We start from the raw sequence: 139,062 nt of genomic DNA on the forward strand, positions 1-139,062 counted from the left end.
TGATGATTGCACGTTCTTGTCTCAGCAGTGTTTGGAGTTTATCACAATTTCCGGGTTTTTGATTGTCCCTTTGATTTTTGAGGGATGGGGAGTTTCCAGGCCAAGGACCCAAAATTTCAACGCTTTGTTCAATGAGCTACTTAGTTGTCACTTTTACTTTGTGACATGGTCTCCATCATGCTGGAAAAAACATTGCTCGTCACCAACATTCTGCTGGATCATTGTGAGAAGATGCACTTGGAGGAGGTTTCGATCCCATTCTTTATTCAAGGCAGTGTTCTTGGGTAAAATTGCGAGTGAGCCCCCTTCTTAGATGAGAAGCCCCCCACACATGGTCTCAGGATGCTTTACTGTTGGCAGACACAGGACTACTGGTAACGGTCACCTTTTCTATTCTGGACATTCATTCTTCTAGATGTCCCAAACAGTCTGAAGGGGCTTCTTCTGAGAAAATACCTTCCCCCAGTCCTCTGCAGTCCATTCTCTGTACTTCAGGCAAAGTTATTTTCTTTGATGACTTCAGACTGTTTGAGACAACTGGAAAAATGTCCAGAGAAAAGGTGAGGCCTACCAGGAGTCCTGAGTCATGCCAACAGTAAAGCATCCTGAGGCCACTCATGTGTGGGGGCTTTTCATCAATGGAGGGGATCACTCGCAATTTATCCTTAGAACGCTGCCATGAATAAAGAATGGGATCTAAACCTCCTCAAAGAACAACTTCTCCCAAGGATCCAGGAGTGTTTTTGGTGATGACGGATGCTTTCTCCAGTAAGATGGAGATCATGACTGAAGGCAAAAGTGATAACTAAGTGGCTCAGTAAACAAAACGGACTTTTTGGGTCCATGGTCAGAAATCCCACCCTCCCCCAGATCTCAATCCCATTGAGAACTTGTGATCCTCAAAAACGCATGAGGACAAACAAAAACCCAAAAATCGTGATAAACTCCAAGCTCTGATTATACAAGTAGAGGCGGTCATCAGTCCGGATTAGCTGGTATCCAGGGCAGAAGTCTTCAGAACGAAGACAACACAATATTGAGAATTTGTATAAATTTGATGTATTTATCAGGAAAAGTGTAAAAACTTCTACATGATCTAAAATCACTGAAACAGCAAATTTAGTAAAAAACAGAATTGGGGTCAGCCTCAAAACTGAAAATGAATGTCTGAACGAGGCCTAAGCCGCGGAATGACAGGACAGACGCACTTTTTTTACAACAGTTTATTCTGTACCTCCACGTTTAGACCACTGATGGCGGCGGACATACAGCAGCTGCGACAAACTCCAGCGCTACCCAAATCAGCGGTCCCCTCAGTGGCGAGCATAGTACCCCGGATTGTACGGCAGCTTCTGGAGAGCATGTTGGCAAGTTAATCAGTAATTTCTCCCACCAGCCTGTTCTCAGAAGATGGAGAATACGCTATTGATTGAGCGAGCAGAAATGGATTAATATCTAAGAAAAACCAGACGAGAGCTGTAAACATACAGGTGACCGATGGGAATAGGAACACTTGATATTACGGGGAGAGGTTCGGCCTTCTCGGCTGTCAGATGCCGCACACTGGGCAACTACTGGAACTTCAAGTCCGATATTGAAAGCCATTTTGTATTATCTTTTTATCTAGAAAGGTTAGAAAGCTTGTTCTGATTAATTTCTTAATGTAGATTATTAATGTTTTTCCTGATCTAAAGCTCCAAATCCACTGGAGAGATCTAAAAATGCCTGCAGCTGCCACCAGAGGGCGCTTACTGCACTCATTAACCCCATCTAGAGTTTTATTTTTTTTTTGCGATTTTTTAAATTTTTCCTCCTTTCTTCCAAGAGCAATCATTTTTTTAAAATATTTTTTGCAGATATAGTCGTGCAAGGGCTTATTTTTCTTTGGGTTAAATTGTAGTTTTTAGTGAAACCATTCATTCTACCATATATTGTATGAAACATATCTAAGTGCGGTGAAAAATAAAACACAATTCCAACATCGTTTTTTTTAGGGCCTAAAGGGGGTTGTCCAAAGCTTGTAGTTCAAGACTGCAGTCAGTCTATGTGACTGCAGACTTGTGAATGCTCTCAGGATTCTCCGGTGCTGGGAGCGGGCGGTCACGTGACGACTAGACTTCTTTAAGTCAGTACGATTATGACATAACGAAAATGTCTAAATATACTTAGAAGCTTTAGTTATGTCCTTAATCATATATATATATTATTTCAAGTGCGTAACAAGACATTGTTTTTCAGTGGAAATGTGGCGACCAACAATTCTGGCATTTTGATGTACCGTGTATGTATGTATGTATGTATGTACAGTGGGGCAAAAAAGTATTTAGTCAGTCAGCAATAGTGCAAGTTCCACCACTTAAAAAGATGAGAGGCGTCTGTAATTTACATCATAGGTAGACCTCAACTATGGGAGACAAACTGAGAAAAAAAAATCCAGAAAATCACATAGTCTGTTTTTTTTATAATTTTTTTTGCATATTATGGTGGAAAATAAGTATTTGGTCAGAAACAAACAATCAAGATTTCTGGCTCTCTCAGACCTGTAACTTCTTCTTTAAGAGTCTCCTCTTTCCTCCACTCATTACCTGTAGTAATGGCACCTGTTTAAACGTGTTATCAGTATAAAAAGACACCTGTGCACACCCTCAAACAGTCTGACTCCAAACTCCACTATGGTGAAGACCAAAGAGCTGTCAAAGGACACCAGAAACAAAATTGTAGCCCTGCACCAGGCTGGGAAGACTGAATCTGCAATAGCCAACCAGCTTGGAGTGAAGAAATCAACAGTGGGAGCAATAATTAGAAAATGGAAGACATACAAGACCACTGATAATCTCCCTCGATCTGGGGCTCCACGCAAAATCCCACCCCGTGGGGTCAGAATGATCACAAGAACGGTGAGCAAAAATCCCAGAACCACGCGGGGGGACCTAGTGAATGAACTGCAGAGAGCTGGGACCAATGTAACAAGGCCTACCATAAGTAACACACTACGCCACCATGGACTCAGATCCTGCAGTGCCAGACGTGTCCCACTGCTTAAGCCAGTACATGTCCGGGCCCATCTGAAGTTTGCTAGAGAGCATTTGGATGATCCAGAGGAGTTTTGGGAGAATGTCCTATGGTCTGATGAAACCAAACTGGAACTGTTTGGTAGAAACACAACTTGTCGTGTTTGGAGGAAAAAGAATACTGAGTTGCATCCATCAAACACCATACCTACTGTGAAGCATGTTGGTGGAAATATCATGCTTTGGGGCTGTTTCTCTGCAAAGGGGCCAGGACGACTGATCCGGGTACATGAAAGAATGAATGGGGCCATGAATCGTGAGATTTTGAGTGCAAACCTCCTTCCATCAGCAAGGGCATTGAAGATGAAACGTGGCTGGGTCTTTCAACATGACAATGATCCAAAGCACACCGCCAGGGCAACGAAGGAGTGGCTTCGTAAGAAGCATTTCAAGGTCCTGGAGTGGCCTAGCCAGTCTCCAGATCTCAACCCTATAGAAAACCTTTGGAGGGAGTTGAAAGTCCGTGTTGCCAAGCGAAAAGCCAAAAACATCACTGCTCTAGAGGAGATCTGCATGGAGGAATGGGCCAACATACCAACAACAGTGTGTGGCAACCTTGTGAAGACTTACAGAAAACGTTTGACCTCGGTCATTGCCAACAAAGGATATATTACAAAGTATTGAGATGAAATTTTGTTTCTGACCAAATACTTATTTTCCACCATAATATGCAAATAAAATGTTAAAAAAACAGAATGTGATTTTCTGGATTTTTTTTTCTCAGTTTGTCTCCCATAGTTGAGGTCTACCTATGATGTAAATTACAGACGCCTCTCATCTTTGTAAGTGGTGGAACTTGCACTATTGCTGACTGACTAAATACTTTTTTGCCCCACTGTATGTACGTATGTATATGTGTATGTGTATATATACATACACATACATACACACACACACACGTCTGTGTCTATTTTTATATTACTTTTTCAGACATAAGGGAATGAACTTAAAAGCATTTTTTAGTGTTTTTTTAAATATTTTTTTCAAACATATAATTTTTTTAGTCTCTTTAAGGGTCTTTAAACTGCGATAGTTTGTACTGTATATTGTAACAGTGCAGTATATGATTTAATATATAATTATATAAAAAAAAAGAAGAAATTCTCCTATGAAATCTTCACGAGAGGAACATGATGGCGGCAATGGAGACTTTCAGCAGGTCGGCAGCTACAATGGCAGGCCTTCGACTGCATAGGTGGAAAAGAGGGATTAGTAAAGTGCCCTTACCGGGATCGATCCATTTAAATGACGGTTAGCAATTCACAGCGGTATTTAAATGGTTAAAAAGCAACAATCCGAGCAAGCCCCAGTCACTGCTATTAGAGGTCGCCCTGAAGTGGGCTCTGCTCCTGAGCGGGCTCCAGACCCCAACGCACTGCTAAGTGCTGGAAGGGGTTAAAAGCGATCACAGCACTGTTTGCAGTGAGCTCCCTCTAGTGGTGACTGCAGGAAGTGACCTTGTAACTTTTAGATCCGTCTATACTGGGGAATTGGAGCTTTCGGACCAGATCTCTGATTGTGATAAAAGATATATAAAGATTAATCAGCACAGAATTTTGCACCTACAAATATGGAGGTAACGATGTGGAAGGTGGAGCTTCGTACTGTGTGTATGTTACATTTTTTTCCTATGCAATAAGGTAATGGGACAGAAGTGGTGTGGTCTGCAATCTGGATACAATGGGCCATGGCAGCAGAATCTGGGTGGTCCCTAAAAAAAATATCCTTAATTCACGTAGATTACAAGCAGGACATCGTGCAGGACTTGTCCCAGAGTCGGCATGTGAAAAACACTAAAAAAATAAAAATAAAAAGCAGCAAATCATTGGTAAGATCACACTATACGGTAAAACGTAGGGGAAGCGTCAGCGAGGATCGAAGCCGCCAACAGGCAGAAAGAAATGTCAAAAACAAGCAGCGCATCACAAAAAGTCTGCAGGTCAGAGAGCGAGCGGATCGTCTCCCGTGCAGCACGGTGAGGGGCCGCTGCGGCCACGCTGGAAACCTACTGCCAGGGGAGAACAAGGACGGTAGGATCCAGCGTCAGAATGGCAAGAAAAGGTGAATGGTTGGGAAATTCACAGTCACTTGGGGTCCCGAGCCCCCCGGAGTCGCAGTCTTGCTGATGACCAGTCCGTCCTTGCTTCATGCTCTGTGAATTGGAGTACGCAGATTATCAGCAGCAGGTTCAGCCCGCGGACTGGGAGTAAAGTCTGCCTCCCGTCTCACAGTCACTTCTTCCCGACGCCATTGGTGACTTTCCCCCTGCGATTCTTTCTCCTGGACATCGTGGCGCCTTCATGGTGTCTCACCGGAACTTCTGGAAAAAAGGAATTACAGTGTGAATATTACCAAAAGGAAGGAAATGTGCAGACAGGTCACAGGCGGCAGACGAAAAGGTGCAGACGGGTCACAGGTGGCAGACGAAAAGGTTCAGACGGGCCACAGGCGGCAGACGAAAAAGTGCAGACGGGTCACAGGCGGCAGCCGAAAATGTGCAGACAGGTCACAGACGGCAGACAAAAACGTGCAGACAGGTCACAGACGGCAGACAAAAACGTGCAGACAGGTCACAGACGGCAGACAAAAACGTGCAGACAGGTCACAGACGGCAGACAAAAACGTGCAGACGGGTCACAGGCGGCAGACGAAAAGGTTCAGACGGGCCACAGGCGGCAGACGAAAAAGTGCAGACGGGTCACAGATGGCAGACAAAAACGTGCAGACGGGTCACAGGCGGCAGACGAAAATGTGCAGACGGGTCACAGACGGCAGACAAAAACGTGCAGACGGGTCACAGGCGGCAGACGAAAAGGTTCAGACGGGCCACAGGCGGCAGACGAAAAAGTGCAGACGGGTCACAGGCGGCAGCCGAAAATGTGCAGACAGGTCACAGACGGCAGACAAAAACGTGCAGACAGGTCACAGACGGCAGACAAAAACGTGCAGACGGGTCACAGACGGCAGACAAAAACGTGCAGACGGGTCACAGGCGGCAGACGAAAAGGTTCAGACGGGCCACAGGCGGCAGACGAAAAAGTGCAGACGGGTCACAGATGGCAGACAAAAACGTGCAGACGGGTCACAGGCGGCAGACGAAAATGTGCAGACGGGTCACAGACGGCAGACAAAAACGTGCAGACGGGTCACAGGCGGCAGACGAAAAGGTTCAGACGGGCCACAGGCGGCAGACGAAAAAGTGCAGACGGGTCACAGGCGGCAGCCGAAAATGTGCAGACAGGTCACAGACGGCAGACAAAAACGTGCAGACAGGTCACAGACGGCAGACAAAAACGTGCAGACAGGTCACAGACGGCAGACAAAAACGTGCAGACGGGTCACAGACGGCAGACAAAAACGTGCAGACGGGTCACAGACGGCAGACAAAAACGTGCAGACGGGTCACAGGCGGCAGACGAAAATGTGCAGACGGGTCACAGGCGGCAGACGAAAACGTGCAGACGGGTCACAGATGGCAGACAAAAACGTGCAGACGGGTCACAGGCGGCAGACGAAAATGTGCAGACGGGTCACAGGCGGCAGACAAAAACTGAAAAATGGAGAACTGCGACAAATTATTTATAGAAGGAATACTCTTAGAGTGGGTCTGAGGCGCCATCTAGTGGCAAAGGAACAACACCTTATGAAAGTGGCACAAGGACATACGGGCATCATCAAATTTGACACATTTAACAACCATTTACGACCGAATTAAGACATTATTCTGGAGAAAAAGGCCCCAAAACAAGCACAAATCCACTGCATAGGCCGAGGCATGCTCCTCGTCATATTCATTCCATGTATCTTAAAGGGAACCTGTCACCCCGTTTTTTCAGATTGAGATAAAAATACTGTTAAATAGGGCCTGCGCTGTGTGTTACTATAGTGTATGTAGTGTACCCTGATTCCCCACCTATGCTGCGAAATAACTTACCAAAGTCGCCGTTTTCGCCTGTCAATCAGGCTGGTCAGGTCAGGTAGGCGTGGGCACAGCGCTGTTTCTTCCTCAGCTTTACGTTGGTGGCGTAGTGGTGTGCGCATGTCGCAGTGACGATTCCACTGCGCGCACGTGAAGAAGCAGCGCGCGATCTGCGCTATTACCCCCTGTCATCGGTGGGGGCGGCCATCTTCCTGGGGCCGCGCGTGCGCAGATGGAGTGCTCTGCTGCACGGGGCTTCAGGAAAATGGCCGCGGGATGCCGCGCGTGCACAGAAGAGATCGCGGCGGCCATTTTCCCAAAGCCGAGTTTGCATCTCGGCTTTGGGAAAATGGCCGCCGCGATCTCTTCTGTGCACGCGCGGCATCCCGCGGCCATTTTCCTGAAGCCCCATGCAGCAGAGCACTCCATCTGCGCACGCGCGGCCCCAGGAAGATGGCCGCCCCCACCGATGACAGGGGGTAATAGCGCAGATCGCGCGCTGCTTCTTCACGTGCGCGCAGTGGAATCGTCACTGCGACATGCGCACACCACTACGCCACCAACGTAAAGCTGAGGAAGAAACAGCGCTGTGCCCACGCCTACCTGACCTGACCAGCCTGATTGACAGGCGAAAACGGCGACTTTGGTAATTTATTTCGCAGCATAGGTGGGGAATCAGGGTACACTACATACACTATTGTAACGCACAGCGCAGGCCCTATTTAACAGTATTTTTATCTCAATCTGAAAAAACGGGGTGACAGGTTCCCTGAAATGGATTCTCTTCAAGAAAAAAATTAAAAAGTCAGAAAGGAAAAAGGTTTTTTCTGTTTCTACATAACAAAGTTTCGCCAAAATAGGTCTCCATCAAAAGTGCTGACAACCTGATTGTTATTTGTTGCACTTACTAATACATTGTCATGGGAGGATCGGTGCTGATGAGGGGCATTTGATCACATCCCTCCATCAGCGGCCCCCAACAATACTGCGCCTGCACAATAGAGGCGCTGATGCAGCCATGTTGGAGCCAGGGCACCATCTCATAGGCTCCCCCACTTTAGTATTATTACTATTCATCTTCCTCTTCCAAAAAGACTCAGAAGCCCGGTGTATTATTACCTTAGGAAGTTATTTCAGGAGATTTCCTGGTTTGGGAAAATCTCTGATCTGCAGCTGCGGTTTGTTTTAAAAAAATTTAAAAACCTTCCATACCTCACCCTTCCCAGGTCCAGTGCCAAGTGTCAGAGCTGCAGACCTTAAGAGCAAAGACCAGCTGTACATACTTATCACTGGACCTGGGAGGGTGGAGTAAAGAAAGGTTTATTTTTTTTGCAGTCGAGGAAATGAGATGGGGTCCGAAATAAAATAAACAAAACTTTAATATCTTTATTATTACTTTTAAATGCTCATTTATGGACCCATTTAAAGCAACCAGTATTATATTTCCTGGTGAGTGATAAGACATTGTTAAATGGGTATTTCCATCTCTAAGATCCTATCCCAATATGTAGTAGGTGTAATAATAATTTTAAAGAAATGCCTCCAATTACAAATGCAGTATAGTTCTTCTGATTGGCTATGTCTCTTTCCTCATGTGTAGGCATTGTATGTATCCATGGTTACGACCACTAGCAACTAGCTAACTCTCACTATATCAATGGTCATTAGCTAAGCTACAGCAATGACTGCACAGGAGGAAAATACATAGCGAATCAGAAGAACTATACTACATTTCTAATTGGAGGTATTTGCTAATAATATGAACAACACGTCCATCTTGAACCGTCCTCCCATCTATTTTCTTGCTCTCTCTCTCTTCGACAGCTTACAATCTGGCTTCCGGTCACACCACTCCACTGAAACTGCCCTAACTAAGGTCACCAATGACCTATTAACCGCCAAGAGCAAGTGACACTACTCTGTCCTCCTCCTCCTGGACCTGTCCTCTGCCTTTGACACAGTTGACCATTCCCTATTATTACAGACCCTCTCATCCCTTGGCATCACAGACTTGGCCATATCCTGGATCTCGTCATACCTAACAGACCGGACATTCAGCGTCTCCCACTCACACACCACCTCCTCACCTCGCCCCCTATCTGTCAGAGTCCAGCAAGGTTCAGTACTAGGGCCCCTGTTCTTCTCCATTTACACCTTTGGCCTGGGACAGCTCATAGAATCTCACGGCTTTCAGTATCACCTCTATGCTGATGACACACAGATCTACATCTCTGGACCAGATATCACCTCCCTACTAACCAGAATCCCTCAATGTCTGTCCGCTATTTCATCCTTCTTCTCCGCTAGATTTCTAAAACTTAACATGGACAAATCAGAATTCATCATCTTTCCCCCATCTCACGCGACCCCCCCAACGAACCTATCCAATACAGTAAATGGCTGCCCACTCTCCCCAGTCCCACAAGCTCACTGTCTCGGGGTAATCCTTGACGCTGATCTCTCCTTCAAACCACATATCCAAGCCCTTTCCACTTCCTGCCAACTTCAACTCAAAAATATTTCCCAGATCTGTTCATTCCTCAACCAAGAATCTGCAAAAACCCTAGTCCATGCCCTCATCATCTCCCGCCTCGACTACTGTAACCTCCTGCTCTGTGGCCTCCCCTCTAACACTCTCGCACCCCTCCAATCTATTCTAAACTCTGCTGCCCAACTAATCCACCTGTCCCCCGCTATTCTTCGGCCTCTCCCCTCTGTCAATCCCTAAACGCAACCTCCGATCCTCACAAGATCTCCTTCTCTACTCCCCTCTTGTCTGTTCTCCCCACAATCGTAAACAAGATTTCTCTCGCGTATCACCCCTACTCTGGAACATTCTACCACAACACATCAGACTCTCGCCTACCATCGAAACCTTCAAAAAGAACCTGAAAACCCACCTCTTCCGACAATCCTACAACCTGCAATAATCACAGAGGCACCAAACAGCTGCACGACCAGCTCTACCCTCGCCTACTGTATCCTCACCCATCCCTTGTAGATTGTGAGCCCTCGCGGGGAGGGTCCTCTCTCCTCCTGTACAAGTTGTGACTGTTATTGATTAAGATTATTGTACCTGTTTTTATTATGTATACCCCTCCTCACATGTAAAGCGCCATGGAATAAATGGCGCTATAATAATATTATTATTATTATTACACCTACTACATATTCGGACAGGATCTTGGAAATAGGAATACCCCTTTAAAGATCACCTACCCGTCTTCTCTGTGTGATGCCAGGGAACATCGGTGTTGTACGTGCTGTCCTCACACTCAGAATAGCTCTGGAGAGAAGAAATAAGAGAAATGTCTGAGACAGAAACCTAGAAAGGAGTAGAAGAGGCCAGGGACGTCCACAAGATGCATCCGGATGTCCTTAAGTTTCCGTCGGCAGTGCTGGACTTTGCCTCGGACGACTAGTGAGGAGCGAATATACTCGTTACTCGAGATTTCCCGAGCACGCTCAGCTGGTCTCCGAGTATTTGTTAGTGCTCGGAGATTTAGCTTTCATCACCTCAGCTGCATGATTTTACAGCTACTAGCCAGGCTGAGTACATGTGGGGGTTGCCTGGTTGCTAGGGAACCCCCACATGTACTCAGGCTGGCTAGTAGCTGTAAATCATTCAGCTGCGGCGAAGACGACTAAATCTCCGAGCACTAAAAATACTCGGAGGTCACCCGAACGTGCTCGGAAAACCCGAGTAACGAGTATATTCGCTCATTACTACGGACGACCCATGGACTAGAATAATCAGGACCCCCGGTGAGCCCCATCATGTTGGAGCCAAATTTTCTTTTTTGCCTTTTCCTATTTTTTCCCCTTTTACCGTTTTTTTTTCACCAATCATATATCCCTTATAAGGACTTGCCAAGATATAGATGTAAAGGATACATTCGTTTTATGGCATAAAGTAATGAAAAATCACAAAATTCAAAAAGAGGTGAAATGGTGACAACATCTGTTTTTATAGCGCTGATTGTGCGGTAAAACCACCCAACGACTTGATTTCTCACATCTGCGCCATCACAGTGAGACCACAGCTTGGATTTATAAACTTTTGAAAAAAAAAAAAAAGGGGGGTCTCATCTTGCGACTTCTGAGATCCGTAACTTTATTGCTGCTGAGCGAGCCGTTGTTTGAGGGGTGAGCTGTAGTTTTTACTAATACAATTATGGGGTTCAAACAATACTTTGATCACTTCATATTGTAATTTTTGACTACAAAAAAAAAAAATTGGTGCCCACACTTTCCTCCGAAAAAACTTGGGACGTTCGATGGAAGCGTGAGTGAATCAGCTCATCAGCGGTTGCGGTGCTAAGATGGCGATCATAACGAGACCTGGAGCTGGTGTGGGAGGAGACTACAAGGTTTTTAATTTTATTTTACATGGGGGACTGCAGCATTTAAGAATGAGTTGTCCAAGTAGTGGACGAACCCTTTAAATATTAAAACAACAGTGATCGGAGCTAGCTCTGGTCGCTGATGTCAGAAGGTAAGTGCCGGCTGCGCAGCACAGCCTGCGTCTGTCCTTATAGTTCCACCTTCCCCAGAATATTACTATTAATGTTATCAAGTGCAAATGGCCAGCTGATATAATCCCCTGCCATGGTATCGCTACCTTCTGCCTCTGTCCACAGTGATCGGCGTACCACACCATCCCATAGAGGCAAAGGAACGTTGTAATCGCCTGCAACAGACATCAAGAAAACACATTTAGTAGCCACAATAGCGACCCGACAATAGTCACAGAACTGTCATACATTCTCCAAGGACAACACTGCTGACGAGGAAAAAAATCCATTTTATATAGAGACACCAGAAGAGGAAAAGTGGGAAATGAAGGTTAAGATCCCATTATGAGCCAAAACTGGAAAATCAAACCCATATTCAAAATAACCTAATTTAATTTACATTTTGGCGATACAAAAAAAAAAAAAAACTATATAAATATATGTTTACATTTTGTTAGCAATTATTAAAACTACAAAAGACAAAACCATAAAAAAAAAAGAAGGTAAAATTCAAATGAAAGGAAAATGGGCACAGGCAATTGTATTACCTGGTTTGGCACAACCAGATAATACAAATGACAATAAAAATTGATGACACTGCCCAGTATCACCTGAAGAAGCTGCACGCGAAACGCGCGTCGGGGTACTGGGAAGTGTGGTTTTTATCTATGATGGCACATGGTGGGTACAGGCTTCAGCTTAGTTTCAGTTGATACTTCATATTATATGCGCGCTAATGGGGTCTCCTAACTCTTGAAATTGATATCTGCCAGTGATATGATTGTATATTTGTAGCATCAGTGCTCTATATATTCAGGGACAGGTTGTACTATATCTATTGTGCGGTTATGTAAACTCCATGTTTCTGTAATCGGTGACGACTACATTCTTATGCCCCTATTACTTATTAATCTGGTCACATTGTCCATTTTCTTTTTATGTTTTTTTTTCATTTATTTTGTCTTTTGTAGTTGTTTTAATAATTGTCTATTAATAAAGAGTAAAACCTATTTTGATAAACATTCTGTCCTTTATTTTATGTGGTTCGGTGGTAGTGATAGGATTATATAAGATCACGTCATCATATCCCCAGGATGAGAAACATTACTGGAAGGTAGCAGTGAAGCGACCAGTGCCAGGCAGCTGCTGTAAAGGCAGACAAGATGACAAGGGGTCAGCGGAGGACGGTGAGCTCACAATGGAGACAGATTTAAATCACAAAAGTGAAATTCCTTTCTGCCAAGATTTTCCTTCCATACAGCTCTGTGTTGTTTTGCTTTTCTTGGAAAAATTAATTTTTAAACTTTTTCATCATTTTTTTTTCTTCCATTTTTTGGGGAGGCGGATGACAAAAAAAAAGGAGAAATTCTGGCATTAGTTTAAATAGCATTTGCCACCCAGGTGAGATAATGATAAGCCACTGTATAGGCGCTTAGATGCCTAAACGGTCTCGGTTTCCTGCATTGCGGTTGTCATATGCCGTCTACACACGTGACCAATGCAGCAAATCATTGCTCTCTGCAAAATGACATGTAAGCGCCAGGCCACGTCAGCTGTGACACAAGGGGGCTGGCTTGGTTACTATAACGAGAGAGCCAGCCTCCCTTCCTGTGTCATGATCAATACTGATGTGAGGCTGCCAAGACCTCCAGAGGGGGCCGTATCCTGGCCTTAGGGCACGTAGAAGTGTAGTATTTAGTACAATCCTATGCCATTCCATACACATCAGCTGGACGACCTACCACACACAGGAGCCACAGCACCACGTACAGCAGATGGGTCTTGGAGAACAGGTCCTGCCCAAACTTAATACACACGATGGCTTCTAGGAAGGCGATTGCTCTGTAAAATAACATATCACTGAATCAGGAGGACATTTTACATGTTAAAGGGACACTGTCACCTTTTGGAGGGAACAATCTTCAGCCATGGAGGAGAGGTTTTTGGGTGTTTGATTCACCCTTTCCTTACCCGCTGGCTGCATGCTGGCCGCATTATTGGATAGAAGTTCATTCTCTGTCCTCCGTAGTACACGCCTGCGCAAGGTGCAATCTTACCTCGCGCAGGCGTGTACTATGGAGGACAGAGAATGAACTCCAGTCCAATATTGCAGCCAGCATGCAGCCAGCGGGTAAGGAAAGGGTGAATCAAACACCCAAAAACCCCGCCTCCATGGCTGAAGATTGTTCCCTCCAAATTCAGGTGACCGTGTCCCTTTAAGTTTGTAGTCGTCTCTTCATTAACAGACATGGCCCTAATATATTAACCTCTTAATGACCAACATCTCAGGACAGTGCTCCAGAACTAAGAAGACAGAAGTGGATTTTAACCAGTCCTGCCCTCCTATTTCCAATAACTGGGTGACAACTAGTAAGTGGAAGACATTGCCATTTACATAAATACTGTATACAGTGTCTACAGCTCAAGTGCACTCCAGCTCTGGGGGAACTACACCTCCCAGCATGCCCTGAGATTGTGGTAGGTAAGCGTCGCCACACTGTACCTCATAACAGGGGGTCCCGGAGAGGAGAGCATCTTCTGTGAGGAACGCTTGCCCTGTAAGGTCATACACAGTGGCCGGTTTCTATACCCCCCCATACACAGTGGCCGGTTTCTCTATCCCCCATACACAGTGTCCAGTTTCTCTATCCCCCCATACACAGTGGCCGGTTTCTCTATCCCCCCATACACAGTGGTCAGTTTCTCTATCCCCCCCACACACAGTGGCCAGTTTCTCTATCCCCCCCATACACAGTGGCCGGTTTCTCTATCCCCCATACACAGTGTCCAGTTTCTCCATCCCCCCATACACAGTGGCGGTTTCTCTATCCCCCCATACACAGTGGTCAGTTTCTCTATCCCCCCCACACACAGTGGCCAGTTTCTCTATCCCCCCCATACACAGTGGCGGTTTCTCTATCCCCCCATACACAGTGGCCGGTTTCTCTATCCCCCCCATACACAGTGGCGGTTTCTCTATCCCCCCATACACAGTGACCGGTGTCTCTATCCCCCCCATACACAGTGGCTGGTTTCTCTATCCCCCATACACAGTGGCCGGTTTCTCTATCCCCCCCATACACAATGGCCGGTTTCTCTATCCCCCCCATACACAGTGGCCGGTGTCTCTATCCCCCCCATACACAGTGGCCGGTTTCTCTATTCCCCACACACACAGTGGCCGGTTTCTCTATCCCCCCATACACAGAGGCCGGTTTCTCTATCCCCCCACACACAGTGGCCGGTTTCTCTATCCCCCCCATACACAGTGGCCGGTTTCTCTATCCCTCATACACAGTGGCCGGTTTCTCTATCCCCCCATACACAGTGGCCGGTTTCTCTATCCCCCACACACAGTGGCCGGTTTCTCTATCCCCCCCATACACAGTGGCCGGTTTCTCTATCCCTCATACACAGTGGCCGGTTTCTCTATCCCTCATACACAGTGGCCGGTTTCTCTATCCCCCCATACACAGTGGCCGGTATCTCTATCCCTCATACACAGTGGCCGGTTTCTCTATCCCCCCATACACAGTGGCCGGTGTCTCCATCCCCCCCATACACAATGGCCGGTTTCTCTATCCCCCATACACAGTGGCCGGTTTCTTTACTCCCCATACACAGTGGCCAGTTTCTCCATCCTCCCATACACAGTGGCCGGTTTCTCTATCCCCCCCATACACAGAGGCCGGTTTCTCTATCCCCCCACACACAGTGGCCGGTTTCTCTATCCCCCCATACACAGTGGCCGGTTTCTCTATTCCCCACACACACAGTGGCCAGTTTCTCCATCCTCCCATACACAGTGGCCAGTTTCTCCATCCTCCCACACACAGTGGCCGGTTTCTCTATCCCCCCATACACAGTGGCCGGTTTCTCTATCCCCCATACACAGTGTCCAGTTTCTCCATCCTCCCATACACAGTGGCCGGTTTCTCTATCCCCCATGCACAGTGGCCGGTTTCTCTATCCCCACATACACAGAGGCCGGTTTCTCTATCCCCCCATGCACAGTGGCCAGTTTCTCCATCCTCCCATACACAGTGGCCGGTTTCTCTATCCCCCCATACACAGAGGCCGGTTTCTCTAGCCCCCACACACAGTGGCCGGTTTCTCTATTACCCACACACACAGTGGCTAGTTTCTCCATCCTCCCATACACAGTGGCCGGTGTCTCTATCCCCCCATACACAGTGGCCGGTTTCTCTATCCCCTCATACACAGTGGCCGGTTTCTCTATCCCTCATACACAGTGGCCGGTTTCTCTATCCCCCCATACACAGTGGCCGGTGTCTCCATCCCCCCCATACACAGTGGCCGGTGTCTCTATCCCCCATGCACAGTGGCCGGTTTCTCTATCCCCACACACACAGTGGCCGGTTTCTCTATCCCCCCATACACAGTGGCCGGTTTCTCTATCCCCCCATACACAGTGGCCGGTTTCTCTATCCCCCATACACAGTGGCCGGTTTCTCTATCCCCCATACACAGTGGCCGGTTTCTCTATCCCCCCATACACAGTGGCCGGTTTCTCTATCCCCCATACACAGTGGCCGGTTTCTCTATCCCCCCATACACAGTGGCCGGTTTCTCTATTCCCCACACACACAGTGGCTAGTTTCTCCATCCTCCCATACACAGTGGCCGGTGTCTCTATCCCCCCATACACAGTGGCCGGTTTCTCTATCCCCTCATACACAGTGGCCGGTTTCTCTATCCCTCATACACAGTGGCCGGTTTCTCTATCCCCCCATACACAGTGGCCGGTGTCTCTATCCCCCATACACAGTGGCCGGTTTCTCTATCCCCCCATACACAGTGGCCGGTTTCTCTATTCCCCACACACACAGTGGCTAGTTTCTCCATCCTCCCATACACAGTGGCCGGTGTCTCTATCCCCCATGCACAGTGGCCGGTTTCTCTATCCCCACACACACAGTGGCCGGTTTCTCTATCCCCCATACACAGTGGCCGGTTTCTCTATCCCCCCATACACAGTGGCCGGTGTCTCTATCCCCCCCATACACAGTGGCCGGTTTCTCTATCCCCCCATACACAGTGGCCGGTTTCTCTATCCCCCCATACACAGTGGCCGGTGTCTCTATCCCCCCCATACACAGTGGCCGGTTTCTCTATCCCCCCATACACAGTGGCCGGTTTCTCTATCCCCCCCATACACAGTGGCCGGTTTCTCTATCCCCCCATACACAGTGGCCGGTTTCTCTATCCCCCCATACACAGTGGCCAGTGTCTCTATCCCCCCATACACAGTGGCCGGTGTCTCTATCCCCCCCATACACAGTGGCCGGTTTCTCTATCCCCCCATACACAGAGGCCGGTTTCTCTATCCCACCACACACAGTGGCCGGTTTCTCTATCCCCCCATACACAGTGGCCGGTGTCTCCATCCCCCCCATACACAGTGGCCGGTTTCTCTATCCCCCATACACAGTGGCCGGTTTCTCTATCCCCCCATACACAGTGGCCGGTTTCTCTATCCCCCATACACAGTGGCCGGTTTCTCTATCCCCCCATACACAGTGGCCGGTTTCTCTATCCCCCATACACAGTGGCCGGTTTCTCTATCCCCCCATACACAGTGGCCGGTGTCTCTATCCCCCCCATACACAGTGGCCGGTTTCTCTATCCCCCCATACACAGTGGCCGGTTTCTCTATCCCCCCATACACAGTGGCCAGTGTCTCTATCCCCCCATACACAGTGGCCGGTATCTCTATCTCAGGTTCAGTCTATGGGTCCTTAGATACTGACAAGTTCGAGTTCCCGAAGCAGCAGAACAAGGTCAGTCTCACACTGCCACACTGGGCTGTAGGTGCCATGTCCCTATTGGGTTGTCCCCTTGTCTCAGAACTTTACCCCAAGTCACTTTTGGACCATGGATGTGACTCTCAGTAGATTTTTGCCTTCCCAAAGCTTTGAGTGTTGGCAGATGATGGCTCTTACTGTTCGTCCATGTCCTAGCTTTGGTTGGGATCGCACTGGTGTCACGCCTTCTCTTACATCCAAAGCTTTTCTGGACTCGTCTTCAGACACGAACGGGCGAATCCGGACAGAAGCCAGTGACTTCATAGGCGTTGTCCACTATTGAGATCATTCACTACAAATTCGTGCTTTACCAGCTCAACAGCGTACATCTGGCCACCGCCTCAAACAACAATATCTCAGTAGTGGACTCCCTGCTTATTAAGGTCCATCGCGGTGTGGGTACAATTGGCGGGAGGCATAACACTGCAGATTGTACTATCCTTGCTATCAAAAATCTTAAGTTTCAGACATCTCAGGCGGCAGTTTAACCCCTTAATGACCCGGGGTATTTTCATTTTTCGCTCCCCTCCTTCCCAGAGCCATAACTTTTTTATTTTTCCGTCACTATGGCCATGTGAGGGATTATTTTTTGCGGGACGAGTTGTACTTTTGAATGACACCATTAGTTTTACCATGTCATCTACTAGAAAACGGGAACAAAATTCCAAGTGCGGTGAAATTGCAAAAAAAGTGCAATCCCACACTTTTTTGTTTGGCTTTTTTGCTAGGTTCACTAAATGCTAAAACTGACCTGCCATTATGATTCTCCAGGTCATTACGAGTTCATAGACACCAAACATGTCTAGGTTCTTTTTTATCTAAGTAGTGAAAAAAAAAAATCCAAACTTTGCTAAAAAAAGTTGCGCAATTTTCCAATACCTGTAGCGTCTCCATTTTTCGTGATCTGGGGTGGGGTGAGGGCTTATTTTTTGTGTGCTGAGCTGACGTTTTTAATGATACCATTTAGGTGCAGATATGATCTTTTGATCGCCCATTATTGTATTTTAATGCAATGTCGTGGCGACCAAAAAAATGTAATTCTGGAGCTTTGAATTTTTTTCTTGCTACGCCGTTCAGTGATCAGGTTGATCCTTTTTTATTGATAGATCGGGCGATACTGAACGCGGCAATACCAAATATGTGTAGGTTTGATTTTTTTTTAATTGTTTTATTTTGAATGGGGCGAAAGGGGGGTGATTTAAACTTTTATTTTTTTATTTTCATATTTTATTACCTTTGCCATGCTTCAATAGCCTCCATGGGAGGCTAGAAGCTGCCACAACTTGATCGGCTCTGCTACATGCTCAGATCGTCCCTATGTAGTAGATTTACTGCATTGCTATGAGCACCGACCACAGGGTGGCGCTCACAGCAATCCGGCATCAACAACCATAGCGGTCTCAAGGAGACCTCTGGTTGTTATGCCGACGCACTGATGACCCCCGATCACGTGACCCGGGTCCCCAATGCACGCATTTACAGCCGGATGGCCGGAAACGCTTGTTAAATGCCGCTGTCAGAGTTTGACAGCAGCATTTAACTAGTTAATAGGCCGGGTGGATCGTGATTCCACCCGCCACTATTGCGGGCACATGTCAGCTGTTCAAAACAGCTGACATGTCGCGGCTTTGATGCAAACTCACTGCCGGAGCCCACATCAAAGCGGGGGATCTGCCCTCGGATGTACTATTCCTTCCAAGGGCAGAAAGGGTTTAACTCACGAGAGAACAAAATGAGTCTTCCCGAAATGGGTGGGCTAAAAGTAGTCGGTTTGGCTGACTATAATATTCATAGGGATGTTAAGAGAGCAGGTACTTCTTAAGTGGGTGTTAAAGGGGCACTCCCATCTCCAAGATCCTATCCCAATATGAAACATATATTTATTTTCAATAATATTAGCAAATACCTCCTATTAGAAATATAGTATAGTTATTCTGATTCGCTAGGTCACTTAGCCCATGTGCAGGCATTGCAGTAGCTTAGGTATCCATGGTTACGACCATTCATATATTAACAGTTATTTGCCAGTGGTCATAACCATGGATACCTAAGTTACTGCAATGCCCTGCACATGGGGTAAGTGACCTAGCGAATCAGAAGAACTATACTACATTTTTAACTGGAGATAGTTGATACTATTATTATTCTGACTACACCTACTACATATTAGGATAGGAACATGGAGATGAGGATCCCCCTTTAAATCATAATTCACGGTGAGAGAATCTGAGGTTAGGAAAGCAGTAGATTGAATCATATGATGTAATGAGCTCACTGACAACATGTCTGGTCAGGGCCAAGCCATCCCCCTCCTGCCTCCACCTATTAACGGCCTACTGACTGCAAGTAACAAACCAAATGAACAAGAGAAATGGCAATGCCTGGTTGTCACCTCATTCATGCAGCCCAATGCAAAGATGCTACTCACCCGAACACCCAGCACTGGGTCCCGACTCTTTTGCACTGTGTATCTGTAAGATAGGCGTAGTACTGCCTGTAAAATAGAGGAGGATGGAGGGTAAGCTGGAGGTATATAGCAGGGGTGCAAGGGGTAAAACTGGAAAATATCAACGGAAGAGTCACTAGTGATGAGCGAATATACTCGTTACTCGAGATTTCCCGAGCACGCTCGGGGGTCCTCCGAGTATTTTTTAGTGCTCGGAGTTTTAGTTTTTCTTGCCGCAGCTGAATGATTGACAGCTATTAGCCAGCATAAGTACATGTGGGGATTCCCTAACAACCAGGCAACCCCCACATGTACTTATGCTGGCTAACAGATGTAAATCATTCAGCTGCGGCGATGAAAACTAAATCTCCGAGCACTAAAAAATACTCGGAGGACCCCCGAGCATGCTCGGGAAATCTCGAGTAACGAGTATATTCGCTCATCACCATCAATAAACCTCCTTCACAAGATTCCCGTCAAAATGATGACTTGGAGCACATGCACATCATTACCAAGATTTTTGATCCATTGAGGTCCGGGAGATCGGACCCCAAAGGACTCTAGAATGAGGTGGTCATGAGCCCACTGGGGGCTTTTATCTGTCTGACACTTTGGATTGGTCACTAAAGTTTTTCGGAAGAAAGAAATATTAGTTGTTCACTTTTGGGGACAAATTTTTTTTCTTACTTAAATGCATGCATTTTTTTTTTTGGGGGGGGGGGGGGTAAAAATAATTTTTGTAATAGAGTCTCATTAAAAAATTTTTGCACATTTTGCATTCCATAGTGCTAGAAAAGGGGTTTCCAGCATTTTTCCCATTGATGACATAGTCGCTGCTGCCGGGTGCTGCACAACAGCTCCTATTCTTGCTCGCTGCTGATCGGTGGACGGATTCCCACTGATCGGATAGGGTTGTCCTATTCCGAAGATACATCTGGGCGACCGCTTTAATAAATTAAGATCTGATCTGGTCATTTCATGACCTGTAGGTTGGGGAGGTGAAGCCTGTAAGAAGCGATACTTCGTGCGTTTCCTTTACGATCCATCTCGTCCATTACCTGACTGTCGGAGCCGTAATGATCCCAATGAAGAGAATCCGGCACCAGCTGAGCGGGTGACTGGCTTGGAACACAAAAATGTGCTTCAGGAAGAAAGTATTCAGCTCCGTCAGCTGCAGGGGGGAAAGAAAACAAGGAAAATACTTTCAGGTGATCCCCGGTGTACGGGAACGAGCGCAGCGAAAACACGGAATCTTATCATCCAGGACATGAAAGCCCCCGGGGTGTCACAGCTGCCTCTCCGATGGGTTCCCCATCTGTCTCTCCTCACTTCATGATAGTGTCTTAAAGGAATCTGGTTACCAAAAAGATCCCTTTAATAAGAACACAGAGGACGGTTTTTCTTCGTGTGTCTGCGACTTCTTTCCTGATGCTTCACTGTACAAAACGTGAGTCTGCCTTTGGTTGTGCGACCCAACTTCGCAGCGTAGTGGTGCCACATCGCAACGTATCGCCGCACTTCCATCCTCAAGTTGCCGCAACTGCAACATGCGAGTCGCAGAAAGTCCAGCGATTTCGCGGTAACGGTGGGCGTGATGACGCAGCCATTTTCACTTCCATCTTAGGCCGCACGCCACGCATTGCAGCCAGAGCCGGCGCTGTAGTCACTGCTGGAAGGTTTTCTTTGTAAAGTGAAGCATCAGGATTTTAGGAAAGGAATCAAAGTCACAGAGAAGAGGAGGAACATCATTATAAATCTGTGTGCGTTGTGGCCTAAAGTGTTCATAGGCTTAATAAACATAAAAAAATAATAAAATAAGCAGTTTTCTACATACAAGAGAGAAAAAAAAAAGAAAAAAAAAAAAAAAAGAACCCATAGCGGGTGTTCACCCTCCTTTTTAGGTCTCGGTGTCTTAGCTGCAGAAGCGATGATGTCACGTCAACAGCTCACATCACCGCTGCAGCCGATCAGAGTTCAGATCTGGTGCCAAAACAAGTTGTTGGTTTCTTTAACAAACTTTATTAACTTTTGCATTCAATTATAAATACATGTAAACTGTAAGGCTATGTGCACACGTTGCAGATTATTTGCGTTTTTTTTAGCGCGTTTGCGCTATAAAAAACGCTATAAAACCGCAAATAATCTGCATACATTAAGCATCCTATCATTTTTTATGAAATCCGCAATTTCTGTGCACATGATGTGCGTTTTTCCGCATGAAAAACGCATTGCGGAAAAATAATAAACCTGCTCATTAATTTTGCGGTTTTTTCGCGGTTTTCCCACTGTCTAATGCATTGGGAAATGTCTGGGAAAAAAACGCGCAAAAAACACGCATGCAGATTTCATGCGAAAATCTAACAGAAATGTCCGGATTTCCACAGGAATTTTCTGCATGAATTCCTGAACGTGTGCACATAGCCTAAATGATGGCTGATGATGGACATAAACCGGTCCGAGATGCTTTCCTTCTACAGTCGTCAAATAGCAAATATGTAATCTATAAGGGTTCCTTACAGGGGAGGGTCACCTCGGCCATGTCATCAGAGGGGATCTGTGCTCCGTGACCCTCTCCAATTACTAGAATGAAGGCGGCAGGACCCTCCGACCCATCTCCTCACTGCCCGTCGCAGCTTGTGTGGTAATGATTGGTAGATGATGACTACAGACTCGGAAACTATAGTCAGAAGGTAAATTGTGGGCTCTTCCTTATAGTAACCATGGTTGGAGGGCCGCGAGGCACAGATCCCCCTCAGATCACGTTTTCTGACAAGTCTGTGTAAAAGGTAAAGCTTCCCGATACAGCTCAGGTAGTGATGGAAAGGTAATATTTTTGGTTGTAAATAATGTCCATCACTTCAGTCCTACATTGACCCATTAGGGCCTGTCCACCCCACATCTGTCATTATATACGTCGTCTGTCGCGGCCCCACGGCATAAAAGCGTACACTTATTTACTGTGTAATTTTCCATGGGAAAGTGTAGTCTACTATGCGGTGCCTTACGTTTTCTTTGCATTACGCTGACAGAAGCCATGCGGACACATTATTAACCTCTGTGGGGTGGATGGAGCCCTGTGTATATGTTTAGCATCCATGATGGGAGAATAGACTAAGTTTAGGGCTTCTAGGGTCAGTCCAAACCGGGCAGGTTGTCACTTGTCCTCAGTAGAAGTTATATTTTGCTGATCGGTGGGGGGCCAATTTCTGAGATACCCATAAATCCAGAGAACAGGGCCGTACACTGGAGATTCTGGAGCGCGGTCCCATGAACCATGATCAGGGATTTCACATCTTTGTTCTAGGAGATATTTTTTTCAGACCGGCATAAGAATGTAACCGGCTACATTTTGTGCCTATCTGAAAAGATGGACAAATGGAGTCCATCTGAGCAGTTTCGGGCTCCATCCATTTTTGGGGGATTCAGAGAGAACCCCTGGCAGAGTCGCAGATGCTCTGCATACATAGAGTGAACGGGGTCTCGCTACATTTCAGGGTCACGTTCTGGTCTAGAGGATCGGGATGTGATATCCATTAGTGACAGTACGGGGCGTCGGACACCACAGAGACGTCTTCCTGCACTGGTTTCTATAGAATAAGGCTGTGATGCATCAGGCTCCAGTTGCTATATTAATATGGAGGCGACCATTGGAAGTGGCCGGTACTGTTGAGATCCCCAATGGGCATTCCCAGAGCGGACGTACCCTGCGAATAGGACACAAATGTCTGATAGATGCAAATCCCCCAATGGGATATGTACCCATCTCAGGAACATCTTGCTCCACAGGGAACAGAGAGGGGGCTGCTTATGTGAGACTTTCTATACACTTGTATGACAATTCCAAATATTACCGAGCAGCCAATCAGGACGTGCAGGGCAGCAATCCGGGCATTTTACCAGTATACAGCCCCTTGTAGACTGGATGGGTCCTCAGGTTTCCGGACTTTCTGTAGCAATGGATATGGATTTTTGTGAATATGGAGCAGCAAAGATCATTGTAAGTGGTTAATATTGTGACCAGAAGGAGCGCTGTACTGGTAACATGGTCACAATCCGACAGACGGACGCCCTTACCTGCCAGATGATCATGAACAGATAGACTCCAGTCACTCTCTGAAATGAGGATTTAGGGTCGAACCAACGCACGTAGATCCAGCTGGCTGGGGTAAATTGTAACATGGCCCTCTTTATTTTCCCGCTGGTCGTGTGAATGTCCCTAAATGAGAAAAAAAACAGGCAGATATTGGAGGACACTGAGCATTCCCATAAAAAAATCATATACCAGCTCCTGGAGCACCGCTCCTCTGCACGTACTGCGGTGTCCCCCGCCAGTCTCGGAGAATCAGCATCTGGGAAGGGCGGAACGTGACCGCTGCAGCCAATCTACTGCTGCTGATTATGGTCACGTGACGCCCCCTCTGGATGTTGATGCTGCAAGACCTTCGGGCGACATAGTAGTGTGAAGGAGTAGGGAAATGTCACAGTTCCAGGAGGAGCGCATAGACTTTTTCTTTGTTTTTCATACCCTACCTGGGAAGAAATGGAAAACCCTTTAACCAGTCACAAAATACTGTGATATATTTGTACTTTACATATCTCCTAAGTAACATGAAGCTGAGGGGAGCATGGCCAGCGCCTTCTTCTGACCCCACAGCAACACGGAGGGACATGTGTCAGTGACGGTGCACTTTAAAAACAGCAGACATGTAAATGCGCAGACAAAAAGGCTTCCCCCGGAGTTGCACCTACTTGAAACTTGCCCAGTGATAAGATCTCATCTCCAAAAAGCGACAGACCACCATGCCCAGAAGGATGCCGCCTCCATTACATAAGAGGATGTCCAGGATAACTTGGTCCCACCAACATTCAGCAAAATTAGGAAGAAGGTGCATGAAAAACAGCTGAAGGAAGAAGGAGAGAACAGGTTACAAGAACAAAGCCACAGAAAAGACCATCATGGTATCACATAAGTCCATGTATGATCCTTTGTAATCCAAGCATCCATGACACTAGATCCAGATTAGTGCACCAGCCGAGATCGGAGGTCTCCACCATATGACATCACCCCATGGAAGAAGACTCTCCATAGTTTCTGGATGGAGACAGATCACAGCTGCTGCATCCCCATAACAGACACCTCCAAGTAGACACCCCTTTAAAAAGTTATGTTGACATAGATTTTTGGGGAGGTTTATTTGGAGCGAATCAGGTTCAAATCCTCCTTAAAAAAGGCTTGGAAGACTTCTTCCGATTCAATTTATGAGCTATTTTCTTCAAATAGAGGTTTTAACGATGCAGGAAAAAAGTGCATGTCACTTCTTTGAAGCAACTACTGTAGAAATCTGCTCTAATCTAGGCACTGCCCAAATCAGAAGACTGCAAAAAAACACTTCAAGAAAAAAATAAAAAATCATTCTAAAACTCTTCAATGCTATGTGCACACAGAGTCTTTTTTCTGAGTATTCAGAGCAGAAACTTTTGAGATGTGGAGAGTTCTCGCCAAGTTTCTGCTCCAAAAACTCCTTAATAAACTCTGTGTGACCATAGGTGAAAACTGCTTCAGGAGCTGAAAAACTTCTCCAAGAGCTCCCCCCAAAAGTGAGTTTGGAACATCATAAACTCTGTGTGAACATACACTCCCTGACAGAAGTTATGTCGCTTATCCACGTTATGTAAATAAAAGCTTATAACCCGACGTTAAATTCATCCATTGATTGTATATATTATTCTTTTGAAAGCGGAAACCCTCCGAAATGTGGTTTAGGTTAAGAAAATAAATTGGCATCAATGCAGAAATATTGATCAGTTAATCGACACAGAATGGTCAGATTTTGGCAAGACAAACGTTGTCGCCAACAGAAAGTAATGTGAAATTCAAACAAACAATTAAGTTAAAATACAAATATATGTTGCATAACATCGGTGAATGAAGTTGTGGTGCTATTAGAGTCATATTTAATATTTTTATGTGACTTCCATGAGCTTGAAGGACTGCATCCATGCAGTTCAACAATGATTCATACAACTTATTAATGAAGTCATCAGGAATAGCAAAGAATGCATCTAGATTCTTTGGTTTTGTCTTCCAAGCTTCCTCTTTCATCCTACCCCAAACATGCTCAATGATGTTCATGTCTGGTGACTGGGCTGGCCAGTCCGTGAGCACCTTGATCTTTTTTGCCTGGAGGAACTTTGTTGTAGAGATGGATGTATGAGATGGAGCACCATCCTGCTGCAGAATTTGACCGCTTGTATGATTTGGAATAGAAGAGGTAGCTAATACTTCTTGATATTTTAGACTATTGATATTGCCTTCCACCTTGCAAATGTTTCGCACACCCCCATACTGAATGTAACCCCAGACCATGATCTTTCCACCACTAAATGTAATTTTTTTCTGGGTGTAATTTGGATCCATACGGGCTCCAGTAGGTCTCCTGCAGTATTTGCGGCGGCTGTGGTGTAATTCTACTGAAGATTCATCAGAGAAATCCACCTTCTGCCACTATTCCAGCGTCCATCTGTTTAGCAGGCTGTGGGGCTTCGCAAATGCCACACGGTTTTTTATTTGCCTTTTGTTTAGTGCTGGCTTCTGAGTACTGAATCGACCATGGAGGCCATTTCGAGACAGAATCCTACAAACTGTTCTAGTTGACACAGGGACTTGAGGTGACCAGGCCTGTTGGAGCTCTGCTGCAGTGGAAGAGGGGCTTGCTTTGGATTTTCTAACCAACAAACGTTCCTCCTGAGCAGTTGTCTTGCAGTGTCTGCCAGACCTGCGCTTTTCATACACATCTCCAGTCTCTTCAAATCTTTTTTTTTAATTCTTTGCACTTGATGTACTTGACACTGAGACACATTAAAGGTGCCAGCCACCTCTGCAGTGGATCTGGTCTTCAACCTCTTGATTATCCAGGCTTTGGTCGCAGGGCGGATTTTTGGCATGTTGTCAGAGCTCAAGTTGCAGTTCAAATGAAAGTCTGGGGTGCTGGGTTTCTTTTTATACACACACACACACACACACACACACACACACACACACACACACACACACTAATTAACCGATCATTTATTGAGAACAAGTGAGGATGTAAACTAGGATTGGGTGCATTATATGAACAGGCGACAAAACTTTTGTCTTGCCAGAATCTATCCATTCTGTGTCCATTAACTGATCAATATTTCTGCATTGATGCCAATTTATTTTCTTAACTTAAACCACATTTCGGAGGGTTTCAACTTTCAAAAATAGGGATTTTTGTGTACTCACCGTAAAATCCTTTTCTCCATTGGGGGACACAGACCGTGGGTGTATGCTGCTGCCACTAGGAGGCTGACACTAAGTGATATAAAGAAAGTTAGCTCCTACCCTGCAGTGTACACCCTCCGGCTTGCTCTCAGCTAACCAGTTCGGTGCAAAAGCAGTAGGAGATCAATAACAATATATGAGCGTATAATATGTCACATTATATATGAGAGTATAGCATGTCAGATTATAAAACAAGCATAAGCTAATAACAGGGTGGGAGCTGTGTCCCCAATGAATGGCTCAGAGAAAAGGATCTTACGGTGAGAACACAAAAATCCCTATTTCTCCTTTGCATCATTAGGGGACACAGACTGTGGGACATCCCAAAGCAGTTCCTGGGTGGGGACAACATTAGATCAGGCCCTGAGTAACTGCTACTTACAAGTGCGCCACCGCGGCCTGCAGAGTCCGCCTGGGCAGACTCGCATCTGTGGAAGTGTGGGAATTATAGTGCTTCAAGAATGCATGCGGACTGGATGAATCCGCAAGCTTTCAGGCGTGCTTTGCCGACGCCTGGTGCCTAGAACCCTCAATAGGCAGGGAGATAAGCTGACATCTAACACGGAAGGACTCCTGGATGAAACAAATCCACCAGGCTAACATAGCCGATGAAACGGCAAAATCCTTCCTGTAAACATCAGGAAGCCTTCGGAAGGAACTCATTCCATTTTGTAGACTGGTGCCGAAAGAGATGAGGGAAAAACGATGCCCTCATAACAGTGGTAATACAATACCACCTTGGTAACAAGGGACAGGGATGGCCGGAGGACAACCTTGTCTTGAAGGTAATAAGGAAAAAAAGTCTGAAAGAACAGAGCAGCTAGCTCTGAAGACTCGTCAAGATGAGGATGTCGCAGAGAAAAAAGGGCGAGCTTCCCTGATAGTAAAGTCTGACCGGATGAAAAGGAGTCCACTGTAAGACTCCTAGGACCAGTAAGATCCCAATGATCTAACGGTATGCGATAGTTCTTCCCCATGTGTGAAAACTCCCTGCGAGAAAGTCCCTACTTGCAGTTTTGTTGCAATAAGGCGGAAAGATACTAGCTCCACAAACAAAAACTGACGTGGTCAGTGTGGATCTCGGAGGATCACTGGGGCCCTTTCTGCTTCCGAAAAGCTTTCGGAAGTAGTGGAAGGAGAGTTATGGAAACTGGTACCACGGCAGAACCAGAGCATGCAGTGCGATGGCTCTTGGATCTCAAGCCCGAACCACGAGCTCGAGTACATTGGCGTTCAGTCTGGACGCCATCCGATTTACAACTGGAGAGCTCCAGTGAAGGCAGATCTGATGGAAGACTTCCGGGTGAAGTTCCCACTCACTTGAGGCGGAACCCTGAGGGCTGAATATGTTTGCCGCCCAAAGTTCTACTCCTGGGATATGTACTGCTGAGATCACCGAATGATAGATCTCGGACCATCAGAGAATGTGAGGTACCTCGGCCATGGCGCCTGACCGTGGGTACCTGCTAGATGATTGACGTATGGCACAGTCGTGGCATTATCCAATTGAATTCTGATGGGGTGACCCGCCAGAAGGCAGTGACCTGCTGTAGGACTACCGTTCGGATCTCCAGAGCAATGATCGGGAGAAGAAGACTGGCATTGGTAGTTACTAATAACTAATGAACCGGGAGAAAGGTCCTGGATGAAGAAGGAGCTCAGAGACTACCATCTGAAAGTCTGTTTGACTTGCTGAAAACGAGCGGAGCGAAGGAACCTGCTTCCATTGTCGTCAACATTTTTCCTCAGAACCCTCCTAGCAAATCGAATGAAATGAGGGGATGAGTGATCAAGTGCGCGAGCTCCCTGTTGAAGGGCCATGATCTTGTCTCGAGAGAGAATTACCATCCTTCTGGAATTGTGCAGGATCATCCTCAAAAAGGATATCTGCTGGGCTGGAAATGAGGAGAACTAAAGTTTAGCTGCCAGCCCAGGTGAGAGGGTACCACAAGTGATATAGACGACTCAGCGTAGTCCTGGAAGAGTGGCTAGACAGTCGACCAAACAGGGCAGGACGACATGCCTTTAGGGTGCAAGAGGAACATGACAGCCGCCATGACCCTGGCGAACACTCTGGGTGCGGTAGCAAGGCCGAAGGACAAGGTCGTGACTTGAAAATGCTCAAAAGATTTGATAGGCCAGTTGTACTGTCTTCGGGAAAAGGTTACTGGTGTGAATCGAAGTAGTTAAGGTCTCCTGCCAGGAGACCATTGCTCTAGCAATCCATGCGGTGGCTAGGGAGGGTAGAGCGCTGAAACCGAAGCCGCAAGCCGGAACGAACCAGATTTACTATCTGACGGTCCGTGGTATTTTGAATTGATGATACATCGGGCAGGGATACTGGTAGGTATACCACAGGAGATTCTACCCGGTTAATCTGCCCCATGGCAGAATGTGCGGTTGCATCCAGCAGGTCATCGTCTCTTGCCACTGTCGTTGTTTTGACGGTGCAGAGTTAAAAATTAGGAACCCTCGATCCACCATCCTCTTAACAGGGAAGTGGAGAGGGATCGTCCGCCTTCTTGCATCATCTGCTAAATAGTGGTAATGCAGAGGGGGTGCTCGGATGCCAAAAAGGGTACCTCTGTACATCCAGAGAGTTCAGGTCTCCGGAAGGACATTACAGGTTGTCTGGCGTTAGGCCTGGATGCAGAAGAGGATACATGGAGGTGACACTCCGTGTGCTCGTCTGTTGATGGTGTGGGGAGATCGGTGCCCTTTAAGGCTATGTGCACACGTTCAGGAATTCATGCAGAAAATTCCTGTGGAAATCCGGACATTTCAGTTTTTTGCGCGGTTTTTCCCGGACATTTCCCAATGCATTAGACAGTGGGAAATACGCAAAAAAAACGCAAAATTAATGAATAGGTTCATTATTTTTCCGCGGAAAATTTTTCATGCGGAAAAACGCACATCATGTGCACAGAAATTGCAGATTCCATTATAAATGATGGGATGCTTAATGTATGCAGATTATTTGCGGTTTTATAGCGCAAAAATGCTAAAAAAAACGCAAATAGTCTGCAACGTGTGCACATAGCCTAAAGGACCTGTTGCCCTTAAAAATCAGACGAGGCATGGCATCCCACGTAGAGGCTTCTGTCCAGTGAATCGCTTATCCGGACTGAATGACAAATGCTCTACGAGGGACTTTAGTCTCCTTATGAGGGACACTGTGCAGTATAGAGCAGAACCGGAGTCCTCGTCAATGTACCGAGATTGGTTGATGATATAAAATAGGCGAGTCATCCTTCTCTGAAGCTCTGGCAAGTCCAGGTCCAAGGCAGTATCCGATCTATATTCAGAGTCTTGTTCTCAGCAAATCCTTGGGGGGAGAGATCAGGAAATTAAAACTTCCGTTTTCTAGATGCCTGTATGTTTCTAGACGCCTGTACGTTTGTAGAGTACTTGCGGCCCCTGCTAGCCAACGGCTCCCATGTAGGAGAGGGACCATGTATATCGGTCCTGCGAGCACTCCAAGCCACAGAGGGATCACGGAGGGATTCAATCTCTTGGTCAGTGAAACCATGGATTGCGGTCAGTGACGAAGTGAACTAAGGCAACTAGGTATTCTGGGATAAACTGGGATCAGCGGCTTCAAATTGGTCATGTGCCTTTAAGACCAGGGAATACTGGTTATGTGCTTTTAGGACCAGGGAATACTGGTTATGTGCTTTTAGGACCAGGGAATACTGGTCGTGTGCCTTTAAGACCAGGGAATACTGGTTATGTGCTTTTAGGACCAGGGAATACTGGTCGTGTGCCTTTAAGACCAGGGAATACTGGTTATGTGCTTTTAGGACCAGGGAATACTGGTCGTGTGCCTTTAAGACCAGGGAATGCTGGTCATGTGCTTTTAAGACCAGGGAATACTGGTCATGTTAAGACCAGTCATGTTGAAGAGTCGTTGTGCCCCTTTAATGCAAAGTCGTCGCCCCGTGTGAGCCGGCCGGGTGGACCAAGATGGCCACCGGGAGTTGCAGAGGTGATAAAATCTTGCAGAGATCGAGAAGCGCCAATTTGGGGGCGGAGCCACAGGCACGATGTGGGCGAAGCCTCGAGACTTCCATGAATAGGCCCAAGCCAGGGCCTAAATTTCTGCAGCTGGCGGAAGCGATACTCGCAGTAAAAGTGAGGGGCGTTGCAGTGGCTGAGAAAACTGAGCGCTTCTGTGCCAGGTGAGAAGCGCCAGAAAAGCGGGCAGAGCCGCCTTAGGGCGCCATAGTGCGCTTCCGGGGTGCGGCCTACACATCGGCCCGAAGCTGGGAGCAAAATTTTTGCAGCCGGCCGGAGCATTACCTCAGGGAGGTGGGCCACAGGGAAGCCTGAGACTGCCTGTCAGCATGTGAATATCCCGCTGCAGAGACCCACCGCTGACTGGATCCACTCACCATCGGTGTGCGTCCCGACATGGAGCCGCCGCGGATGACTGTAGGTCAGGTATTGCAGCGTGGACGGTGCAGGGATATAGGGATAAACCTCAATCCATCATCCCTTTGTTAGGGAGGTGGAGAGGAACTGTCCGCCTCCTTGTGCCATCCGCTTTCACAGTGGTGGGACAGTGGGGGCTGCTCGGAGAGGCAACACTCTCCGTGCTCACATGTTGATGGTTCGGGGAGATCGGAACCTTGAAAGGATTCGTCGCCTCATTCGTCCATGGAAAAAAATAAAATAAAAAATGTAAAAGGTAAAAATAAAATAAAGAGTTTTGGGTCTGAATGGCAGACCCGTCCGTGTGCCTCCTACGGACACTAAGCAAGAACTGATTAGCTGAGAGCCAGCAGGAGGGTGTATACTGCAGGGGAGGAGCCGAGAGCCAGCAGGAGGGTGTATACTGCAGGGGAGGAGCCGAGAGCCAGCAGGAGGGTGTATACTGCAGGGGAGGAGCCGAGAGCCAGCAGGAGGGTACTGCAGGGGAGGAGCCGAGAGCCAGCAGGAGGGTGTATACTGCAGGGGAGGAGCAGAGAGCCAGCAGGAGGGTGTATGCTGCAGGGGAGGAGCTGAGAGCCAGCAGGAGGGTGTATACTGCAGGGGAGGAGCCGAGAGCCAGCAGGAGGGTGTATACTGCAGGGGAGGAGCCGAGAGCCAGCAGGAGGGTGTATACTGCAGGGGAGGAGCCGAGAGCCAGCAGGAGGGTGTATACTGCAGGGGAGGAGCCGAGAGCCAGCAGGAGGGTGTATACTGCAGGGGAGGAGCCGAGAGCCAGCAGGAGGGTGTATACTGCAGGGGAGGAGCCGAGAGCCAGCAGGAGGGTGTATACTGCAGGGGAGGAGCTGAGAGCCAGCAGGAGGGTGTATACTGCAGGGGAGGAGCTGAGAGCCAGCAGGAGGGTGTATACTGCGGGTGAGGAGCTGAGAGCCAGCAGGAGGGTGTATACTGCGGGTGAGGAGCTGAGAGCCAGCAGGAGGGTGTATACTGCGGGTGAGGAGCTGAGAGTCAGCAGGAGGGTGTATACTGCAGGGGAGAAGCTGAGAGCCAGCAGGAGGGTGTATACTGCAGGGGAGGAGCTGAGAGCCAGCAGGAGGGTGTATACTGCAGGGGAAGTGCTGAGAGCCAGCAGGAGGGTGTATACTGCAGGGGAGGAGCTGAGAGCCAGCAGGAGGGTGTATACTGCAGGGGAGGAGCTGAGAGCCAGCAGGAGGGTGTACACTGCAGGGGAGGAGCCGAGAGCCAGCAGGAGGGTGTATACTGCAGGTGAGGAGCTGAGAGCCAGCAGGAGGGTGTATACTGCAGGGTTGGAGCTGAGAGCCAGCAGGAGGGTGTATACTGCAGGGGAGGAGCTGAGAGCCAGCAGGAGGGTGTATACTGCAGGGTTGGAGCTGAGAGCCAGCAGGAGGGTGTATACTGCAGGGTTGGAGCTGAGAGCCAGCAGGAGGGTGTATACTGCAGGGGAGGAGCTGAGAGCCAGCAGGAGGGTGTATACTGCAGGGGAGGAGCGAACTTTCTTTGTGTCACTTAGGCTTCTTTCACACTTCCGTCTTTTGCAGACCGTCACAATGCGTCGTTCTGTGGAAAAAACGCATCCTGCAAAGTTGCCTGGATTATGCGTTTTTTTCACATAGACTTGTATTACCGACGCATCGCGACGTATGGACACACGTTTCATACGTCGTGCACTGAATGCGTCGGTATTTGGCGGGCCGTCGTATCAAAAAAACGTTCAAGGGAACGTTTTTTCGTACGTCCTCTCCTGCATTTTTTAATGAGCATGCCCGGCCGGAACTCCACCCCCTCCTCCCTGGGACTTTACAATGAGCAGCGGACGCATTGAAACACTGCGTCTGCTGCTCACGTCACTCAGAATTTCATAAGCTTCCGTCGGTACGTCACGCCGACGCCTGGTGACGGCCGAGTACCGACGGAAATGTGAAAGAAGCCTTAGTGTCAGCAGCATACACCCACGGTCTGTGTCCCCCAATGGGGCGAAGGAGAAAGAATAATACATACAACCAATGGATGAATTAAGGCTATGTGCACAGGTTGCAGATTTGCCTCTGAAATTTTATGTGCGGATTCTGCTTCTCTTGGCAGAAAACGCAGGTGCGGATTTGATGCGGTTTTTTTATGTGGATTTTGTGCGGATTTCATGCGTTTTTACCGCTGCGGATTTCTATAATGGAATGGGTACAAAAACGCTAGAGATCTGCACGGTAAAAAACGCTGCGGATCTGCAGAAAATGAACGTGTGCACATAGCCTTAACGTCAGGTTATATAAGCTTTTATTTACATACCATGGATAAGCGACATAACTTCTGTCAGGGAGTGTAGTCTTACCTCCCAGACTTTGCTATTCCATATAGTAGCATCTAACAGAACTTTCCAAGCAGCTGTGGAGCACGTACCTCCGTCAGCTCCCACGTGATGCTAATGGTCCAGCAGAGGCCATAGCTGCGGATCAGTAAGGCCTTCATGGACCAGCCCCAGAAATGGCCAAAAGCGAAGATATCAAAGTGGCTGAGGATTCGTTCCCAGGTGATTACATGGCAATTAATTGCATATTCCTGAAAAAAAAAAAAAAAAAAAACAAGACAACCATTATTTATACTATTATTTTTTTTTCTAATGGAAATATTTTTTCAAATAAAGTAGATGGCGGTATGTAAAGTCCTTTGGATTATTTGATCCCAAACGTTGCCTGGATTTTACAAAACAAACTGCGTACATAGTAAACAGATCTCTTGGACCCGATGAGACTAGTGTGCTTACTTTATAAATTAATGCAAGAATGGTTGTATAATCCTTTTAAGAGTTTCAACTAAACCTTCATTCATTTGGCCAAGTGTTTCCAAAACTCCAGTACTCACGGACCCCACAGGTCATGTTCTCAGGATTTCCTTAGTATTGCACAGGTGGTGGAAGTTTCAAGCCCTCAGGAATTCTCTCACCTGTGCAAGACTATGGAAATCCTGAAAACATGACCTGTGGGGTCCGTGAGGACGGGAGTTTGGGAAACACTGATCTAGCCTGATGAACAGCTCCTCAATGTCTCTCCTCCATGCTGAGATCTCCCACTGATCAGAGCAAGCTGCAGCTGCCAGTCAGGAAGGCCGGTGGAGTCTGAATATACAGGTCCTTCTCAAAAAATTAGCATATAGTGTTCAATTTCATTATTTACCATAATGTAATGATTACAATTAAACTTTCATATATTATAGATTCATTATTCACCAACTGAAATTTGTCAGGTCTTTTATTGTTTTAATACTGATGATTTTGGCATACAACTCCTGATAACCCAAAAAACCTGTCTCAATAAATTAGCATATTTCACCCATCCAATCAAATAAAAGTGTTTTTTAATAACAAACAAAAAAAACCAACAAATAATAATGTTCAGTTATGCACTCAATACTTGGTCGGGAATCCTTTGGCAGAAATGACTGCTTCAATGCGGCGTGGCATGGAGGCAATCAGCCTGTGACACTGCTGAGATGTTATGGAGGCCCAGGATGCTTCAATAGCGGCCTTAAGCTCATCCAGAGTGTTGGGTCTTGCGTCTCTCAACTTTCTCTTCACAATATCCAACAGATTGTCTATGGGGTTCAGGTCAGGAGAGTTGGCAGGCCAATTGAGCACAGTAATACCATGGTCAGTAAACCATTTACCAGTGGTTTTGGCACTGTGAGCAGGTGCCAGGTCGTGCTGAAAAATGAAATCTTCATCTCCATAAAGCATTTCAGCCGATGGAAGCATGAAGTGCTCCAAAATCTCCTGATAGCTAGCTGCATTGACCCTGCCCTTGATGAAACACAGTGGACCAACACCAGCAGCTGACATGGCACCCCACACCATCACTGACTGTGGGTACTTGACACTGGACTTCAGGCATTTTGGCATTTCCTTCTCCCCAGTCTTCCTCCAGACTCTGGCACCTTGATTTCCGAATGACATGCAAAATTTGCTTTCATCAGAAAAAAGTACTTGGGACCACTTAGCAACAGTCCAGTGCTGCTTCTCTGTAGCCCAGGTCAGGCGCCTCTGCCGCTGTTTATGGTTCAAAAGTGGCTTTACCTGGGGAATGCGGCACCTGTAGCCCATTTCCTGCACACGCCTGTGCACGGTGGCTCTGGATGTTTCCACACCAGACTCAGTCCACTGCTTCCTCAGGTTCCCCAAGGTCTGGAATCGGTCCTTCTCCACAATCTTCCTCAGGGTCCGGTCTCCTCTTCTCGTTGTACAGCGTTTTCTGCCACATTGTTTCCTTCCAACAGACTTACCATTGAGGTGCCTTGATACAGCACTCTGGGAACAGCCTATTTGTTGAGAAATTTCTTTCTGGGTCTTACCCTCTTGCTTGAGGGTGTCAATGATGGCCTTCTTGACATCTGTCAGGTCGCTAGTTTTACCCATGATGGGGGTTTTGAGTAATGAACCAGGCAGGGAGTTTATAAAAGCCTCAGGTATCTTTTGCATGTGTTTAGAGTTAATTAGTTGATTCAGAAGATTAGGGTAATAGGTCGTTTAGAGAACCTTTTCTTGATATGCTAATTTATTGAGACAGGTTTTTTGGGTTATCAGGAGTTGTATGCCAAAATCATCAGTATTAAAACAATAAAAGACCTGACAAATTTCAGTTGGTGGATAATGAATCTATAATATATGAAAGTTTAATTGTAATCATTACATTATGGTAAATAATGAAATTTAACACTATATGCTAATTTTTTGAGAAGGACCTGTACTTTGTTTCCTGAGCTCTCACACTTTTTATTTTCGGTCCGAGTGCTGTCTGGAAATAAACTAAAATGCACTCAGACCGATGGTATTCAATGGGTCAGTATAACGAGCGACTATTTTCACGGACCAAAGCTGTGCATTAAAAAAGGAAATCGCGGCAAGAACCAATTTGTAAAGGATATGAGACTAGGACTTTCAAGTCTATAAGTCCATGCAAAAAAAGTACCGTATATCATCTGATGTTTACGGCTACATTGCAACTCTATAACATAAGAAACTATAAATGGTCGCGTAAATGATTAAAAGCCGCTGAGTAATATAACAGATTGTATAAGGATGACAAGGTAGAAAACAGGATTTTTGGTTGCTTACCGTAAAATCTGTTTCTTGAAGCCTCCATTGGGGGACACAGGAACCATGGGTGTATGCTGCTGCCACTAGGAGGCTGACACTATGCAAATAAAAAAGTTAGCTCCTCCTCTGCAGTGTACACCCCACCGACTGGCATTAAACTCTTCAGTTAGTGAGAAAGCAGTAGGAGATAATAAAACAAGGTTGAAAAACCATAACCACAAACTTGAGAACTGTAACGTGAGAACAGTCATAGAACAGATAACAACAGAAAACATTGGGAGGGAGCTGTGTCCCCCAATGGAGGCTTCAAGAAACAGATTTTACGGTAAGCAACCAAAAATCCTGTTTTCTTTATCGCCTCTCATTGGGGAACACAGGAACCATGGGACGTCCCAAAGCAGTCCCAAGGGCGGGAAAAACAGACTTCCATCAGGTCAGAGGACTCACCACTGCCGCCTGCAGGATCCTTCTGCCTAGGCTGGCGTCCGCCGATGCGTAGGTATGGACCTTGTAAAATTTGGCGAACGTGTGGATGGAAGACCAAGTTGCCGCTTTGCACAGCTGTAGGGCGGAAGCCCTGTGGTGCACCGCCCAGGAGGCGCCAACTGCCCGGGTAGAGTGAGCCTTAATCCCAGGAGGGGGCACTCTGTTCTTGACCCGGTAAGCCTCCAAAATTGCCATTCTGATCCATCGAGCAAGTGTCGCTTTAGAAGCCGGCTGGCCTCTACGCGTGCCATCAGGAATGACGAAAAAGGAATCCGTCTTCCGGAAAGAGGATGTTCTATCCAGATAAATCCTCACTGCCCTGACGAGGTCGAGCTTGTTCAACGATCGCTCCAGAGGATGAGTCGGAGCAGGACAAAAGGAAGGTAGAACGATGTCCTCGTTGAGGTGGAAGGTGGAAACCACCTTAGGAAGAAAAGAAGGTGGGGGTCGGAAGACCACCTTGTCCTGGTGAATGACCAAAAACGGAGGGCGGCAAGAAAGTGCCGCCAGCTCGGAAACGCGGCGAATGGACGTGATGGCCACGAGAAAGGCCACCTTCCAAGATAAAACTGATAGAGGAATCTCCCTAAGAGGTTCAAAGGGAGAAACCTTCAAAACGTCCAGTACCAGGTTTAGGTCCCATGCCTCCACAGGGGCCCTGTACGGCGGGACGGCGTGTGCTACCCCCTGAAAGAAGGTCTTAACCTGTGGTCGAGAGGCCAAGGTCTTCTGAAAGAGGATGGAAAGCGCAGAGACCTGACCCTTCAGGGAGCTAAGGGCCAGACCCGAATCCAGTCCTGCCTGAAGGAAGGCCAAAAGAGAAGGCAGGGAAAAAACCATAGGCGGAACACGGTTGGACTCGCACCAGCGGAAGTAAGCCTTCCAGGTGCGGTAGTAGATCCTGGAAGACGAAGGCTTCCGAGCCTGAATCATGGTGTGAATCACCCGGTCCGAAAGGCCGGACGCCCTTAGAACCGCGGTCTCAACAGCCACGCCGTTAAACTGAGCGACCGAGAATTCGGGTGGCAGATCGGACCCTGGGACAGCAGATCGGGCCTGTCTGGAAGGCGCCAGGGAGCGTCCGCGAGAAGGTTGACGAGCTCCGCGAACCAAGCTCTCCTGGGCCAATCCGGGGCGATCAGGATGACCGGCACCCCTTCCGCTTTGATCTTCTTCAACAGTTTGGGAAGTAATGGAAGGGGTGGGAACAGGTAGGGCAGCTCGAACTGTGACCAAGGAATGGCCAGAGCATCGACGCCCACTGCGAGAGGATCGCGTGACCTGGAGACGAATTGCGGAACCTTCCTGTTGATTCGAGACGCCGTGAGATCCACATCCGGAGTTCCCCATCGAAGACAAATCTGATGGAAGACCTCCGGATGCAGGGACCATTCCCCTGCCGCGAGACCCTCGCGGCTGAGGAAGTCGGCGGCCCAGTTTTCTACGCCGGGGATATGCACCGCGGATATCACCGGAACCGTAGCCTCTGCCCAAAGGAGGATCTTGGATACCTCGGCAAGGGCCAAGGAGCTCCGAGTCCCCCCCTGATGGTTGACATATGCCACAGCCGTGGCGTTGTCCGTCTGGATCCGGACTGGAAGGCCCCTGAGGATCCTTTCCCAGTGGCGGAGGGACAGAAAGATGGCCCGAATCTCGAGGACGTTGATCGGCAGCGCAGACTCCTGCGGCGACCAACGGCCCTGAACCGTCAGGTGGCGAAAAACCGCACCCCAGCCGATCAGGCTGGCATCCGTTGTCACCACCTGCCAGTGAACCGGAAGGAAGGACCTGCCCTGGGAGATGAGAGGAGACGTCAGCCACCAGTTGAGAGACCGCTTGAACCGAAAGGAGAGTCTGATCGGCCGATCCAAGGAGAAGACCGACCTGTCCCACTGAGACAGAATGGCTTGCTGAAGGGGTCGAGAATGGAATTGGGCGAAGGGAATCGCTTCCAAGGTAGCTACCATCCTCCCCAGAACCCTCATGGCCGATCGGAGGGAGGGAGGCCGAGGACCCTGGAGCAAGAGTATGTCCCGACAAAGGGTGGATCTCTTGTCCTTTGGAAGGAAGACTCTGGACTGACGAGTGTCGAAGAGCATGCCCAGAAAGATGATGCGCTGAGAAGGAATAAGGCAGGACTTCTTCCGGTTGACCAGCCACCCGAAACGGGCTAAGGTGTCGAGAACAATGGACAGGCTTTCGTGGGCCTGAGCAAAGGACGGAGCCTTGATGAGAATGTCGTCGAGATATGGAAATAGGACCAAGCCTCTGACTCTCAAGATGGCCATCAGCGCCGCCATGATCTTTGTGAACACCCTTGGCGCGGTTGCGAGACCGAACGGCAGGGCGACGAACTGAAAATGGTCTTGTTGCACTGCGAAGCGCAGGAAACGGTGACGTCCGGGAAATATTGGAACATGTAGGTAGGCGTCCTGGATATCTATAGAGCATAGAAATTCCTGAGCCTCCATGGAAGCAATTACTGAACGAAGGGATTCCATCCTGAAGTGTCTCAGGCGAACCCTCCTGTTCAGCAATTTGAGGTCCAGAATGGGACGAACCTTGCCGTCTTTTTTCGGTACCACAAAGAGGTTCGAGTAGAAACCCGTGAACCGTTCCTTTTCTGGGACAGGAACGATTACCCCGGATTTGAGCAGAGAAGCGATGGCTGCGAAGAAGCCCGGAACCAGAGCGGGATCTTTTGGAGGACGGGATTGGAAGAAGCGATCCCTGGGTCGGGAGGCGAACTCTATTTTGTATCCCGAGGATACAACTTCCCTGACCCATGCATCCTCTACTGCGGAAATCCAGATGTCCCTGAAACGGAGAAGACGGCTGCCCAAACTGGGAGTTGGGCTGGAGTCTTGCAGAGAGTCATGCGGAGGTGGATCTTCCAGTCCTGGGCCTGGACGATCTACCCTGGGAATAGCGAGGACGCCAGGACGGAGTGGGCCTGAAGGACACCGCCTTCTTCTCTTGACGTGCCTGTGGCCTCTGTTGCTGCTGGGAAAAGGCGTTTGATGCAGCGAAGCGACGAAAAGGCCGAAACGAGCGAAACTGTCGTCTAGGAGGGGGGCGACGAGGTTTAGCCTGGGGAAGAAGGGAACTTGTGCCCCCAGTGGCGTCCTTAATGATCTGGTCCAGCTGGGAACCAAAGAGACGAGAGCCCTGGAAGGGCAGACTAGTGAGGGACTTTTTGGAGGACAAGTCCGCCTGCCAGGCCTTGAGCCAAACGGTCCGGCGGATGGCAACGGCATTGCTGGAAGCCTGAGCCGCACAAGAGGCGACATCCAGGGAGGCGGAAACCAGGTATTCACCAGCGTGGGAAATCTGGTTGGCAAGTTCCGCTAATTGCGCTGGAGGAGTCCCGTCCAGGATACCTCGCCGTAGATCCTTGGCCCATTTTCAGATGGATTTTGAAGCCCAAGTGGAAGCAAAGGCTGGGCATAGCGCTGCTGAAGCCGCTTCAAAGGCAGATTTCGCGAAGGATTCTATAACTCTGTCGTTAGAATCCTTCAGAGACGCTCCACCGGACAGTGGAAGTACCGTGTTGGTGGACAGCCTGGAAACAGGGGGATCCACCGAGGGAGAGACCGTCCAATTGGCGGTAAGATCTGGTGAAAAAGGATATAACACCCCCAGGCGTTTTCCCCTCTGAAAACGTCTGGTCGGATTCTCTCTCTCTCTGGCCAGGATTTCCTCGAATTCAGGATGAGGAGCAAAAAATTTTGAAGGTGGTTTGGCCCGTCTAAACGAAACCGCCTGATCTGCGGGTTCCGTAGAGGGATCCTTAATGCCACATGTTTGGTTTATAGCCCGAATGAGGTTCTGGACCGACTCACTCATGGTGGCGATTTGGCTAGGATCCAGCTCCGAAATCTCCTCTGAGGGCGCATCAGATAAGGCCTCGCCTGACTCAGGGGAGGAGGAACGGTGCGACACCAACCGCGGGGGAGGACCGGGCGGCGAGATGGAACGCGAAGAGGACTCAGACCGACGTTCCTGTCTGGACCTTTTGTAGCTTGGCAAGGAGGTCTCGGGTGGCGGTTCCTGCGACCCGCTGGCCACGGCAGGGGTCTGCAGGGGTAACCGATCCAGCGCGGACACCAAGGTTTGAGATACCCGTGTTAAATCGGCCACCGATTGTGACAGAGAGGCGGCCCAGCCTGGGATGGGGGGGATCACTCTCGGGCGGAACAGTCGGGGGGTCCTGGGCGGTGGGAACAATCGGGTTGCTGCAGGACTGACACAGCGGAGAGGACTGACCTGAGGGAAGTTTGCTGTTACAGGACGAACATGCAAAGTACGTGACTAGGGCAGAAGATGAAGAGGTAGGGGGGCGAGCGCGGCCCCCTTTAGAAGACATTTTGAGAGATCCCTGAAGATGCCAGTGGGTTAGGGGACAGTGGGGCAGAGAAGGGTGTCAGTCTGCAGTGCAGCTACTCACGGACCCGGTCCTGGAAAATGTCCCAATTGTCAGCTGAGAACTCCTGTCCCGAGGGGCCGTATTCTGTGCAGATCGCTGAGCTCACAGGAAAAAACACGTGCGGGGCTGAGCTGGTGCTGCTGCTGCTGCTGCGGAGTGCACGCCAGAAGAGTGACTCATTCCCTGGAGGAAGTGGGAGGAGCCAGCCACGGAGGCGCCGGTGGGCAGGACAAAAATATGTCGGGCGGGAAAAAAGCCCGCCCGCAGACCGGAAGAGAGGGAGCGCGCAAACCGGAAGTAGGCCCCGGGAAAAGCCGGGGCCTATAATAGAAGCCGGTGCCCGCTGCGAACCCCCGCGGCGCAGATGCTGCCCGGCAGAGCGGCGCTGCAGCCGCCGCATGAAGAGAGCGCTGCAGCCGGTTAAGAGTCGCCGGAGTAGGCCCCGGAAAAACCGGGGCCTAAATTAGGAGCCGGTGACCGCTGAGAAGAACCCCCGCGGCGCAGACGCTGCCCGGCAGAGCGGCGTGGCAGCCGCCGCATGAAAGAGTGCTGCCGCCGGAGAAGAGTCGCCGGAGTAGGCCCCGGAAAAGCCGGGGCCTAAATTGGGAGCCAGTGACCGCCGGAAGCAACGGTGCTGGCTGTGGAGGTGAGCGACGCCTGTGAGGCCGCTGTATAGAACGCTGAGGAGGGTAGGAGGTACGCCGCAAGTAGGCCCCGGGGCCTAAATTAGGAGCCAGGGACCGCAAGCAGGCCCCGGGAGGCCGGGGCGCTGGAGGAACGCGGTGGGGCATGGAAAGGTTACCCCGCCACGTCAGAAAGAGCCACCAGAGAAAGCGCTGCGTCCTGGGAACCCCTTTAGAATACTCACCTAGTAAAATCCCACGTCGTCTGCTACTAACCTTGAGAAGGTATCAGACGTCCATAGGAGCTGCTGATGGACGTCCTCGTCTCCTCCGACCGACAGGCTCTGGTGGGCGAGTGGGTGGGGGACGGAGCCAGGACCGGACTTCTGAGCACGCTTGTGTGCTAGGATCTTGGTCCTGGTGAGGGATCTGTGAGGATACGGGGTGGCAGTACACACCGTACTCATAGTCCGAATTGTGGGACTACAGGTGTGACTGTTCACCCTGTATCCCTCCGGAAAACCTGAAAAGAAAACGCATATTGAGGTAGATAAGGGTCTAATGAAAGACCCATGTCCACCTCCTACTGACACTAAGCTAAACTGAAGAGTTTAATGCCAGTCGGTGGGGTGTACACTGCAGAGGAGGAGCTAACTTTATTATTTGCATAGTGTCAGCCTCCTAGTGGCAGCAGCATACACCCATGGTTCCTGTGTCCCCCAATGAGAGGCGATAAAGAAAAAACATTTTTCTAATGGCGGGTCATCGGATTCACAGGGGCGACGGCGGGCCATCGGACTAACAGGGGTGACGGCGGGCCATCGGAATCACAGGGGTGACGGCGGGCCATCGGAATCACAGGGGTGACGGCGGGCCATCGGAATCACAGGGATGACGGCGGGTCATCGAAATCACAGGGATGACGGCGGGTCATCGAAATCACAGGATGACGGCGGGTCATCGGAATCACAGGGGTGACCGCGGGCCATCGGAATCACAGGGGTGACCGCGGGCCATCGGAATCACAGGGGTGACCGCGGGCCATCGGAAACACAGGTATGACGTCGGGTCATCGAAATCACAGGATGATGTCGGGTCATCGAAATCACAGGGATGACGGCGGGTCATGGGAAACACAGGGATGACGTCGGGTCATCGAAATCACAGGGATGACATCGGGTCATCGAAATCACAGGAGGACGGCGGGTGATCTAATTATTTGAAATGGCTATAATAGATTCATAAATAATTCACCATTATCTGTAAAGGGGTTCTTCGCTATAGATCATCCCCTATTGTTAGACAGGTTCCCCGCAGATAAGCCGATCACAGGTTTCCCTCTGCTAGGACTCCAGTGGTCGCCAGATCTGTGAAGGAACCTGGCTGCAGGTGGTACATTTCCCTACCGCACCACCACAGGGCAAACATGGCATTACATGATGTCAGTTAAGATCAACAGGCAAAATATTCAATTATAGATGTGCTGTGTCCTTCATATAGAAAATAGGAGAGAAACATGTAGTGTAGCTGCTCTTTGCTGTGGTTAATACATTCTGAAATGGAACCATCTCACATTATAGCAGAATTTCATAAGGTAAAAAAAAAAAAAGGGTTTTCTAATAAAGTCAACATCTTTAGGGAAACGGTCAGAAACCATTAATTAGTCTGTACACCTTCAAAAGATAAGCCAGTTTATCATATTATGACCTTCTAGCACTACTCCAGCAGCGAGAAATCACATTCTTAAGTTCTGGAAGTGCATTGGGAAGTGACGATGCACTTACAGCTTCTCAGCCCCACGCTGTATGTCCAACCTAGCTGCACCTCCTCATGGCTGATTGACAGCAAAGAGGCCATAAACCAGAGCAAATGATCTGTCAATCAGACACGGGAGGGTGCATCTAGCTAAAAAAAAATACAGTGCGAGGATAAGCAGCTGTAAGTGCATCGTCACCTCCCAGTGCACTTCCAGAAAACAACTTCAAAATGCGATTTCCCATTAGTGGAGCAGCGCTCTGAAGTCATAATAGGTTCAAATGGCTTATCTTTACCTTTTAAAGGGCTACACAATTGTATAAATGATTTAGGGGGAGGTAATGTTTCTGACAGGTTCCCTTTACATGCAAGAGACAGACAACACACTTGATTGTGATGATTCCCCACCATAATATCAGCTTCTCTGGTGGCATAGCGCAGGTTTGGATCCAGCCAGTACATCACCGCTTTCACCTGCTCTAAGTTCAGGAAGAGCAGAAATACTAAAAATAGGAAATAAAGGACACTGAGGCCTAGAAGACAAAAAATATGGAAAAAAAGATTAAGAGAAAAATGTTACGAAAGGCAGTAAAAAAAGAAATGCATATTTTATAGAGAATGCACAGATATTACAGCAAAACCACCTGCCTAATATTGTGTGGGTATATTGTCTTGTCGAGGCAGCTTCAACTCATTGAGGCATGGACACCACAAGATCTCTGGAGGTGTCCGCCATTACACTGCACTCACCATGTATACCAACAATCCTTGGGCAGCCCTGACCCTGCTGTTGGCTCACCGACTGCCTGTCCTTGCACCATCTTTGGTAAGTACTCACCATGGCATTGCAGGAACTCCCCACAAGACCAATAATCCGACAGTCGCCAGCAATCATCATTAGCCCTGTGTCAGTCACTCAGACGCTTAAAGCTTGTTAAATTGTTTTTGCTTCCAACATCTTAAGCAGTTTATTCACTGCCAAAAAAACTCTCAAATATAAGTTGTGGTAATTATTAAAAAAAAAAAAAACCCCACAACTCGAATATTACACACTCACCCCAGATCCGGTGCCAGGTCCCCTCCAAGTGTCTGTCTAGCCGAGCTGAAGTCAATCACTGACCTCATCGGCTCTGCACAGGCCACTCAACGCTGCTGAACTCATTGATTAGCTGCAGTGCCGTCAACGTGATTTCACCACTGCAGCCAGAGACCAGGGCAAATTGTATGTTTTTTTTTATATAACCACTACAACTTTTAATAGAATGTTTTTACAAATTGAACAACCCCTTAACTTTAAGTACTGACACACTGCACACACACACAGAGGGCGATAGCGGAGGGCGACGCCAGAGGGCGATAGCGGAGAGCGACGCCAGAGGGAGAGAGCGGAGAGCGACGGCAGAGGGAGAGAGCGGAGAGCGACGGCAGAGGGAGAGAGCGGAGAGCGACGGCAGAGGGAGAGAGCGGAGAGCGACGCCAGAGGGAGAGAGCGGAGAGCGACGCCAGAGGGAGAGAGCGGAGAGCGACGCCAGAGGGAGAGAGCGGAGAGCGACGCCAGAGGGAGAGAGCGGAGAGCGACGCCAGAGGGAGAGAGCGGAGAGCGACGCCAGAGGGAGAGAGCGGAGAGCGACGGCAGAGGGAGAGAGCGGAGAGCGACGGCAGAGGGAGAGCGCGACAGCAGAGGGAGAGAGCGGAGAGCGACGGCAGAGGGAGAGAGCGACGGCAGAGTGAGAGAGCGGAGAGCGACGGCAGAGGGAGAGAGCGGAGAGCGACGGCAGAGGGAGAGAGCGACGGCAGAGGGAGAGAGCGGAGAGCGACGGCAGAGGGAGAGAGCGGAGAGCGACGCCAGAGGGAGAGAGCGGAGAGCGACGCCAGAGGGAGAGAGCGGAGAGCGACGCCAGAGGGAGAGAGCGGAGAGCGACGCCAGAGGGAGAGAGCGGAGAGCGACGCCAGAGGGAGAGAGCGGAGAGCGACGCCAGAGGGAGAGAGCGGAGAGCGACGCCAGAGGGAGAGAGCGGAGAGCGACGCCAGAGGGAGAGAGCGGAGAGCGACGCCAGAGGGAGAGAGCGGAGAGCGACGCCAGAGGGAGAGAGCGGAGAGCGACGCCAGAGGGAGAGAGCGGAGAGCGACGCCAGAGGGAGAGAGCGGAGAGCGACGCCAGAGGGAGAGAGCGGAGAGCGACGCCAGAGGGAGAGAGCGGAGAGCGACGCCAGAGGGAGAGAGCGGAGAGCGACGCCAGAGGGAGAGAGCGGAGAGCGACGCCAGAGGGAGAGAGCGGAGAGCGACGGCAGAGGGAGAGAGCGGAGAGCGACGGCAGAGGGAGAGAGCGGAGAGCGACGGCAGAGGGAGAGAGCGACAGCAGAGGGAGAGAGCGGAGAGCGACAGCAGAGGGAGAGAGCGACGGCAGAGGGAGAGAGCGACGGCAGAGGGAGAGAGCGGAGAGCGACGGCAGAGGGAGAGAGCGACGGCAGAGGGAGAGAGCGACGGCAGAGGGAGAGAGCGACGGCAGAGGGAGAGAGCGGAGAGCGACAGCAGAGGGAGAGAGCGACGGCAGAGGGAGAGAGCGACGGCAGAGGGAGAGAGCGGAGAGCGACGGCAGAGGGAGAGAGCGGAGAGCGACGGCAGAGGGAGAGAGCGGAGAGCGACGCCAGAGGGAGAGAGCGGAGAGCGACGCCAGAGGGAGAGAGCGGAGAGCGACGCCAGAGGGAGAGAGCGGAGAGCGACGCCAGAGGGAGAAAGCGGAGAGCGACGCCAGAGGGAGAGAGCGGAGAGCGACGCCAGAGGGAGAGAGCGGAGAGCGACGCCAGAGGGAGAGAGCGGAGAGCGACGCCAGAGGGAGAGAGCGGAGAGCGACGCCAGAGGGAGAGAGCGGAGAGCGACGCCAGAGGGAGAGAGCGGAGAGCGACGCCAGAGGGAGAGAGCGGAGAGCGACGCCAGAGGGAGAGAGCGGAGAGCGACGCCAGAGGGAGAGAGCGGAGAGCGACGCCAGAGGGAGAGAGCGGAGAGCGACGGCAGAGGGAGAGAGCGGAGAGCGACGGCAGAGGGAGAGAGCGGAGAGCGACGGCAGAGGGAGAGAGCGGAGAGCGACGGCAGAGGGAGAGAGCGGAGAGCGACGGCAGAGGGAGAGAGCGGAGAGCGACGGCAGAGAGCGACGGCAGAGGGAGAGAGCGGAGAGCGACGGCAGAGGGAGAGAGCGGAGAGCGACGGCAGAGGGAGAGAGCGGAGAGCGACGGCAGAGGGAGAGAGCGGAGAGCGACGGCAGAGAGCGACGGCAGAGGGAGAGAGCGGAGAGCGACGGCAGAGGGAGAGAGCGGAGAGCGACGCCAGAGGGAGAGAGCGGAGAGCGACGCCAGAGGGAGAGAGCGGAGAGCGACGCCAGAGGGAGAGAGCGGAGAGCGACGCCAGAGGGAGAGAGCGGAGAGCGACGCCAGAGGGAAAGAGCGGAGAGCGACGCCAGAGGGAAAGAGCGGAGAGCGACGCCAGAGGGAGAGAGCGGAGAGCGACGCCAGAGGGAGAGAGCGGAGAGCGACGCCAGAGGGAGAGAGCGGAGAGCGACGCCAGAGGGAGAGAGCGGAGAGCGACGCCAGAGGGAGATAGCGGAGAGCGACGCCAGAGGGAGAGAGCGGAGAGCGACGGCAGAGGGAGAGAGCGGAGAGCGACGGCAGAGGGAGAGAGCGGAGAGCGACGGCAGAGGGAGAGAGCGGAGAGCGACGGCAGAGAGAGCGGAGAGCGACGGCAGAGAGAGCGGAGAGCGACGGCAGAGAGCAACGGCAGAGGGAGAGAGCAACGGCAGAGGGCGAGAGCGGAGAGCGACAGCAGAGGGAGAGAGCGGAGAGCGACAGCAGAGGGAGAGAGCGGAGAGCGACAGCAGAGGGAGAGAGCGGAGAGCGACGGCAGAGAGCAACGGCAGAGGGAGAGCGACGGCAGAGGGCGTGAGCGGAGAGCGACGGCAGAGAGCGACAGCAGAGGGAGAGAGCGGAAAGCGACGGCAGAGGGCGAGAGCGGAGAGCGACGGCAGAGGGAGAGCAGAGAGCGACGGCAGAGGGAGAGAGCGGAGAGCGACGGCAGAGGGAGAGAGCGGAGAGCGACAGCAGAGGGGGAGAGCGACGGCAGAGGGCGGAGAGCGACGGCAGAGGTAGAGAGCGGAGAGAGACGGCAGAGGTAGAGAGTGGAGAGTGATGGCGAGAGCGGAGAGCGACGGCACAGGGCGAGAGCGGCAGCAGAGGGCGAGAGCGGCAGCAGAGGGCGAGAGCGGAGGCAGAAGGGGAGGGGGAGCGAAGGTAGAATGAGAAGCGAAGGTAGAGGGGAGACAAGTAGGTGGGAAGCTGAACTGAAATGTTTGGCCCTGCCATGGTGCACCGAGCTCCTGTACTTGCTTGAACCATTGGTCCTCTGGGAAGTGATTTCAGTGTCTGCAGATAATGCACTTTATACTCGCTTTACAGCCCAGCCTGCTGAAATGACAGATCAGATCCACGAATTGTGTTTGGTTCTCTGCCTTCTTGTTGTGAAGAAAGTTTTTCACAAGAACAAATGACGACCGGAGCTTTACAAGTCTTCTTATTTGTGCCTTCACTATGTCCATGGCAAGTCCAAGTAACTTATGTGCCATGAATTAAATGCAGGAACAATCTTTTTACAAAGCCTTTACAAATGGTTACATCAAGCATTAGAGATGGATGAATGCCACGTATACATCTCAGAAGCTAGAGCTGATGTGGACTATCTACTGCCGATTTCTGAATTGGCGCCTATAAGAACCCCAGGACCTGGACTAAAAACCAGCACACAAAGGACATTTTTTAGTTAGTAAAAGCGATGACAGGTTCAAACAAGGCTGAGAATCTAACGATACAAACGTGAGCCAACAAAGCATACATGTCCACTGTATACGTAGCGGTGATGCCCAAACCCATGTGTGTAACCAAGAATTAACCACAGTTACTAAACACCCTGTGATTCTCAGCAGATCACATAGTAGAAAGACTCAGACGTCACCCCGTACATGATCCCTCACATGGCTGAGGTTAGACATGTCTGAGTCATTACCAGGGAACCTCAGGGCCGGTGGTAAATACTACCAGCATGGCCGCCGGGCCTCAATAATTCACCTCCACATCTCAAAAACGTGAAAATTTATCTAGAACAGCTGCCCAAAATATTCCTAGAAAGTCACGGACTGTGGGGATCATTTCAGGACAGCGTCTGGGGTTTGTGACTCCAGAATATGGCACGCTGTGATAATTTGTCTCTCGTAGGGGAGACCATCACGTAATCAGACGTTCTGTCAAGTATCACTTACCAAACACCATCCTCCACAGCGCAGGGTGCGGCCTCGTGAAGGGACCTGCAAAAAGGTCAAGAAAGACTTGTGAGAAGACTCATCCTGGAGAGTGGCGTCTTGAAATGCTCAAAGCAGAAAAGCCTCTCAGCCAGAAGGAGAATCTACAGATATATAGAGTACACTGCGGACTGCGTCATCGGAGTCACAAGATGGAAAGAGCCTGAGCAAACGGAGGGCAAAGCAGCGTGAGGCTGGTTTCACACGTCAGTGTCTCCGGTACGTGTAGTGACAGTTTTCTCACGTACTGGAGACACTGACAAATGTAGACCCATTCAAATGAATGGGTCTATGCACATGCCTGCGTGTTTTCTCGGACCGTGTGCAAAATACGGAGACATGTCCATTTTTCTCCGGCAGCACAGTCCGCAAAGCATCCCGCACACATGCACACGGAGAACAGTATGCACTCTCCTCTGTGTGCACGTACCGCCGCAGGAGAAACAGCGCTACAGTTAAGCGCTGTCCCCTGCGTGTGGTGCTGAAGCAGACATTCATCCCTTCTGTCCTGCTTGGCTGAAAGCAGCCAAGCAGGACAGAAGGGATGAAAGATCAAGTTTTTTTTTGTTTACAATAAAGTTTGGGGTAATCGACGAATTCCTCACTGTAATTAGCGGTACCACGTGACCGCTCACACAGGACAAGCTGCCGGCGCTGAGAGGATGCATCGCGGGAGCTGGGTGAGTATTTATCTGCTAGCGGGCAGGCGCGCGGGGGGTTGGGGAGTGGTGGGAGGCGGGAGGTGACCCCAAATTTTATTTTTAACAAAAAAAAAAACAAACTTGATTTTTCATCCCTTCTCTCCAGCGAGCGCTGCAGGGGAGAAGAGATGAATGCTGCCTTCAGCACCACACGCAGGGGACAGCGCTGTCTCTCCTGCACGGTCCGTGTGGTCCTCAGGCGGCACAGGGCTGCCGCATGTGTGCCACACTGATGTGCCACGTGAGCACACAGACACAGATAAGTCCGGTACCGATTTCTCCGGTACCTGAATTATCTGGACGTGTGAGACTGGCCTGAGGAACAACTATTACACATACAAGACTTTTAAAAAAAATTTTTGCGTCATTGGCCGGTAAATAAAAATGTAGGCATGTCCGATTTTGACCTGATCTTCAGATGAAAACTGCCAAATTCAAGTCAATGGATCCATGAAAAAAAGAAACAGGCAGCGCACCAACGACCACCATGTTGCATCCAAATGTAGTCTTTTTTTTCTACTGGGATACAAGAAAGACTTAGGGCACACTGATGGTTAAAATGGGGACATGGTCCAAAAATATGAAAAAAATAAATAAATATTTCAGCACACTGATGAGGAAAAAAAAAAAAAAAAAAAAAGATATATATTGATGACATATGGATCACCATTAGGATGAACAAAAACTACGCCGCATCCTGTGCGTCTTCACAACCCTTCCATTAGTTCCTGCTTTTCTTTTTTTAATTCATTTTAAAATGGATTAGAGCAGTAAAAAAAAAAATACTTAGGAAAAAAACAAACAAAAAAAGTCAGTCCAAGGTCACGTGTACACGGCATCTTTTTGTAGGTTGATTCCACCCCCTACAATGGACGTGGTGCATCCATCCATGGCTTGTGTCGCCATTCTCTGTGACACATCTTATTTTTTTTGTCCATGGAGCTGACTTTTTTTATGGATATCATGTTAAGATACATTTGAAGCTTTGACAGTTTTTTACTTTATTCACAGCCAACAACACTATTTTGTTTTTTTTTCCTCTTGCGGTGTCTAGTGTATAGGTTAAACAATTTTAAAGTTTGATAGATTCGACTTTTAGGGATGTGGCGAAAGCAAACACATTTTATTTTTTAATATTTTATTAAAGGAGAAATGACAGTGAGGGCGATTTTAAAAAAAAATTTTTTTTTTTGTTTTTTTTTAGTCCTTTTACAGGACTTTAATGAACAATCATTTCAATCAACATTTCATCTATACAGTCATGGCCAAAAGTATTCACACCCCTGCAGTTTTGTCAGATAATACTCACTTTCTTCCTGAAAATGATTGCAATCACAAATTCTTTGGTATTATTATCTCATTTAATTTGTCTTAAATGAAAAAACACAAAAGAGAATGAAGCAAAAAGCAAAACATTGATCATTTCACACAAAACTCCAAAAATGGGCCAGACAAAAGTATTGGCACCCTCAGCCTAATACTTGGTTGCACAACCTTTAGCCAAAATAACTGCGACCAACCGCTTCCGGTAACCATCAATGAGTTTCTTACAATGCTCTGCTGGAATTTTAGACCATTCTTCTTTGGCAAACTGCTCCAGGTCCCTGATATTTGAAGGATGCCTTCTCCAAACTGCCATTTTTAGATCTCTCCACAGGTGTTCTATGGGATTCAGGTCTGGACTCATTGCTGGCCACCTTAGAAGTCTCCAGTGCTTTCTCTCAAACCATTTTCTAGTGCTTTTTGAAGTGTGTTTTGGGTCATTGTCCTGCTGGAAGACCCATGACCTCTGAGGGAGACCCAGCTTTCTCACACTGGGCCCTACATTATGCTGCAAAATTTGTTGGTAGTCTTCAGACTTCATAATGCCATGCACACGGTCAAGCAGTCCAGTGCCAAAGGCAGCAAAGCAACCCCAAAACATCAGGGAACCTCCGCCATGTTCGACTGTAGGGACCGTGTTTTTTTCTTTGAATGCCTCTTTTCTCCTGTAAACTCTATGTTGATGCCTTTGCCCAAAAAGCTCTACTTTTGTCTCAGCTGACCAGAGAACATTCTTCCAAAATGTTTTAGGCTTTTTCAGGTAAGTTTTGGCAAACTCCAGCCTGGCTTTTTTATGTCTCGGGGTAAGAAGTGGGGTCTTCCTGGGTCTCCTACCATACAGTTCCTTTTCATTCAGACGCCGACGGATAGTACGGGTTGACACTGTTGTACCCTCGGACTGCAGGACAGCTTGAACTTGTTTGGATGTTAGTCGAGGTTCTTTATCCAATATCCGCACAATCTTGCGTTGAAATCTCTTGTCAATTTTTCTTTTCCGTCCACATCTAGGGAGGTTAGCCACAGTGCCATGGCTTTAAACTTCTTGATGACACTGCGCACGGTAGACACAGGAACATTCAGGTCTTTGGAGATGGACTTGTAGCCTTGAGATTGCTCATGCTTCCTCACAATTTGGTTTCTCAAGTCCTCAGACAGTTCTTTGGTCTTCTTTCTTTTCTCCATGCTCAATGTGGTACACACAAGGACACAGGACAGAGGTCGAGTCAACTTTAATCCATGTCAACTGGCTGCAAGTGTGATTTAGTTATTGCCAACACCTGTTAGGTGCCACAGGTAAGTTACAGGTGCTGTTAATTACACAAATTAGAGAAAAATCACATGATTTTTCGAACAGTGCCAATACTTTTGTCCACCCCCTTCTTTATGTTTGGTGTGGAAATATATCCAATTTGGCTTTAGGACAATTCTTTTTGTGTTTTTTCATTTAAGACAAATTAAATTTTTCCATACATTGACACATTAAACAAAAAAAAAAAAAAAAAAACAATCACTGCTCTTTTTTCCATTGATACTGTAATATCTAATGTCCATCGTGCCGCAGTGAATGCATATGAATGAGACTCTGTGAGGAAGGATACGTTACCATTGGGGAAGGCTAGAACACTGATAATGAGGAAGAAGAAGATGACAGACAGGATCCCTCTCCATATATTGTCTTCTGGGCTGTTGTCTTCCCTGCAACACAGAAAAAGTTTAAAAGGACCAGTGAAAGTGCCCTCTCTTCTTAACACTTAAAGGGGATGTCTGTGCATATAATATTAATGACTTATCCACAGGATTGATGGCAGTCTGACATCCAGCACTGCCACCGATCAGCCGTTCTAAGCTCCGGATGCTACATGCTGAATGCATTTGTGCAGTTCCCCGTCCTTGGACAGATGATCAATATTCGATGGCCGTTCTATCTTACAAGTCACCAGGGGTATGCCATCCTGACAAAAGAAGCTATACCTATCCCAGGAATACGCCCTCCGCCCCAGCGATGCCGCTCTCCGCCACACCCGGCAAGTGATGACATCACCACCACCAGAGAGCTCACCACCGATGCCAATGATTGGCTGCAGGGTGGGGTGACCGGGGTGGTGATGACATCATCCATTCTGAACAGGCGGTGACCTTCAGAGCAGATTCTGGAGGTTAGTAAGGCTTCTTTTATCAGGATGGCATCCCTCTGGTTATTTTTCATGAAGAGTGGAAAAACAATTTAAAAAGAAAATATGAGATCAAAAAATGACCTATTGTTTAAAAATCGGTTATGAATTTTAAGAACGTTTTGGCAATGACTTTCCATTTCAGAAAGTGTATTAAAAATAAAAATGCTTTTTTTTTTTTTTTACCCCGTCCACTGGAGCTTTTTTAGACTCGAACTTCCTGTTGTTTCAGGAAACTATACATGTACATAGCTACAAACGGTCTGACTTGACCCTATCGTTTGTATTGCTGTAGGTTCTTGTGGTCAGTGTAAATAACCACTTGAGGCATCGCTCCTTCAAGCAAAAATCGCCACTACCCCAGATCCGGTTTTATCACCAACAGTTCTCGATCGCCTATCGAATAGTTGCCTTCTGGAGCCGAGAAGATTTTAGAAAAGAAAATCGCCAGTCGCAATATGGCTTGAAGGAGACTTCTGGGTAAGAACAACTAAGGCCCCAGAGGAAGACGCATCCTCTACTTCCAATAGGAATTGATTATTATTGTCTGGTCAATGAAGCACGGGAGAGGAGGAGAAGGCCCGTGTTAAAGTGACAAAGGAATTTTCTGCTATACCATAGGGTTAGCCCTCTTACTTAGCGAAACCGAGAAACCGCTGGATAGCTTTCAGACAGTCAGGATGGGATCACCTTCTTGGGATCCACTCCCAGACGGGATATACCCTAGTATAGTTTTGCTTGAAGACGCACTTCTCAAATTTGGCATACAGGCAGTTCTTCCTTAATCTCTGCAAAACCTAGCGTACATCCCTCCTGTGTGTGGGTAGATCGGGAAAGAATATCAATGTCGTCCAGGTAAACTACCACATATGAATGGAGAAGAGTCAGGAAAAATATTGTTCACAAGTTCTTGGAAGACTGCAGGGGCATTACATTGCCCAAACGGCATTACTCGATACTTATGGCCATTGTGTGTGTTAAAGGCAGTATTCCAATTGTCCACCTGGCGTATTTGGATCAGGTTATACGCCTCCCGCAGGTCAAGTTTCGTGAAGACTCTGGAACTTTTGAGACGATCAAACATCTCTGAAATGAGTGGCAGAGGATATTTATTCTTGATCGTTATCTCATTGAGTCCCTTATAATCGATGCAGGATTGAAGTGAGCTGTCCTTTTTCTTTACAAAGAAGAACCTGCTCCAGCTGAGGAGGATGACTTCCGGATAAATCCCCTGGCAACATTCTCTTTGATATACTCGGACATGGCTCAGGTCTCAGCCAGAAAAGGGGGTAGATTCAGCCTCGTGGAGGAGAAGAGCTACGAAGAAGGTAGATATGGCTGTCAGGTGGTAGCGTATTAGCCACCTTTTTTCAAATACATCAGTGTACGTCCATTAAGCAGAAGGCAAGACAATTAAATTTGATGGAGTAGCCGGAGATTGAGCAGGACGAATGAGAACTAGACAACTCTCGTGGCCCTCCTGACCCCAACGGAGTACTTCTCCGGATTTCCAATCCAAAACAGGCTTGTGTTTTAGCAGCCATGGCAGACCTAGAAGCAGAGGATGAGACAAACCTGGCAGCACATAGAGAGGAATCTTCTCAGAGTGTAGCATTCCTACCCAAAGTTCCACAGGCCAAGTAACGAAAAGAATGGTCTCAGTAAGGTCTCCCATCCACGGATGGTACCACCAAAGGATTCTGTAGACATTGGATTTAGATAGGCCGATTCAGTTAAATGGATGTCACCACAGGAAACAGATACCTGGAGAGTCAGGGGAGGAGCGAAGTAGTCCTTGCCCAGGGTTAGCCACCCCAATGTACCCTAGGCTTTGGAGTTTTTCGGGATTGGAACAGATTACATGTTCGAGACTGCCACAATAAAAAACCTCCCTTTGGCCAGACAGTCTTCCTGACGGTGCTTGGCCAGCTTCACCTGGTCTATCTGCATGGACTCAGGGGAAGATGTCAAAGTCTGTGGCTTGATCGGCCTTTGAAAGGTAGGAGCCAAACCGAAAACTCTTCTCTTGCGAGTCACCTCTTTGGAGAGCTCCTGAAACCCGATGTCGATTCGGGTAGCCAGGGATACTAGGTCATCCAGTGAGGTGAGAATATGACGCCCAACCAATTCGTCCTTAATTCTTCCGAAAATAATCTCTCCCAGAAGGTGGCCACCAGCGCCTTGTTGTCCCACTAGAGTTCAACAGACTGGGCCTGAAAGCGGACGGCGTATTGGCCTACAGTGAGGTTACCTTGACGCAATCTGAGAAGTGAGGAGGCTGCAAAAGAAACACATCCAGACTCATCAAAAACCTTGCGGAAGGCTTCTAAGAAAGTCTGAAGGTTAGTGACAAGAGGGTCACCTCGCTCCCATAGGTGACTGAGCCAAGCCAGAGCCTTGCCAGTGAGATGGGTCATAATGAAAGCCATTTTGTTCCGATCTGAAGAAAACTGATGGGCCAAGAGTCCAAAGTGCATCGTGCATTTGATTGATAAACCCACATTATAGGGCAGGGTCACTGCCATAACGTGGAGAAGCTGCCAGTTGGGGTCCAGAACCAGGAGCATAGCTGGCTGGATGATGGATCCCGGTGCGGATGCAGTCGCAGATGGGTCATCCCATGTCAAGTGAACCAATGATATTTACCTCTATATTTTTAATTCTTTTGAGATTTTGTTATTTGGCAATAGTGTGTAAAGAAATTCTAGATTTTTTTTTTTTTATTGATTTTCAAAGTTCGGAAAAATTGCGAATTTTGGTTTTGCCTGCCTTTACATTTCTCCTCATAACTCAGGCTAGAAAAAAGATAGAGAAACAAAATAAACACCATTCTACTCAGAACTGTACAGGCTTTCACCAGATAGGTCACAAGAGTATCTCTGATAATATTTTACCCATGCGAACGCAAAATTTTAAAACGCATTTCTGAAAAAAAGTTTTCAAAATTTCAAAAACTGCAGATGTGCCTGCTCTGCTCCTAGCCACATCTGTACCAAAATACAAGTTGGGATTGTGATGGGGTCATATTTTAAAAAATAAAACTATTACAGTGTCAATTCGAAAATCTCCAATTCAGATCTGTTCAGCCTGTGGTCTAAAAGTGTGGGGTCTATATTTACAAAATAATCCATGATTGTTAGAAATTACTGTATTATTTTATTATGTTACAGCTTAGAAGCAAGAGAGGATAGAGGAGAAAGCTTTGTTAGGACTGAGAATGACCAGGGGTAGATAGTGACTGCAGAGCAGATGACCGGCCGGCAGCTCGGGCCTCCAGAGGCCATATTCACACGAAATCCGATCACCCAGGCAACTCCTCAAATGGAGGGAGAAAAATATTCTTAACATCCAGTTCATGTATTGTACGAACCAGGACTACGAAGAGGAGGAGAGTTTGTGAAAACCTCGGTTACAGGAAGCAGAAAGGGGACTCAGCAATACCGGACTGTCATCCCATGTAGGGAAACAGGCGCCGGAAAGGCCAGAGAGGCCCGGCGCCTGCGCACTGCAGTACTATCCTCTGCCCTCAACAGGGCAGACAAAGTACGCCTGCGCCGGAGCCGCGGCTGAAGATCAGAAGAGAACGTCTTAGAATAAAGATGGGGGGCGCCGCAGCGGACCAGAAACGCCCATCCGACCTGACCAGCAGCAGGACCGCCCCTGGGTGAGTATAATCTAACGTCTTTTTCTCCTCTTTCAGGTAACATCGGGGGCTTATCTACAGCTATACAGAATGCTGCAGATAAGCCCCTGATGCCGGTGGGCTTACCTCACCCGCGATTTTCGGGGTGACAGGTTCCCTTTAAGAACGTACTATTAATTGTTTGATTAGTTCATATTTTATAGAACAAGGATTTAACTACTGGACTATTCTTAAACATTTCATAAATGACATGTTTAATGATATAATAGAAAAAAAATTGTTCCATGTATAAATAGGTGGTAAAATATTGGTTCTTTTACTCTTGTTTTTACCATATAATTAGGATGAGACTGAATTTAGAAAACCACACTTGAGGATGTGATCACCTTTTTTCTTTTGGTTTGTTCAACGCATTCAGGTTGAAAATGCTGAGCAAGTTGTGTTATGATGATTTAGGCTACTTTCACACTTCCGTCTTTTGTCCACCGTCGCAATCCGTCGGTTTGGGCAAAAAACGGATCCTGCAAATGTGCTCGCAGGATGCGTTTTTTGCCCATAGACTTGTATTAGCCACGGATTGCGACGGATGGCCACACGTCGCGTCCGTAGTGCAACGGATCCATCGTGTTTTGGCGGACGTGACGCACAAAAAAAAAAAGTTCAATGTAACGTTTTTTTGCCCGTCGCATCCGCCATTTTCGACTGCGCATGTGCAGCTGAAACTCCGCCCCCTCCTTCCCGGACTGCAGAATGGGCAGAAGATGCGTTGGAAAACTGCATCCGCTGCCCACGTTGTGCAGTATTTTCACAACGTCCGTTGGTACATCGGCCCAACGCATTGCGATGGACCCGTACCAACGGAAATGTGAAAGTAGCCTAAGATGTATTTATTCTGGCACTTCGGGATTTGTTTTTTGTGTTTCTTTATTGTTACATGTAAATGTTGAATTCACTAAGTAGTAATTTGAATCAGATGATTCAAGGCTTTAAAAAAAATAAATAAATGTGATAGGTCCCAAGTTGAATCCCTATACAAATATAATCAAGAACACAAGTAACACACATGCATGCTTTCACAAATTTAAAACATATGTTTTTTTCACAATTGCGCATCAAAATTTTGAATTTGATTTCTCCAAAACAAAATATAAAGAAGCATAGTCTTGTGACATATCAAATGAAAGCCGGTACCGTTCTGAGAAAAATGATGCCTCTCCCACCTCTTTATCTTAATTCTAGCCCAAGATATGATAAAAAATGAAAAGCCATACCAGGCTAAAATTCGTGTTTTTTTCAAAACTTTAGAAATCTGTAAAAAATTAACTGATGAAGAAGAAAAAAAAAATCAAAACTTTTAATTTTTAATTAACTAAAGTTGTACTTCATAAAAACAAAAAAAACCTAAAGACGTCAGGTAAAAAAAAAATTCATATTTGGATCACTTGATATGGAATGACCCAGATGTCAGCGTATGAAGGTGGTCACTGTCTGCAGGTAGAAGAAGATTTTGTCCTGCTGGTCTTTTCTGGTAAGAAGTCTGAGAGATTCCATGGCCTGAGCAAACTAACGAGGGTGGTGTAACCACTGTACCATGATCCGGAGAGCCTGGAGGGTCGTGACTACGCGAACACCTGAATTTTGCTAGATCCCCTGATGGACTTGGCTCCCAATGGACACGAGGTGCTATTCCAAGACAGACCTCGGACACACAGCAGCTGACCCCCAAAGGGGCAGGTAGATGAAATGGCCAGGACTAGGTGAACATGAAAAGTACAGGCAGGCAAGACAAGAAAACTGGAAGATAAGGCACGTGTAGACAGGTACGGCTGATAGACAAGACTTGCACGGCAGGTGCAGAAAGGTATGGTTGGTATACAGGCTGGCACAGCAGGTGCAGGCAGGTATCGCTGGTATAAAGGCTGGCATGGCTGATGTACATGCAGGAATAGCTGATATACAGGCAGGTACTGGCGAGCATGGCTGGAATACAGGGACACAAGGCAAGTACAGACAAAAAGGCACAGCAGAGGTAAACTGGTGGGTACTAGGGACCTGACAACTAGTGAGTGTGCAAAAATAACTTTACACTTTGCTCCGGCACTTCCCATCAGGTGGGGTTGCCTTAAATCAGTGTTCCCCAAGTCTGGTCCTCAAGAGCCACCAACAGGTCATGTTTTCAGTATTTCCTTAGTAATGCACAGGTGATAATTGCATCACCTGCACAGGCAATAATTCCATCACCTGTGCAATACTAAGGAAATCCTGAAAATATGACCTGTTGGTGGCTCTTGAGGACCGGAGTTGGGGAACACTGCATTAAATAATAGGCATCTCCCAGCCATTCTCTGGGGACACGTTAGGGCTGTCCCTTAAAGAATCATAGTTCTCGGAAATCTGTGAGCCGTGCGCGGACCTTGGGCAGCAGCCAGAGGGGAAGGAAGTGCAGGATGGAGCCCATGCCATTGTAATCCATGCATGCCCATGCAATCACATGGCTGTCGTATGCTTTGGATCATGAGCTGTTTCAAGTGTTTTGCATATTTTCTTATTCTCATAATTCGAGTACAGGTTGATCTTACTTTCATCTGTCCTGTGAATGCTTTTCCAGAACTCTCACCTACCATTGAAACCTTCAAAAAGAACCTCAAGACCTACCTCTTCTGACAAGCCTACAACCTGCAGTAACCACCGATAGACCAAACCGCTGCATGACCAGCTCTATCCTCACCTACTGTATCCTCACCCATCCCTTGTAGATTGTGAGCCCTCGCGGGCAGGGTCCTCACTCCTCCTGTACCAGTTATGACTTGTATTGTTTAAGATTATTGTACTTGTTTTTATTATATATACCCCTCCTCACATGTAAAGCGCCATGGAATAAATGACTCTATAATAATAATAATAATAATAATAATAAAAATAATAACAACTGGGTAGCTTCTTGATGTGTTTCTGGCAAAGTCTAATCCAACCTTTCTAATTTAAGGATTATTAAGTGTTCTCGGGTGGATGTTGTGAAGGGCTTTTTTTTCAGAATGTATTAAACTGTTGATTTGACCACTCTTAAGGTACCTTCACACTAAACGATATCGCTAGCGATCTGTGACGTTTCAGCGTCCTGGCTAGCGATATCGTTCAGTTTGAAACGCAGCAGCGATCAGGATCCTGCTGTGATGTCTGTTATGAACAGGTGATTCAGAACCACAATGGACCTGGTGGTTCGAGCACAGAAAATGACCTGATAGTTGCTAATCACATAGGACGAGCTCTGAGACGTGGGAACTCTGCTGACCGCAATCCCTAATCCTATCACACCACACTAGAGGTAGCCGTGGAGCGCTCCTGACCAGACCTAGGCACCTCGGGCACAGCCTGAGAAACTAGCTAGCCCTGAAGATAGAAAAATATGCCTACCTTGCCTCAGAGAAATTCCCCAAAGGAAAAGGCAGCCCCCCACATATAATGACTGTGAGCAAAGATGAAAACACAAACACAGAGATGAAATAGATTTTAGCAAAGTGAGGCCCGACTTACTAAATAGACCGAGGACAGGAAAGATAGCTTTGCGGTCAGCATAAAAACCTACAAACAACCACGCAGAGAGCGCAAAAAGACCCTCCGCACCGACTAACGGTACGGAGGTGCTTCCTCTGCGTCCCAGAACTTCCAGCAAGCAAGACAAACCAATATAGCAAGCTAGACAGAAAAAATAGCAAACAAAAATAACACAAGCAGAACTTGGCTTATGCAGGGCAGACAGGCCACAAGAACGATCCAGGAGAAAGCAAGACCAATACTGGAACATTGACTGGAGGCCAGGAACAAAGAACTAGGTGGAGTTAAATAGAGCAGCACCTAACGACATAACCTCGTCACCTGAGGAATTAAAACTCAGAAGCCGCAGCCCCACTCACATCCACCAGAGGAAGCTCATAGACAGAACCAGCCGAAGTACCACTCATGACCACAGGAGGGAGCTTGACCACAGAATTCACAACAGTACCCCCCCCTTGAGGAGGGGTCACCGAACCCTCACCAGAGCCCCCAGGCCGACCAGGACGAGCCAAATGAAAGGCACGAACCAGATCGGCAGCATGAACATCAGAGGCAAAGACCCAGGAATTATCTTCCTGACCATAACCCTTCTACTTAACCAGGTACTGGAGTTTCCGTCTCGAAATACGAGAATCCAAAATCTTCTCCACTATATACTCCAACTCCCCCTCAACCAAAACCGGGGCAGGAGGATCAACGGATGAAACCACAGGTGCCACGTATCTCCGCAACAATGACCTATGGAATACGTTATGGATGGAAACAGAAGCTGGAAGGGTCAAACGAAAAGACACAGGATTAAGAACCTCAGAAATCCTATACGGACCAACGAAACGAGGCTTAAACTTAGGAGAGGAAACTTTCATAGGAATATAACGAGATGACAACCAAACCAAATCCCCAACACGAAGTCGGGGACCCACACAGCGCCTGCGGTGAGCGAAACGTTGAGCCTTCTCCTGAGACAATGTCAAATTGTCCACTACATAAGTCCAAATCTGCTGCAACCTATCCACCACAGTATCCACACCAGGACAGTCAGAAGACTCAACCTGCCCTGACGAGAAACGAGGATGGAAACCAGAATTGCAGAAAAACTGCGAAACCAAAGTAGCCGAGCTGGCCCGATTATTAAGGGCGAACTCAGCCAAAGGCAAAAAGGACACCCAATCATCCTGATCAGCAGAAACAAAACATCTCAGATATGTTTCCAGGGTCTGATTGGTTCGTTCAGTCTGGCCATTTGTCTGAGGATGGAAAGCCGAGGAAAAAGACAAATCAATGCCCATCCTAGCACAAAAGGCTCGCCAAAACCTCGAAACAAACTGGGAACCTCTGTCAGAAACGATGTTCTCCGGAATGCCATGTAAACGAACCACATGCTGGAAGAACAATGGCACCAAATCAGAGGAGGAAGGCAATTTAGACAAGGGTACCAAATGGACCATCTTAGAGAAGCGATCACAAACCACCCAAATGACCGACATTTTTTGAGAGACGGGGAGATCCGAAATAAAATCCATAGAGATATGTGTCCAGGGCCTCTTCGGGACTGGCAAGGGCAAAAGCAACCCACTGGCACGAGAACAGCAGGGCTTAGCCCGAGCACAAATACCACAGGACTGCACAAACGAACGCACATCCCGTGACAGAGACGGCCACCAAAAGGATCTAGCCACCAAATCTCTGGTACCAAAGATTCCAGGATGACCAGCCAACACCGAACAATGAACCTCAGAGATAACTCTACTCGTCCATTTATCAGGAACAAACAGTTTCTCCGCTGGGCAACGGTCAGGTCTATTAGCCTGAAATTTTTGCAGCACCCGCCGCAAATCAGGGGAGATGGCAGACAAAATTACCCCCTCTTTAAGAATACCCGCCGGCTCAGGCAAACCCGGAGAGTCGGGCACAAAACTTCTAGACAGGGCATCCGCCTTCACATTTTTAGAGCCCGGAAGGTACGAAACCAAAGTCAAAACGGGAGAAAAACAGCGACCAACGAGCCTGTCTAGGATTCAACCGTTTGGCAGACTCGAGATAAGTCAAGTTCTTGTGATCAGTCAAGACCACCACACGATGCTTAGCTCCTTCAAGCCAATGACGCCACTCCTCGAATGCCCACTTCATGGCCAGCAACTCTCGATTGCCAACATCATAATTACGCTCAGCAGGCGAAAACTTCCTGGAAAAGAAGGCGCATGGTTTCATCACTGAGCCATCAGAACTTCTTTGCGACAAAACAGCCCCTGCTCCAATCTCAGAAGCATCAACCTCGACCTGGAACGGGAGCGAAACATCTGGTTGGCACAACACAGGGGCAGAAGAAAAACGACGCTTCAACTCTTGAAAAGCTTCCACAGCAGCAGAAGACCAATTGACCACATCAGCACCCTTCTTAGTTAAATCAGTCAACGGTTTAGCAATACTAGAAAAATTATTGATGAAGCGACGATAAAAATTAGCAAAGCCCAGGAACTTTTGCAGACTCTTCAGAGATGTCGGCTGAGTCCAATCATAAATGGCCTGAACTTTTACAGGGTCCATCTCGATAGTAGAAGGGGAAAAAATGAAACCCAAAAATGAAATCTTCTGAACACCAAAGAGACACTTTGACCCCTTCACAAACAAAGAATTCGCACGCAGGACCTGAAACACCATTCTGACCTGCTTCACGTGAGACTCCCAATCATCCGAGAAGACCAAAATATCATCCAAGTATACAATCAGGAATTTATCCAGGTACTCTCGGAAGATGTCATGCATAAAGGACTGAAACACTGATGGAGCATTAGAAAGCCCGAATGGCATAACCAGGTACTCAAAATGGCCCTCGGGCGTATTAATTGCTGTTTTCCATTCATTGCCCTGTTTAATACGCACAAGATTATACGCATCACGAAGATCTATCTTGGTGAACCAACTATCCCCCTTAATCCGAGCAAACAAATCAGACAGCAGCAGCAAGGGGTACTGAAATTTGACCGTGATTTTATTTAGAAGGCGGTAATCAATACAAGGTCTCAACGAACCATCCTTCTTGGCCACAAAAAAGAACCCTGCCCCCAATGGCGACGACGAGGGGCGAATGTGACCCTTCTCCAAGGATTCCTTTACGTAACTCCGCATAGCGGCGTGCTCAGGTACAGACAAATTAAACAGTCGACCTTTAGGAAACTTACTACCAGGAATCAAATCGATAGCACAATCGCAATCCCTATGCGGAGGTAGGGCACTGGACTTGGGCTCATCAAATACATCCCGGTAATCTGACAAGAACTCTGGGACCTCAGAAGGGGTGGATGATGAAATAGACAGAAATGGAACATTACCGTGTACCCCCTGACAACCCCAGCTGGACACAGACATTGATTTCCAATCCAATACTGGGTTATGGACTTGTAGCCATGGCAACCCCAACACGACCACATCATGCAGATTCTGCAACACCAAAAAGCGAATATCCTCCTGATGCGCAGGAGCCATGCACATGGTCAGTTGGGTCCAATACTGAGGCTTATTCTTGGCCAAAGGCGTAGCATCAATTCCTCTCAATGGAATAGGACACTGCAAGGGCTCCAAGACGAACCCACAGCGCCTAGCAAACTCCAAGTCCATCAAATTCAGGGCAGCGCCTGAATCCACAAATGCCATGACAGAAAAGGATGACAAAGAGCAGATCAAAGTAACGGACAAAAGAAATTTCGACTGTACCGTACCAATGGTGGCAGACCTAGCGAAACGCTTAATGCGCTTAGGACAATCAGAGATAGCATGAGTGGAATCACCACAGTAAAAACACAGCCCATTCCGTCGTCTGTGTTCTTGCCGCTCAGCTCTGGTCAAAGTCCTAGTACATTGTATAGGCTCAGGTTTATGCTCAGGTAATACCGCCAAATGGTGCACAGTTTTACGCTCACGCAAGCGTCGATCGATCTGAATAGCCAAAGACAGACTCATTCAGACCAGCAGGCATAGGAAATCCCACCATGACATCCTTAAGGGCTTCAGAGAGACCCTTTCTGAAAATTGCTGCCAGAGCACATTCATTCCATTGAGTGAGCACAGACCACTTTCTAAACTTCTGACAATATATCTCTACCTCATCCTGACCCTGACACAGAGCCAGCAAGATTTTCTCTGCCTGATCCACTGAATTAGGTTCATCATAAAGCAACCCGAGCGCCAGAAAAAACGCATCAATATCACATAATGCAGGATCTCCTGGCGCAAGGGAAAATGCCCAGTCTTGAGGGTCGCCACGTAACAAAGAAATAATGATCTTTACTTGTTGAACTGGGTCACCAGAGGAGCGAGGTTTCAAAGCCAGAAATAGTTTACAATTATTTTTGAAATTCAGAAACTTAGCTCTATCTCCAGAAAATAACTCAGGAATAGGAATTTTAGGTTCTAACATAGGATTCTGAACCACTAAATCTTGAATGTTCTGTACACTTATAGCGAGATTATCCATCAAAGAGGACAGACCTTGAATGTCCATGTCTACACCTGTGTTCTGAACCACCCTGATGTAATGGGGAAAAGAAAGACAAAACACAGTGCAAAGAAAAAAAAATGGTCTCAGAACTTCTCTTTTCCCTCTATTGAGAAGCATTAGTACTTTGGGCCTCCAGTACTGTTATGAACAGGTGATTCAGAACCACAATGGACCTGGTGGTTACGAGCACAGAAAATGACCTGATAGTTGCTAATCACATAGGACGAGCTCTGAGACGTGGGAACTCTGCTGACCGCAACCCCTAATCCTATCACACCACACTAGAGTTAGCCGTGGAGCGCTCCTGACCAGACCTAGGCGCCTCGGGCACAGCCTGAGAAACTAGCTAGCCCTGAAGATAGAAAAATAAGCCCACCTTGCCTCAGAGAAATTCCCCAAAGGAAAAGGCAGCCCCCCCACATATAATGACTGTGAGCAAAGATGAAAACACAAACACAGAGATGAAATAGATTTTAGCAAAGTGAGGCCCGACTTACTAAATAGACCGAGGACAGGAAAGATAGCTTTGTGGTCAGCACAAAAACCTACAAACAACCACGCAGAGGGCGCAAAAAAATCCTCCGCACCGACTAACAGGGCAGACAGGCCACAAGAACGATCCAGGAGAAAGCAAGACCAATACTGGAACATTGACTGGAGGCCAGGAACAAAGAACTAGGTGGAGTTAAATAGAGCAGCACCTAACGACTTAACCTCGTCACCTGAGGAAGTAAACTCAGAAGCCGCAGCCCCACTCACATCCACCAGAGGAAGCTCATAGACAGAACCAGCCGAAGTACCACTCATGACCACAGGAGGGAGCTTGACCACAGAATTCACAACAGATGTCGTTGGTCGGGGCTAGAGGGCCAGAACTTTCTTTGGTCGCTGGCTCTCCCGCTGACATCGCTGGATCGGCGTGTGTGACGCCGATTCAGCGATGTCTTCGCTGGTAACCAGGGTAAACATCGAGTTACTAAGCGCAGGGCCGCGCTTAGTAACCCGATGTTTACCCTGGTTACCATCCCAAAAGTAAAAAAAACAAACGCTTCATACTTACCTTCCGCTGTCTGTCCCCGGCGCTGTGCTTTCCTGCACTCACTGTGAGCACAGCGGCCGGAAAGCACAGCGGTGACGTCACCGCTCTGCTTTCCGGCCGCTGTGCTCACAGCCAGTACAGAGAAGCACAGCGCCGGAGGACAGACAGCGGAAGGTAAGTATGAAGCGTTTGTTTTTTTTACTTTTGGGATGGTAACCAGGGTAAACATCGGGTTACTAAGCGCGGCCCTGCGCTTAGTAACCCGATGTTTACCCTGGTTACCGGCATCGTTGGTCGCTGGAGAGCGGTCTGTGTGACAGCTCTCCAGCGACCAAACAGCGACGCTGTAGCGATCCGGATCGTTGTCTGGATCGCTGCAGCGTCGCTTAGTGTGAAGGTACCTTTAACATTTCTGCTATCTCTGATGGATTTATTTCTTCCTTTTCAGCCTAAAAATCGTCTGTTTCTCTTCCACTGAGAGCTCCTTCGACTGTATCTTGTGGGTTCACAGCAACAGCTTCCAAATGCAAATGCCACACTTGGAATCAGCTCCAGACCTTTTATCTGCTTAATTGATGATGGATTAACAAGAGAATAGCTCTTTAAAGAGCTTTTGCGATAATTGCTTAATTACTTTTAGTCACTTTAAAAAGAGGCAGCTACATATTAAAGAGCTGTAACTCCTAAACCTTTACTACAATTGAGATGCTGATATCCTCAAAGTAAGGATATGTTCACACGTTCAGTATTTTGCATCAGTATTTGTAAGCCAAGATCGGGAGTGGGTGAAAAATGCAGAAGTGGGGCATGTGCTTATATTATAATTTTCCTCCGATTGTTCCACTCCTGGTTTTGGCTTACAAATACTGATGGAAAATACTGACCAAATACTGATGGTGTGAACGCGGCCTAAAGCTGAGAGTTTGCACTTTAAGCCCATATTGATTAAATAACTATCTTGAATACGTTTTGGAAAACAGTGAAAATGCCAAAACTTGTGTCACCGTCCAAGTATTTCTGGACCTAACTGTATGTGCCACGTACTTTATCATACGTGCCTGATCTGTTCCGATGAAATTGCACAAACTACCGTAAGTAGTGCCGAAGGTGGCGTCCGATGACAGTGCCACAGTGTGAGCTGCACGTCGCTGCGTAATGAAAGCAGACGGAGTCGCATTACGACCCGAAAAGTACTGAGACAAGCAAGTCGCAAAAAACATCCAACTGGTTCTGACTGCTGAGCGTGAGCGACACACGCGCTCAGGAAGGAGGGCGGCCACATACTTTGGGCCATAGATTGCACAGTATGCACTTATCCGAATGACACAACGTTATGCTGGGGCCCCACTTAGCGCTTGAAGTGCGAGCGAAGAATCCACTTCCTAAAAGTCGCATCATTAGAGGCTGACTCACAATCTGTATATCCAAGGGCTCTTACAGACGACAGTATTATCGGTCTGAGAGCGATCCGAGAAAACACCGAATCACGCTCAGACCAAGGTTATTCTATGGGGCCGTGCACGTCAGCTTATAATAATAAAAAAAAATTATAAAAAATAAATAGCAACATGTCCGAGTTTGATCCGATATTTGGATGGCACTCGGCCATGCAAGTCAATGAATGTACAGAAAATATTGGACTGCACTTGGATGACATCTGAGTTCAGTATGATTTCCGCGTACGGACACAATGGAGAATTTTTTTTCTCCATCTTCTCCTTTTCCGAGAGCATCGGATCACAGTATGAGAACACGGTCAGCACTCGCCTCACATGCCGACCATTAACCTTTGTCCACTGTCGGATTTTGGAATAATAAAGCGTCACCTATCACAATCTGCTCTTCTGGAAAATTATTTGTGCCTAAGTTATCTCCTACAAGATTGATAGGAGAAGGTGGAGAAACCTTTTTTTTTTTTCTCATCAGTGAATAAAACTGATGAAACTCGCTCAGTTTTGCTCGCACGTCCAAAAACCTGATGTCTGAATGAGGCCTTATAGACGACGATGATAATAATAATAATAATAATAATAATACAGTGTGTCCATAAAGTCACGGTGCACTTTTATAGTTTACATTTTGGCGCCCTTACTCTGGCCCAATCATATCAGAGCTGTTCATGAGGAGAGATAACAAGAACCAATCAAACAACACAAACTCATTTAAGCTGTTGCTGAGCCCCCTCAGATTAACCCCTGATAAACTGAACGCTGATTAATACACTGCCAGGTCTGTGACATCCTCATGCCTATGTTGAGTACGAACGTAACACCCGTAAAGTGAATGTGTGATGTGGCCTGATGCATGATAAGGTGATAGGTATGAAACTGGGAGAGGTTTTCTTTTATTTGGAGCAGATTTCACATTTCTATCGTTTCTTGTTGCTTTTCAGTGACTGGTCAAAAGTGCACCATGACTTTACGGACACACTGTATATTGTGCATTCAACATCCTAATGTCACACTGTAACTCACAGATCAGGCTGCGCACTCGCACAATCAGCCATTACCTGACCTGCAGACTGATGACGCACCCACACAGGGGTCCCTTCTGCTAGTAGTCAGTCTGCCCAGTGTGAAGGTTAGTGACCCATCCTGGGGGTAGTAGTCAGTCTGCCCAGTGTCAAGATTAGTGGTCCATCATGGGGGTAGTAGTCAGACTGCCCAGTGTGAAGGTCAAGGTTAGTGGTCCATCATGAGGGCAGTAGTCAGACTGCCCAGTGTGAAGGTCAAGGTTAGTGGTCCATCATGAGGGTAGTAGTCAGTCTGCCCAGTGTGAAGGTTAGTGATCCATCATGGGGGGAGTAGTCAGTCTGGCCAGTGTCAAGGTTAGTCGTCCACCATGAGGGTAGTAGTCAGTCTGCCCAGTGACAAGGATAGTGGTCCATCATGAGGGTAGTAGTCAGTCTGCCCAGTGACAAGGATAGTAGTCCATCATGAGGGTAGTAGTCAGTCTGCCCAGTGTAAAGGTTAGTGGTCTATCATCGGGGTAGTAGTCAGTCTGCCCAGTGACAAGGTTAGTGGTCCATCATGAGGGGAGTAGTCAGTCTGGCCAGTGTCAAGGTTAGTGGTCCACCATGGGGAGAGTAGTCAGTCTGGCCAGTGACAAGGTTAGTGATCCATCATGGGGGGAGTAGTCAGTCTGGCCAGTGACAAGGTTAGTGATCCATCATGGGGGGAGTAGTCTGCCCAGTGACAAGGTTAGTGGTCCATCATGGGGGGAGTAGTCTGCCCAGTGACAAGGTTAGTGGTCCATCATGAGGGTAGTAATCAGTCTGCCCAGTGACAAGGTTAGTGGTCCATCATGGGGGGAGTAGTCTGCCCAGTGACAAGGTTAGTGGTCCATCATGAGGGTAGTAATCAGTCTGCCCAGTGACAAGGTTAGTGATCCATCATGGGGGGAGTAGTCTGCCCAGTGTCAAGGTTAGTGGTCCATCATGGGGGGAGTAGTCTGCCCAGTGACAAGGTTAGTGGTCCATCATGGGGGGAGTAGTCTGCCCAGTGACAAGGTTAGTGGTCCATCATGAGGGTAGTAATCAGTCTGCCCAGTGACAAGGTTAGTGGTCCATCATGGGGGGAGTAGTCTGCCCAGTGACAAGGTTAGTGGTCCATCATGAGGGTAGTAATCAGTCTGCCCAGTGACAAGGTTAGTGATCCATCATGGGGGGAGTAGTCTGCCCAGTGTCAAGGTTAGTGGTCCATCATGGGGGGAGTAGTCTGCCCTGTGACAAGGTTAGTGGTCCATCATGGGGGGAGTAGTCTGCCCTGTGACAAGGTTAGTGATCCATCATGGGGGGAGTAGTCTGCCCAGTGTCAAGGTTAGTGGTCCATCATGAGGGTAGTAATCAGTCTGCCCAGTGACAAGGTTAGTGATCCATCATGGGGGGAGTAGTCTGCCCAGTGTCAAGGTTAGTGGTCCATCATGGGGGGAGTAGTCTGCCCTGTGACAAGGTTAGTGGTCCATCATGGGGGGAGTAGTCTGCCCTGTGACAAGGTTAGTGATCCATCATGGGGGGAGTAGTCTGCCCAGTGTCAAGGTTAGTGGTCCATCATGGGGGGAGTAGTCTGCCCTGTGACAAGGTTAGTGGTCCATCATGGGGGGAGTAGTCTGCCCAGTGATGATGATTATCTAACATGCACTAGTAGATTTACTAATCAGCAAACACTGTGGCACTACAAGTCACAGTGGCCGGGCCCTGCTGGGAGTTGTAGTAGGCTGCGCGCTTACCTGGTGAAGGCGAAGTACATGAGACTGATGATGGTGAAGGTGAGCAGGGTGATGGTGTGCGGCCGGTAGAAGAAGTCTATGGTGATGTCCTCCACTTGCTGCTCGTTGATCATCCTGAAATGAAGTTTATAGTTGACATCATCTTTGCTGAGGGTCCTGGAGCGCAGACAGGACGCCATGTCCCTGCGAGCGCCCTCTCCGCCCAACCCAGGAAGCGACAGTCCCAGCGCGGGCCGCACCAAGCGGAGGAGAGGGGAGGCCGCTCACAGCTCGTGCACGTCTGCCCCTCACCCGGGGGCTGTGTACAGCGCTCATCTCTACGGGTGTGCAGGAGCTCGGCGACCACACTGCGAGCCGCAGCTGGGCGGTGTATAAGGACAGTACGCAAAGTCCCCCCCCTGCGGGTGCAGCGTGGTACAGTCCAAACAGGAAGTGCTCCGCTCTGCTGGTACCCACGTGGGCAGCGGTCTGCGGAGGGCCCGAGCGGAGGAGGCCGGTGAGGTCGGTGTGTGGGGGGCTCGGGTGGGCTCGGTTCTCAGGTGTTCTGTCTATAGAGCTGATGAATTGTTATCTGGTCCCTGTCACCTGCGGATGGAGTCAGCGCCACTGTGGGCTCTGCGTCACATTATGGACTGTTAGTCCAGTTTGTTTCTTTTGGGGAGGGGAATTAAAAAAAAAACAAAAAAGCTAAAAATGTAACTCCACCATTTACACTATTTTTTCATCGGCTGTGATAAATAGATAAAATAATAATTGATAATATTGCATTATAAAACCGCCCTGTACTCGCCACACAACCCCGCACTATGTGTACAGGTAGTCTGAGGTATATACATTACACGGATACTATAAGATGGCGGCGAGGAGCGCTGTGTATCGCCTGTGATGGTTCTGTGTACGCCTGCCTGGTATCACTGACAGTGCACCCTTCACCGCACCTCCAACCTCTGTAATGTTGATGTGAGTATTGACAGCCGTATTAAAGGGTTAAAGTTGCTCACTACTGGACAACTCCTCGTACCCCTCGCTTGGCCCCCATACAATAATAACACCTATACTCCCCTCCTGTGCCGGTGTCATTGCGGTGCGTCGGCGCCCGCTCTCCCCGGGGCTTGCCTGCGGTAGTTGTGACATGTGACCCCTGGCGCCCAATCAGCGCTGGCGTCACTGTCCCCGCCTCCTGTCAAATTGAGCAGGAAGAGGAAGTTCAGACTTCATGTGCGATTTGTCCGAAGGCGAGGACAAGAACTCGTCGTCTTACGGTTCCAGCGCACTGGCCGGGATGTATAGAAACCTCCTGCTCCTTTCTTACTCGGTGTGACCTGGCCTGCGGTGCGTGTTTCACATCCGCAACGTGTCTGTTTCTCTCGCTGAGATTTCTGTGCAGATTTTCCTCTTTGACTTACATTTAGATGCGGAAAACCTCCAGGTAAAAAAAATACGCACGTGCGGGTTTAGTGCATTTTCACAGCGGAAACTCATTAAAAACATATGTGATCCGCACATGACTATATCAATAAAGTTTTGTCAAAGCCAAATACCAGGAAATGTCACAATCAAAGCAGTTTTATTTAAAACATGACACCTCAAACAGACAAAAACTGCAACATCAAAAGCGCCAAAAAAATGCACAAATAAAAACACAAGTAACCGGGCAATCGCTGGAGAACTACATCATGGTGGAAAGAATAGAAGGAACAAGGTGAAGAGGAGGACCAGCAACTCAATGGCGGAGAAGACCCTGATGGTCCCATCTGGGCCTGCACAAGATCGATCTTCCATCAAGTCACCAAGACTCGAGTCCGAGCCAAAGACCTTTAAATATAGCAATAATCGAATTCCTGTCTCTGATGCTTCTCCAGCGAGATAACAAGACGTCCACAAACGATGCAACAAAACAAGTGTCCAGCCACCGCTAGCTCCAGATTACCAGATCCCAGAAAGCGTTTTTCCACCATATACATTAGAAACCATGAGGACCCCCACAGATGCCCCTGTTTTGAAAACTGCGATACAAAATTAATGGAGTTTTTTGGGAATTTGGCAACATGGCATGTGACGTGCAAGCAATGCTCACATGGTCTTTGCAAGTACCAGAAGACTGGATGATTAGGACTTTTGGCATCACCTTGGTAAAGGCGTCATAAGATCTCTGCTGCTGATAAATCTGAGCTGGGGTGCATTAAAAGAGGTCTGGATACACATGATGAGAGCATTATACTGCCTCTGTACAAATCCCTAGTTAGACCGCACATGGAGTACTGTGTCCAGTTTTGGGCACCGGTGCTCAGGAAGGATATAATGGAACTAGAGAGAGTACAAAGGAGGGCAACAAAATTAATAAAGGGGATGGGAGAACTACAATACCCAGATAGATTAGCGAAATTAGGATTATTTAGTCTAGAAAAAAGACGACTGAGGGGCGATCTAATAACCATGTATAAGTATATAAGGGGACAATACAAATATCTCGCTGAGGATCTGTTTATACCAAGGAAGGTGACGGGCACAAGGGGGCATTCTTTGCGTCTGGAGGAGAGAAGGTTTTTCCACCAACATAGAAGAGGATTCTTTACTGTTAGGGCAGTGAGAATCTGGAATTGCTTGCCTGAGGAGGTGGTGATGGCGAACTCAGTCGAGGGGTTCAAGAGAGGCCTGGATGTCTTCCTGGAGCAGAACAATATTGTATCATACAATTATTAGGTTCTGTAGAAGGACGTAGATCTGGGGATTTATTATGATGGAATATAGGCTGAACTGGATGGACAAATGTCTTTTTTTGGCCTTACTAACTATGTTACTATGAGCTACAAAGGGCTATTGTGAAGATAGTACCTTATCCCAAGTCCGTAGGAAAGGGCATGACCTACTGATGACTGGTGTCCTGACTGTTGGGAGCCCTTGTGGTCACAAGAACCATTGTAATCCAGCACTCGGCCCCTGCAGAGCTCCTAGTGAATGGAGCAAAGGAGAATATACACTGCCACTTCTTCATTCATTGTCTATGCAACTTATGGAGAAAGTACAGCAGTCGCCCGTTTCCTGGAGTCTCGTAGACAATAAATGTCGCTGTCATTGGCCGTTTCCACCTCTGCTCCATTCTAGTCGTGGCGCTGCAGAGCGTCACTCTCCAGATTGCTGGGGATCTGACTGCTGGGACTACAGATGGGTACAACTTACTATTAGGAACAACCCAATAATTCTTTTCTTACAAATCTGTCCTGGACGTGCGATGATCACACAAAGTGGCCTTTTACAGGTTGGAAAAAAACATATGCAACACGTCCGTGGTTTACATGTCCACGCAAAAGTGTTTCCTCTGCACTTTCTACCAGTAAGTAACACAAGAGAAAGGGAAACTCTAAATATAAAGAGACTCAGTAGAGAGTGTCTTAAGGAAAGTATAAATTTTATTAAACAATTAAAATCCCATAACCCGTGGCAGAGTGAAGCTAACCAAGCAGGATAGGAAGGTACACATTCACCACATGAATGATAGTAATTTATGCGCACTATATGGCACTTATTTGCAATGCCAAGTGGATAATAAGAGTATAAGCTCACTAATAGAAGCCATATCTAGTCTGAGGTAAATCAGAGCGTATTGCATAATAAATACCATACACATATTTAAAGTGCATGTGCATAAAGATAGTATATAACACCGCTATTAGCAATCCACACATGACCTCATATAGCCAATAAAAAAGTTACTGCTTAGAATGTCCATACAATCAAAAGCAAAGTGCAAAGGATTGCTAGGCGGAGGAGAATAAAGGGTGCAAAGCTGCGTTGTTAGACTAAAGTGCATGTCTGGTGCAAAATCGTTTGTTCGAAATAAATTCTATATGTATGTGAGAGACCTGGACCCCAGCCTGCCGCCTCAACGCACGTTTCGCCGATCTTCGTCACCAGTTGTAAATTTAGGATGCGAGTATCCTTTATGGTCTTCCTGGTGACATTCTACCAGCAAACAGTAACAAGTAATGTTGTAGATATGAGCTCTGCAGATACAGCTCTGCAGATACAGCTCTGCAGATACAGCTCTGCAGATACAGCTCTGCAGATACAGCTCTGCAGATACAGCTCTGCGCGCCTTTTGTTTTTCCTGGAGAATTATGTTGCGAATATTGTGACGCATATTGTAAGGCCAAACGTGATTTCACCAAACCTGAGCCGTGCACCTGGGAGATCATCGCATGGCCAGGACTGACCTGTCAGCTTCTCGTAGAAAATAATCACAGTTGTTTATCAGTCACAACAGCAAGCAGAGGTCTGTAAGAACTCAGGGGAATTGATACACAGATTAGACAATGGCCAGATACAGTAAAAATACTTAATACATGAGGGTAGCCATACTTATTGGATAGAAGTAGACTTATGGATCTTCTGATTTTCCAACTTGGCCCTACACATTGGGTCAGATGACTTAAAGCGGTTTTCCCATCTCCAAGATCCTATCCCAATATGTAGTAGGTGTCATAATAATAATAATATTAGCAAATACCTCCAATTAGAAATGTAGTATAGTTCTGCTTCACTACGTCTCTTTCCTCATATACAGGCATTGCAGGACCTTAGGTATCCATGGTTATGACCACTGTTATAGTGACAGCTAGTGGTCGTAACCATGGATACCTAAGGTCCTGCAATGCCTGCACATGATGAAAGAAACACAGTGAATCGGTAAAAGTATGCTACATTTTTAATTGGAGGTATTTGCTGATATTATTATTACACCTAGTACATATTTTGATACAATATTAGAGATGGGAATACCCCTTTAATTTCACTGTCCACATACTGACCACAATGCTCAGATTGACTGTGGGACTGCTGAGCTGCATTTCCAGCCTCATAGGCCTTAATATGATGTAGTAAGTTCAGGTCAGGAGTCCAGATAGCAGTGTGGATGTTGTGGACCGGTCCGTATTGGGTCGGTGAAATAAAGCAGTCTGAACCCGGCCTTATAGAGGTTCCCGCCCCTATAGCGGATGGCAGAGCGCGGCTATTTTTGGGAATCCTAATGAGCGGAAGGGCATGTGGTGGTCTGAGGAAACTGATGCGGACTTGTTACCCCCAGGCTGCAGCTGTAGGCATCGCAACCCGGCTTAGCTGACAGCTGAGTATGGGAGAAGTGGCAGCAGTCCCCCGGTTACCCCCTATGTTATATACAGGGTCCTAAAAATACAAATAAATAGCTTGTTTAACCAATAAAGCTGCAGCCGGCGGTGGATTCTCACTGAGTACTTCAGAGCCATACTCTTGGGAGCAGTGGTGGTCCCAGCAGCAAAACCGCCAGCAATCAGAAAGTTGGAGCCCACCACATGGATGTGTGATAAAACAACCCTGCAATGCCGAACAATTCTTTTTTGTTTGATTGTTTTTTTCTTTGTAAGGCTGACAGAAAAAAAAAAAAATCAAGTTTTTTTTTTTTTTGTTTATTTGTTTTATTTCTCAAGTGGAAACCATGTCAGCAAACACTCCATTTTCTTTTTCATTTCCTGAAGCAATTTTGGAAGAGTTGTGTTTTTTTCCTGATGTGTTTCTTTGCAACTTTTTAATTGGACAGTCCTTAGTTTGGAGCAAATTCCATCAGTACCTACTTCAAAGAAGGGACATGCACGTGTATTTTTTTTTTCACACCAGACGTTTTTCAGAGCCTCCTCAGGGAGAAAAAAAAATCACTAAAAAAGCTCCTTTTATGAACGTCGCAGAGAATTTAACATTAACGTGAATTGGAAGAGTTTTTCAAATGTTTTTGAAGATCCTCTCTTTGTGAACAAAGCCTAAAACTTGATTCACTCATGGCAGGTGCGTATAGACTCTCGCTTGCCATGGCCACCCATCTACACTAATCGATGGGGTGACGAAGTTCGCCCTCTCCCTTTAATCTCCTATGTACCCCCACCAGTGCTGTAAACGAACATATGTTGGGGGGGGGGGAATGATTTGTTTGGTTTTTCTACACCCTAAATGCTACATCAATGCCTTAATGGCCTGTGGTTTTTAGCAGGTCGCATGCAAGCAGCAGGCTCAGGAGTTGAGGCTGCACCGTAGCTGGTAAATGCTGGCTGTGTCATACACCCAGCATCTGCCTATCAAGGCATCGGACCTAGTCCAAATTGCTGATCGTGACATTTAATTGTTGCCAGTATGCTCAGGGAGGCAATGGGTTATCATCCTGGTCCTTCTAAGGTGCCATAATTACACTATATACTGAAATACGGTAATATGGCTGCATGTAGTATAAGCGATCAAACAATCGCACTTTCTAGTCCTTTAGATGGGACTAAAAAAGATAAAAATTACAATAAAAAAAAGTTTTAAAGAATGGAAAAATGTGTAAAAAAAAAAAGTCTTGGAAAATGGTAAAAATATATACAGTTATATGAAAAAGTTTGGGCACCCCTATTAATCTTAAGCTTAATGTTTTATAAAAATTTGTTTTTTTGCAACAGCTATTTCAGTTTCATATATCTAATAACTGTTGGACACAGTAATGTTTCTGCCTTGAAATGAGGTTTATTGTACTAACAGAAAATGTGCAATCTGCATTCAAACAAAATTTGACAGGTGCATAAGTATGGGCACCCTTCTCATTTTCTTGTTTTATATACTCCTACCTACTTTTTACTGACTTACTGAAGCACTTTTTTTGGTTGTCTAACCTCATTGAGCTTTGAACTTCACAGCCAGGTGTATACAATCATGAGAAAAGCTACTTAAAGTGGCCACTTGCAAGTTGTTCTCCTGTTTGAATCTCCTCTGAAGAGTGGCATCATGGGCTCCTCAAAACAACTGTCTAATGATCTGAAAACAAAGATTATTCAACATAGGTGTTCAGGGGAAGGATACAAAAAGCTGTCTCAGAGATTTAACCTGTCAATTTCCACTATGAGGAACATAGTAAGGAAATGGAAGAACACAGGTACAGTTCTTGTTAAGGCCAGAAGTGGCAGGCCAAGAAAAACATCAGAAAGGCAGAGAAGAAGAATGGTGAGATCAGTCAAGGACAATCCTCAGACCACCTCCAGAGATCTGCAGCATCAACTTGCTACAGATGGTGTCACTGTGCATCGGTCAACTATACAACGCACTTTGCACAAGGAGAAGCTGTATGGGAGAGTGATGCGAAAGAAGCAGTTTCTGCAAGCACGCCACAAACCGAGTCGGCTGAGGTATGTAAAAGCACATTTGGAGAAGCCAATTTCTTTTTGGAAGAAGGTCCTGTGGACTGATGAAACCAAGATTGAGTTGTTTGGTCATACAAAAAGGAGTTATGTATGGCGGCCAAAAAACACAGCATTCCAAGAAAAACACTTGCTACCCACAGTAAAATTTGGTGGAGGTTCCATCATGCTTTGGGGCTGTGTGGCCAATGCCGGCACCGGGAATCTTGTTAAAGTTGAGGGATGCATGGATTCCTTTCAGTACCAGCAGATTCTTGACAATAATGTTGATGAATCAGTGACAAAGTTGAAGTTACGCAGGGGATGGATCTTTCAGCAAGACAATGATCCAAAACACTGCTCCAAATCTACTCAGGCATTCATGCAGAGGAACAATTACACTGTTCTGGAATGGCCATCCCAGTCCCCAGACCTGAATATCATTGAACATCTGTGGGATCATTTGAAGAGGGCTGTTCATGCTCGGCGACCATCAAACATAACTGAACTGGAATTGTTTTGTAAAGAGGAATGGTCAAAAATACCTTCATCCAGGAACTCATTAAAAGCTACAGGAAGCGACTAGAGGCTGCTATTTTTGCAAAAGGAGGATCTACTAAATATTAATGTCACTTTTCTGGTGGGGTGCCCATACTTATGCACCTGTCAAATTTTGTTTCAATGCAGATTGCACATTTTCTGTTAGTACAATAAACCTCATTTCAAGGCAGAAACATTACTGTGTCCAACAGTTATTACATATATGAAACTGAAATAACTGTTGCAAAAAAAACAATTTTTATAAAACATTAAGCTTAAGATTAATGGGGGTGCCCAAACTTTTTCATATAACTGTATGTATGTGTTATAAAGTGTCACCCTTCTTTTAAAAAACAAAGAAAAAAATTAAACATCTGGTATTGCTGCGTCTGTAAAAGTCATGTCTCAAAATATAAGATTATTGACACTGTACCTTTTAAACGACAAAAAAAAAAAAAAAAATGAAATGCTAGAATTTTTCAGTCCACATAATTCCCCCCCCCCCCCCCCCTATAAAAAAAATCAATATAAAGTGATCAAAATGTTAAATTTTCTCCAAAATTGGATTAATAAAAGCTATAGATCAGGACACACACGAAAAAATAAGCCTTCACACAGCTCCATTTTTGAAAAAATATAGCTACTGGTCTCAGAAAAATGGCGGCACAAATGCAAATTGTTTTTTTTTTCCTACAAGCTTCAGAATTTTTTACATTTAGTAATGCCAGATCATATCCCCACAACACGATGTCATTGTAAAAACAAAGCCCAAAAAGTAATGATGGGATTGTGGTGTGTGTTTTTTTTTTTTTTTCACTATTTCACCCCAATTGGAATTTTTTAAAATCTTTCTCTGTACAATATACAGTAAAATAAATGGTGTCCCTCCCTCATAGGGCTATGTCGCAGGAAAATTAAAAATGTATGGTTCTTGAAATAAGGAAGCAAAAAATAAAAATGTCCAGGTGTTATAAAGTTAATGTAAAGTTTCCTTTTTTCCTAGGTTTGCTTAGTAAGGATGGCTCTGAGCATCTGTCGGAGGAGCGCAGGATCCCTACTTTCGGCTCTGCGCCATTTGCCAGTCATAGCCCCCAGGCAGCTGAAGACCGATGATCTTTTTTCATCACTTCCATTTTCTGTTCTACAAAGCACAGCGAGGAGAAATATTTTCCAGTCTTGGGCCGTCTGTACGCAATCCGGCTCCGAGGACGGCGTAAAGATCCCTCACCCAGAAAGCAATCTGCCTGTCATCAGCCAAAATCAACAGGAGACCAATGTAATACCCCGAGTGGAAAGGGATCCAGAAGGTACAAAAGCGCTAATCGCCCCCGAAAACTGGCGCGCATGGAAGTCAAAAAGGTGGACGGATGAGTGGTCGGCCGCTGTCATAGAATAGAAGCTCTGCTTCCACTCGGGAAAGGGTTGATTGTGACTTGTAGGATCGCTACTTCCAATAGGTGGCGCTATAGAGTCCAAGTCCTCTTTTTCTCTGAAGAGGCAATTTGCCTACTTAAGAAGGTGGCCGTGCATGTTCGTGGCTCTCTCCATTCATATCTGTGGTAGTCAGCTGAGAGTATATTATGATACCCCTGTATATTGTGTTTGTTTTTTTAACCCCTTACCGGCATCGGACGTACTATACCGTCCGATGCCGGCTCCCCTGCTTTGATGCAGGGCTCCGCGGTGAGCCCGCATCAAAGCCGGGACATGTCACCTGTTTTGAACAGCTGACATGTGCCCGTAATAGGCGCGGGCAGAATCGCGATCTGCCCGCACCTATTAACTAGTTAAATGCCGCTGTCAAACGCAGACAGCGGCATTTAACTACCGCTTCCGGCCGGGCGGCCGGAAATGACGTCATCGCCGACCCCCGTCACATGAAAAATCAAAAAAAAATCAAATCAAATCTAAAAAAAAAAATCAAATCTACGCATATTTGGTATCGCCGCGCTCAGAATCGCCCGATCTATCAATTAAAAAAAGTATTAACCTGATCACTAAACAGCGTAGCGGGAAAAAAATTCTAAACGCCAGAATTACGTTTTTTTGGTCGCCGCGACATTGCATTAAAATGCAATAACGGGCGATCAAAAGAACGTGTCTGCACCGAAATGCTATCAATAAAAACGTCATCTCGGCACGCAAAAAATAAGCCCTAACCCGACCCCAGATCATGAAAAATGGAGACACTACGAGTATCGGAAAATGGCGCAATTTTTTTTTTTTTTTTTTTTTTAGCAAAGTTTGGAATTTTTTTTCACCACTTAGATAAAAAATAACCTAGACATGTTAGGTGTCTATGAACTCGTACTGACCTGGAGAATCATAATGGAAGGTCATTTGTAGCATTTAGTGAACCTAGCAAAAAAGCCAAACAAAAAACCAATGTGGGATTGCACTTTTTTTGCAATTTCACCGCACTTGGAATTTTTTTCCCGTTTTCTAGTACACGACATGCTAAAACCAATGATGTCGTTCACAAGTACAACTCGTCCCGCAAAAAATAAGCCCTCACATGGCCAAATTGACGGAAAAATAAAAAAGTTATGGCTCTGGGAAGGAGGGGAGCGAAAAACGAACACGGAAAAACGAAAAATCCCCCGGTCATGAAGGGGTTAATAGCTCGTGGAAGCGTCTGATTTTTGCCTCTTTTTGCCTTTCCAAGCACTGGAGGATGTTCCTTCTTTATCTCCTCTGGATGCAATGACAGAAGACGAAGTTGCGGCCATGATTCCAGTTCCTGCAATCCCTCCATCATCCTTTACACTTGGAGACTATGTGGATAGTTCGGAAACTCTACAGAAGCTGGTTCTGCTTGGTGAGTGGGCGCCCGCTAGCTACAGCTAGTTCCCTGATATTCTCAGCGCCATTTCTAAGGCTCTATTCACGTTTTGTTTTACAGCAGTTTAGATTAGGAGTATTTTCCGACATTAGCCGCTGTATCCACCCATCATTTACTGCCAGTGTAGAAAATAGTAAAATTGCGCACCGTATATGCGTATATACAGCGCATACAAGAAAACGTCTGTGACGTACGCACCAACATGCTCGCAGGTTCGAATGGGAGTCTGCTGAACGGAACCGCTACTCCAAGGGTGCACTGAGCGCCTGTGCTTGGTTCGAACAGTCGTTTTGTGCTGACAAACTTGTTAATTAGCAGAAATATGTCAAAAAGATGTTCAGCTGGGATGCATCATGACCGATGCATTTGTTAAATGGGGGTTGTCGCATGATTAATGAACATTTTAATGAATAGATGTGGAACTTCTTTTTATTCCAACAATAGGATGTACTAAAGAAATGTTTCTGTGCTGAGATAATCTTATAAGTGTGCCCCTGCTGTGTACAGCTGAGACTGCACACACCACAGCTGGCCACGGGAGAAATAAGTGATAATACAGATAACATAGAAACTGCTTTCTGTGAGGTAACGCATTTCCCTGCCTGTTTTATCACAGGAGCGAGTGTTTATTTTTTATTTTTTTCTGCACCTCCAGTCCCAAGTTCAACATAAGTGAAGTCAGTGGCATAAGAGCTGAGCAGCAGCCGGGGCGTTTACCTGACTGACTTGATTTATGATCAGCTTAGGACGAGATGCAGAAGAAACAATCACAGGAGCGAGTGTTTCTTCCTCATCTGTGTCCAGAGCTCATCATAAATTAAGTCACTAAGGTATTGCTTCATTATTGCCAATATTTTTTGTGACCTTGTTCTGATGCTGATTCTTTAAATATCATCTTATCATAAAATTGAGAAAAAAAAGGGAAGAACGTGGCCTAACAGTTGTGTAATGCAGTGCGCATGTCGTTCCGCTATGTAGGTCACAGTAACTTAAACTGTTTAATGAGTATGAGAGCCCGGGATGCGTCGGTGATGTGATTTGCTGCGCTTACCTGTACCTGGATATGGCTGACCATATATATTAGATAGACACTGTCCAAAATCTAGTGTAGCCCACCATTCTCTCCTGACGTCTCCCCCCTTATACTGTGTGGCCTAGTGTGCCTGTGTTCTCAGTAGGAAAATGGGAAATAAATTCATCTAGAGGGCAAAAAAATGGATTGGATTTACTCCTCTTCTTGGACATCTGCGGCCGGGGGAGAGTCTGGAGGGTCCCAATACACATTACATAGTCTGTCAGCCTACTGAAATTAGTGGATTAATCTAAAGCAAATCAATGATTGCTGTGACCGCCCTTTGCCTTCATTAATTCAATTCGGTACGCTTGCTCCCAGTTTTTCAAAGGAACTCGGCAGGGAGGTTGTTCCAAACATCTTGGAGAACTGACCACAGATCTTCTATGGATGTCGCTTGTGCAAAGCCTTCTGTCTCTTCATGTAATCCTGGAAAGACTCTATGATGATGAGATCAGGTCTCTGTGGGTCCATGTCATCACTTCCAGGACTTCTTGTTCTTCTTTACACTGCAGATCGTTCTTAATGACATTGGCTGCATGTTTGAGGTCAAAATAAATTTTGGCGCTAAGCAGACGCCTCCATGATGGTGATGCAAGTTGTATATGGATTAGTATCTGCCTGTGTTTTTCACCAATGAGGAAACTATTGAGCTTCAAATTAATTTCTTAAATTCAGTGCCAAACTTACAAGGACCCTCCACCATGCTTCACTGTTGCCTGCAGACACTCATTATTGCATCACTCACCAGCTATTAAGCGAACAAACTGCTTTCTGTTACAGACAGATATTTCTCATTGTCACCATTTTTCTGCACCCCCAGTTCCTATGTTTTCATGCATAGTTGGCTTTGTTTCCATGTCCAAGGTATGACTTTTTTGGCCACAGTTGTCCCATGGAGACCACTAATAGCCAGACTTCTCAGTAGACCGGTGTAGCTGGGTCCCACTAGTTGCTGCCAGTTGAGCTGATGGCAGTGCTGGACATTTTCCTATTTCAAAAGTTCGTAAGCAAGGTGTGACTCCCAACTGCTGCACAAAGTTTCACTGTGTTTACAGTCCACGGGGGTTGGCCATTTCTTGGTGTTTCTTCAAAAGAGCTTGAACAGCACATCTTTGAAATCTTTACTTAGGAGACACCTTGCTGATGCAATATAACTAACCTGTGTCTGTTTTTGTGGTCATTCTTGCCATGGTGTATGACCTGTGTGGAGACAGAAGAACAAAGTCTTGGAAGTGATGATATGGCCCCCACAGAGCTCTGATTTGGTCATCGAATTTGCTTGGGATTCTAGGTAAAAAAACAGAAGGATTTGCACAAGCTTACATCCACAAAAGATCATTGGTTGGTTCTCTAAGATGTTTGGAACGGTCTCCCTATTGTGTTCCTTCAAAAACTTTCTACAAAGTTTACCTAGAAGAATTGATGCTCTTTCTCCTACGCCTCATTGGGGGACACAGACCGTGGGGTGTATGCTGCTGCCACTAGGAGGCTGACACTAAGTGATACAAAGAACGTTCGCTCCTCCCCTGCAGTATACACCCTCCTGCTGGCTCTCAGCTCCTCCCCTGCAGTATACACCCTCCTGCTGGCTCTCAGCTCCTCCCCTGCAGTATACACCCTCCTGCTGGCTCTCAGCTCCTCCCCTGCAGTATACACCCTCCTGCTGGCTCTCAGCTCCTCCCCTGCAGTATACACCCTCCTGCTGGCTCTCAGCTCCTCCCCTGCAGTATACACCCTCCTGCTGGCTCTCGGCTCCTCCCCTGCAGTATACACCCTCCTGCTGGCTCTCGGCTCCTCCCCTGCAGTATATACCCTCCTGCTGGCTCTCAGATAACCAGTTCTTGCTTAGTGTCTGTAGGAGGCACATGGGTCTGTTTCAGACTCCAACGTTTTTATTTTATTGTTTACTTTTCTGTAAATTTTTATTTTTTAATTAACGGAGTGAAGGGGGCGACGGTTCCTTTCAAGGTTCCGATCTCCCCCGAACCATCAACAGGCGAGCACGGCGAGTATACCTCCCCGTGCCCTTTCCTGCGACGTGGGAAGCCATGCCTGAGCTCACTTCAGGGGCGACGGTTCCTTCACGGTCCCGATCTCCCCACACCAGCAGCAGGCGACCACATGGAGTGTCGCCTCCATGTATCCTCTCCTGGAGCCAAGCCTAATGCCGGACAGCCCCCACTGTCCCACCACTGTGAAAGCGGATGGCACAAGGAGGTGGACGGTTCCTCTCCACCTCCCTAACAAAGAATGATGGATTGAGGTTTATCTCTGCACCGTCCACGCTGCAATACCTGACCTGCAGCAGAACAATAGAGTGCGCGCACTTTCCTCGGCGCTGAAGCCCAGTCATCGCGGCGGCTTCATGCCGGGACGCGCACCGATGGTGAGTGGATCAGCGATGAGCCTCTGCAGAGGGATATCCACATGCTGACAGGCAGCTTCAGCTTCACTGTGGCCCACCTCCCTGAGGTAACGCTCCGGCCGGCTGCAAAAATTTAGCCCCCGGCTTCGACCGATGTGTAGGCCGCATCCCGGAAGCCGCGCCTGCACTATGGCGCGCTAAGGCGGCTCCGCCCACCTTTTCTGGCGCTTCTTCCCTGGCACGGGAGTGATCGCTTCCCTCAGCAACACTGGTATTGTTCACGCCGGCTGCAGAAATTTAGGCCCCGGCTTGGGCCTATTCATCTAAGTCACGAGGCTCCGCCCACATCACGTCTGTGGCGGCGCCTCTCGCTCTCTGCGAGACTTTACCACCTCTGCAACTCCCGATCTCCATCTTGGTCCACCCTGCCGGCACACACACACAGGGGCTATGGTTTTGTATTAAAGGGGCACATGACCAGAATTACCTGGTCTTAAAGGCACATGACCAGTATTACCCGGTCTTAAAGGCGCATGACCAGTATTTCCTGGTCTTAAAGGCACATGACCAGTATTTCCTGGTCTTAAAGGCACATGGACCAGTATTTCCTGGTCTTAAAGGTGCATGACCAGTATTCGCTGGTCTTAAAGGCACATTATTATTATTATTAATTATTTATATAGCACCATTGATTCCATGGTGCTGTACATGAGAAGGGGTTACATACAAGTTACAGATATCACATACAGTAAGGAAACTAACAATGACAGACTGATACAGAGGGGCGAGGACCCTGCCCTTGTGAGCTTACATTCTACAGGATTATGGGGAAGGAGACAGTAGGTTGAGGGTTGCAGGAGCTCCGGTGTTGGTGAGGCGGTAGCTTCGATAGTGGTGAGGAGGCAGCGGGGTCAGTGCAGGCTGTAGGCTTTCCTGAAGAGATGAGTTTTCAGGTTCCGTCTGAAGGATCCGACTGTGGTTGATAGTCGGATGTGTTGGGGCAGAGAATTCCAGAGGATGGGGGATATTTGGGAGAAGTCTTGGAGGCGGTTGGGTGAGGAGCGGATAAGTGTGGAGGAGAGAAGGAGGTCTTGGGAGGACCGGAGATCACGTGAGGGAAGATATTGGGAGATTAGTTCACAGATATATGGAGGAGACAGGTTATGGATGGCTTTGTAGGTCAGTATTAGTAATTTGAACTGGATACGCTGAGGGAATGGGAGCCAGTGAAGAGATTTGCAGAGGGGGGAAGCAGAGGAGTAGTGAGGAGAGAGATGAATTAGTCGGGCAGCAGAGTTAAGGATGGACTGGAGAGGTGCAAGGGTGTTAGCAGGGAGGCCACAGATGACCAGTATTCCCTGGACTTAAAGGCACATGACCAGCATTGCCTGGTCTTAAAAGCGCATGATCTGTATTACCTGGTCTTAAAGGCGCATGACCAGTATTACCTGGTCTTAAAGCCGTCGGCTAGCAGGGGCCGCAAATATTTTAGAAACGTACACGCGCCTAGAAAACGGAAGTTTCATTTCCTGATCCCTCACCAATGATTTGCTGAGAACAAGTCTCTGAATATGGATCGGATATTGCCTTGGTTCTGGACTCACCAGAACTTCAGAAAAGGATGGATTCGCTTATTGATATCATCAACCAATCTCTGTAGATTGACGAGGAATTCGGTTCTACTCTAGATCACGCAGTGTCCCTCATAAGAAGACTAAACTCCCAGCAGAGCATTTGCCATTCACCCGGACAAGGAGCGTCCGGATAAGCGATCCACTGGACTGAAACCTCTGCAAGCGCGGTATCCTTTTTCAGCCAATATGCAAACACACGGGGCACTCCCTCCCTAAGACGTGGGATGCCATGCCTGGTCTGATTCTTAAGAGCGACGGGTCCTTTTAAAAGACACCGATCTCCCCACACCAGCAATAGACGAGTACATGGAGTATAGCCTCCATGTATCCTCTTCTACAGCCAGGACTAACGCCGGACAACCAGACCTGTCCACCCAGGGACCTTAACTCTGTGGATGTACAGAGGCTCCTTTTTATTTTTTTGGCATCCGAGCACCCCCTCTGCATCTCCACTATTTAGCAAATGATGCAAGAAGGCGGACGAACCCTTTCCACTTCCATGTTAAGAGGATGGTGGATCGAGGGTTCATCATTTTAACTCCGCACAGTCAAAAGAGAGCGGCGATAGTAAGAGACGGTTTCTCCTGACCTTCTGCATGCAGCCGCGCATTCTGCTACTTGGCATATTAACCGGGTAGAATCTCCTGTGGTATACCTATCAGTATCCCTACCCGATGGATCATCAATTAAAAATACAACCGACTGTCAGATAGCAAATCTAGTTCGTTCCATCTTGCGGCCTCCAGTTCAGCGCTGTACCCTCCCTTAGCCGCCGCATGTGTTGCTAGAGCAATGGTCTCTTGGTCAGAGACCTTAACTATTTTGATTTCCTATAGACCCAACCAGCAGTGGATTAGTTGTCCAGGATGATCTAGATCTAAGGGATCTTGGTTCCAAATTAGGGACCGAAAAGTAAGACCGATCCTGAACCTCAAACTTCTACCAAGCTTGACAAGGTCCCCCTTCTTCGGATGGAGTTTCCCCGCTCAGCCATTACTTCAATGGAAAAAGGGGGAGTTTCTGGCTTCCACCGACATTCGGAATACTAACCTTCACATTCCTATGTTTATCCCTCTTCAAAATTCCTTGGATTTCCCTTTCGCAAGGGTTATGGGGCTGTCATGTTCCTCTTGCCTAGAGGCATGGTTGTCCTGCCCTACCTGGTCAACTTTCTAGCCGCTCCTTCAGCCCGGCGCTGAATCGTCTATATCTCTTGCGATACCCTCTCTCTCTCCTGGGCTGGCAGTTAAACTTAGACAAATTTTTTCTCATTTCCAGCCCAGCAGATATCCTTTTTGAGGATGATCCTGGAATCTTCCAGAAGTTTGGTGATTCTCCCTTGAGACAAGGCCGTGGCCCTTCAACAGGGAGCTCGCACACTTGTTCACTCATCTCCTCATTCCATTCGATTTGCTAGGAGTGTTCTGAGGAAAATTGGTGACGACAATAGAAGTGGTTTCCTTCGCTCCTCTCGTTTTCTGCAGGTCAATCAGGCTTTCAGAAGGTAGTCTCTGAGTTCCTTCCTTATCTAGGGAAGATCCTTTCTCCAAGTTATTAGTGACTACCGATGCCAGTCCTCTCCTCCTGATCATTGTTCTGGGGATCCGAACGGTACAGCTAGTTCTACAGCAGGTCCACTGCCTTCTGGCGGGTCACCCCATCCGATTCAATCAGACAATCCAACATATGTGCCATACATCAATCATCTAGCAGGTACCCACGGTCGGGCGTCATGGCCGAGGTACCTCACATTCTCTGTTGGACCACGATCTATCATCTGGTGGTCTCGGCACTACACATCTCAGGTGTAGAATTCTGGGTGGCAGACACAGTCAGGGTCCCCCCTCATGTGGAAGTCTTCCATCAGATCCGTCTTCTCTGGAGCACTCCAGATGTAGGTCGGATGGCATCCAGACTGAACGCCAATGTACTCTAAGTTCATGGTTTGGCCTCCAGGTCCAAAAACCATCGCAGTGCATGCTCTGGTTCTTCCATGGTACCAGTTTCCTTCACCCCTCTTCCACTACTTCCGAGATCTTTTCGGAAGCAGGAAGGGCCCCAGTGATCCTAGGAGATCCGCACTGACCATGTCAGGTTTTTTTCTCGTTTGCTGAACTAGTGTTTTTCCGTCTTCGTGTAACAAAACTGCAAATATGGACTTCCTCACAGGGAATCTTCCCATGTGGTTCTTCCCTATCGCATACCACTAGATCTTTGGGACCTTAATGATCCTGGGAGTCTTACAGTGGACTCCTTTTGATCCGGACAGACTTTACTATCAGGGAACATCGCCCTTTTTTCTATGCGATCTCCTCATCCTGACAAGTCTTCGGAGCTAGCCGCTCTGTTCTTTCAGACCTTTTCCCTTATTACCATCAAGGCAAGGTTGTCTACAGGCAATCCCCATCCCTTGTTACCAAGGTGGTATTGTATTACCACTGTTATAAGGGCATCGTTCTTCCCTCATCACTTTCGGCACCAGTCCACATAACGGAATTGGTTCCCCATATTCTGGACGTGGTGAGTGCTCTGAGTAGATACGTCTCGAGGATGGCGTCCTTCCGAAGGTTGAACACTTTATTTGGGCTACCTCGCTGTAAGAGGACTGCTTCCTGATGGTTACAGGAAGGGTTTAGCCGTTTCATCGGCCATGTTAGCTTGGTGGATTTGTTACACCATCCAGAAGTCCTTCCGTGTTAAATGTCAGCCTATCTCCCTGTCTATCGAGGTTTGGATTCTAGGCACCAGGCGTCGGCACAGCACGACTGCAAGCTTGCGGGTTCGTCCAGTCCGCATGCATTCTTGAAGCACTATAATGCCCACACTTCCACAGATGTGACTCTGGGCAGGCAGACTCTGCAGGCCGCGGTGTCACACTTGTAAGTAGCCGTTACATAGGGCCTGATCTGATGTTGTCCCCACCCAGGAACTGCTTTGGGACATCCCACGATCTGTGTCCCCCAATGAGGCGTAGGAGAAATAGGGATTTTTGTGTATTCACCGTAAAATCCTTTTCTCTGAGCCAGTCATTGGGGGACACAGCTCCCACCCTATTATTAGCTTGTGCTTGTTTTATAATTTGACATAATATGGCATGCTATACGCTCATATATTGTTATTGATCTCCTACTGCTTTTGCACTGAACTGGTTAGCTGAGAACCAGCAGGAGGATGTATACTGCAGAGGAGGAGCGAACTTTCCTTGTATCACTTAGTGGCAGCCTCCTAGTGGCAGCAGCATACACCCACAATCTGTGTCCCCCAATGATTGGCTCGGAGAAAAGCATTTATGGTGAGTACACAAAAATCCCTATTTTAAAGGCAAAGGACGGTCACACCAAATGTGATTCACTTTGCATCTTATTGACTGATGAATATAAACTATAAATTAACACTTCTATTTTCTAAAGTGTTCTTACTTTGCAGTATTTTTTCCACACCTGCCTAAAACTTTTACACAATAATGTAACACGTATGACCAGATTTAGTGTTCTAAGAAGGACATTTCTGAAAGCCCATGTTTATTTTAAAATAAGGAGCCTAAAGAGATTATCCATCTCCTACAACTCGCCCTTGTTCTATACCGTTTCCCTAATGTTGAACTGATCACATCGAATCAAATGTATTACACAACACCCATGCAAATAAATGGCTCTGAATGATGTTATCTCACACGTTTGTGGCATAACCTCAGGATAAATGTGTGCTAGATGGGGCAGAATAAGGATCCTTGTTTTATTGATGGTCATTTGTTTAGACAGAAAACACATATTTTTATTCCCAGGTGTGGATTTATCAAAGCTAGAAAAGCGACCAAATGTGGGAACGTTTCTCTTGAAGTTGGACTTTGAAAAGGATATCAGTAAAATCCTCTTTTTCCTGAAAGATGTGGGTGTAGAAGACAATCAGCTGGGAGCCTTCCTGACGACAAATCCATTTATCCTCAGTGAAGATTTGGATAATCTGCATAAAAGGTATTGATCTAATATATTATCAATTACAGACATGTATGGCAAATCCAAGGAACGCCCCATAAACGTCTGATAGCTGTGAGATTCAGCAGTGCCTGGCCATTGTCGGAAGAAATCCCTGCATGTGTTGTGGCTGTTGTACAACTTCAAGAAAAGGAGCCTCGGGGTTTCGAACATATATTTTGAGCACGCAGACACTGTTAACACCCGAGCATGGACGGGTAACACCTTATCCCAGCACGCTCGCTCATCACTAATGACTATCAGACATTTATCAGGTGCAGCCAGTACCAATTATAAGGCAATATTGGGTTTAGGCCATCAATCTTTCATAGTACTTGGGGTCCGATTCATCAAACAATTTGTGACGTGGAAATGTCGCTGAATTTTTGTGCAATAATTAGTTTGCCGTTTTTACGCCAGGTTAGCCATCCTTGCGCAAAGTGAGCAAAACTTAGTGGAACGAGCGTGATCCAACAAATTCGTCATAATTCACACCACAAAAGTGCCGCAAGCTACACCAGTAATGTACGAGGCGCACATTTATTAATACATTCGGAGCATCTTACCCCAGTGGACTCTATATCAAGACCGACATACAAAATGCTGGAATTCATTATCTCCAGACACACTGCGCTAGCTTTAGGAAACAATTTAGGATTGCGACTTTTTTGTTTGTTTGTTCACATTTTCATTGTGGCTTGTGTTCTGCTTCTCTGCCAGATCGGTATCAAGGCTTCCTATGCGAATGTGAGCAGATACACTTTAGACTAAGGTTGGTTGAACCTGTCGAGATTGACGCGTTCTGCCGACAATCCAATGTGTGCAGGGGGGGGCCGCTAACCTTCTCCCGACAGATGATGTCGGGGGAGATAAGGATCAGGCGTGTCTGTTTTCAGACTGACTATCCTGTTGTTCCGATGAGATAAGCCACCTCTTAAAATGTCTGTCGACAGCTCTCTCGTACCAAACGTTCATGTGTAGGGGAGACTTGGGGGAGACAACTGCTGGGTCAATCACCATTGTTTGGCCGACACCATTTTATGGCTTATGGGGGCTCTATAGACCCCCCCTTTTTTGTTATTTTAGGTTTGAACACTTAACAGGGTGAACTTCGGTATCGTGTGCTCAGTGTCAGGATGCACCCTGTACTATTAGTTATGACATATTTATTCCATTTTTATATAACTCTTCACATTAAGTTCCAATATAGACAGGGATTTTACCCATAAAAAAATGTTGTTGTTTTTTTTTTGTGTGTAGTATTCTTGTAATTGCTGCAAAAACTGCAATTTCAATATTCACCAATAGGGAAAAAACACTTTAAAAATCGTCTGTGTGGCTTGATAAACAGTTCTTGCTGCTATAGTAGTAGAAAAAAAGTTTTTTTTTCTATGTAAGTACGCATTTCAACGCCAAACAAACGTCTTTTTTCCAGTTAAAAAAAAAAATTGACTGTTTCAACAGTAATTGATTCCAGCACCACCATTGTAGCTTTAGCCCACAGCTCTATGGCTAATGGAAATTGGTTTTAAAGCTGACAAAATGTCTACCAAAAATAAGATTTAACGGGACCCCCAATACAATTCAACAATTAGTTGAAAATTGTGATTTCTCGAATCCCACTGCAAAGATCCTTAATGTTTCTGAGATGGTGGGGACCAGAGTCCCCATTGCGAATGAAGTGATCCTAGATGGTGAACGGAGGGGCGGTCCTAGATGGTGAACGGAGGGGCGGTCCTAGATGGTGAACGGAGGGGCGGTCCTAGATGGTGAACGGAGGGGCAGTCCTAGACGATGAATGGAGGGGCGGTCCTAGACGATGAATGAAGGGGCGGTCTTAGACGGTGAACGGAGGGGCGGTCCTGAGACGGTGAACGGAGGGGCGGTCCTAGAGGGATGGAGGGGCGGTCCTAGAGGGATGGAGGGGCGGTCCTAGAGGGATGGAGGGGCGGTCCTAGAGGGATGGAGGGGCGGTCCTAGAGGGATGGAGGGGTGGTCCTAGAAGTTGGATGGAGGGGTGGTTCTAGAAGGTGAATGGAGGAGCGGTCCTAGACAGTGAACGGAGGGGCGGTCTTAAATGGTGAATGGAGGGGCGGTCCTAGACGGTGCAAGGAAGAGCGGTCCTAAACGATGAATGGAGGGACGGTCCTAAATGGTGAACAGATGAGCGGTCCTAGATGGTGAGCGGAGGGGCGGTCCTAGACGGTGAGCGGAGGGGCGGTCCTAGACGGTGAACGGAGGGGCGGTCCTAGACTGTGAACAGAGGGGCGGTCCTAGACGGTGAACAGAGGGGCGGTCCTAGACAGTGAACGGAGCCATGGTCGCATATGTCTGCTACTCTTTCAATCACGGGAGGATTTATGACACTAATTCTCATGATTTGGGCAGGAGGCTCAGCAATTGGGAGCCCAAGTGATTGTTCATTTATCTTGGTTGTGTGACAACCTCTGTGAGAAGGAGCGCTGTTACAGCTGTTGGTTTGGACGCCATAAAACATGACTTCTTTCTGTGGTACCAAGACATTGGCAGCATATCCTTTTAAGTCCTGGAAGATGTGAGGCGCGGCCTCCATGGATTTTCCAGCATTTCCACAGATGCTCTGGTAATTGATCATCAGTAACCAAGGTAAAACCAGGCACATTCTGCCCAGTCCTTCAGTAGGAGGATGCAGAGGGTCCCACAGTTGTACTGAAATCAATCAGGAAGCCATGGGATATGGCTGTGATCACCATCATATCTAATGGTTGCAAAACTTCCGTGATACTTTTTCTAATAAAGTGAACAGGGGCATAGCACATCACATAATTTACCTGTTTTTAGCTGCCATGTGGTACAGTCTAGAAGTAGACCTTGCCGGCTGACGTCCATGGTGTGTACTGTGCTCGCTCTGTAATGTAAGGGAGATTTTCAGCTTCACCTTGTTCTACATGACGTGTTAGAAAGTTTGATGCGATGTTTGGATCACAGTCTTAGTTTTTTTTTTAATTTTGTGTATTTTCTGGGAAAAATGAATAAATATTAAAAGTGAACCTGTCAGTAGGATTTTTCTAAGTAAACTACAGACATTGTCAGGTTGGCCCTCTTACACTGATTAGAATGATATCTGGATGATGAAATCCGTCTTGTGGTTCTTGTGTAATCAGTGTTAGAAGTTTTCAGGTAATGAGATGCCCGAACAAACATGTTCCTCATCATAGAGACTGTTTGTGCTTCGGGGCAGCCTGTAGGCAGAGTCTTATCTTCCTGCTCTAAGCCGGAGAAACTAAGGAAAGACCTGTCTACAGGCCGCCCCGAAGCACAAACAGGTTCTTCATCACAGTGAGAGCTAGACTGTTTGTGCTTCGGGGCGGCCTGTGGGTAGGTCTTTCCTTGGTTTCTTTGGCTTAGAGCAGAAGAGAAGACTCTGCGCACAGTCCGCACAGGTATCTCATTAACTGAAAATCTGTAACCCTGATTACACAAGAACCACAAGACGGATTTCTTCACCCCAGGTATCATTTTAATTAGTGTAACAGGGCCAATATGACAATTCGTTTACTTAGCAAAATACTGCTGCCAGGTTCACTTTAAAAGAATTCATTGGTGTCCTGTATCTTCTCCTAGCTGTGTGGTGCCACTTCATACAACTCAAAGGTAGATATGGGCAGCACGGTGGCGCAGTGGTTAGCACTTCAGCCTTGCAGCGCTGGGGTCCTGGGTTCTAATCCCACCCAGGACAACATCTGCAGGGAGTTTGTATGTTCTCTCCGTGTTTGCGTGGGTTTCCTCCCACATTCCAAAGACATACTGATAGGGATTCTAGATTGTGAGCCCCATTAGGGACAGTGATGATAATGTGTGCAAAGACTGTAAAGCGCTGCGGAATATGTTAGCGCTATATATATAAAATAAAGATTATTATTTTTATGGATCCCCCTGGGTGTGCCCCCTAACGCCCATACATGGAGTAGCAGCGCTTTAGCCCTGGTGGGATGCTCCTTGATCTCTTCAATGAGCTTCCTCTTTTTAGATATCATGGAGGTCCCATCCTGAAGACCCCTATGGGAATATTATTATTTGTGCTACTGCCAATAAATCCTATAAATTAATAGAACGATGAGTTGCAATATCAGACGGCCCATAAAGGAGTGAGGAGAAATAATGTTGGAAATTTACGAAGAGGAGTGTGCCACAATTCCCTCTGACTATGCACCTAAAACCTGGGATACATGTCCTGCTCCACATTTATGTGTTTTAGACACTTTTTTTGGGCAATTAGGGAGAGGCTTAAAGTGTGACCGTATACTACTTCACTTTGTATACCCAACAAGGTTACGCTGAGCGCTCCTGAGTGCATTTTTGGGGCAAAGACTAACACACCTTTATCCTAAACCATGCCTACTTGTTGGGCATTAGAAAAAGTTGTCTAAAACGCACAATCGTTTTATTTCAAGGCAGTGGTTTTGGGGGCACAAATGATGCCAGAATTCTGGCGCTTGTATTATATCTGTCCCATTATCTGCATTAGCAGTGCAGCGGGATGTGAGCGCTTTATGGCAGCTGCAATGAATGATGATCAGAAAGGAGTCCACAGACCCTGAGAGTTAAGTGAGCGCTGAACCTACAGCACATGGGATGTCTTCTGTCCCACGATTCCGGGTGAAGGCCGCTGTGCGCCCCTATCTGTCCGGCACATGATTCTCGATAACCTTTGAACAATGGCTTGTAGATGACTAGCTGCAGAGTTTCGTGGTAGCCTGCGCGCTTGCTGTAAGGAAAGCACCGGCGTGTTTCCTCGTCCTATAAGCTGTTCTGTTCCCGACGGTGCACTCGAAACAAGTCTGGACAAATGTGTGTGTGTGTGTGTGAGCGCTCTTATCAGAATTCCTGCCAAAATTTACACAAAGCTTCTCGTTGTACAGAGCGATTATAGGACGTGAGAGCCAGCAGCCGGTTCCACAATAATGTCAGGGTGTGTGCTCGCAGGTGGATCATGAGCACACACGCTTATCTCCGCTCGTTACCATTCTCTTCCCCCAGAGCAGCGCTCCGGCGTCACCGGTAAACATTTCATATTCCATTTAGTGAGACTTATTCTCATGTTTCACTCGTATACAATTTCCAAGGAATGAATTTGGAGTAATCTCATAAACTGGCAATACTAATCAGTCTTATTAACACTTGGTCAAAGGGAAATCCTCTAACTACCGGTGTTTGAAACCATGACATGCTGTGCTCATGACTAGTACTGTACAAACAAATGACGCTTCAGAGTATGTGCACACGTTCAGGATTTTTCGCGATAAACGCATACATTATGCATCCTATCATTTAGAATGCATTCTGCAATTTTTGTGCACATGATGCGTTTTTTTTTTTTCGCGGAAAAAAACCCATCGCGATAAAAAAAAAAGCAGCATGTTTATTAATTTTGCAGATTTTTTTTGCGTTTTTCCTGCTATTTAATGCATTGGGAAAAAACACGGAAAAAAACGCACAAAAAAAAAAAAAAAAAAGAAATCCTAAACGTGTGCACATACCCTCACTCACTCTCCTCGGGTCCAGCACGGATTCCCCGCCGCTGTTCTCTGAGTCGCCAGGCGTCTTTTCAGCATTTTTTTTTTTCTGCAGCAAAACCTGATCGCTTGGCAGGAAAGAAGCTGCAGAAAAAAAGTTTTTCTTGTATTTTTTTTGTGCATTTTTTTTTCCGGCAGTTTTGGCATGCCAATAAAGTTTACTGTTGGAAAAAAAAAGTCCTATTCCATAGAATCAGGTTTTGGAACAAAAAAACGCATCAAAACATGATACCTGCCTTTTTTTTCTGCATTTTTTCACCACCCATTCAAGTCAATGGGTGAAAAACGCTGGAATTAGTGACAAGCTCTAAAGAAAAAAAAAATACAGATGACAAAAAAAAAAAAACTGTGTGCATGAGATTTCTGATCTGTCATAGGCTTTGCTGGTACTGTAAAAAGCAGCTGATAATTAGCATAAAAAATAAAAAAAAAAGAGGAAAAAACGCCCAATGTGAACCTAGCCTTAATAAATATAAGAGACTCCAGCTTGACCGGGCACCTATATTAAGTCTTTATAACTGTATGTACAGCCTTTTTGTTTTGGGGTCCATTGCTTAATACATGCAGTTATAGACGTGTGAAAAGGACAAAAAATAGTTAGCCTATAGTAATTAAAGGGGATGTACAGCCGCCCTTCTCCCCCCTCAGTTACATAATCTTAATTGTAACATAACCTACTAATTTGTAGCACAAACGCTACTTAATTTCATCCACAATGTGATGCCTTCCCCTTAGGATGAGAGTGGGGAGAAGACAAATAAAGCTCACACACTAAATTTCCGAAGCCTCGTCTTCTCCCCCTTCTCCTCCCACAATGTAAGCGCCATATCCTGGAGATAAGAGACTGTACGCTTGGTGAGTGCCGCAGACGTATCTCACTATTGACGGCGCTGTAGCCAGTAACTGAGCTCAGGGGCTCTGCCAGAGTCACGGACATCAGCCGATTAGTGCCCCTGATCTCATTGATTGGCTGCAGCAACGGAGACTTGATGCTGGACCTGGGGAGGGTAAGTAAGGCTTGTTTTATTTTTTAAACATACTGCAGCTGGGGGACATGGACTATCAGAAACCAGTAAATCCTTTTAATGCTAGAGACTTTTAGCAGCTAAGCTCGCTGGCTATTCATGCGGAGGTCCACGGAGTAGGAAGTGCACACAAAGCACCAGGAAAATCACGTAGGTTGATGGCTTGGTGCTGACACACATTTTTTACTTACCGTACTTTTGATGGCTTGCTCATATACCTTATTATGACAGGTGCTGTAATCCTCTGGCGGCTGCTCCAGTTCCAGTTTGGATATCTTCGCTTCCAGCTCCGTGCTTGACACATGACCTTGTTTCCTGTGTCTGTACATACCCAGAGTTATGTGTGAAGGGGGCTGGCTGACGGCTCTTTTTCAATAACTAAACCAGCCCTCTTCTGTTTTGTGGTCTGTGCATAAACGGAGGCGGACACTGGCTTAGCTGCTTAAATGAGCCGCCAGCAAACTCTGATTATGTATGTCATGTATCAATGACAGGACTGCCAGGACTCGAGCAGCTACCAGAGGATCAGGATCAGGACTTCTCTCATGCTGCACCAGTTTTCTGGAATGCTCTTTCTCAGACAATCTGGTTAATTCCCAGTATCCACAGTTAGAAGCGTGCCCTAAAAACATACCAGTACTTGTTTAGACTGGCCTATCATCTCACTAATCTAACTATGGCAATTATCCTCTGTTGTCTTCCACGCACTCAGCAGCACTTTATACCTGTACTGATGCGCACACTGGCTGGTGACCGGTTCATGCAGCGTTATTTGAATACCCTATTTATTAAACTGATGGCTGGACCGTACAATACAAGCACTTCATTTTACCTTTTTATGTCCCCCCCCCCCCCCCTATTTTTTTTAAAGATTGTAGCTTGCGAGCAGCGGGGTTCTCACTCCTGTTGGTATATGTTGAATTATGTGTTACTCTGTAATGTCTTCTCTTCTTTGTACAATGTAATGTGCTGCGGAATATAGCTGGCGCTATAGTAATGAAAACGAAGATTATGTTATTACCCGGTGTAAGTGACTACATATCACCAGGTGCCCTCTTTAAATCCATGTTAATAAGACCCACACGTTGCTACAGTGGCCCCGAAGTGTAGTGCCAGTTTAGTACCATCTTCTTCCCCTGTGATATTCTGCATGCAGGGCTTATTGGGGGAAACGTAGGCGCTCCTGGCCCTCTCCAGAGTAAGTCTCGCCTCCTGGAATGACCCGACATGTTTTATGGAGCCCCCAATATACTGTACCTCCATAATCTCCCGGCATGAGAACTGGAAGTTCTACTAGAAGTTTGTCATATTCTCAGTCTTTGGTCCTTTAAATGGACCCATCCCTGTGCCGCATCTCGAAATAGTTTTCTGCTCACAACAAGAAACCAGATCTATTTTTTATAATCGGGGGTAAGACGTCTTCATTGAGCAGCGAGCACCTTCTTACACCTGCCTGCAGTTTACTAAGTAATGTCTTATTGTTGTAGGGTGGCTTACCTGAGCTCTAAAAAATTCAGCAGGCATGCGATTGCAAGACTCGTCTCCCGCGCCCCTTATTTGCTCAACTTTTCTGTGGAAAGACTGGATAATCGCCTGGGCTTCTTCCAGAAGGAGCTAGGACTCAGCGGGGAGAAGGTAAGAGGGTGCTGGCTTCCCGTCCGCCGCCCAGGGTTTCCTGGGTTTAGCTTCTCCTACACCTTGGTGAATGGCGCCACCTGCAGCAATCCCAGAATACCTGCAAAAATAATTGGGGGGGAAGTGTAAGCCCCTCGTGCCCCACAAAGTTGGTTCTAAGTTACCTGTTTTTCTGTAATTGATCATTGACTCATGAAGTCCTTTAGGCTTTCAAGATCTCTGCTTGATGTCATTCAATAAACTGTTCGTCTGCCCGTCCCGTCCTGCAGTCCAGACATTCGTTATTTATATATTTTTGCTCATAGTGTATAAAACATGTGTTTCCATAAGAGCAAGATTTTACATTTACGACAATATTTACCACTGTTACTAAAAATGTAACTATAGTTTAGCAAAACTTTTGGCATGTTAGAGACATATTAGGAGTCAGTGGGGGTCGAGATGCTGGCACCCCGTGCTACTCGCTAAATTAAAGAGTGTTTATTTTTCATGTATAGAATGTTCCCGTAATGTATGTTTTTTTTTTTCTTTTTTTTAGCTCCAAAAAAGATTGGTGAAAGCCAATTTGAAAGCTTGCAAATCTATTATTATTATTATTATTAATAATTTATTTTTTTAGTTTTGAGAAAACCTGATAATGGATAAAACTGAGACAATAATGGAGGCAATAGAATTGTTTTTTTATTATTATTATTATTATTATTATTATAAATACAGGAAAAGAAGCCTCTAAATGAGGACTAAAGTTCAGCTCATGTGTAACTGCAGCCAGGCACCAATTCGTCAAAATGTTTTTGGCAGAATTCTGCCATAAAACTGCTTAAAATGTCAGAGATATTTTGTGCACCTTGTAGCACAAAGACTTTATGACTTTTTTTTTATTCTAATCCCTCCAATGTTTTCAGCTTAGTTAGGAAGCCCCATGGCCGAGCACGGCCACATTATAATTTGCGCCACAAAAATGACTTAAATTGTAACAGAAATGTTCTGCGCGGCAGCTGAGAGGTGCACTGAATGCTAATAGAGGCACACGCTTTTTAACAAATTTGTAGCATCTTGCTCCAGCGCGCCCTTCCCAAAGACTGGTGAGCAAAATGGCAGTCTTGGGGTATGTACACACATGGCATTTTTGCTGCATATTTTACCTTGCATATCTGGTGCATGAAATTCTCCGTGTTTTCCAGTATGACCATAATCAATGAGAGTTCTGAAATTTTGTGCCCTTGCTGTGTTTTTTTTTTTCTGCAAGTAAAATATGCTAGGTTTTGTGTATATTTCTTTTACCTTTTCTGCAGACTCGAGAATTAGTGACACGTCTTCCAAGGATGATAACCGGCAGCCTGGAACCCATAAGAGAGAATCTTAAGGTAGCGGAGGAAACTTTCCATTCTCTTCTCACTTCTCGTTTCATTACTGCAGCAGATCAGTTTCTGGGAGGCAGATGAGGACAAACATCTTATCTGTAGCAAAATATTAATATAATAATAACTATAAGTTAATGGTAGTTGGGGACATCATTTTGGCATGGTTGGAATAGTAGGACTTAAAGGGGTTATCCAGAATCATATCATTTTTTTACTACAGGCCTAAGAACTAACAGACCGGTGGCTGCTAACTACCTACCTGTTGTGACTGATACCGATCTCTGCCGGCGAATTCAGTGGCTTCTGACATCACATCGACATAGCGGCTTCTCTGCTTTTTTGATGGGATATCACGGCTGACATTGTGCTGATTGACAGCTGGCTCCCCACTGCCTAACTGCAGGGAGGCGGCGGTCAATCAACTTGACGTCAGAGCGGCTCAGAAGACAATCTGCTCTATTGACATGGAGCAGCTGAATCGCCTACAGGAGTGGTTGGTGACAGCTCTGAGCCAGCATCAGGTACAACAAGCAGGTAGATGCCTATGTTAGCTTTTAGACCTATAGTAAAAAAAATATATATATATGTATAATAAACAAAAAAATCCTGGACAACTCCTTTAAGCATTTGCCCAGTCCCCAGTTCTGTAGAGATCACTTCTTCGCAGTGGTCTCTTTATCCTCACAGGCAGACTTACAATAATCGGCGTTATAAAGCTAAAAGCATATGGCACATTTTGTCAAGAAGTTTTCACCACCTTTTTCCTCCTCTTCCTGCACATGTTAATGAGCATGCCTAAAACACTCTCTCATAGTCAATGAATCATTTCATGGCTTAGGCTTCTTATGTCTTTGTGTCTGTGTTTAAAGACGACCGTTCACCAAATTTTTCATGTTGAAATGGGGACACAAAGTAATAGTGGTCGCAGAGCAGAATAAATCTGTATTTTATTTCACCTCTACGTTGCGGAGATATGAGCAATCAAAAGTATTTGTCACCTAATGAGTTAATTTTCATTAAGTCCAAGTGGGTGTTATCAGATAGTTTTCACTGGGGGGCGTGTACTTCTTCTCCCTGTGTGATGTTGACCAATCATAAGCAGGTAACAACATTCCAAGGAAAGTAGACCGCACCCTCCAAGCTGATTGTACACGCGTGGCAATAATCTGACTGTCAGGATAAGCTAATCTAATTAATATGACATCTTAAATATCTAAACAATCCCAGCCTGGCATCAGATCGTTGCCCCCCAATTATTGGATTTTAGATCTTAAAAGCGACAGCCACAATTAATTTAAATAAATAATACAAATTGTGATGCTTTTCCTTTAAAACCATCCACATAGAGCGCCGTTACATTTCTGTATGTAGATATTTAATTTGGTTTAGGCTGCATTCACACAGCCGTCTGCTATCCTTTTAGGTTTTTTTTCTCAGACCGCACAGTAATCCAAGGGGTTTCATTGAGGCATGCAGACATTAGTTTTAAATATGAAATATGAGTCCATGTCTATGGACTATGGTCAGTGAGACTCGGAACCCATCTTATTCTCGTCCAATCTGCCCGTCAGACATGGCCATTAGTCTATGAGGATTCATCTAAGGCCACGTTCAGTATTTTACATCGGTATTTGTAAGCCTTAACTTTATTAAATGATTTCTTTCTATCCGTTTTTCTAGGTATTTGAAATAGAATTTGGATTTCGTAAAAATGAAATACAACAAATTGCTCTAAAAGTCCCTAAGATGTTAGCTGGTAACAAGAGGAAACTTACCGAAACCTTTGATTACGTGCACAATACAATGGGGATTCCTCACCACATGATCACCCATTTCCCACAGGTAAAGATCTCCTATTCACATCACGTGAGATTGTAAGAATGTGTATCGGGGTGTAGTCACAGGCGGCGGATTTGTTGTCAAATTTTGTGAAACCGAACATCAGTTCCATACATGAGAATGGTAAGAAGCGGTGCTTGTTAACGTGGCTGCTTCGTTACCGTCACATCTACAACCACTGCAGTCACCGGACTATGCCGTGTGCCTCGCCAGGACCCCGCGGGCTGTAACATAGGTTGGGCAATATGGCTGCTTTTTGGTCAAGTGAGTTCAGTCAGATATTTTCAGGGCTCTTAACCTCTTTCTGACCTCGGACGGGATAGTACGTCCGAGGTCAGATACCGCGCTTTGATGCAGGGCTCCGCGGTGAGCCTGCATCAAAGCCGGGACATGTCTGCTGTTTTGAACAGCTGACATGTGCCCGCAATAGCGGCGAGTGTAATCGCGATTCACCCGCCGCTATTAACTAGTTAAATGCCGCTGTCAAACACTGACAGCGGCACTTAATCGGCGCTTCCGGCCAGGCGGGCGGAAATGAGCGCATCGCCGCCCCCCGTCACATGATCGGGGGTCAGCGATGCGTCAGAATGGTAACCATAGAGGTCCTTGAGACCTCTATGGTTATTGATGCCGGCCTGCTGTGAGCGCCACCCTGTGGTCGGTGCTCACAGCACACCTGCATTTCTGCTGCATAGCAGCGATCTGATGATCGCTGCTATGTAGCAGAGCCGATCGTGCTATGCCAGCTTCTAGCCTCCCATGGAGGCTATTGAAGCATGGCAAAAGTTTTTTAAAAAAAGTTTTAAAAAATGTGAAAAAAAAAAAATATATATATAAACGTTTAAATCACCCCCCTTTCGCCCCATTCAAAATAAATCAATAAAAAAAAATCAAACCTACACATATTTGGTATCGCCGCGATCAGAATCACCCAGTCTATCAATAAGAAAAAAAGGATTAACCTGATCGCTAAATGGCGTAGCGAGAAAAAAATTCGAAACGCCAGAATTACATTTTTTGGTTGCCGCGACATTGCATTAAAATGCAATAACGGGCGATCAAAAGAACATATCTGCACCAAAATGCTATCATTAAAAACGCCAGCTCAGCACGCAAAGTAAGACCTTACCTGACCCGAGATCATGAAAAATGGAGACGCTACGGGTATCGGAAAATGGCGCAATTTTTTTTAGCAAAGTTTGGAATTTTTTTTCACCACTAAGATAAAAGAGAACCTCGACATCTTTGATGTCTATGAACTCGTAATGACCTGGAGAATCATAATGGCAGGTCAGTTTTAGCATTTAGTGAACCTAGTAAAAAGCCAATCAAAATACAAGTGTGTGATTGCACCTTTTTTTTGCAATTTAACCGCACTTGGAATTTTTTTCCCTTTTTCTAGTACACGACATGCTAAAACCAATGATGTCGTTCAAAAGTACAACTTGTTTCGCAAAAAATAAGCCGTCACATGGCCGTATTGACGGAAAAATAAAAAGTGTTATGGCTCTGGGAAGAAGGGGAGCAAAAAACGAACACGGAAAAACGGAAAATCCCAAGGTCATGAAGGGGTTAAAAATAAGGCTTTTCTTTTTTTTCTGATATATAAAGTGCCTAAGAACTAACAGGTAGGTGATTGCTAACTGCCTGCCTATCGTGCCCGACACCGATCTCTGCCGACTCAGTAACGTCACAGGCCGCTCCTGCCAGTGATTCAGCAACTTCAGCTTGTCTTCTGCTCTGTTAATAGTGTGACCGCCGACGTCATGCTGATTGACAGCCAGCTTACTGATGCCTAACTGCGGGGAGCCAGTTGTCAATCAGCATGACGCCGGCGGTCACATCCTGTTGACAGAGCAACCTGGAAGAAGAGGAGCTGCTCTGTTGACCTGGAGCAGCTGAATCACCTGCAGGAATCGGTGACCGCTCTGAGCCAACGCCGTATAGAACAGGCCGGTATCTGGGCCCGTTTTTTGGACAACCCTTTTAAAGGGAACCTGTCACCCCGTTTTTTGAGATTGAGCTATAAATACTGTTAAATAGGGCCTGCACTGTGTGTTCCTATAGTGTATGTAGTGTACCCCGATTCCCCATGTATGCTGAGAAATAACTTACCAAAGTCGCCGTTTTCGCCTGTCAATCAGGCTGGTCAGGTCGGGAGGGCGTGGTGACATCGCTGGTTCTTCCTCAGCTTTACGTTGGTGGCGTAGTGGCGTAGTGGTGAAGACACAGCGCGCGATCTGCGCTGTCATCCCTTTCGTTGGTGGGGGCGGCCATCTTCCTGGGGCCGCGCGTGCGCAGATCGAGTGCTCTGCTGCACGGGGCTTCAGGAAAATGGCCGCGGGACGCCGCGCGTGCGCATTAGAGATCGCGGCGGCCATTTTCCCAAAGCCGAGATGCAAACTCGGCTTTGGGAAAATGGCCGCCGCGATCTCTAATGCGCACGCGCGGCGTCCCGCGGCCATTTTCCTGAAGCCCCGTGCAGCAGAGCAGTCGATCTGCGCATGCGCGGCCCCAGGAAGATGGCCGCCCCCACCAACGAAAGGGATGACAGCGCAGATCGCGCGCTGTGTCTTCACCACTACGCCACTACGCCACCAACGTAAAGCTGAGGAAGAACCAGCGATGTCACCACGCCCTCCCGACCTGACCAGCCTGATTGACAGGCGAAAACGGCGACTTTGGTAAGTTATTTCTCAGCATACATGGGGAATCGGGGTACACTACATACACTATAGGAACACACAGCGCAGGCCCTATTTAACAGTATTTATAGCTCAATCTCAAAAAACGGGGTGACAGGTTCCCTTTAAGCCTTATACGTGTATTTTGGGTGGAGGTGAATGACTGAAATTGTAATAAATTAAGTGTGTTATTTAGACCAAATCTGCTGATTTAAATGGGAGCAAATATGTGGTCATCTCTACTTTTGGCTGAGTAGAACTTCGGAATTGTATAGATTCGATATAATGAACTCATTCATTAATACTGGTGTTCTCTACGCCAGTCTTAGTGAGTGGGTGTGCAGGAGTAAAACGCGCCAAATTCATTAAGAGGCACAGCTTATTGGAGCGCACCTCCCGAGAAATTTTACTCCAGTCATGGCACTGGAGTACATGCCCTGGTGTAAGTTGTATCTCCAAAGTGGCTTAACTTTTAAAGAATTTGTGTGCAGAGAATCGCCTCGCCCTGGCCACACTCTGTTTATTTTTGTGGATCTGGCCAGGATTGGCATGAAAACGGAAAGTCATAACTTCTAGTTGTGTAAAAAAAAACAAACAAAAAAAAAAAAAAAAAAACGTTTCAATGTGTTTTACACTAGAATTGTGATAAATTGGGGCTGTAGACTTCTATGGGTTTATTCAATCCTTATACCTCAGTTTTGAGTCAGAGGTAAACGAGACTATAGGGAATGAGGCAGGACATGCTAGGAAATCGGAGCAGCACGAGAGAAGTTCAGAGAACCATTGATCAGTAATGGGTACTCTGAAATACCCAAATATTTAGAATTGAGAGTCCTCAGTGGTTGATACCATCTTTTCAGTTAGCCATTAAAAGGTATCAACCACTGAGGACTCTCAATTCTAAATATTGTTCTATCTACTGGCTAACACGGTACCAAGATATATATTTCCTGTATTTGAAATCCCCGACACTCAGCTCGTTGTTATGAAGGTCTTTGCCAATACTGAAAAATAGTAGAATAAACAAAGAGCTAGCACTCGACTATAGCTGGGGTGTGGACGGTGCAAGTGAACGGAGTCAGATGACCCCCAATACTTGAAGAAGAACGAATCACTGCACACGTCAGAATAAGTCAATTTTTGCTGAAGTGAAGATTTTTTATTCAATGGTGCAAAACAAAAGTTCAAGGACGTAACAAGGCAACAGTTCTACTTCTAACGTTTCGGCCACACAGTGGCCTTGGTCACAGAGTAGTGCCTTAGTGGTAGTCCAAATGATATCATATAGTCAAATGGTATTCAAAGACGGGTACGGCCCTGTGATACCCCAAATGGATGTCAGCGGGCAGTTAATGCTAGGTGATATATACAATAGTCCAATATGGGCTTTAGCGAATGTCCTAATGCAACACAAGTTCCATGTAGAGAGCAGGAGCAAGCAGCATAAGTGTGCCTGTGTGGAACAGCCGTCCAATTCTAGGGTCCTTGTTATAGCAAGGGTAGTAGGAAAAAAGTAGATGAAGTTGTGTCCAGGCTTAGGCCCAATGGTACGTGTTAGTGCGGCGAGTGTTCACCTAAGCAGCATATCCATTGGTGGTGCAGGGGTCACAGCGTCCGTTTGGGCAATCCGGGAGGCAACGCCGACACGCAACAGTGTCCTGGCAGAGGAGGCCTCCTGTTGCGTGTCGGCGTTGCCTCCCGGATTGCCCAAACGGACGCTGTGACCCCTGCACCACCAATGGATATGCTGCTTAGGTGAACCCTCGCCGCACTAACACGTACCATTGGGCCTAAGCCTGGACACAACTTCATCTACTTTTTTCCTACTACCCTTGCTATAACAAGGACCCTAGAATTGGACGGCTGTTCCACACAGGCACACTTATGCTGCTTGCTCCTGCTCTCTACATGGAACTTGTGTTGCATTAGGACATTCGCTAAAGCCCATATTGGACTATTGTATATATCACCTAGCATTAACTGCCCGCTGACATCCATTTGGGGTATCACAGGGCCGTACCCGTCTTTGAATACCATTTGACTATATGATATCATTTGGACTACCACTAAGGCACTACTCTGTGACCAAGGCCACTGTGTGGCCGAAACGTTAGAAGTAGAACTGTTGCCTTGTTACGTCCTTGAACTTTTGTTTTGCACCATTGAATAAAAAATCTTCACTTCAGCAAATACTGAAAAATAATCTGTTTAGCTACAGAACATGGGAACATTTGATCCTCACTAGTCTCCACTTGCTCCATCCTTGTACAACAAGCATTACCGATGTCATTTTTGCTTTACAGGTGTTTAATACCAGACTTTTGAAACTGAAGGAAAGACATGAATTTCTGACATTTCTTGGAAGAGGAATCTATGACCCTAAAGAACCCAACTACGTCTCCCTAGATAAATTGGTGTCCATGCCTGACCAAACCTTCTGTGAAGAAATTGCCAAGGCTTCCACACGGGACTTTGAACAATTCCAAAAGCAATTGTGAAGAAACAACAGAAATCGCTATTATTCTGTTTATATCGCCTTTATATGTTTTGTATCAGACTACATGATTATTTATTTAGTAAGAACTAATCTAAAATAAATTAATAAGTGATCATTTTATAAATAATATTTGAGGAGAGTACACAAGATTTTGTAAAAAAAATAAAATAAAGCACACACAGTACAGTACACACTGTAACCGGCTAGTGCCTGTTTACCCATGGGCTAGTGCACACTGTGTTTACCCATGGGCTAGTGTACGCTGTGTTTACCCATGGGCTAGTGTACGCTGTGTTTACCCATGGGCTAGGGCACGCTTTGTGTACCCATAGGCTAGCGCACGCTTTGTTTACCCATGGGCTAGTGCACGCTTTGTGTACCCATGGGCTAGGGCATGCTTTGTGTACCCATGGGCTACCACACACTGTGTTTACCCATGGGCTAGCGCATGCTTTGTGTACCCATAGGCTAGTGCACACTGTGTTTACCCATGGGCTAGCGCACGCTTTGTGTACCCATAGGCTAGCGCACGCTTTGTTTACCCATGGGCTAGTGCACGCTTTGTGTACCCATGGGCTAGGGCATGCTTTGTGTACCCATGGGCTACCACACACTGTGTTTACCCATGGGCTAGCGCATGCTTTGTGTACCCATAGGCTAGTGCACACTGTGTTTACCCATGGGCTAGCGCACGCTTTGTGTACCCATAGGCTAGCGCACACTGTGTTTACCCATGGGCTAGCGCATGCTTTGTGTACCCATGGGCTAGGGCATGCTTTGTGTACCCATGGGCTAGTGCACACTGTGTTTACCCATGGGCTAGCGCACGCTTTGTGTACCCATAGGCTAGCGCACACTGTGTTTACCCATGGGCTAGCGCATGCTTTGTGTACCCATAGGCTAGTGCACACTGTGTTTACCCATGGGCTAGCGCATACTGTGTTTACCCATGGGCTAGCGCATGCTTTGTGTACCCATGGGCTAGTGCACATTGTGTTTACCCATGGGCTAGCGCATGCTTTGTGTACCCATAGGCTAGCGCACACTGTGTTTACCCATGGGCTAGCGCATGCTTTGTGTACCCATGGGCTAGCGCACGCTTTGTTTACCCATGGGCTAGCGCACGCTTTGTTTACCCATGGGCTAGCACACGCTTTGTGTACCCATAGGCTAGCGCACACTGTGTTTACCCATGGGCTAGCGCACGCTTTGTGTACCCGTAGGCTAGTGCACACTGTGTTTACCCATGGGCTAGCGCACGCTTTGTGTACCCATAGGCTAGCGCACACTGTGTTTACCCATAGGCTAGTGCACACTGTGTTTACCCATGGGCTAGCGCATACTGTGTTTACCCATGGGCTAGCGCATGCTTTGTGTACCCATGGGCTAGTGCACATTGTGTTTACCCATGGGCTAGCGCATGCTTTGTGTACCCATAGGCTAGCGCACACTGTGTTTACCCATGGGCTAGCGCATGCTTTGTGTACCCATGGGCTAGCGCACGCTTTGTTTACCCATGGGCTAGCGCACGCTTTGTTTACCCATGGGCTAGCACACGCTTTGTGTACCCATAGGCTAGCGCACACTGTGTTTACCCATGGGCTAGCGCATGCTTTGTGTACCCATAGGCTAGCGCACACTGTGTTTACCCATGGGCTAGTGCACGCTTTGTTTACCCATGGGCTAGTGCACGCGTTGTTTACCCATAGGCTAGCGCACACTGTGTTTACCCATGGGCTAGCGCAAGCTGTGTTTGCCCATGGGTTAGGGCACACTGTGTTTACCCATGGGCTAGCGCACGCTTTGTTTACCCATAGGCTAGCGCACACTGTGTTTACCCATGGGCTAGCGCATGCTTTGTGTACCCATAGGCTAGTGCACACTGTGTTTACCCATGGGCTAGTGCACGCGTTGTTTACCCATAGGCTAGCGCACACTGTGTTTACCCATGGGCTAGCGCAAGCTGTGTTTGCCCATGGGTTAGGGCACACTGTGTTTACCCGTGGGCTAGCGCACGCTTTGTGTACCCATAGGCTAGCGCACACTGTGTTTACCCATGGGCTAGCGCATACTGTGTTTACCCATGGGCTAGCGCATGCTTTGTGTACCCATGGGCTAGTGCACATTGTGTTTACCCATGGGCTAGCGCATGCTTTGTGTACCCATAGGCTAGCGCACACTGTGTTTACCCATGGGCTAGCGCATGCTTTGTGTACCCATGGGCTAGCGCACGCTTTGTTTACCCATGGGCTAGCACACGCTTTGTGTACCCATAGGCTAGCGCACACTGTGTTTACCCATGGGCTAGCGCACGCTTTGTGTACCCGTAGGCTAGTGCACACTGTGTTTAGCCATGGGCTAGCGCATGCTTTGTGTACCCATAGGCTAGCGCACACTGTGTTTACCCATGGGCTAGTGCACGCTTTGTTTACCCATGGGCTAGCGCACGCTTTGTTTACCCATGGGCTAGCGCACGCTTTGTTTACCCGTGGGCTAGCACACGCTTTGTGTACCCATAGGCTAGCGCACACTGTGTTTACCCATGGGCTAGCGCATGCTTTGTGTACCCATAGGCTAGCGCACACTGTGTTTACCCATGGGCTAGTGCACGCTTTGTTTACCCATGGGCTAGTGCACGCGTTGTTTACCCATAGGCTAGCGCACACTGTGTTTACCCATGGGCTAGCGCAAGCTGTGTTTGCCCATGGGTTAGGGCACACTGTGTTTACCCATGGGCTAGCGCACGCTTTGTGTACCCATAGGCTAGCGCACACTGTGTTTACCCATGGGCTAGCGCATACTGTGTTTACCCATGGGCTAGCGCATGCTTTGTGTACCCATGGGCTAGTGCACATTGTGTTTAGCCATGGGCTAGCGCATGCTTTGTGTACCCATAGGCTACCGCACACTGTGTTTACCCATGGGCTAGCGCATGCTTTGTGTACCCATGGGCTAGCGCACGCTTTGTTTACCCATGGGCTAGCGCACGCTTTGTTTACCCATGGGCTAGCACACGCTTTGTGTACCCATAGGCTAGCGCACACTGTGTTTACCCATGGGCTAGCGCACGCTTTGTGTACCCGTAGGCTAGTGCACACTGTGTTTACCCATGGGCTAGCGCATGCTTTGTGTACCCATAGGCTAGCGCACACTGTGTTTACCCATGGGCTAGTGCACGCTTTGTTTACCCATGGGCTAGTGCACGCATTGTTTACCCATAGGCTAGCGCACACTGTGTTTACCCATGGGCTAGCGCAAGCTGTGTTTGCCCATGGGTTAGGGCACACTGTGTTTACCCATGGGCTAGCGCACGCTTTGTTTACCCTTGGGCTAGCGCACACTGTTTACCCATGGGCTAGCGCAAGCTGTGTTTGCCCATGGGCTAGGACACGCTTTGTTTACCCATGGGCTAGCGCACGCTGTGTTTACCTATGGGCTAGTGCACGCTTTGTGTACCCACGGGCTAGCGCACGCTTTGTTTACCCATGGGCTAGCGCACACTGTGTTTACGTATGGGCTAGCACAAGCTGTGTTTACCCATGGGCTAGGGCACGCTTTGTGTGCCCATGGGCTTGCGCACGCTTTGTTTACCCATGGGCTAGCGCACTCTGTGTTTACCCATGGGCTAGCACAAGCTGTGTTTACCCATGGGCTAGGGCACGCTTTGTGTGCCCATGGGCTAGGGCACGCTTTGTGTGCCCATGGGCTTGCGCACGCTTTGTTTACCCATGGGCTAGCGCACGATTTGTGTTCCTAGCACATAGGCTAATGTTGGGCTTGTATGCTGTCCGTTTTCCACATGGACAATAAATGGACAAAGAAATTAAATTCATGTGAACATTCGTGAGAATGAGAGCCATGGATTGTGGCCAAACTCTGTGCATTTTCTTTTTCTTTAGGCGTCATACAATCTGCTGGATTACATATAGCCTGGAGCCATAGGGTGATGTTCACACACTGAGGATTCCATTCACAATGCTGACTAATGTTCCGCCATCAGTACTAGTGAATGTGATTATTTTATTCTCCATTCTTACACTCAGGAAAAATGTGCATGAAATATTGCACACTTTTGGAATCCAGATATTAGCTACCGCCATTTCTTTATCGCCTCTCATTGGGGGACACAGGAACCATGGGTGTATGCTGCTGCCACTAGGAGGCTAACACTATGCCAATAAAAAAGTTAGCTCTTCCTCTGCAGTGTACACCACACCGACTGGCATTATACTCTTCAGTTTAGCTTAGTGTCAGTAGGAGGTGGACACGGGTCTTTCATTAGACCCTTATCTACCTCAATGTGCGTTGTTCTTTTCAGGTTTTCCGGATGGGATACAGGGTGAACAGTCACACCTGTATTCCCACAAGGCGGACTATGAGTACGGCATCTACTGCCACCCCGTATCCTCATAGATCCCTATCCAGGACCAAGATCCTAGCACACAAGCGTGCTCAGAAGTCCGGTCCTGGCCCCGTCCCCCACCCACTCGCCCACCAAAGCCTGTCGGTTGGAGGAGACGAGGACGTCCATCACCAGCTCCATGGACGTCTGATACCTTCCCCAAGGTTTGAGGTTAGTAACGGATGACGTGGGATGTTTTAGGTGAGTATTCCTAGTGGGGGTCTCGTTTTAAGTATTCCAGGCCACCTTTTCGGCCTGGTCGGCGTTCCGAAAAGGAGCCCAGGATTCAGGAGGGGTCATTGCTGCTTTTGCAGCACTTCCCCATTCCCTAACCGCGCTACCTTTCCTGCGCAGCCCACTGCAGCGGCTTCCCACATCTAATCGCCACGGTTTTCCCCCTTCCATGCGGCGGCCTCGCAGCTGCCGCAACGCTCATTTTCCCCCGCAGCGCCGGCACCGCAGTTTTCCTCCAGGGGTCGCCAGCTCCTAGTTTAGGCCCCGGCTTTTCCGGGGCCTAGTTCCGGCAATTCGCCCGCCGAAGGCAGCGCTCCTCTGCTAAGCTGGGCTGTGCCTGCACCGCAGTGTTTCTCAGCGGTCGCAAGCTCCTAATTTAGGCCCCGACTCTTCCTGGGGCCTACTGCCGGCACCGGCGTTTTTCCTTTTACATGCAGTGGATGCCGCACCTATCAGCCGGGCGGCGCCCGCACAGTTAATAGCGCCGCACCGCTGTTTACTTCGGCGGTCACCGGCTTCTAATTTAGGCCCCGGCTTTTCCCGGGGCCTACTTCCGGTACTGCGCTCCGCCCATTTTCCCTTATCTTCGGGCGGGCTTTCTCCCGCCCGACAAACAGTGCCCTGCATTCCCCACCCACCGGCGCCTTCTCGTCTGGCTCCGCCCCTTCCTCCACGCCGCTTCTGGAAGCTCAGGGCACGAGTTTTCTCCATCGTGCCACGCACCTGCGCTGGGGAACTTCGCAGAGCGCTCTTTCTAGGGACACACTGCACCGGGGATCCACAGCATCTTCCTCCAGGCCTGCAGCTCCTGGTATCCGGGTTTTTCGTCTGCCATGAGTAGCTCTGCACTGCAGACTGACACCCCCCTCTGCCCCACTGTCCCCTAACCTGCTGGCATTTTCTTCAGGGACCTCTTCAAAATGTCTAACTCTAAAGGGGGCCGCTCTCGTCCTCCGACTTCTTCATCTTCTGCCTTTAGTCACCTACTTTGCATGTTCGTCCTGTAACAGAAAACTTCCCTCAGGTCAGTTCTCCCCGCTGTGTCAGTCCTGCAGCAACCCGATTGTTCCCACCGCCCAGGATCCCCTGGCTGTTCCGCCCGAGAGTGATCCCCCCCATCCCAGGCTGGGCCGCCTCTCTGTCACAATCTGTGGCCGATTTAACACTGGTGTCTCAAACCCTGGTGTCCGCGCTGGATCGGTTACCCCTGCAGACCCCTGCCATGGCCAGCGGGTCGCAGGAACCACCGCCCGAGCCCTCCTTGATAAGCCACAAAAGGTCCAGACAGGAACGTTGGTCTGAGTCCTCTTCTCGCTCCATCTCGCCACACGGCCCTCCCCTGCGGTCGGCGTCCCCTCGACCCTCCTCCCCTGAGTCGGGCGAGGCTTTCTCTGATGCGCCCTCGGAGGATATTTCGGAGCTGGATTCTAACCAAATCGCCACCATGAGGGAGATGGTCCAGAATCTCATTGGGGCAGTAAACCAATCCTGTGGCATAAAAGATCCCTCTACGGAACCCGCAGATCAGGCGGTTTCGTTTAGACGGGCCAAACCACCTTCCAAGTTTTTTGCTCCTCATCCTGAATTCGAGGAAATCATGTCCAGAGAGAGAGAGAACCCCACTAGGCGTTTTCAGAGGGGAAAACGCCTGGGTGTGTTATATCCCTTTCCTCCAGAACTTACCGCCAATTGGACGGTCTCTCCCTCGGTGGACCCCCCTGTTTCCAGGCTGTCCACCAACACGGTGCTACCACTGTCCGGCGGAGCATCTCTGAAGGATTCTAACGATAGTTATAGAATCCTTCGCAAAATCTGCTTTTGAAGCGGCTTCAGCGGCTCTATGTCCAGCCTTTGCTTCCACTTGGGCTTCAAAATCCATCTCAAAATGGGCCAAGGATCTAAGGCGAGGTATTCTGGACGGAGCGCCTCCTTCGCAATTAGCGGAACTTGCCAACCAGATTTCCCACGCTGGTGAATACCTGGTTTCTGCCTCCCTGGATGTCGCGTCTTGTGCGGCTCAGGCTTCCAGCAATGCCGTTGCCATCCGCCGCACCGTTTGGCTCAAGGCCTGGCAGGCGGGCTTGTCCTCCAAAAAGTCCCTCACTAGTCTGCCCTTCCAGGGCTCTCGTCTCTTTGGTTCCCAGTTGGACCAAATCATTAAGGACGCCACCGGGGGTACAAGTTCTCTTCTCCCCCAGGCTAAGCCTCGTCGCCCTCCTCCTAGACGACAGTTTCGCTCTTTTCAGCCTTTTTGTCGCTTCGCTGCGTCAAACTCCTTTTCCCAGCAGCAACAGAGGCCACAGACACGTCAAGAGAAGAAGGCGGTGTCCTTTAGGCCCACTCCGTCCTGGCGTCCTCGCTACTCCCAGGGTAGATCCTCCAGGCCCAGGACTGGAAGATCCACCTCCGCATGACTCTTGGCAAGACTCCAGCCCAACTCCCAGATTGGGCGGCCGTCTTCTCCTTTTCAGGGACGTCTGGTTGTCCGCAGTAGAGGACGCATGGGTCAGGGAAGTTGTATCCTCGGGATACAAGATAGAGTTCGCTTCCAGACCCCGGGATCGTTTCTTCCAATCCCGTCCTCCAAGAGATCCCGCTCTAGTTCCGGGCTTCTTCGCAGCCATCGCTTCTCTGCTCAAATCCGGGGTAATCGTTCCCGTCCCAGAAAAGGAACGGTACACGGGTTTCTACTCGAACCTTTTTGTGGTACCGAAAAAAGACGGCAAGGTTCGTCCCATTCTGGACCTCAAGTTGCTGAACAGGAGAGTTCGCCTGAGACACTTCAGGATGGAATCCCTTCGTTCAGTAATTGCTTCCATGGAGGCTCAGGAATTTCTATGCTCTACAGATATCCAGGATGCCTACCTACATGTCCCGATATTTCCCGGACATCACCGTTTCCTGCGCTTTGCAGTGCAACGAGATCATTTTCAGTTCGTCGCCCTGCCGTTCGGTCTCGCAACCGCGCCAAGGGTGTTCACGAAGATCATGGCGGCGCTGATGGCCATCTTGAGAGTCAGAGGCTTGGTCCTATTTTCAAACCTCGACGACATCCTCATCAAGGCTCCGTCCTTTGCTCAGGCCCACGAAAGCCTGTCCATTGTTCTCGACACCTTAGCCCGTTTCGGGTGGCTGGTCAACCGGAAGAAGTCCTGCCTTATTCCTTCTCAGCGCATCATCTTTCTGGGCATGCTTTTCGACACTCGTCAGACCAGAGTCCTCCTTCCCAAAGACAAGAGATCCACTCTTTGTCGGGACATACGCTTGCTCCAGGGTCCTCGGCCTCCCTCCCTCCGTTCGGCCATGAAGGTTCTGGGGAGGATGGTAGCTACATTGGAAGCGATTCCCTTCGCCCAATTTCATTCGCGACCCCTTCAGCAAGCCATTCTGTCTCAGTGGGACAGATCTGTCTTCTCCCTGGATCGGCCGATCAGACTCTCTTCTCGGGTCAAGCGGTCCCTCAACTGGTGGCTGACGTCACCTCTCATCTCCCAGGGCAGGTCCTTCCTTCCAGTTCACTGGCAGGTGGTGACAACGGATGCCAGCCTGATCGGCTGGGGTGCGGTTTTTCGCCACCTGACGGTTCAGGGTCGTTGGTCGTCGCAGGAGTCATCTCTGCCGATCAACGTCCTCGAAATTCGGGCCATCTTTCTGTCCCTCCGCCACTGGGAAAGGATCCTCAGGGCCCTTCCAGTCCGGATCCAGACGGACAACGCCACGGCTGTGGCATATGTCAACCATCAGGGGGGGACCCGGAGCTCCTTGGCCCTTGCCGAGGTATCCAAGATCCTCCTTTGGGCAGAGGCAACGGTTCCGGTGATATCCGCGGTGCATATCCCCGGCGTGGACAACTGGGCCGCCGACTTCCTCAGCCGCGAGGGCCTCGCGGCAGGAGAATGGTCCTTGCATCCGGAGGTCTTCCATCAGATTTGTCTTCGATGGGGGACTCCGGATGTGGATCTCACGGCGTCTCGAATCAACAGGAAGGTTCCGCAGTTCGTCTCCAGGTCCCGCGATCCTCTCGCAGTGGGCGTCGATGCTCTGGCCATTCCTTGGTCACAGTTCGAGCTGCCCTACCTGTTCCCACCCCTTCCATTACTTCCCAAGCAGATGAAGAAGATCAAAGCGGAAGGGGTGGTGGTCACCCTGATCGCCCCGGATTGGCCCAGGAGAGCTTGGTTCGCAGAGCTCGTCAACCTTCTCGCGGACGCTCCCTTCCAGACAGGCCCGATCTGCTGTCCCAGGGTCCGATCTGCCACCCGAATTCTCGGTCGCTCAGTTTAACGGCGTGGCTGTTGAGACCGCGGTTCTAAGAGCGTCCGGCCTTTCGGACCGGGTGATTCACACCATGATTCAGGCTCGGAAGCCTTCGTCTTCCAGGATCTACTACCGCACCTGGAAGGCTTACTTCCGTTGGTGCGAGTCCAACCGCGTTCCGCCTATGGTTTTTTCCCTGCCTTCTCTTTTGGCCTTCCTTCAGGCAGGACTGGATTCGGGCCTGGCTCTTAGCTCCCTGAAGGGTCAGGTCTCTGCGCTTTCCATCCTCTTTCAGAAGACCTTGGCCTCTCGGCCACGGGTTAAGACCTTCTTTCAAGGGGTAGCCCACGCTGTCACGCCGTACAGGGCCCCTGTGGAGGCATGGGACTTAAACCTGGTACTGGACGTTCTGAGGGTTTCTCCCTTTGAACCTCTTAGGGAGATTCCTCTATCAGTTTTATCTTGGAAGGTGGCCTTTCTTGTGGCCATCACGTCCATTCGCCGCGTTTCCGAGCTGGCGGCCCTGTCTTGCCGTCCTCCGTTTTTGGTCATTCACCAGGACAAGGTGGTCTTCCGGCCCCCACCTTCTTTTCTTCCTAAGGTGGTTTCCACCTTCCACCTCAACGAGGACATCGTTCTACCTTCCTTTTGTCCAGCTCCGACTCATCCTCTAGAGCGATCGTTGAATAAGCTGGACCTTGTCAGGGCAGTGAAGATCTATCTTTTTTCGTCATTCCTGATGGCACGCGCAGAGGCCAACCGGCTTCTAAAGCGACTATTGCTCGCTGGATCAGAATGGCAATTTTGGAGGCTTACCGGGTCAAGAACAGAGTGCCCCCTCCTGGGATTAAGGCTCACTCTACCCGGGCAGTCGGCGCCTCCTGGGCAGTGCACCATAGGGCTTCCGCCCTACAGCTTTGCAAAGCGGCAACTTGGTCTTCCATCCACACGTTCGCCAAATTTTACAAGGTCCATACCTACGCTTCGGCGGACGCCAGCCTAGGCAGAAGGATCTTGCAGGCTGCAGTGGTGAGTCCTCTGACCTGATGGAAGTCTGTTTTTCCCACCCGTGGGACTGCTTTGAGATGTCCCATGGTTCCTGTGTCCCCCAATGAGAGGCGATAAAGAAAACAGGATTTTTGGTTGCTTACCGTAAAATCTGTTTCTTGAAGCTTCCATTGGGGGACACAGCTCCCTCCCAATGTTTCTGTTGTTATCTGTTCTATGACTGTTCTCACGTTTACAGTTCTCAAGTTTGTGGTTATGGTGTTTCAACCTTGTTCTTTTCTCCTACTGCTTTCTCACTAACTGAAGAGTATAATGCCAGTCGGTGGGGTGTACACTGCAGCGGAGGAGCTAACTTTTTTATTTGCATAGTATCAGCCTCCTAGTGGCAGCAGCATACATCCATGGTTCCTGTGTCCCCCAATGGAGGCTTCTAGAAACAGATTTTACGGTAAGCAACCAAAAATCCTGTTATATTCTGCCCTAAATAGCTGCGGATTAACTTCAGATGTCACAGAATTACAGTGGGTTTTCCTTGCATGTAGCTCCTCTGCCCAATCTGCAGCAGAAATCCAAGTCACAGACATTGTGGAGCAGTAGTATGCATGTTTGACCACCGCTCCATTCAAGGCTCATATGACCCCTGTTCTAGTAACTGGTGAGGGTCCCTAGACACTGAATGGAATGCTAGTTCTCATGTATGACCTCCATTCACTTCTAACAGAATTCGGGACCCCTGTACTAATGATTGTGCGGGGATCATACATTTACTACCTCTCCTGTGGAAAAGTGATAAATGGAGTTTCTGTTCAAAGCCCCTTGGTCTATGTTCCCACTTGTGAATTGATGTTCGGTTTATCTATTCCTGAGGGATTTCAAAGAAAAGAAAAACACAAGTTGTACAGAACCTTTCCACCAATCCCCTATATCATTCTGCTCATCTCCTGTATACCGAGTTATCATCATCAGGTCAGACTGCAGTAAGACATCACAGGTGCCATTTAATGTAAAAAATGGACCATTACACAACTGATGCCAATGGAAGCAGAGGCGGTTGTTATTGGGTCCATCTGGGTTTTATTTTGACAGTTTTTAGAATGGAAGAGTGAGTTTTTCTCGCTTCCGTTTTTATCACTTATGAAACACATCCATTTTTAACATTAATTCTGTAACATTCCTTGTGTGTGTGGACATATCCTTACTAATATGCTTTACATTCAGAGCGGTAGAATCTATGAAGTCGAGTATTCTGTTGAAAAAGGTGGAGTGATCCGCTCAGTATAATGAAGATTGGGAGTCTCCAGGACCCATGTCCATTTTTCATCTGTTACTTGACCAATCGTATAAATCCTCACTAAATCTTACCGGGAGAGGACATGTCTGATTTCTATAGGCAAGTGATTCCACATAGAACACATATTGGGACAGATTTTGGCAGGGATTGGAGTAAGACTATAGTCACACGTTCCGTATTTGGTCAGTATTTTACCTCCTTATTTGTTGGCCAAAACCAGGAGTGGAAAAGTATAATAGAAACACGTCACCACTTGTATTTTCACCCTCTCCTGGTTTTGGCCAACAAATACTGAGGTAAAATATGGAACGTGTGACTAGCCTAAGGGTTCAATGCAGGCATCATTACACAGATTGCAACACAAGGACTGTGTGCCAGTTTCCCAAATTCGACAGCTTTAGATACGCCTATAAGGCAGTCGACCTCCAGTCAGGAGATCTGCGGACAGTCCGTGTATTATGGTCGCTGCTCAGATGTCTTCATGAACCCTAATGCTTCTTAATTTGGATTGTACAGGTAAGACCTTATGAATGGTTCTTCGGTTCACCCCATTGGTTCCTAATTTGTTCCTGTAGACACTGACCACCGGAGACAACCGAGCCCTGCAGTCAAAAGAACAATGATGTATGGCCAGATATAGACGGCCTCCTTTATTTCTAGAAAAATAGACTGGGAGGACATGGATCGCCCGCTATGACCGTGGGGTACTCGGTACCGGGCCAGTTCTGTTCTTAAAAGGGGTGGTCACGGCAGTGACCCGGTCTGTGGCATCCAGTAAAACGGGGATTCATGGAAATGGGAATGAAGTCTAATTTAGTACGTTCGTGATGCCACCTGTGGTATTCGGCCAGGGGTGGCCGACGCTGCTTAAATGGAATCTTCTCGCTTCCAGGCATGGCATCACCCTCCCCATGAGGAAGGCAATACCACTGTGACAGCCGAATTCCTGGGGTGTCACAGACATCCCATAGTTCTGGCCTATCATGGAACATGACTACAAGTTACAGAGACCAGGTCCATAGACGCCTCGTACCCGTATATGATGGATATCATGGAGCTAATTAGTCTGTAACGTAATGGGAACGAAGGGCCGATTAGTCAGTCAGTCTTCACCAGAATTCTGTCATGGAATTGTAAAATGTTGTGAAACGTACAATTCCACAAAAATGGAGCAACTTGTGGCCGCCTTACACCATCTCGAGCATCTTTTACAGAAGTGGGCAGGAAAGAAAAAGCGTCAAAATCAGTTAAGTGAAGAAAAGACTCCTCGAAATCACTTTCCAGAGAAGCAGCTTCCATTTGTAAACTCCTTGAGCGTCTGTGCACACGGCCTCTTATTCAGGTGGACCTTGCTGGATCTCCCAGCATGCATCAGCGGTCAGGTTCCCTTCACAACAAGCACACATTTCCCTTTTTTTTCCCCTTTTACTGGACATTTTCACCCGATATATAAAAAAAACCTTAAGAATTCAGCACCAGAAAAAGAGGCAGACGGAGGCTGAATAATGGGGCGAGGAGCATGAACGGGTTAATGTGCGGAGCGCAGCTCGGCCCTTTGACTTTATTTGTGCTAGTAAACTGCAGGTTGTGGCTAAATCCAAGTCGGCTAAAGCACCTGGTCCTTCTGTGCACTGGGATTTAGCTTTCTCACACAGAGCCGGCTATTTCCGAGTTGGCAGAGGGACCAGGGCCTTTAGCTGACTTGGATTTCGCCTGCTCTATATAAGAATGCTAAATCCCAGTAGACAGAAGGACACTTGTTGTATCTAGATATATATGAATCCTGTCATGTTATTTTTTTGCAGTAATATTGAGTTATATGTGACATTTATACACATGAATTTTCCCCGTAATTCCAGGGTGTACAATATTCTGCGCCAATCTCATCCGTGTCCCGTTTTATTTACTGGTGATCATTTTTGTAGATCACACAACCACAGATTTTTTTCCATGCATGCACCTAGGAGTGTTTTAACCCTCGGGCGATTTTCCGTTTTTGTTTTTTTGTTTTTTCTTCCCATAACTTTTTTATTTTTCCATCCACATCGCCGTTGGGATTTTTTTTAATTTTGGCAGGACGCTCTTATTGATACCATGTTTGATCGCGGTATCGCACAGAGCCCCGGCAGGCCCGCACAGAGCCCCGGCAGGCCCGCACAGACCCCGCCCGCATTGCCTTGTGCAGGCATGTACTACGGAGGACAGAGAATGAACTTCAATCCAAAATTGCAGCCAGCATGCAGCCAGCGGGTAAGGAAAGGGTGAATCAAACACCCGACAACCCCGCCCCTGTGGCTGAAGATTGTTCCCTCCAAATTCAGGTGGCAGTGTCCCTTTAATCAGCCACAAACATTCGGAAAACAATGGGTAAGAAGGGCAGACAAGAGACAGGTGAACGCATAAGAGACTTAAAAAAAAAAAAAAAGGTGTAAATTATAAAAAGAATTTGGCACAAATTAAAAAAAAAGGCTTAAAACTGCAAAATCTTGACATAATAAATAAAAAATTAGGTGCAAACGCTACAATGATCTGGGCACAAAGCTTTACGACTGAACTGGACTTGCTTGTTTTTGCTGCCTTACCTGCCAAGATCAATGACTTTGTTGTGTTAGGCCGGCTTCACACTCAGCGTATGAAAATACGGCCCGTTTTTTACGGCCGTAATACGCTGTAAAGTCCTCAAAATAGTGGTCCGTAGCTCCTCCGTAGGCAGGGTGTGTCAGCGTTTTTTGCGCATGGCATCCTCCGTATGTAATCCGTATGGCATCCGTCCTGCGTGTTTTTCTCGCAGGCTTTCAAAACCGACATACGGCTATACAAGGGATCCATGTGTAAAAACAAAAAAAAACAAACATATATACTGTGTATGTATATATATATATATATATATATATATATATATAAAAGTAGACACATATATGTATATATATTATTACTTCATGCAGCGCTAGATAGCTTTAAAGCCGGTAATTCAATTTCCGGCTTTTGCTATCTCCTTCCTAATCCCGACATGATATGAGACCTGGTTTACATACAGTAAACCATCTCATATCCCCATTTTTTTTTGCATATTCCACACTACTAATGTCAGTAGTGTGTATATGCAAAATTTGGCCGTTCTAGCTATTAAATTAAAGGGTCAAATGGCGGAAAAAATTGGCGTGGACTCCCGCACAATTTTCTCCGCCAGAGTAGTAAAGCCAGTGACTGAGGGCAGATATTAATAGCCTGGAGAGTGTCCACGGTTATTGGCCCCCCTGGCTAAAAACACCTGCCCCCAGCCACCCCAGAAAAGGCACATCTGGAAGATGCGCCTATTCTGGCACTTGGCCACTCTCTTCCCATTCCCGTGTAGTGGTGGGATATGGACAAATGAAGGGTTAATGCCACCTTGCTATTGTAAGGTGATATTAAGCCAAATTAATAATGGAGAGGCGTCAGTTATGACACCTATCCATTATTAATCCAATACTAGTAAAGGGTTAAAAAAAAACACACACATTATTAAAAATTATTTTGATGAAATAAAAACAAAGGTTGTTGTAATAATTTATTCTACGCTCAATCCAATCACTGAAGACCCTCGATCTGTAACAAAAAAAAAAACAATATCCATACCTTCCGCAGATCTGTAACATCCAACGATGTAAATCCATCTGAAGGGGTTAAAATATTTTGCAGCAAGGAGTTCTGCTAATGCAGCGCAGCTCCTTGCTGCAAAACCCCGGAGAATGAAGGTAAAGTAGGTCAATGACCTATATTTACCTTTATTTGCGGTGAGGCGCCCTCTGCTGGCTGTTCCTAGATCTTGGGAACTATCCTAGAAAGCTCCCAGGCTCGAGTTCATAAGAGGCGCCCTCTGCGCCCTCTGTAGGTCATTGACCTACTTTACCTTCATTCTCCGGGGTTTTGCAGCAAGGAGCTGCACTGCATTAGCAGAACTCCTTGCTGCAAAATATTTTAACCCCTTCAGATGGATTTACATCGTTGGATGTTACAGATCTGCGGAAGGTATGGATATTGTTGTTTTTTTTGTTTTTTTGGTACAGATCGAGGGTCTTCAGTGATTGGATTGAGCGTAGAATAAATTATTACAACAACCTTTGTTTTTATTTCATTAAAATAATTTTTAGTAATGTGTGTGTGTTTTTTTTAACCCTTTACTAGTATTGGATTAATAATGGATAGGTGTCATAATTGACGCCTCTCCATTATTAATTTGGCTTAATGTCACCTTACAATAGCAAGGTGACATTAACGCTTCATTACCCCATATCCCACCGCTAAACGGGAATGGGAAGAGAGTGGCTAAGTGCCAGAATAGGCGCATCTTCCAGATGTGCCTTTTCTGGGGTGGCTGGGGGCAGATGTTTTTAGCCAGGGGGGGGGCAATAACCATGGTCCCTCTCCAGGCTATTAATATCTGCCCTCAGTCACTGGCTTTACTACTCTGGCGGAGAAAATTGTGCGGGAGCCCACGCCAATTTTTTCCGCCATTTAACCCTTTAATTTAATAGCTAGAACGGCCAAATTTTGCATATACACACTACTAACATTAGTAGTGTGGAATATGCAAAAAAAATGGTGATATGAGATGGTTTACTGCATGTAAACCAGGTCTCATATCATGTCAGGTTTAGGAAGGAGAAAGCAAAAGCCGGCAATTGAATTACCGGCTTTCTGCTATATCGCGCTGGATGAAATATTAATATATATACATATATGTTTCTCACTGACATATACAGTGGGGCAAAAAAGTATTTAGTCAGTCAGCAATAGTGATAGTTCCACCACTTAAAAAGATGAGAGGCGTCTGTAATTTACATCATAGGTAGACCTCAACTATGGGAGACAAACTGAGAAAAAAAAATCCAGAAAATCACATTGTCTGTTTTTTTAACATTTTATTTGCATATTATGGTGGAAAATAAGTATTTGGTCAGAAACAAAATTTCATCTCAATACTTTGTAATATATCCTTTGTTGGCAATGACAGAGGTCAAACGTTTTCTGTAAGTCTTCACAAGGTTGCCACACACTGTTGTTGGTATGTTGGCCCATTCCTCCATGCAGATCTCCTCTAGAGCAGTGATGTTTTTGGCTTTTCGCTTGGCAACACGGACTTTCAACTCCCTCCAAAGGTTTTCTATAGGGTTGAGATCTGGAGACTGGCTAGGCCACTCCAGGACCTTGAAATGCTTCTTACGAAGCCACTCCTTCGTTGCCCTGGCGGTGTGCTTTGGATCATTGTCATGTTGAAAGACCCAGCCACATTTCATCTTCAATGCCCTTGCTGATGGAAGGAAGTTTGCACTCAAAATCTCACGATACATGGCCCCATTCATTCTTTCATGTACCCGGATCAGTCGTCCTGGCCCCTTTGCAGAGAAACAGCCCCAAAGCATGATGTTTCCACCACCATGCTTTACAGTAGGTATAGTGTTTGATGGATGCAACTCAGTATTCTTTTTCCTCCAAACACGACAAGTTGTGTTTCTACCAAACAGTTCCAGTTTGGTTTCATCAGACCATAGGACATTCTCCCAAAACTCCTCTGGATCATCCAAATGCTCTCTAGCAAACTTCAGACGGGCCCGGACATGTACTGGCTTAAGCAGTGGGACACGTCTGACACTGCAGTATCTGAGTCCATGGTGGCGTAGTGTGTTACTTATGGTAGGCCTTGTTACATTGGTCCCAGCTCTCTGCAGTTCATTCACTAGGTCCCCCAGCGTGGTTCTGAGATTTTTGCTCACCGTTCTTGTGATCATTCTGACCCCACGGGGTGGGAGTTTGCGTGGAGCCCCAGATCGACGGAGATTATCAGTGGTCTTGTATGTCTTCAATTTTCTAATTATTGCTCCCACTGTTGATTTCTTCACTCCAAGCTGGTTGGCTATTGCAGATTCAGTCTTCCCAGCCTGGTGCAGGGCTACAATTTTGTTTCTGGTGTCCTTTGACAGCTCTTTGGTCTTCGCCATAGTGGAGTTTGGAGTCAGACTGTTTGAGGGTGTGCACAGGTGTCTTTTTATACTGATAACAAGTTTAAACAGGTGCCATTACTACAGGTAATGAGTGGAGGAAAGAGGAGACTCTTAAAGAAGAAGTTACAGGTCTGTGAGAGCCAGAAATCTTGATTGTTTGTTTCTGACCAAATACTTATTTTCCACCATAATATGCAAAAAAAATGATAAAAAAACAGACAATGTGATTTTCTGTATTTTTTTTTCTCAGTTTGTCTCCCATAGTTGAGGTCTACCTATGATGTAAATTACAGACGCCTCTCATCTTTTTAAGTGGTGGAACTTGCACTATTGCTGACTGACTAAATACTTTTTTGCCCCACTGTATATATATATATACCTATTCTATGTGTACACATTTATTCTACCTATTCTATTGTAAGCTGTCAGTGTGATTTTACTGTACACCGCACTGAATTGCCGGCTTTTCTCTCTAACACCGCTGCGTATTTCTCGCAAGTCACACTGCTGGTCCGTGTGTAATCCATATTTTTGGGGCTTCCATAGACTTTCATTGACGTTTTATTTGCGCAATACGGTGACAAACGCAGCATGCTGCGATTTTCTACAGCCGTAGAAAGCCGTATAAGGGCTTGCTTTCACTTGCGAGGAACACGTCCGTGTCTCGCATGTGGAAACGAAGCTCTGGCGCCAGCACTGTGGAGCGGAGCGTGCGGCCTCATAGCAACACATGCAGCCGCACGCTCCGCTCTGGAGTGCCGGCACCAGAGCTTCGTTTCCACATGCGAGACACGGACGTGTTCCTCGCAAGTGAAAACAAGCCCTAATACTGATCAGTAAAATACGGCAGATAGGAGCAGGGGCATAGAGAATAATTGTGCCGTGTGTTATGCGACTTTTACGGACGTAGTTTCTGCGCTCTTACGTCCGTAAAACTCGCTAGTGTGAGGCCGGCCTTAGGGCTTTGATTTCTTGCAAGACGAAATATGACTTTCAATGACATTATTTATTTTATCATATGATGTACAGAAAAATGTACAGGGGAGGTTGGAATTGTAAAACAGCAGTTCTGCCTTTGATTTTGTTTTTATTTTAGTATCTTTGTTTCATGATTGTGGCTATATAATTCTTGTAGGATTTTATTTTTCCTTTTTAAAAAATAAATACTTAAAAAAAATAATTTTTGTGGGTCACGCTACAGTCTTATTGGTGCTATTTTGGGGTTACAAATGATTTCATATTACAATATTTGAAGTGACCAAGACTAGCATTTTTGCTATTTCTGTTCTTCTAATCCCAGACAACCCCCTTGAATTATCACTGTACGCCAAGCACCTTGATGTCATTTAATATGATAAACAGACAATCTGCAAAATTATCATGTGGTCTTATCTCTGAAAAAGTGCCGGACGCTAGGAGAAGATTCATCTGTGTTTCTGCTAAAATTCTGACATAAACACTTTGAAATGTTGCAAAAAATTTTGCGACAATTTGCACCAAAGCTTTGTGACGTTTGGCATTTTTACTCCAGTCCCAGCGGGTATGGCTTGGGCAGAACAGGGATGTGGGGCAGATTCCAGAATTTATGCCTCTAATATGGTGTAAATTAAGGCCCGTGCCTCTTAATGAATTAGGCTTATCTTATTACAGTACTGCCTTCATTAAAATTGGCATCCAAAACACCAGTGTTAATAAATCAGGGCCTAGTTGTGTCCTCTTCTGTCTGCTGAACTGCATGCAAGTAAAAAGAAAAAGACTGATTTTCAATTCAGGACAGGTGAGCCATTGAGAATTCATGCTGAGAAGGGCGGTTCCAGCGCCTATAGTGCTGTCAGAATGCTTACAAATAGGAACCATACACTCTCAAAGAATGAATAGGAAGTTAAAAAGCATGAGAATCTGGATAGTTCTAGGACATATTAGACTGGTATGTTCAAAAATAGCACATTTTACATTGTTGGACATGAGGGCAGCAAGACCATGCTTTTCTAAGGCTGTGCCTGAGACCTTTTTGTATGCAAAAAAGCTATTTCAATGCTGCCAGAACGAATTCAGTGTAGGTTGGAGGCTAAGGGAATATGATAAAGCTGCAATACCAGCAATAGTCTATAGACAGAAGTGGCGCTGTTTCCAGGGCAGTGAACAAATTAGAACTGATCGTTAGCGAACAGCATACATTGTGGCAGGCAGGAGTGTAGGCGACATGGTTCAGTGACTGCTGATATGTAAACTTCCACTAGCAGAGTCATCAGGAGCAGCCGTCAGCTGCTGTACTCAGTGTCAGTGAAGGATACAGCCTGCTGAGCTAGGTGTAGACATCTTACTATGACCATGCAAACAAACATACTGCCATCTGGTGGAAGGAATGCCACTACAGGCCACAACCTGCCATCAGAATTTCATTAGTGTTTCTAATATGCAAATTGCCTCTTCTGAGAAAAAGAGGACTTAAACTCTATAGCGCCACCTGTTGGAAGTAGCGATCCTACAAGTCACAATCAACCCTTTAACGAGTCGTGCAATATGACTTAGGATAAAAGCCAAATCAGTATCTCAATTCGCAGACACGGTGTTTCGGGCTGTTGGCCCTCGTCAGTGCGAAGCATGAGAACTGATCTGGCTAGGTGAGAGGCTCTGAACTGGCTCAACACGAAGCTCTGGATTCCCCAACTTTAATCAGATGTGGTGTCTTCTCATGTGGCAGCGGGTACAACCGCTATCGCTATACCTCCTAGTTATCCCCCGTGTTTGGATGACATTTTGAAGGAAAAAGAAAATTATCACCATATATGGGTGGTTTCACATTTGCGTGTTTTTTTTTTGCATTTTTGCGGTAAAAAATGCAAAAAAAGCATGCGTTTTTTTTCCTATACTTAACATTAAAAACGCATGCGTTTTTTGCATGCGTTTTGACGTGTTTTTGCAACGCATGCGTTTTTATCTGCATGCGTTGTGTTGCAGAAATGCAACATGTAGTAATTTTAGCGGCGTTTTTTTTGCCGCGAAAAAACGCATGCGTTTTTTCACGGCAAAAAAAGTATTGATGTCTATGTAAACGCATGCGTTTTTAAGCACATGCGTTTGCATGCGTTTTTATAGAAAAACAGAAAAAAGTTAGGCTCAAGTAATCAAAGAGAACCAAATCTGACCGAATGAGAAAAAGCAGGTTCCTATATATAGCTAAAATATAACTTTTATTCCTTTACAATTAAAAGAAGGTGCACACATCTAGTGCTGACAAAGGTGCAAAGTGCATACGTACAACATGAAGACACATATAAAAACGTATGAGTGTATAACCGCACGACAAGATATTATCTAGTATGGAAAAAATAAACTAGTATCTTGAGCAGAACCAGGCTAGAGACTGTGAATCCGTAACCTCTAGATCTCACGGCTCTATGCCAGAACTGTAATAGTATGGCAGGATGACGCCCCAGCAGGCTATATCTTTAATAGATTACAAGCCTCTAGGTAACTGCTGTTGCAGTATAAACGTACCCCTACCCAGCGGTGTATTACTATTTTAATGCTCAAACATCCGCAGTGACCCTGTTGCCATCCAGATACCCTCTAATATCAACGCATTTAGGGCAAGGTCACATATAGAGTCACATGCGTAGGTTAACAAAAGATACTCATCTGTCTTCTGCTGGTCATCATCTGGAGACCTGGTGCAGTGCTGAGTATCAGTAGCCCATCGTATCGGTTATTCCACTTTCAACCGCATTATTCCCTCTGGGCCCATCAACCTGTACAGTGCTTCCCAACGCGTTTCATATAGATCATAATTGTGACGCCCAGGAGACCGGGATACCCAGCACCGGACCAATGGAGTCTGTCTCTTGAGGGGGATGTCACGGGTGGCTTGACCCGGTGCTGTGGCCTCAGGCAATGCACAGTGTAAGGGGTATCGTGAGGGGACAGGCACTTACTTGATCAGCAGCAGGTTCTCCCAGCGGTGATGATCCCAATCCTGGATAGATGGCTATTGTCCAAATGAAAGACTGAGGCACTGAAACGTTTAACCAGTTTACTTTAACATAAAAGGATTTACAACCAGTCCTGTCACCGGAGTCTGTATGGGAACTCTGAGTTACTTTGACCCTGCCGGGGTCTTCGCCTCTTATTGTGCGCAATTTCTGTGTGGCCCTGCTGCTGTATGTGAACTGGCTGCTGGCCCAATCTGTCCCCTCTGGGTCCTGGTTCGACGGGCAACCCGAGTCCTTTTATCGGTTTACCCCCTCTGGGAGTACCGCTGAACTCTGTGTCTGTTGCTGCGTCCGGCCCTAGTGAAGCTGATATCACCTCACGTTTTTCCGGTTGCTGTATTATATATAATGAATACAGCCACGGATCCGGTATCCGTCTTTGCGCCTGTTCTGGGTAGTGATTAATGCTACCCGGTTCTCACAATGTCCTTTTTCTCTATCCCTCTTCTCCTCAGGCCGGTGATTTAGGCCTGGTAACAGTCACAGGGCTGTTAGAGATTCAACTGTATGACCTCTCACTATCAGCTCCTTGGCCCAACTGCCATTTCTTCTCTCAGACCAGAATGGATCAAGGGGAGTCTCTGGAGCTCCCCCTTCTGGCCGGAGGTGGTAGTGCAGTCTTGCTATTTTAGTATTTGTACTTACTGTCAGTAACTATTTTTGTGGCAAATACCCCTAGGGGTGCCACATTCCCCCTTAGTTAAGAACAGTACTCCGGGACTGTGGGACAATAACATTTTGAAATAATTAATATGTACAGAGTCTTAAAAATGAAAAGTTACAAAAACCACTCAAGGAAACAAAAATAGAGTTCTGTAAAAAGTCACTTCAAATAGCGTCCATTAATACAGTTCTATCCTTGAAGGTATTAGGAACGGCACTGTACTTAGTGTCCAGGAATTTAGTTCCATTTTTCCAACGGAGTTATCAATATAAAGTCTAAAGAAAGTTCAAAAAGAGCAAAAAGCAAAGTTCAAAAAGCAGTCTTTCCGGAGCTTTGATTTAGTGCCTCCGGGCTGATAAAAAGTTCAAGAATATGCAATAAGTTCATACAGACAAGTCTCTGTAGGCACTGGGCTTAAACGTTGCAGACTGATAGCAATGACTATTCTACATTTTCTGTTTAACTATATACGGCATAACATATATACAATTCACATTATGAGCTTTATAGTTGGTAATCTGCATACCTGGCCGGTAATTGACCCTGGGTACTACGCTGTGATCTACGTAATAGCGGTGTCTCTTCATGTGGTGTACTACTGTCTACTGCGGATGTAGTATCTGCCCGCTCTGCTAAAGATAATTCCACGACTATGGAGTTGGCAAGTCCACCGTGAATGGGATTACTCTGACCAGGAATCTGTTCTTCCTGGCCTGGAACCTCCTGTAGTACGGGGTCAGCCTCTTCCTGTCTTGGGACTTCTGGTATTGGGTTCGGTGTTGGGTAAAAGGCCACCATGGGAACCACTACTGCACCATGGTATGTTAGTAGGGTTTTGGGAAAGTCTCCTATACAGGTGTGATACACTTCCTCTTCTTTTTCCTTTACTGGTTGAACCTGTATGGGTTGAATAACTTCTGGTTCTGGCTGGACAACGTCTGGCTCTTTCAATGCTTCCGGACATAATTTAAGATTGTCTCTTGACACTAGTACAGATGTTAAGCCTCCGTTTTTGCTAATGAGACACATTTTAGGATTATCCACTCTTGTTGGTAAAACTGTGTAGGGTACGGCTTCCCACTGATTGTCCAGTTTATTGGTTCGACGATTTCTCTTGAGCACTTGGTCACCCGGTCTTAATGGGGTCGCTAGAGCATTCTGGTTGAAAGTTCGCTCTTGTCTTTCTCTAGTTTGCTGAAGGCTTCTTTCCACACTCTCTTGCACTTGGCGATACTGCTTTTGCCGTATGATATCCCAATTGGAGTCTTGAACTTCTGCGTCTGGTTTCAGAATTCCCATTTCTAGATCGATTGGTAATTGGCCGGGTCTTGCACGCATAAGGTAAGCTGGGGTGCAGTTGGTGGAGCTCACCGGGACATGATTATACAGATCCACCAAGTCAGGCGATTTCTCTGGCCATTGATTCCTTTCTGTCTCAGGTAAAGTCTTTAGTAGGTCTATTACAATATGGTTCATCTTCTCGCATAAGCCGTTTGTTTGTGGATGATAGGCCGTCGTCCGGATCTTTTTGCAACCATACATATTACAGAATTCTCTGAAGATCTCTGATTCAAAGGCTGTACCTTGGTCGGTGAGAACCTGTTCCGGATATCCATGGGGTCTACAAAAGTACGTTTGGAACGCTTTGGCTGCTGTTTTTGCTGTCAGATCTTTTACGGGTACTACTACCAAGAAACGTGAATAATGGTCCACGATGGTCAAGGCATAGACATAGCCGGACCGGCTAGGTGTCAACTTCACGTGGTCCATGGCTACAAGTTCAAGTGGTTGTTTGGTGATTATGGGCTGCAGTGGTGCTCTTTGGTTCTTTTGATCGTTTCTTCTGAGGTTGCACGGGCCACAATTTCTGCACCACTGTTCGATTGATTTTCTCATCCCGACCCAATAAAATCTTTCTCTTAGAAGTACTTCTAACTTTTGCCAACCGAAGTGACCAGCACCATTATGGTAAGCTTCGAGGACCATCTTCACATCTTGTTTAGGCACAATAATCTGCCAAACCAATTCATGTGTTTTCGGATTGGTGTATCTTCTACAGAGCTTCCCTTGATACAGGAACATTTTGCCTCTCTCTTTCCAGAGTTGATGCGTCTCTTCTGGGACATCCTCATAGGGATATGCACTTTGCTCAGTCAACAGTTCCTTCACCAACTTCACAGCCGGATTGCTGTCTTGGGTGTCAGCCCATCTATGGTGTGCTAACGGATTAAAATTCACCTCTTGTTGTTTCTGATAGGTACTTGACTGATGATGTTTTGCCTTGGGACGATGGAAGGCTGGTAGTTCAATTTCTTCAAGCTCCCCCGTTTCCTCTTCTACATCTCTCAAGTGTGGCATCCGGGATAGGGCATCGGCATTTCCATTCTTGCGACCTGCTCGATACTTGATTATGAAGTTGTAATTAGATAACCGGGCTATCCATCGCTGTTCTAACGCACCTAATTTGGCTGTGTCCAGGTGGGTCAACGGATTGTTGTCAGTATAGACAATAAATTCTGCAGCGGCCAGATAGTGTTTGAAACGCTCCGTCACAGCCCAAACTACTGCCAGTAGTTCCAATTTGAAGGAGCTGTAATTTTCTGAATTTCTTTCAGTAGGCCGGAGCTTTCTACTTGCAAAGGCGATGACTTTCTCCCGACCTTCTTGCTTTTGTGACAGCACCGCTCCTAGTCCCACATTACTGGCATCGGTGTAGAGGATGAAAGGTTTATGGTAATCTGGGTATGCCAGAACCTCTTCTCCGGTTAGTGCCTTCTTTAGTTGTTCAAAGGAGTCTTCCCTTTCGTCGTTCCACTGAAAAGGATGGTTTCGGTTTGAAGGTTTCTTCGTCTGCCCTACCAAGGTGTCTTGCAAGGGTGCTGCCAACTTGGTAAATCCTTTTATAAATCTGCGATAGTAACCCACCAATCCCAGGAATTGTCTCACTTCTTTTGCGCTGGTAGGTCTTGGCCAATCCCTTATGGCGCTTATTTTCTCGGGATCTGGTGCTACTCCCTCCGAACTCACGATGTGTCCCAGGTACTGTACCTTTGGCTTGAGAAGGTGACATTTGGATGGCTTGACTTTCATGCCATACCTGGATAAGGCTTCGAACACTTCTGCCAGGTCTATTAAGTGTTGTTCGTAAGTCTTTGAGTAGACGATCACATCATCTAGGTACAGGAGGACGGTCTCGAAGTTCTTGTGTCCGAGGCAGCATTCCATCAGCCGCTGGAAGGTACCGGATGCGTTGCAGAGTCCGAACGGCATGCGATTAAATTCACATAGACCCATTGGTGTGGTGAATGCCGTCTTTTCCTTATCTCTCTCAGCCACAGGGACTTGCCAATACCCACTTGTTAAGTCTAAGGTAGAAAAATAATTAGCAGATTTCAAAGCAGTTAAGGACTCTTCTATCCTAGGCAAGGGGTAGGCGTCTTTATGGGTAATCTTCCGGTAGTCTACGCACATTCTCATGGTTCCGTCCTTTTTTTTGACAATCACTAGAGGGGCCGCCCAGGGGCTACAGCTGTCTCTTATTACCCCGGCCTGTTTCATTTCCCTCAGCATATCTTTTGCACATTGATAGTGAGCGGGCGGTATGGGTCTATATCTTTCTTTTATTGGGGGATGGTCACCTGTGGGGATTGTGTGTTCTACCCCTTCTATCCGTCCGAAGTCCAATGGGTGTTTACTGAAGACTTGTTCATATTCCGTCACTAGCCTATACACCCCTTGTTTTTGATGGGTAGGTGTTGAATTTATGCCCACGTGTAGCTGTTGGCACCAATCCTCCATTTCTCCATCTGAGCCATTGCCTTCCACCTGACAGGTTGGTTCTAAGGGCTCAATGGTTGTGATGGCATTGTTGTCAACAGTATATAGCTTTGCCATTGTAGCATACCTTGGCAAAGTGACCTCTTCCTCTCCACAGTTCAAAAGTCGTACCGGCACTCGTCCCCGGTGTACCTCGACTATCCCTCGTGCTGTGAGTATAGTGGGCCTGCTGTCGGTGTACACTGGTTCTATTAAGGCTTGATAATCTCGTCCCTTAGTACCAATGGCTGCTCTACACCATACCAGCATTTCTGTTTTTGGTGGGATTACAATAGACGTTGGATCACTTACCCTCACACTGCCGATTTCTCCACCTGCAACTTCTACCTGTTGCCTTAACATCAATACTTTTATTTCCCTCCGGAGAACTCTCTGCTGGCAGGATTGGGCAGTTTCAGCAATTTGCTGTAAGACAGAAATGACTTCGGAAAAGCAGTTCTCTAACACATTCATTCCTATCAATACAGTTGGTTCACAGTTCCGCCGGTCAACATCAACAACAATTATACCCTGTTTCTTCAGTTCTACTTTACCAATCTTTATGGTCATCTCCCTGAATCCTAGTTTCGGTACCAACTTACCATTACTGGCCCATATATCTAGTTCAACATCAGAGGGCCCTTTATCAATATCTGCATCAGCCCAGTACCTCTTATAAAGGATATACGGTATAGATGAAATCTGGGAACCTGTGTCCAGCAAAGCGTTGAGGGGAATTCCGTCCAGCACGATAGGGATAATGGGTCGTCCTCCGATGTACCTGTCGTGCCAGGGTGTTGGGCCTTGAAAGTTCATCCCTGCGAAGCGGCCCGCATTCCCAGGGGATTCCCGTTTAAATCACAATCTCGTGCAAAGTGGCCCGGCTGCTGGCAACGGCGGCAAATGGGCTGTCCATCCGGTTGGTAGCGGTCGCGGGGTCGTCCTCTCCATGTCGGGTATCTCCGGGGTCTCATCCATGGAACATCCTCTCTACAGTTTGCCAACTCCATCTTGTGTCCTCTCATCTCCTGCATGGTTTTAGCCATTGAAGCAACAACATCAGCTAAAGAGTCAAGCTTTTGTTGAAGAGCCTCATTAGTACTGGGCCCCAGGGGCTTAGCAATGGCCCCAGACATAGCTGATGTCACTGGCACTCCCTGTTGTTGAGGTGCCTCTGCCATGGGTTGCGCAGGATCCTGATCCCGAGGTGCCTCTGCCAGCTGGAGACGTATAGCGCTCTCCTTTAATTGGGCAAATGTCAATTCAGGGTTTTTAAAAACAAGCATGCTCACATGCCCCCGGTGAGAAGGGGTGTAGAGTCCCTCAATAAATTGATCTCTTAGCAGTTTATCCGCTCCGGTGTTAAAAATGGGTTCAGCCAGTGTAAGTGATTTAAGGGCTTCCTGCAGGTTTAAGGCAAAGTCTCTCACGCCCTCATTAGCTTTTTGTTTGCAACTAAAGAATCGTATTTTAGCTTTGCTGCTGGCCGTGGTTTCAAATGTAGCTTTTAATCCAGCAAATATGCGTTCAACAGTGCCTTTTAGATCAGCTGCCCATGCTGTGACTTCTCGCTTAGCATGGCCACTTAACTGCATCATCAGGAGACTAACACGCTGAACTTCACCCACAGGGAACATGTCAAAATGGGCCAGCATCTTTTCTCTGAAATCGTCAAGGGTATTAGGCTCACCTTCATACATTGGAAGCCATGGGCCACCCGGGGTATATGGCATCAGCACCGGCATGATGGGCGCCACTCCTTGCACCGCTGCGCTGCCGGACTCTCTATTGACACTCTGTCTTTCAGCTGCATTAGCGTTGCCGAGTGCTGCGGCGTCTCCGTGCTGCGACATACTGTGCCCCCTTAGTTAATCCGGACCCTTCCGGTCCTCCGCTTCCGTCGGGATAGTGTAGATTCGTTCCGCTGTGCAGCAGGATCGATTTTCCCCTTGCTCTGATGTCAGAGCGCTCAGCTTGGTGCCGCCCACAATGACACGCCCCCTGCTGCTCCCACCCACCGCGCTCTGTAATGGCGGATTCTGAAGTTTTTCAGTTAGACTGGGGCTCAGGTGATGGCGTAGCTCAATTAACAGTCTCGTGCCTAACGGTTATGAAGTGATTACCTCAGGGGATGGCGGCCATCTTTACTCCATTATAACCAATGGGGAAAAGTCACTTTCAATAGTTTTCAATGGGGAATGGATTTTTCTTTAATAAAGTCAATTTTCAAGATTTTTCATCCCAGTTTTCACAGTTTTGGGCTCCAATCACGGCACACAATACCCGGTATACGGGCTGGCTAGATCCTGTTCGTGATGCCAATTGTGACGCCCAGGAGACCGGGATACCCAGCACCGGACCAATGGAGTCTGTCTCTTGAGGGGGATGTCACGGGTGGCTTGACCCGGTGCTGTGGCCTCAGGAAATGCACAGTGTAAGGGGTATCGTGAGGGGACAGGCACTTACTTGATCAGCAGCAGGTTCTCCCAGCGGTGACGATCTCGATCCTGGATAGATGGCTATTGTCCAAATGAAAGACTGAGGCACTGAAACGTTTAACCAGTTTACTTTAACATAAAAGGATTTACAACCAGTCCTGTCACCGGAGTCTGTATGGGAACTCTGAGTTACTTTGACCCTGCCGGGGTCTTCGCCTCTTATTGTGCGCAATTTCTGTGTGGCCCTGCTGCTGTATGTGAACTGGCTGCCGGCCCAATCTGTCCCCTCCGGGTCCTGGTTCGACGGGCAACCCGAGTCCTTTTATCGGTTTACCCCCTCTGGGAGTACCGCTGAACTCTGTGTCTGTTGCTGCATCCGACCCTAGTGAAGCTGATATCACCTCACGTTTTTCCGGTTGCTGTATTATATATAATGAATACAGCCACGGATCCGGTATCCGTCTTTGCGCCTGTTCTGGGTAGTGATTAATGCTACCCGGTTCTCACAATGTCCTTTTTCTCTATCCCTCTTCTCCTCAGGCCGGTGATTTAGGCCTGGTAACAGTCACAGGGCTGTTAGAGATTCAACTGTATGACCTCTCACTATCAGCTCCTTGGCCCAACTGCCATTTCTTCTCTCAGACCAGAATGGATCAAGGGGAGTCTCTGGAGCTCCCCCTTCTGGCCGGAGGTGGTAGTGCAGTCTTGCTATTTTAGTATTTGTACTTACTGTCAGTAACTATTTTTGTGGCAAATACCCCTAGGGGTGCCACATAATCATCAGGGGATTGTGTCACTTATACATGTATTGCGTGTTAAGTATGCGTGAGCAATACATGTATAAGTGACACAATCCCCTGATGATTATGATCCATATGAAACGCGTTGGGAAGCACTGTACAGGACGATGGGCCCAGAGGGAATAATGCGGTTGAAAGTGGAATAACCGATACGATGGGCTACTGATACTCAGCACTGCACCAGGTCTCCAGATGATGACCAGCAGAAGACAGATGAGTATCATTTGTTAACCTACGCATGTGACTCTATATGTGACCTTGCCCTAAATGCGTTGATATTAGAGGGTATCTGGATGGCAACAGGGTCACTGCGGATGTTTGAGCATTAAAATAGTAATACACCGCTGGGTAGGGGTACGTTTATACTGCAACAGCAGTTACCTAGAGGCTTGTAATCTATTAAAGATATAGCCTGCTGGGGCGTCATCCTGCCATACTATTACAGTTCTGGCATAGAGCCGTGAGATCTAGAGGTTACGGATTCACAGTCTCTAGCCTGGTTCTGCTCAAGATACTAGTTTATTTTTTCCATACTAGATAATATCTTGTCGTGCGGTTATACGCTCATACGTTTTTATATGTGTCTTCATGTTGTACGTATGCACTTTGCACCTTTGTCAGCACTAGATGTTTGCACCTTCTTTTAATTGTAAAGGAATAAAAGTTATATTTTAGCTATATATAGGAACCTGCTTTTTCTAATTTTATAGAAAAACACAAGAATACACACTTATAAGCCACCCCCAACCCTAACCCTAACCCTAAAACACAAACTCTAACACAAACTCTAACACAAACTCTAACACAAACTCTAACACAAACCCTAACCTTAACCCTAACCCTAGGGATCCTAACCCTAACCCTAACACAAACCCTAACCCTAAAACACAAACTCTAACCCAAACTCTAACACAAACTCTAACACAAACTCTAACACAAACTCTAACACCAACCCTAACCCTAGGGATCCTAACCCTAACACAAACCCTAACCCTAAAACACAAACTCTAACCCAAACTGTAACACAAACTCTAACACAAACTCTAACACAAACTCTAACACAAACTCTAACCCAAACTCTAACCCAAACTGTAACACAAACTGTAACACAAACTCTAACACAAACTCTAACACAAACTCTAACACAAACTCTAACACAAACCCTAACCCTAGGGATCCTAACCCTAACACAAACCCTAACCCTAAAACACAAACTCTAACCCAAACTCTAACACAAACTCTAACACAAACTCTAACACAAACTCTAACACCAACCCTAACCCTAGGGATCCTAACCCTAACACAAACCCTAACCCTAAAACACAAACTCTAACCCAAACTGTAACACAAACTCTAACACAAACTCTAACACAAACTCTAACCCAAACTGTAACACAAACTCTAACCCAAACTCTAACCCAAACTCTAACCCAAACTGTAACACAAACTCTAACACAAACTCTAACACAAACTCTAACACAAACTGTAACACAAACCCTAACCCTATGGATCCTAACCCTAACACAAACCCTAACCCTAACCCTAAAACACAAACTCTAACCCAAACTGTAACACAAACTCTAACACAGACTCTAACACAAACTCTAACACAAACCCTAACACAAACCCTAACCCTAAAACACAAACTCTAACCCAAACTGTAACAAACTCTAACCCAAACTATAACACAAACCCTAACACAAACCCTAACCCTAACCCTAGCCCAAACCCTAACCCTAGCCCTAACCCTAACCCTAGGGATCCTAAGCCTAACCCTAGGGTTAGTGTTAGGGTTAGGATCCCTTAAGGTTAGGGTTAGGGTTACGGTTAGGGTTTGTGTTAGGGTTAGGATCCCTAGGGTTAGGGTTAGGGTTTGTGTTAGGGTTTGTGTTAGGGTTTGCTTTACAGTTTGGGTTAGAGTTTGGGTTAGGGTTAGAGTTTGTGTTTTAGGGTTAGGGTTAGAGTTTGTGTTAGGGTTAGGATCCCTAGGGTTAGGGTTTGTGTTAGGGTTAGGATCCCTAGGGTTAGGGTTTGTGTTAGGGTTAGGATCCCTAGGGTTACTAGGGATCCTAACCCTAACCCTAGGTATTTATGTTTATAGTGGGTTTTCTAGTTGATTTTGATGATTGGCAGCTGTCACACACTTCTCATCATGCGTTTCAAAAACGCAAACGCAGGAAAAAACGCGTTTAAACGCGTCAAAATGCGTTTAAACGCAAAAACGCATGCGTCTAAAAAACGCTGCTTTTAAACGCGTTTAAACGCGTTTTTGCACGAAATGCGTTTGCGTTTAAAACGCTGCGTTTTAAAATGCAAGTGTGAAACCAGCCTATGACTTTCACTCTATGAACTGAGATACAAGGATAGTACAGGCTGCCCCGTTGGTTTGTTAGTTAAAATCATATCCTAGGCTCCATTCACATGTCAGATTTTCATGCACGCGTTTCTTTGCCAGATAGAATATACAGCGGTTGTAATAAGTATTGAACACATCACCAATTTTCTAAGTAAATATATTTCTTAAGGTGCTATTGACATGAAATTGTCAGCAGATGTTGGTAGCAATCCATCCAATCCACACAGCCAAATAAATCAATCCATAGATGTCCATAAGTTATGTGTAATAATGAGAAATAACACAGGGAAAAAGTATTGAACAAGCTAACTGAAATTTAATACTTCATACAAAAGCCTTTGTTGGTGATGACAGCTTCAAGATGCCTGCTGTATAGTCGCCTGCATTGCTCAGGTGTGATTTTGGCCCATTCTTCCAAACACCCTTCAAATCCTGAACGTGCCATGGGCTTCCTTCTCTTCCATAAATTTTCTATTGGATTTAGGTTCGGTGATTGGTGGAGCCATTCTAGCAGCTTTATTTTCTTTCTCTGAAACTAATTGAGAGTTTCCTTGGCTGTGTGTTTGGCACCATGTTCTTGCTGAAATGTCCACCCTCGTTCCATCTTCATCATCCTGTAGATGGCAGCAGATTTTTTTTATCAAGAATGTCTCGGTACATTTGTCCATTCATCCTTCCTTCAATCATATGAAGTTTGCCAGTGTCATATGCTGATAAGCAGCCCCACACCATGATGTTACCACCTCCAAACCTCACTGTTGGTATGGTGTTTTTGGGATGATATGCAGTGCCTTTTGGCCTCCAAACATAGTGTATATTATGGCATTCAACGAGTTCAATTGTGGACTCATCTGACTAGACTATATTCTACCAGTATTTTACAGGCTTGTCTACATATTGTTGAGCAAGCTGTGAACTCACTTAAACATGCTTTTTTTTGTTTTTCCGTCAGTGGAGTCTTGCGTGGTGAGCATGCATACAGGTCATGCAGGTTGAGTGCACTACCTATAGTTTTCTTTGAAACTATTGTACCTGCTAATTACTGGTCTTTCTGTAGATCTCCACAGGAGGTCCTTGGCTCTTGGACATCTATTCTGATACCGTACATTTTGGACTATAAAATGCACCCAACAGTAAGACACAACCCAAATTTTCAAAAAGAATATAGGGAAAATAATACGTCAAATGGTGGTCCATCTTACAGTTTGAATTAAG

At 47.1% G+C, this 139,062-nt stretch overlaps 2 protein-coding genes across 7 annotated transcripts; one reads left to right on the forward strand and one right to left on the reverse strand.

Annotated features, from left to right (window-relative positions):
* Positions 1-1,215: 1,215 nt before the first annotated feature.
* Positions 1,216-98,221, reverse strand: PTDSS1 (phosphatidylserine synthase 1). Of its 3 annotated transcripts, XM_069731672.1 has the most exons (15): positions 98,084-98,213; positions 92,817-92,893; positions 70,405-70,518; positions 52,875-52,966; positions 49,209-49,253; positions 44,315-44,439; positions 33,928-34,086; positions 24,525-24,676; positions 23,850-23,991; positions 20,834-20,946; positions 19,758-19,823; positions 13,247-13,346; positions 11,612-11,680; positions 10,210-10,276; positions 4,056-5,391 (listed from the first exon to the last, which is right to left on the reverse strand). In XM_069731672.1, the coding sequence occupies exons 1-15, from the start codon at positions 98,108-98,110 to the stop codon at positions 5,303-5,305; spliced, it is 1,437 nt and encodes a 478-aa protein (XP_069587773.1). In that variant the 5' UTR covers positions 98,111-98,213; the 3' UTR covers positions 4,056-5,302. The 3 variants fall into 3 exon arrangements, 2 of the variants coding, with proteins under 2 accessions (XP_069587773.1, XP_069587774.1); XR_011314123.1 differs by lacking the exons at positions 92,817-92,893; positions 98,084-98,213 and adding an exon at positions 1,216-2,375 and having other exon boundaries at positions 3,868-5,391; positions 70,405-70,788; XM_069731673.1 differs by lacking the exon at positions 92,817-92,893 and having other exon boundaries at positions 98,084-98,221.
* MTERF3 (mitochondrial transcription termination factor 3) lies at positions 70,810-110,433 on the forward strand. Of its 4 annotated transcripts, none has more exons than XM_069731674.1 (8): positions 70,810-70,905; positions 79,120-79,423; positions 80,782-80,934; positions 89,817-90,006; positions 98,074-98,221; positions 99,517-99,588; positions 101,266-101,427; positions 106,412-110,433. In XM_069731674.1, the coding sequence occupies exons 2-8, from the start codon at positions 79,135-79,137 to the stop codon at positions 106,604-106,606; spliced, it is 1,209 nt and encodes a 402-aa protein (XP_069587775.1). In that variant the 5' UTR covers positions 70,810-70,905; positions 79,120-79,134; the 3' UTR covers positions 106,607-110,433. The 4 variants fall into 4 exon arrangements, with proteins under 4 accessions (XP_069587775.1, XP_069587779.1, XP_069587778.1 ...); XM_069731677.1 differs by having other exon boundaries at positions 70,866-70,900; positions 106,412-106,804; XM_069731676.1 differs by having other exon boundaries at positions 70,870-71,364; positions 106,412-106,804.
* Positions 110,434-139,062: the final 28,629 nt, after the last annotated feature.

The sequence above is a fragment of the Ranitomeya imitator genome, chromosome 6 (genome assembly GCF_032444005.1).
Source record: "Ranitomeya imitator isolate aRanImi1 chromosome 6, aRanImi1.pri, whole genome shotgun sequence".
Lineage (NCBI taxonomy): Eukaryota > Metazoa > Chordata > Amphibia > Anura > Dendrobatidae > Ranitomeya > Ranitomeya imitator.

What these genes read in the sequence shown, in the direction of transcription:
- MTERF3 (XM_069731674.1), top strand. Translation starts at nt 79,135, where the DNA reads ATGGCTCTGAGCATCTGTCGGAGGAGCGCAGGATCCCTACTTTCGGCT. An exon ending in AGTGGAAAGGGATCCAGAAG is followed by an intron (nt 79,424 to 80,781) that starts GTACAAAAGCGC and finishes TGCCTTTCCAAG; the next exon opens with CACTGGAGGATGTTCCTTCT. An exon ending in TTGGATAATCTGCATAAAAG is followed by an intron (nt 90,007 to 98,073) that starts GTATTGATCTAA and finishes TTATTGTTGTAG; the next exon opens with GGTGGCTTACCTGAGCTCTA.
- PTDSS1 (XM_069731672.1), bottom strand. Translation starts at nt 98,110, where the DNA reads ATGCCTGCTGAATTTTTTAGAGCTCAG. An exon ending in CACATGGCAGCTAAAAACAG is followed by an intron (nt 70,519 to 92,816) that starts GTAAATTATGTG and finishes ACTTCATTTCAG; the next exon opens with GATGATCAACGAGCAGCAAG. An exon ending in ATGTACTTCGCCTTCACCAG is followed by an intron (nt 52,967 to 70,404) that starts GTAAGCGCGCAG and finishes TCTGTGTTGCAG; the next exon opens with GGAAGACAACAGCCCAGAAG.